The sequence below is a fragment of the Megalopta genalis genome, chromosome 2, assembly GCF_051020955.1.
Source record: "Megalopta genalis isolate 19385.01 chromosome 2, iyMegGena1_principal, whole genome shotgun sequence".
In the NCBI taxonomy this organism is placed as follows: Eukaryota; Metazoa; Arthropoda; class Insecta; order Hymenoptera; family Halictidae; genus Megalopta; species Megalopta genalis.
The window spans coordinates 13,833,011-13,954,747 of NC_135014.1; the positions used below are offsets into that span (position 1 = coordinate 13,833,011).

The following is a 121,737-nucleotide window of genomic DNA, read 5'->3' on the forward strand; positions in this document are numbered from 1 at the left end:
GAGATCAGGGCTATACGGTGGGTGTAACATCGATTCCCAACCAATATCCATGAATTTTTGCCGAGTGGACAAAGACGCGTGCGGCTTAGCATTGTCCTGCTGGAAAATGACACCTTTACGATCGACCAATTCTGGTCGCTTTTCCTTGACCGCTGCATTCAATTTGTCCAGTTGCTAACATTCACGGATAATAAAAAATAACATAATAATAATAATAATTTTATAATATAACATTTACGGATATCATAAGAATGCGAGTGAGAGACATCTATAACTGAAATCGACAATTACTTAGTTGCCAACCCAATACATACTTTATTAACACTATGCCGTCCGCAGATCTTAGATATGATTCTTTTGCTTGACGCCGGCATAATAGCTTGGAAATTTTAAGAGTTTTTAAAAAAAATTTCGTAGATGGCGGTAATATAAATTCCTAAAATTAAGATAAGTCATCCAAGAATTTTCGTGCTTAATTCTTAGTTCAATAAGCACGATGCTATAGTTAGTTTGCTGCCTTTTAACACCCAAGAAATATAGTTCAAATGTTATTTCAGTTTTTGAAAATGGCACCAAAGTGGTACCACCGGACGCGGCATAGTGTTAACACGAATCCTAACCATGGAGGTCAAAATGATCGGTTTCACACTTTCTATTATAAAACCGTTGGAACAGCAGAGACGATTTAACAGGAAATAGTCCGATAAATTTCTTAAGCCGAAGCGTGTATCATAACAAAAATGTTGAGAAGTTCGGATGAATTCAGGCTTATGGTTCTTGTAAAGCATTACGCGTCAGTCACTTTTAGTGTTCGATGGGTTTAACGTTAATATATTTCACACGTTCGCGGACGCGAATGCTGTACCGTTCATTTTCATTGCGATGCAAAAAGACACGATCGCTGTAACAAATTCAAATTTATAAGACAGGTTATCGTGCATTCGATTCTATAACAGCGTTTGTTTTCTAAAATTATTAGACACTTCAATGTAATGGTTGACTGGTTGGTTCATCGAGTATCTTCATTTCATTTTGTCTTTTCTTTGCGTAGGAAAGATATAACTGGTCTGCGGATTTTCACGGAAAATAAACATTGCCTGCATGAATTGCGGGAAATATCAACCGAATAACAGGTTCTTTCTTCTTTCCTCGATAATTTTAACAAGTTGGAAATACCAAGCTGACATTTTTCAATTCCCTCGATGCGTCTACTATTTTAAATTGCAATTATTTCATTTCGCCGTGAGTGTGTCGAATAAAATTCGCAGTCTAAATGTAACTACATCCAAATGTGTTGTTCCGAGCATTCATACGAAACGTGACGAATGAAAATTTCGATGTCACAATTAGTTTATCGGTATAACTAGCAAACGAGTCAAAGCGAGTGTTTCCTAATTTTTTATATCACAATTCCTGACATTATAAAAATGTTCTTACGAGACACTTTTAGAAGAACTTGTTTATTCAAGCGTTCGTTATAGTAGAAATCGTAGGAAATTTAAATAAATCCAATCTTGCCACTGTTACAAAACGATAAACATTAGTCACGTTTAGGGCTCGTTAGTTCTAGTGTCAAGAATAAATCACCTGTCAAGTTTTCCAGGTCGTAAGAACTTTTACGAAGGGGGTATCGCAATTTTAATGTCAGCTTTTTGTTCTTTATTGTAAGAACGGGTTTTTAGTCGTATACATAAATAAATAAATAAATAAATAAGTAAATATTTGATTCATTCAATTTGTTTCCTAAAAATATTCTACATATTCATCGATGTCGAATATTAAAACAGTTCAACACGTTTGTAACATCAGTGTCTTGATCTTTCGAAATCGCAGATACAGGGTATCCCGAAAATGTCTTTGTTTACGAGTTATTGGCGAAAAACCGTAACCGATGCGAGACGAAATCAATTGACGCGAGACGGCTTAGCCAATGAGCGGAACCGGGGCGTGCATCGCGCCAGTCAAGTTCGCCTCTCATTGGTCAGTGTTTTTCGTTAATAACTCGTAAACAAAGCCGCGAATTGAACTTTCGCTAAGGAAAAAATTACTTCAAATGACCCCGGGAATTCCCATTTCCGGATTACGAGGCATTTTTGGGACACCCTGTATATCGCACTAGCAGAGCTTATACATCGAGTTCATTGTGACGTCACGTAGACAACTCGTCTTTGCTTCAGGCAAACTACAGCCCTCGCGCGACAAGAAGGAAGATTATTTTGTAATGGACTGTACCTGATCTGGCAAACAGATAGATCGATTTGGAATAAAAGTTAACGAGTACTTTGAATAGGACACACAGTGCGACAATAAAAATTTCGAAAGATTTCATTGTTCGATAAAAAGTTCAGGCGATAACTTCGACATTTTAAAACAGCACCATGTATTGTTCACTTTACAGCGTTACAGCCGACCTAGAAACGAATTCAACGACCTGCTAAGATCGCGTCAAAGCGTGTACCGTTTCCAATACAGCTCTCTCGCCTAAATTTACGAACACTCCCGAACGCCGTAGCGAACGAATTTGCATCGCGAGAGCCGCGAGCGACAGACTGTAACGAATCCGCCGCCGATTGTACCGGGCGAGTAATTCTGCTGATCGCGTCGCGTCCCGAGGTACATATTCGGGATATTGGGTTGACGGAGCGTCGAACGTCGACCAGCGGAACACGGTCGACGACTCCGTTTACGTAGGAACCGGTCAGCTTCGGTCGCGACGAACGCGAAAAGTCGAGGTCGGAACAGAGAGATTCGCGGATAACGATCGCGAGGGAACGATCGGCACGCGAGCACGTCGACGCCCGTGCTGTCGTCTCGACGCCGAAATATATATACGCCTATGTGTATCCGTATGGAGCGAATCTTCGGTATGCGGCGAGAAATATACGCGCGACTCCAACGAAAAGCGAGCAAATAGCAAAGATTTCGAGCGCGAGGAAACCACGCCGTGACAATAAAACGGGGATCGCGTGTGACGCGTCGCCGCGTCGGGTTACCGAAATGATACTAATATCGGGGCGACTATTAATTACCGGCGGGCAGGTCGACGGATAAAATGAAGTCGGCATTTTATTGCCGCTACCGGTAGTAAGTTCTTCCCCGGGAGGAACACCCGGTGTCTAGGAAGCACCGGAGTTGTAAATTCCGAGGATGGGAGAGCCCGTTGTCCGAGGAGATCGCCCCGGCGAGATAAAAATCTTCGAGTTCGGAGATACTGGTCCATTTTCACGGTGTTTTGCTGGCGTAAACGTGCGCCTCGTTCGAGAGACGTCGTTCCGGCGCTTTCGAAATGTCGGCTCTCGCGACGCCGTTCTTCGAAAGTTCTATTTTTCGTATCTCGCGGATGGAAATCTGTTTGAATATGAACAATTAGAGATAACTAGTAATCGCGACATCTAACGTTAAATGTATCGTCGTGTACCGTTATAAGCATTATTGTCATTACTCGATCTTGTGCCGGCAGTTAAAGCGACGCGCGTCTGTCTTGATTATTGCAAAAGTATCATCGTATATATGAAGGATTATGATCGAGCGTAAGAGGCCGCTTAATCACTTCGCAAATACAACAAAATCGCTCGCGAGAAATTTTCTGTTCGAACGGGATACGAACAGTCGTTGAAAACAGTTACGATATCGGTTTACGGTTCTTGGAACAGTTACGAAGAGCCGAAAAAGTCTCGTAACCGTTACAAGCAGACAGCGGTGTTTTATGGAAAATAAAAATTGTCTGCAATAGTTGCAAGATACAGGTGGCGCACAGATATTCGTTTCCTTTCTTACCAACTTTAAGTGCTTGGAAATGATACGCGATAGTTACAACGATAGTTGTCGATGCTTTAAATAATTTTACTGTTTGGCAATGGATCTGACAATTTGTCTTATAAATGCGTAAAATCCGCAGTCTAGTTAATAAGTAGACCGCGGATCTTTATGCAAAATAAGAATAGTCTGCATCGATCGCAAGACGAATGGAAGCCAAATGCAATGTTGTTTATCGCTTAAATAATTTTGGTAAGCTATGATTGATGTATCAACAGTTTTAGTTTCAACTTAGTGCAACTTTGCGAACCGTTAATTAGTTTGAAACCGACGGTACATTCGACGTGGCCAGGATGTACTAGTTTCCCGGGGTACAGTGATTCCATGCACTTTTCCCCGAGTCATCTCCCGAATCCCTCGGCAACGTTTCTTTTTCTTTTCCGTGCGGGTCCGGCTACTTTCGTGAGCCCACGCATTGTAATCTCGTTGATGCGTGTTGCAGAGTGGAGGTCGAAAAAGAAAAGAAAGGAGGAGAAGAAGAAGGAGGAGGAGGAGGAGGAAAGAAAAAAGGACGCGGAGGAGGAATGTGTCGCGCGCGGCATGTGGCCGCGTTGCGCACGGTTGGTCGGTTCGCGCGCGCGAGTAGAAGATCGAGGAAGATCGGGCAAAGATCGAGGAGAGGACCGGAGCCGGGAGAGCGGGCAGGAGCGATCGGAACCCGCGAAGCGCGCGCAGCCGAGAAATCCTTCCTATACAAGCCTGGAGGCTTTTCGGCGATTCGTATCTGTTTTAATTTGAATAATCGTCGCTCGTTGCCTCGCCCGTTCGCTTTCGGCTGGGAACGTTATCTCGCGGCTTTATCCTCCGCGGCAGATGCTCGCTCGAGTACGCTCCGGGTCCGCGCGGCGCGGCGGGTCGCGGTCTCGACGCGACTCGGCGCGGCGCGGGCGTTCGCTCGCTCGCGAGAGAGAGAGAGAGAGAGAGAGAGAGGAGGCGCCATCGTAAAAACCTGGGTGAAATCGTAGCGCGACTCGGGGGCCCTCTTGGGCTAGACAGTTTACATTTTCCACGCGGGTGGATTTCGTCTCGAAAGCGAGAGCTGGCGCCGCGACGCCCTCGACGGCTCGGCGAGGGCCGCCTCGTCTGGCTCTCGAGTAGCCGCGGAGCCCGATGTCCTTTCACAAAGCCACGCCGAACTCGTCCTGTTCATTTTCGCCCTCCGTGTTTACTACTCGTCTGGTCTTCCCTCGACATCGTCTCCTCGTTATCGCCGCCGCGAACGGCAATTTCGTTGTTATTATTAGGAACACCCAGAGAGGAGAGGAATAGAGCGACCGTGTGTTTACCCTCTCCAGAGAGCGGCCGGCCACTCGACAGGGCAGAGAAGAAGCTCGTGCCACGAAACATTTTCGTTTATACTCCGCCTACCGTGTGTGCTACTGCTCCAGCCGCTGCTTCTTCTTGCTAGCTGGCTGGCCGCTTAGCACGCGAGCCGACCGAGCTCGACACGAGCGGTACATACGTATCTTTTCTTTCGACGATCGATGCCGGCCAGAACTCTCGCCGGTTCACGGTTCGGAAAGCGCTTTGCTCCCGTTCCGAGGAGTATTCGGCCATCGTCGGCGCGGGACGATGGCAGACGCACGGTGTACGTATACATAATACATATACGGTTGGACGACGGAGAGATCCGACGCGATCATCGAATAATCGAGAGCTCGCCACCGAATTCGAGCGCGCGCTGCGTGGGTGGCCTGTGCTACCACCTCTACCGTCCCAGCGTCCACCTTCCTCCGCCAACGGTAACCACTACCGGCCGGCAAATGCAACTCGCGCAGACCTCTCTTCTCTCCGCCGATGATGAATGACTTTCGTATAGCTCTGCCCGTATAGCACAGCTCCGGCACGGAGCGTCTCCTCTCGGCTGCGCCGGCTCGCTCGCTCGCTCGCGGTCGGTCGAACCGACCCGGTGCGCCTTCTCTCCTCTCCTCACTCTTTCTCTTCCGTTTCCGTCGATTCGCTCTCGAACAAACGGCCGATTTGCATCCGCGATTGCCGCCGGCTCCCAGAGAGCACACGGCGCGGCACGGCGCGGCGCGGCGCGGCGTCCCCCGACACTTACGGGCTCGGCGATCGTGGCTGTTAGGTCGCGGGACAATGGAAATCATTTATCTCGGCGGTGAGCCCGGCGCGCGGATTCGGTTGCCCGCGTTGTCGTCCAAACAATGGCGCGCGCCTCTCCGTAAATGAGTCAGAACGAGGGCAACGGCGCGGCGTCGTCGGTTCCATGGTTAACCGCAGGTATACAACGGCTGGGATATCCGACCGGGCGAACCGCCTCGACCCGTGGGAGGTTGCGCCGTTGCTGCTGCAAGAAACTCGAGTTAAGTGGATACAGTCGTAGCCCGTTAAACGCCGAGTTTCGCCATGGGTGACGAATTTGAAAGGCGACGGTGACACCTCGGAGCATCCGCAACCGTCTTAAAAACATTCGAATGCCAAAGCAAACGGGGGGTCCCGGGTACAGCTCGTTCGTTCCTGCGGTTCCAAAGACTTTTCACTCTTCTCGACCCTGTCTCTCTCTCGCGCGCGCTTTCTCTCTCTTTCTTTTCCTCTCTCTCTCTCTCTCTCTCTCTCTCTCTCACACACTGTCACCATTTCTCTCTGGCTGTCGCCGTCTCTTTTTCTCCCGGTTTCCCTCTCGAGTGTTACGCGCCGTCCTTTTCAGCTACCTGAAGAACGCGAGGAGGTGGAAGAGACGGGTCTTCATATTTTATACGGGATGGGATCCTTTATGCGGTCGACTACGGGGGCACCCAGCGTGTCGAATAGAATTCAGGAGGCCGGTACACGATAGGTATTTTGACATGCCCGAGAAATTAGTATAATAAAGAGGGGGGGCTCTACGTAGCCGGCCAAGTGCCTAAACACACGCCGTAAATCTCTCCCCCCCCCCCCGGTGCTCTCCAAGATCCCCGACCAGTGCGGCGAGGCCTCGCCGCGATCGTACGCGCGCCGAGTTCTAGGTTGCGCCCTTTTTCGAGCCGTCAGACACGATCCCTGCGACGTTTGATCGATCGGGACGATCGGGACCAACGGCGGTATATGTTGTATACACCGGCAACGGTTTTTATCGTGATTTCTCTCGTTTCCCGCTTTGTTGCCGCCATTCTCCATTGCTCAGCTGCTTAGCGGTTTTACCATTTAGCTATTTAGCTGTGTTGCGCACGGCACAAAATTAAAGCGCCGGAATTCGGGAGGAGACGACACGCGATTTATTGGATTCGGACTCCACAGTCCTTTGGTTTACAAGCTTTTGGAGCACGGCTCCGTTTGACGTATGAAGTGTAGCACGGCTACGAAAGAAGTATAAAAACTGAAGCACGGCTTCGTATAGGCGCAAGGGGCGCCAAATTAAACTTGACTGTTCGCTATATCGATATCTTGGAGAATTTTCGTTATCACATTTGCGGCAGTATATATAGACACCTGGCCGATGCTCAAGGTGACGTATCGTCAGGTGTCGAAGGCCGGTCGTTGCCTCCTAAGGCAAAAACGCTGCATGTATACATTAGGCCGAGGCGAGCGTTTGACGGTCGGGCCAACGCACGTTGACCCGCGGTCCGCGATTCGGCCGTAACAAGCTGTATATCTGTTCAGTTGCATAGCTGTATACCTGTTTAGCTGTATACCTGTTTAGCTGTATAATTGTTTAGCTGCATAAGTGTTTAGTTGTATAATTGTTTAATTGTACAACTGTTTAGCTCTATACCTGTTTAGCTGTATAGCTGTTTAGCTGTATAGCTGTATAGCTGTTTAGTTGTATAATTATCTGGTTGCCTAGACTTGGATCGCCAATCGTTGCGCGTCACGAGAGATCGGCGAGAGAAGACGGCGCGGCGACTCGTCGTAGCCCGGCTCGGCGAACTCGGAATCGTCGGACCCGAATAAATTCACGACGAGAGATTCCACCTGGAAAGTCGATCCAACACGGTGTACGCCTCTATTAGCAGCCGGTGTGGATACGTATGTATGTGTATCGCGACGCCTGGGCCAACGCCAGTGGCGTAATCGCTCTCGGATGCTGGGAGAAACGATTTCGACCGCTGCACGCTCCTGGAGCGTTCGACGCCGCTCGCTACTAGAGACGCTCTAACAAGAGTCACGAAACAAGGGTAAAGCGGTGTCGTTGGACGCCATTTTTTAGTAAAATCGAAGAAACACATGCGCCGTTCACATGCACGTGTAGTATGCGTAAGCAAAATAAAATGGCGACACAGCCGCAACATGTATCATACCATGTTTAGGCAAACATGGAAGCACCAATCGGAACCGCGAGCGTGACTCTTGTTAGCTGATCACTATTTGCTACCTTCAAGGTCGATGCCCTTACCCGCAAATCTACATTTCGCGACGATACTCCCATCCGACTCGAATCGAGCTAGATTTGGTTGTCCGCGGTTCAAAACGCGAATTCAAATCGTCAATCGAAACGTTCTTAATCGTTCTCGTCTGTGAATCGTAGACGGGAAAGACGCTCGGCGATTCCTAAATCGCGAGATATTAACAGTATATTCCTTTCGAGAATCGTTGGACCGAGTGCTACGCCACTGCTCGTAGGATCGTGGTACATACGCAGATAGGTACGAACGCCGGGCATCCGGTGCGCGAGGGGTCGATCGATCTCTCTTTCGTCGTTGCGCGGCCACGCTGCTTCGAGATACCTCCGGTATCGGTGCCGGGTATTGCGATGGTGGTGGTGGCGATGGTGGTGATGGAGGTGGCGGAGGTGGTGGCAGCGGCGGCGGCGGCGGCTGCGAGCGTGGTGGTGGTAGCGTCGACGATGGTCGAAGGTAGCGAAGCGCGGTGGTCGTGTCGGTGGTTAAGCGTGGGCGTGGCCTACCGACAGGGATCGCGAGCGGGTGCGAGAGGAGGGGTGAGGGCGCGCGGAGGAACCCGCCCACCGGCTCGGCCGGCACGTATCGCGCCGTGGCTGGTCGGATCGGCGAGCGCGACCGGCCCCGTATCCATCTCGGCCGCTTGCCCGCCTCGTTCCTGCCGGCCGGGGCCACGCCCCTTCGGGGCGCGCGCACTCTCCCTCTCTGTCGGACACGCGGCCGGCCGATGGTCGCGTCTCGTCGCGGCTCGCCGCGTTATCGGAGGTCCGTGAGCGGCCAGGATCGAGCGCCGTTGCCGTCACCCTCGTCCGCCTGGTGGGGCGAACGGTGCGCGTGGGAGGAGGAGCGGCGGCCCAGTGGAGTTCGGGAAGTCGAGCAGCGCAGACGCGTTCGTTCTGCTCCGCGACGATCCTAGTCTTGGCCATACCTTCTGCGTGCCGTTATTACGCGTACCCACCGCAAACCGGTCGTCCGAATACGCACGCTCTCGTAACTCCCTTCTTCGCGCTCCCCGCGACCGCCGAAAACCAAGCGAAACGAAGCGAAACGAAAGTCGATGGGAAGTGGAGGTGCGTCGTCGTCTCGCGGTTCATCGCCGTATCGTCGACCGCGGAACGATCAGGCCGATCGAGACGAATCGCGGCGCGTCTTCTCGCGAGTGACGGTGGTGATCCTGCGACCGTAGCCGTTCGCTTCGAGGGAGATCGAGAGTGACAGAGACCAGTCGGTAGCATCCGAGGACCGAGAGGAATCGGAACGGAGGCGGACGATAGAGACGAGGCGAGGGTCGCGAAACGGACCGAGGGGCTTTCGGAAAAGTTGGAAACCGAGGTGTCGTCGCGCGAGAAGGTATGCCTACGAAAGGGGAAAGGGGAAAAGCGACGGACTTCAGCATCGCGGCCATCATGGCGCCCAGGGGTCCGTCCTTCGGGCATTACCACCTGCAGGGCATCGGCAACACCGCCGCTACCGCTAACACCAACTTGGAGTGTCCGACCGGCCGAGGATTCGTCGCCAATTCCGCTCTAGATCACCGTAAGTTACCTCCGTTCTCATCTTCGACTTCCATCGATAACATCTCGCACTGAGAAAGTCGGCATCGTCCTTGCGAACCAACTGGCATTGGCGGCGACTCGTCGCGCTCCTCGAACCAGCGACCTTAACGCACTGTCGATCTTTTCATTGCTAGCTTTATTCTCTAAATGACAACAATTCGAGAATTCTCGCGATCGACCGCAAGCTCTACGACAGAAAACACGAGCATCTCTCAATAGCAAAGTTAGCCTAACCCCTGCCGGACCCCGTCTCGCGACAGTTTCCCGGAGGTTTTTCTTCCGATCCGGTGACAGATTTCCGAACGGCGTTCCGTCTCGATCGCGTTTCTCGCTCGCAATCGCATCGCCTGCTGCGGTTTCAAAAGCTTAGCCGGCAAACAGGTTCAATTTCTTGAAAGAGACGTTGGTCCCTCTCGGCCGGATTAGGTGTCGACAAGTTTCTACGGACGAGTAAGGAAAAAAAGCCGCGATAAAGATCGTATCCGTGTCCCTTGCAGCGGTCGAGAGCCGTGTTAACCCGTGTCGCTTTAATCTCGCACCTTCTGCTCGGCGCCGAGTTTCTTATTCCATCCCCGTTGCCGGGGTTTTGGCAGGCCCGCTCCAACGGAATTAACGAACGCCTCGGCGACGGATGCAAAATTAGCGCGGATCGCCCCGAAAGCCAAAGTTTCGCGCCCGGTTTCTGCGCAATTAAAACTGTCCGTTCCGGTGGATTTCGTTCGTCCCGTGATCCCTTAACGCGTTCAGTGCCGCGGCGGACGGCGTACGGCCGACGCGAATTCTTTAACTAGCTTTTCAGATCCATTTATTCGGATTTATTAGAATTCTACTCAGCTACGGGAATAACTCGATACTTTTCACAATCTTGAACTTTCGATTAGTGCTTTTTATCGATTCAAGAAAATATCAAATACGTTCTCTCTCTCTTTATGACATGTCTGCGGTTAAACGACACGATTCGACTCGGGTAAAAGCAACAACGATCGGAAAAGAGAAATTACATCGTCACGCGCCCTCGCGATTAAATCGTATCGGATGGAAAACAAAAAGAACTATTCGCCGGATCGATTTTCGCGTTCGACCTATTCGTTGAAATTCAACAGGATTTTTGGAACACGCGAGCGTTCGCATTTCACTTTCCAGTTTCGGTTTCGTTAATCCCTTCGTCAATCCTGCCAATTGCTGGACGGCTGTTGTCTCAGAAAATATTGCATGCTTCCGAGTTAGACGACTTAATAGAGGATTACAGGAGTTTTGAAACAATTACATGGGACGTGTATTAATGACGACTTGTTTGAAGTCGCGCAGGGTCGCCGCGGTCAGTGAAATCCAGCCGAAGTTTAATCCAATGACTATGGTATTACGAACATTTTTGGGGTTAATGCCCGGCACTTGACATGTTAATAGCTTCTAGTGTTATCGTTATTGTTGGCGATTCGATCGTAATGGGTTTATTTCAATGCGTTCAAAAACCGCACCCACCTAAGACCCAACGGTTATTACCACTCGCGTATGGTTCCTGCCTAGCGGTTTAAAAGAGACTTCCCGCTGTTCGTAACTTATTTATTCATTTATTTATTTACATACACGGCTAAAACCCCATTTTTTATAATAAAGAAAAAAGAAACAAATATTAATATTAATACAGAATCAGCGATTCAGCGGTTTAGGTCAGGGTTAGGTCAATACAGTTTGTACGTCTATTCGCTCGACATTATCATTCGACACTCGCTATTCCAATACTATCTTCTCTCGTAATTGTCTCAACGATCCGTGGAGGATCGCGAGACGTGGAAACAAGTCGAATGCGAACCCGAACTCGCGCCGACCGCGCGATTCTCTCCCGTCGGACCGTCTCGACGGTCGCTCGGCCGCCTCGAGCGTTGCTTCTCGGAAAGATCATCCAGGTCCTCGAAACCCTGCGTTTTTTCGGCGCCGCGTATTCCGCGTCCACGTAAACGGTCTCGAACGAGTCGCGCGGACGCGTCGGCGCGATTTCGTTCGCCCGTCGGACTCGGTTTTCTCGGTCCGTTTAATTAGAAATTCGCGATCCATCGCATCGGCCGCACGAAAATAGACGCGGCGGAGGACGCGCGAGAGCGTCGGTGGTCGGCGGAGACGGTCGGCGGGAGGACCGATGATAATTAGCGTCCGAAAACGGGAGCGCCGCGGACCAGAAAATAAAGCGGCTAATTGTTGCCAACGGATCACGCGTAAATTCTACCTGTTCGCGCCGGAATTAACGATCGGCGTGTGCTATCTTCGAAGCCTCGGTGAGCGGAAAATTTCGGTTATTTCAGAGAGATAAAGAGAGAAAGAGAGAGAGAGAGAGAGAGGGTGGGGAACGGCGAGGGAACACCGCGTCGTGGGCCCGCGGAAAGCCGAATTCGTCGAACGGGAAACTCCTTCGACGATCGTAGGGACCCGTTGGTGGAAAAAGGCGAGCTGTTACACGACCGGCCAATTTTCCGAGGAGGGAACGTAAATTGCCCCTGTTTTTGTCTCGAAGCGCTCGACCGTTCGCCGCTTTCAGCCGGTAATCACATTAGCGCACTTAACGACGCCATTACGGCTCCCGTGGCAATCTAGAGATTCTTAATCGTTCCCAAGAACAAGTTTCGCCGTGTCGGCGGAGGAAGAAAGAACGAGAGAGACCGCAACACGAGAACGGGAGGGGTGGTGGAGGTTGCCGGAGAGAGAGGGGGAGGGCCTATGGTTGCAGGAGAAAGAGAGAGAGAGAGAGAGAGAGAGAGAGAGGGAGAGAGAGAACGGTCGAAGTGGAAAACATTAAATACCAACCCGCAATTAGATTCATAAGATCTCGTACTGCCGTCGCGTGTAATCATTGTCTCGCGAGAGCGCGTATATCGCGCAACGCTGTCGGGGCCGGGGGACGCCGAGGGAGGAAAAAAATTAACATGAATGGCTCTCCGCGTTCGCGATCGCGTTCGCGTTCGGTGTAAAAGCGCCGCGTAGCGAGGCGGCAACGTGAAATCAATTCGGGTTGACGGCGGTCGTGGCGTGTGCGCGATAATAACAAGCTGGCGGCGAGCAACGACGTATGCACATACTCCGGCAACGATAAACGATCGAACGCACCCCTCAACGTTCGAACGCGTCGATCACGCCGATCTTGCGTTTTTCCAACGGTCCCCGAGTAATCGAGAAAGGGCCGGTCCTCGGATCGTCTCTCGTTCCGTCGATCCTTTCGACTTGGAGCAACGTCCTTCGAACGGCTGGGTGGTGACAGGATTCTGGGTGGTCGGCTGTCGGTCGCGGCAAAAGGAAGCTGACGTCAGTAGCTCGGTCATATTTCTTCTTGCCTTAAGATCACGGAGCATGGGACCACCTCTCTCTCTCTTTCTCTCTCTCTCTCTCTCTCTCTCTCTCTCTCTTTCTCTCTCTCTCTCTCTCTCTCGGCCCGATCGGCCCGTCGTCGAATCCTTCCGTCGCGGATACTTCCGGTTTAGCCGCCCTTCGAGGCCTCGGAGTCGACCGCGAATTCTGCCGTTCCTCGAGCAAGCCGCTACGCGACGCTCGCGTGAGCGTTTCCGCATCGAATTAACCGCTTCGATAAGCCGCGAGCGGATTCTGCTCGACGCGCTCGGTGAATTCTTAAATGGAACGCGTAAATATTTCGACGGGGACCGCGGCGTCTCTAAGGTTTTCCCGCGATCAGTCTTCCCCGATGTTCGGACTACGATTTTATATTCTGATAAAATACTGCATTCGCGTTATCCAGTAAATTCTCCCTAATCGACGCTTAGATTGTGCACAAGAATGGACAATTTGGGAAGTGGAGATGCGATCGTTCGAGCCTTCCGCTTCGTTTTGTAGTTGACGATCGGTAACTATGAAAAACGAGCCGCAAGGCACGAACGATCGTATCTTTTCTTTCTAAAATTGTCTATTTTTGTGCACAATCCGAGCGTCGATCAGGGAGAATTGACTGTACATAGATCGAAGAAAATTCTGTAAGTACATCGATAGGCAATTGTTCGAAGTCTTTGAGACACCCTCGAAGCTCGAGGACACACCGCGGTCTTCTTCGCTTCCGCTATACGTTAGGTGTATTAACCCTTTTCGGTCTAATGTCGCCGTACAAGCGGCATCAAAATTTCCTTACTATATAATAATAATAATATAATATTATTCGAAACACGTTAGAATAATAATATTCGATCCAGCGAGAAGTTCGCTTGAAAAAGTCCTCGGCCGCAAAGGGTTAACCCTTGTGCGTGCAACCGAGCATCTAGGTACTCATTTCTGTATTCTGAATTCTGTATCACTTATTTTTGCCTAGATGCCGTGATTCTACATAAAATATCATCACTTTACACCTTCTCCGTTGCTTCCAATTTTTACAATCTTTTACATTCTTTGGTAGTTCGTGCAATAGCTGCCTCGTTATAATGCGATATAAAATTGTAAAAAATATAAGAATACGAGACGCTCGTAATTCTATTCTCTTTTAGCAATTTTGCGGAATTTTTGACAAATCATCGCGATACCATTCTGGATTCCGATTCTCTCTACACTTTTACGTCGATCAACGTTTCGCGTTTCAAAATTTACATCGACGACGGAGTGGTTCTACACGCAGGGGTTAATCCAAGTCATTTACTACTTTTCTTCGGTCTATTTCATTACGACCGAACTCCGCTCCCGATAACCCCTTGGCCTGCCATTTCTCTCACTTCTACACTAATTGCTTCATTCTGCCCATCGAGATTTAACGCGGTTGACCCTTTCACCAGGATATTTCGATTCGTTGACGACAACGGCGACAAGTTAGACGTATTTGCAGCCAGTGTCGCAAAATTTAAAGCTTTCATAAACTTATTACATAAATTACCGATTCTCTGTCATTCGATGAAAGGTATATTTTTGTTTCGTTATTGTACAATTGGGTGTTTACCCGTATATTCAAATAAATAAAACTAAATTTAATTTAATTTAATTTAACTTAATAAATAAATTCTTACAGAAATAGAAAGATGCACGTTTATTCCGCGTCTTCATTGGCTCTAACGACAAATAAGATCCCATTTGGATTTAACCCCTTGCCATACTTGTCAGAGGCTCCTAGCGAAGATTTCCAGCAATAAACTGTTAGGTGTGTGAACGTTGTCCGGTTTCATTCAAAGGGATCAACTTTTAAGTAATTCTAGAATTACATAAGCAATTCCAGAATTTCGGAATGAAATTCTATTCTCTAATCTCGCCAACATTTGAACGTTCAAGTACACGTAAATACACGATAAATGTAAAGTTTCTTTTACTTCGAAGAAATTATTGCGATCGAAAAAGTTCCAATCATTGTACTCGTAAAAAAAAGAAAAGAAAAATAGCACAGCAAAGGGGTTAAAATAGCCGAATAGTTCTGTTCGAGATCTTGAATCGTGAGTAGCAGTGCAACGGGTCACAAGAAGGCAACAGCCGCGTCCAATTTCTTCTTTCGTCGTCCAGGCCGAAATCCGCGGGCCCCTGGAAGACTCCGCGAGAGTCTCGTTGCTCGTTGCACGCGATCCGTTTGTATCCGCGACTATCCTGCGACTCACCGTACAACGAGAACAACAATGGACCGGTCGCCGCGGTCGGACGAACAAACGCTTCGCCTTGCCTCGCCTGGCTTCGCGTGTCGTTGCGGAACATTATTAATGCACATACGGGCACGCCTCGAGCACCGAGTAGCAGGTTGTTTTTGCGATCGTGTTTGGTCGCGTATGTACCCATTACGATCGTGATTCGTGCCGGCAAAACGAAACTAGCTGTTTCGAGAGAGAAAGAGAGAGAGAGACTCACCTTGGCCAAACAATTGTCGCGCGTAAATGCTACCGGCGCGATTCACCCAGCGAACGTCGCCATCGTCTTCGTCGTCGTTGTTGTAGTCGTTGTCATCGTCGTCGTTCCGCCGTTGCTCGACGGCGAGGGCCCGCGAAAGAACCCAGAAAAAGAGAGAGAGAGAGAGAGAGAGAGAGAGGAGGGCGGAGGAGAGCTAAGGAGAGCCGCGAGGAAGAGAGCAAGGAGAGCCCGCCTTACGGAGGTGAAACAGGAATTCGAGATGAAAACCGCGAACGCGTGATGTTCGTGAAAGAACGTCGAGGTCGAGGCGCAACACGCAACACGCACGGTCGAGGTGTTAATTTTAACGCCAGGCTTTCCCCGATGCTTGCCGCTGTCGGCCGGCTGTTGCTGTTGCTGTTGCTGTTGCTATTGCTGTTGCTGTTGCGAGCGGACCCGATCGTTTCGCGAAACCAGTCCCGCGACGATCGCACCCGGAGAGTTTCGTAAATTGCTGCGTATTGTCGCGTATTGTCGCGTATTGTCTCGCAGCGTCTCGTCTCATTTCGTATGGTATCGTATTGCATCGTACGTGGTCGTATACCATCGTATGTCATCGTATGGCATCGTATGGTGGTATCGTCTCGCCTTGTCTCGTCTCGTCTCGTCTCGTCTTGTCTCGTCTAGTCTCGTATCATATCGTCTCGTCTAGTCTCGTATCGTATCGTATCGTATCGTATCGTATAGTATAGTATAGTATAGTATAGTATAGTATAGTATCGTATCATATCGTATAATATCGTATCGTATCCTATAATATCGTATCGTATCGTATCATATCGTATCGTATAGTATAGTATAGTATAGTATAGTATAGTATAGTATAGTATAGTATAGTATAGTATAGTATCGTATCGTATCGTATCGTTGAAAGCTAGTGCAACGAAGCCACGCCTACTTCAGAGCGAGATAAATAGTGTCCGATCTCTTCCTCTATCGTTATCTGCCCCGAAGCGTCGCTTTAGAAAGAGAATGGACAGAGACTGCTCCGTTCGGCACACCGACGAAATGGGAGCTACGGAATCCGTGTCTTGCTAACACTAATCGTACCGTCGATGCCGGTCGTTACGTTCGTTACGCTCAAACAGTTTGCAATGTTTGCATAAATTGCACAGAAATCAAGAACCAAAGAACCATTCTGAAAACTGAAGGTCAGTTGCGGTCTTATTTCACGCTGGAAGCATCCACGTTTCCCGAACAATGAGCAAGGGTTATCGTGTCGAGGGGAACAATTGCGAACGTATTAAGGGAAACAGTCCGAGAATGTTACCAAGTTATACACATTGGTCTGTCCGACAGTTATCGCCAGAGTACGGATTTTACGCATTCATGGCAAAATCGGGTAGTTTCAATTTCAAATAGCGTAAATATTACAAGTATGTTATAACGTCGAGGTATCATTTTTAATTTATTAACATAACCTAAGCAAAAATAAATTATACAATGACAATGGCCCTCCGAGGACGAGTGGCCTCCGATGGTCGCGGGAGACGAATTCAGGCTCGTCGCGACACATAATAAAGTTTTTATTGCAAACTAGCGTCGGAAAGGTATCGTTGCGCGTTTTGATGAGCATATTATTTTATCGCCTTTTTATTTTGAACGAAAGTCCGCAGCCTAGTTATCACTTTCCGTCTTAACCCTTAACGTAAAATCTGACAGGTGACTTTGGAATATACCAATGAATTTTTATATAAGAAAGTAAATATCTTTTCGTATATTCGGAATGAAAATCTTCGGTACGTAATTTCTTTTCTTTTGCACCCAAAGTTATAGCATTTCCATTTCAAATAACTTACTGTATTTTGTACATTGAATTGACGACATTGAATTTTGTGACTCAAGCGGTAATTACGCTTTGCAGAGTTTTTTTTTAAAATATAAACACATTCGGTGATGTCGAAATTATTTTGAAACGTGGTACAATAATTTTTGATGGCGCCTCAGAGTCGCCACTCGAGTGTAAAGGGTTAACTTTTGCGACGTAAAGTGTTCGTACCGTTGAAACATTGAGAATGAAATAAAATAATAAAATATCGAATATTCATGGAATAATAAGATAATAATAATAAAATATCGAGGCATGGACGCAGAACGTACACGAGCTCCGATTGCCCCGTGGGGCAACGCCGGGACACCGTCGAAAGCGAGAGCAGGGAAACCACGCCTACGCGTCTCGGTGTGCTCGCTCGTATGGCTCCGTTTGTCCAGAAAAGCTCTGCTCTCGGTCCCGCCGCTCTCTGGTAGCTCTCGTCGCCGCGAGCAAACTCTCCAGGACGCGTTATTATCGTTATTGTTGAGGGAAACTCGAGGTTGGAAGATTCGAAGTAGAGGGGAAGAGCGACGAAAAGAGATAGAGAGAGAGAGAGAGAGAGAGAGAGAGAGAGAGAGAGAGAGAGAGAGAGAATAGAGCAGGATCAAAGAGGAGCAAAGAGAAGCCGCAGCTACGTGCGTGTGCGACAAGTGCCGATGACAATGAGCGCGGTCTGCGTGAGTGCGTACTTGCACGCAGATGCACGCAGATGCACTGGAGTGCACCGGAGTGCACGCAACGACCGGGAGACGCACGCGATGCCCCGCTAACTTACCTTCGTTTTTAACGCGTTGCGCGTCCCCGTCGTTTACTCCTCGGCCGAGCGAACTCGCGGCTGAAATTCCCTCTTTTTTCCGCCGGCTTTTCGACGACCAACAGGTATAATTTCACCGGTGCTCGCGCGAACGATCGCGCCCCAACTTCTCGCGGGATCGCCCGAAAAATCGACGAACAGTCCCGAACGTGCGCGCACACACGGTGTTGCGAGTTGAAACCGGTTGCACGGAGGCGCCGAGCGCTATCAAATATTTGTCCACGCACGGCCGAGTCGAGGAAACGGACGCGTTTCGATGCGTCGCCTCCGCGTCCCGACGTCCCCGGGGACTCCCCTAGAGCGAAACGGTGAAAGTAATTGGCCGACGCCATCGCTGTCAAAACCTCGTCGCCGGAAATTTGACGGGAAACCGGTTTCGGCACGCGTGGCTCCGACGTAACGGCTAGGCAGCGACGTTACCGAAACCGTCCGCGTTCCTCCTCGAGAAGATTCCGTCGCGGATACCGGGGAACGACGGCGATTCGTCTCGCAGGAAATTAGCGATCGTTGGAAACAAAGAGGTCACGAACGGGGCCCCGTCCTGTTCCGAGTATATGTGTAATACTTCCACGCGACAGAGGCAATTTTTTCTCCCCTCGCGTATCGCGAATCGCGACACACTCGGACGAGGAGAGTCCGCTCTTGGTCGCGCGCGCGCGCGCGCGCGAGCGAGCCTACCTAAATGCACGGTATCGGTAGCGGATCCAATTTGAGATACGAGACCGGAAGACGCATTGTTCGCGCGGAATAGTACAAATTAACAGATCGGTATCGTGACCGGTGCAATTAACATTGTGTACACTGGTGCGGTGGATTGGCTTTCTTGAAATCTGACGGTTTAATTAGGCGCCACCTTCGTAGCAGATGCGCGCCCGGTTCGATTAATTACCCCCGGCTCTTCGTTCCTCGGCCCCCGTCGCCCTGCACCACCCCCCTCTCCCGTCGCCCTGCGCCCCTCCGACACTCCGACACTCGACTCGGCGTATCGTTCCGGTACATCTCACTCGGTTAAATCGACACGCTTAATGGTAAATGCGTCGATAAAGAACGGCGTCACCTTTTCGAGTCCCTTTCGCTCCCTTTCGCTCCCTTTTCGTCCGTCGCCCGTTCGAGACTCCAAGCGGAAACGGTTTACTCGCTTCGAGTCTCCTTTATTTCGACTCGCTCGTTGCACTTGCGTCTCGTCGACGACGAGAGGGGATGGTAATTTATTCTGGGAAACACGGACCGTACAGCGGTATCATTTGTTCAGCGAATGAAAATTATAGCTGGAACACTGGAGCTCTTTCTTGGAACGTTGGCTTCGTGATCCATCGCACGTTAGATCGATCGGTCCACGCACATCCGTTCTTCGATTGTCCGGTCGTTCTCCGTCAGCGGTTTAGCCGGGGCACATTTTTTTTAAGAGCTCGCGATCACACCTGGACACACTTGAAATGAGGTTTCAAACGATGTGTCATTTTATTTTACAATTATTTTCATGCCTGTATTTCCTTTTGAAATAACATTGTCTGAATATTTATTTCAAATAACATGTCGTTTTATTTGATCATTATTTTGAAGCAATCATTTGAAAGAAATATTTGCAATCGTTATTTGAAATGATTATTTGAAATATTTATTTACTTGAAATAACTGTGAAGTTACAGTTCATTGTCTGGACCCGGTTCGCACCGTTTTGCATTAAACAAATTGTTCCGAAGATTTCATAAAATAACATCGTTTTCTGTTCATCATTATTCTCAGCATTATATTCTGTTGGTCAATTTGAAATGAAGAAATGTCGAGGTTGCTCATTATTTGAAATCGTTTTATCTCAAGCGAATCGATGCTATTTTTATCTTCGAACAACGGCACTGAAAACGATGGTCCGACGATAAACTATTTCAAATCGTAGTTGCTTTTTATCTTTATTTCAATTGTATCCCTTCTGCCACAACAATCAGCCGTTTTCTTCCTTGCACAATGTTTCGCATCGGACGGAGGTATTTTAGATGAAAATCTTCGGTGCCACAGCCAGAATGGTAAGACTACCAACACACGACATTATGTATCGATCCGTAACAAAACGCTGCATATTGTTTTACAATTCCGTGTGTGTATATCGGAAGTTCTCGTACGTCGTGCTGTAATTTCGGTTTCGCAAACGGGTCGCACCGCTCTGCACATTGGTCTGGAAATTCAATTTCGTTGATCAAAGTTATTTTAGCGTTATTTCAAGGTTCATGATTATAATTGGACCGCGGATTTTATGCGTTTGTAATAAATATGGTCAGGCAACATTTCAAACAATGAGAATGTTAGAAGGACACCTATGCATTATTTTGAACTAAGTGAAATTATTACAGGCAGAAAGTAATTTCGACCGATGGAAATAACTTTTATTCTGCGCAAAGAAACGACTCCAGTAAGAAATGTTTTGCTAAACTCTCTTATTGCAGCATATATTACACTAGAAATCGTACAGCATACAATACACTAGAAATCGTACAAGATTTGAATGAATCAAATCTAAATATTGTTACAGAACTATGTACGTACATTGGTTCAGCGTTAACAGACGCGTGGTGGTTGGCATTGAGAAATTGACTTTTGGCCGCGGAGATGTTTCCAGGCCGCTTTGCCCTGTATCGTACAACGTGGCGGACATTGTTGCAGGGTTAAGGACGTCGCCGGTGAACATCGTGGCGACCGCGACCGTCGTGACGGAGGAGGCACTCCTGGCCGACGACGAGGTCGAGAACTGCGAGGGCGAAAGCGAGGGCACCGAGAAGTCCGGCAACGAGGAGGACGAGGAGGTCGACGTCGACGTCGAGGAGTGCAGCAGCGTCGACGACGGGCCGGTCCACAGCGCGCCCGACGACCTCAGCTCGACGTCGTCGAGAAAATGTCAGGACGTGCACGGCGAGCACGAACGAAAGCACCGGCTCAGGACCAGTTGCAACTCCGACGAGCTTCGGGACGTCGAATGCCACCTCGAGACCAAAGAATTGTGGGACAAGTTCAACGACCTTGGCACCGAGATGATCATCACCAAGACGGGCAGGTAAGCCGTGTTGTATTTCATCGGACACGTTGGCCTAACTCCGGAAAACCTTCGATTTTACGGATCCTTTGTGTTCCGTCGTGTCCCGCGGAGCCTAATCGTTTCGTCCGCATCTTCGGGCTCTCCGTGTTGCGTCCCAACCCTCTCGATTAATAGCTGTTTAACGAGCGCGGACGCGTTCGGTTGTCCCGAAAGTTCCTTTCGTAAATCGCCACCTTGGTGGACAACATCAGGACACAGAGAAACGTGTTGTTCAACTCGACGACAATGTTTCATCGTTTTCTGTAGTTTGTTTCGTTAACTGCGCTATTTGCTTGTCGATAAAATAATTGTGAATTGAGATTATTAGTATTTATTTATTCTTTTCTTTCTTTCTTTCTTTATTTCTTTATTTATTCAAACGGGAAGAATAAACATAATACGGTACAACCTCGATTAACCGAACTGGATTTTCCTTACTATTTAGATCTTTGATTTATGCTTCATCGTTTCTATCATGTCAGAGTAGTATTGCCGAGGTGTTGCGCGCATCGGTCGAAAACGAAATGAACTCTTGGGACAATTCAATATTATAGTCAAACGTTTGGGTAGTTTTCTATCGTCTCGCAATGTTGCCAACAATGCAAAGCAGAACTGATATTATTGGAACTATGGAATTCGATGTCCATTCGAATGACCTAAATAACATGGAGCTCATATTAACCCTTCTAAGATTATTATTATTATTATTATTATTATTATTATTATTATTATTTATTTATTTACGTGTAAAAAATCCTGTAGTACACAACGGTTGATTACTAATAATCATAGGTAGTTAGGACATCAAAGATAGTTCGTCTGAAAGTAGCCTCGGAACGGAATAAGTCGATCGATTTACAATATTTGTTGACATGTAATAGAATGTTGACAAGTATATAAGTACATTTTACACAAGTATATAAGGACATTTGAAAAACGTTAAATTTCTGTGGGAAAGATATTAATACCTCTTCCGCACATAATGTGTTAAAGGTATCTAGATGAATTATTACTGAATTAGGAGGACAAATCAGCAGTGGAATTCTATTACTGTACGGAACGTACGTGTATTCAGAATTCTGAACGGCGACACTTTTCTTGTACACCTGTTGTCACGGAAGGCTGCGATCGACTGCATTATTGATCCGAGTCTAACGTGAGCAAAATAAAAAAAATCTTGTAGAACTTGTCTAGTTACCGATGATATTCCGTGTAATATTATACTATATATACTAGATACATTATATACGCTATATATTATACATATATACTATGTATTATGTATAATATATGCTATATATTATATATAGTATTATATTATATGTATGTATTATATTCGGCATTGCCACCTTTGGATTATTCCTAGCTTCTTGGCAATTATAATTAGACTGTGATTCTTTGTGCATTCATAGCAAAACAAAATGGATAAACAAACCACATGCTATTAATTCTATTAATTAAGATAGAAAATAATATTATATAAGATATAAAATAATATTAACGTCATTAAAAGAGAAGAAATACATTTTTATGTAACTGTAGTTTACAGTTAGTCACAGTTAATTATATAGGATGTCACAGGTTTTAACCCTTTGCACTCGAAGCTATTTTAACTGAAAATATAAAATCATTTTTCTAACTTATAATATTTCTACTTTATATGGCAAAATGCATTTTATGCATATGAAATTGACTCTTGAGACTCGCACAACAGTTACACTCTTAACAATTTCTTAAATCTAAACTTTGTTAATATCAAAATTATCTTAAAAGGTGATATAGCAAATTTTAGTGGTGCCTCAGAGTCACCACTCGAGTGCAAAGGGTTAATGTTCAGACTTTGCTAGTACAGTAAATTCTCTTCAATTGTCCCTCAGCTTGTAAACAAATATGGACAATTTGGGAACTGGAGAGATTGTCAACAACTATAAAAACGAGATGCAAGGCTCGATTAATCGTATCTCCGCTTCTCAAATGGTCCATTTTTGTGTACAAGCTGAGGGACAATCAGAGAAAATTTATCGTATATCATACGGCACTAAGTTAGAAAAAGATGTTATCTAAACATAGGTCGTTCAGAGCTTTATTGACTAGTTATAGCAAAAAGTACAAGAATACAAGTGGCATAGTATTTAATTTGCTATAATTATAAGCATGGCTCGAATAGATCAGTGTATCTGTTACTTGACATCGTCACTTCCAATAGCTATTACCGCGGCAATAAGTAGGTAGTATCTCAGGTAATAATCACTGCTTACATAAACACACTCAATTTAAATATTGCTGATCCATTTGAGTCAGTGTTCGATTTACCAATTCCACTTGTATTCCGTATTTTTGCTAGAACTGTTTAACAAAACCCTGAATAACCTATGTTTAGGAAACATTTTTCTCTCTCTCTCTCTCTCTCTCTCTCTCTCTCTCTCTTAGTGCCATAGAATATACTGAGAAATCTCGAACATTAAAACCTGTGACACCCTGTATAATCGACGAGGACAATATTGCATTTTGCATAAATATCTAATTATAACGTGCATGACGGGGCATCAAGATACATCGTGCCACGCGGAAAATATTCTTGGACCTTCGAAGAGCCTCCAAACGGTTCGAAACGGTGGAAACTTTTCCGATCGGTTGACCCGATAGGACGCGGGCCGACGAAATCGAGACCGAAAGCGAAACCAAAAGCTAAACCGAAACGGATCGGTGTTTCCTCCGGGGGCGAGAGGTTCGTCGCGTGGCCCGCGCAGTCGCTTTGCGGCGCAGGTGCACCGGAAGATGGCCGAGACCGGCACGGAGCGACAAGGTGAGGCAAGGTGAGGCAAGGTGAGGCGGGACGGGTCGAGAAGTGGACGCGATTGCCACTAAACGAACGTTTGTCCCGTTTCGACGAGCATCGCCGATCCGCGAGCAGAGATCGCGAGCAGAGATCGCGTGGAGATCGCGAGGAGATCGCGAAACGGAAACGACGACGGATGAGAAAAAGGTGGGAAAGTTCTCGACTGCGGCGTTCGTTCAGTTCGAGTTACGGCTCGCCTAATTGCCTCAATTTAGTACGTGCGAACACGGCCGAGGGACGAGGAGAGCGGAAAAAGCGCCGCGCGTGTGTCCACGGCAACGGAGAAAATGACGATTCATTTATTCTATTACGGCGATAACCTATTAATATGCAAAGAATTGATAAATTTGATTACGGCAAACGCCGCTCGGCTAGATAGAAAAGGTATCATTATACGTGTTTAGTTGCATCACGCTTGAATGAGGCAGTGAGGTCGCAAAAAAAAAAGAAAAAAATCTGAAATGCCGCAAATATAATTTGCGTTCCGACAGATGCGAGTTTATCGGATCTCTGAATTTACCATTCTGGTTTCTCTCGCGTTTGATAGGAAAAGACGCGTGCGTATTATTTTATTTTATTTTATTTTATTTTATCTTATCTTATTTTATTTATTCGATTACAGGTTTAATCGCCTCGTATACAATTAATACAATATATCTATAAAAAGTGCGTAAATTATATCTACGAAAACTATGAGAACTTATAAATTCAGTAAACTTAAACTTAGAACAAAATAAACTGAATCGCAAAACAAAATAAACTCAACGCTAAATCTACGACAACGGTAAAAAATGACCAATATATCATATTTTTCATTTTAAAATTGTTGAAATTATGGAAACTTTCTCACTGGAATTGATTGAATAGTTTTGGGCCAAAAAATGTTGGCCGTACGGTTAAAAATCCAAATGGCTCGGTTGCTGTAGTTTGCGCATTTTTAATTTTAAGATTATTGACGTTATATGTATAGATTTCTATGTAGGAAATGATTCAACAAATTTCCTAATTCGTGCATATATTGCTATAAAAAAATCAATTAACTCGTTTTCGGTGCTCGTAGTAACTCCTAAATCATTTTTCGGGGCCGCAATTACCAGTTCGCCGTCGATAATTATCGAACACCCGCGACAACAAAGGCGCAGGCCTTTCAATTAGCCCGGCGGGGCACGATCGACTTCTCCGTTTAGGCTAATTTCGCCGGTCAAACAGAAGTTTCCAGCCCCCGAACGGACTCGAACTAATGGATTTCATTGAGCGACGTTTTACGAGATATTTAAGGGTGTTTCGGGTGTAATTTATCGCGGCAATTTATGCCCCTTTTGTGGATATACCGCGCGCGCGTTCATTTTTATAGGTATGCTAATAAACTGGAGGCCGCAGCTGCGCGCTCTAAGGATGCGTGACCGCATCCGCGTTACGAGATATTTGTGCGCAAGGGAGAGAACCTCGTCTCCTAACCCTGTCCTCGCATTAAACTACAACTCGTAACGCTGACGCGCGAGCTCGCGATGACGCTCGTCGTGCTCGCTCAACGAGGTAGCCCGCCGTTCCCGCCGATTTCTTCGGGTCGATCTGCTAACAGAAATCTCGGCGATTAACCCATCCGCGGATAATAACGGGTTAGATGCGTCGACGAAATCGAAGTGACGAGTTTTACCCGTGAATCTGTTGCAACCAATTTGCATTCGAGGCTAGCCAGCTTCGACCATTTTTATTACAATTAGTCGATAGATATTGTCACGGTATATTCTTCATTTTTCCCTTTCACTCGTCGCATTGCCGTTTCTTCCACAACTACGTTGATCAGCCATCCTTTGTTAGCGATTTAAGTCATTTGATCAGTGAAATAGAAACTTGAAACATTAGTATGACTCTATCGTATTCTAAAAATTCTAGCAGTATTTCGTTCGAATACAAAAATATGTAGTAAATATTGAAAATATTACAGTAAATACAGTTAAGTAAAAATGAAAAATATATTATAATAAAAACTGCAAATATTTTACAGCAGAAGCGACATTCAAATCTAGTTTAAAAATAGCGTCACCCATGTGTGACTGATGCGCCACTCGACTTGTCAATAAATTCCTTCGCGAGAAAGAAAACTGCTGTTTGTTATACGATTACATTAATAGCAATTACCGAATACAGATAACGGTATAATTGAATTTTAGTGCCATTTTAGAAAAGCGATTGACATCCACATTTAGTGAATTATGTTCGATATCTTCACCCTGACAGGGTGAAACGTTACGAAACAGTAGCGAGATCGAGAAATATTTTCAGAATATATTCTACATCATTACCAACTTATTACAATTATTGACAGAGAAAAAACACTCTTACCTAATTTATATTTCTCGCCAGCAACACAGGCAAGTTTTATTTTATACATAGATCCGCGGTCTGATTATCACAGTGTCCCCAACTCTTATCGAAATTACTCAAAGAAACAATCTATTTGTATTCGATTTCTATTTCCTACAACCGTGTTGGAACAACTTCATATTTTGCATAAAGATCCGTGGTCTACTTGTGTCAGTTAAGGGTTGAAAAAGCACCGTGTTGAAAGTAGGTGGCGATCGATGCTTATTCGCGGCGGGTCAGCCGAAGCAATTAGAAATCAGTGGGTCCGAAGGACTTCGAAGTTTTCGCCCGGCGAAAAATGGTTGTAGGCTGCAGGTTGTCGGAGCGTGCGCGCGTGTTTGGCTCGGTTGGCTCTCGCACCGTTTATTGTTCAGCGGTGCAGCCTTGAAAGGTACACGCGAAGCAAGGAGTCGGCGAGGCGACGCGACGAAACGCGACGTAACGCGGCTGAAACGCGGCGACGCGGAGTCGATAGACGACGACGACGACGACGACGACGACGGGAGAGACCGCGTCGCTGACCCCGGGCCGAGAAGATCGTTGGCGAAAGAAATTTTCGGAACGATTCCGGGGCGTGTCGGTCGGCCGACGTCCTCTTCCTGGCCGCGATCAATATATCAAGAACGCGACGATGCACGAATAGCGCGTCGTTAGCACGAGAAACTCGCCACGAAATCCCCGGTTCGGCTAAACGAAAACGTCACTCCGTCGAGTGACAATACGAATTCGGACCAATCAGGTGGAATTGTCTGGCCCCGCGGGGTGCCGCCGGGGCCATGCGCTCCTCCGATTCTTCCGCGAGGACTAGGCTCTGCTCACGGGGCCTCTCCTTTTCCCACGTTAGCATCCGCTAGTTCTCTACCTCTCCCTCTTTCCCTCTCTCTCTCTTTTTCTTTCTTTCTTTCTCTCTTTCGAGTCCCTCGTCGCTTTCTTCGCCTTCGCGTGGCTGTCCTTGCTAGTAGACCTCGATTTCGTAGCAACGAACAAAGGCAATTTTCGAGCGTGCAAAGAGCCGAGCGACGTCATTGTCGGAGGAGGAGGAGGAGGAGGAGGAGGAGGAGAAGGAGAGAGCGGCGAAGGATCGCGCGAGCGCGGCAACTCGCTCGGATCGTTTAAGGAAAGGCCTGAGTTCCAGAGGGCCCTGTCCGTCAGCCACGGAACGTATAATCAACGAGTTTTCGTCGATCCCCGATCCACCTGACCCAATAAACGAACCCTTATCTTCTCCTTATTCGCGGCGGCGGCGGCGTTGTTGCCGGCGTGGCATCGGCCTCTGGTCAACGCTCGGCAGAAAACGCTGCCAGACAGCTACCTACGGCAACGGCGAAAACGAGCAGAACGACCGAGGAACGGCCGTTTCGCGCGCGCGAACCGAATCGTAGTCGTTGTCGGAGCGTATTATACCAAGGTGACAGCCGTTCGTGTATTTTTCAAAGTTAAGTAGGCGAGAGCGAGCGAGCGAGCGCGCGCGAGAGAAAGAGAGAGAGAGAGAGAGAGAGAGAGAGACGGAGTCAGAGGCAGAGATCCTCGCGCTGGCGCGGAATATAGGGAGGTGTGGACGAGAGAGCGGGTCAGCGAAGAGGGAGAGACAGGATACCGGCGGATAGAGGGTACTCGTCACGCGAACCCTTCATCAAGGTGCCAGCAACCTACGTTACACACTCACACGTGGCTCTCGCGGGGTGAACGTGCACGTTACGCGAGGACGTGCACGGATCGCGAAACACGACGCGCGGAGAACCGAACAACCGCGTCGTGCCACGCTACAATGAAAACACAGAGAAACACCGGGAACACTGGGAACACGGGACACACACCGACAGAGAGAAACCGGGAGAGAGAGTGGACGACCGGGGGAGGGGGCCGGTAAACGTCTATTTATCCCTGTTATTCCGTCTCCTCGGCTAGAACGAAAACTCGAGCGGGCAACTACGGTGCGTGTACTATGCGATGCAGTGAAAGAAGTCGCGCGGCGTGTTTACGTTTCCATTTCTCCTCCTCTATGATCGCACGCGGTGATCGATATTCACCGCCGCCGTTGTGCGATTGCATTCTGCAATCGTCTTCGGTCAATACAGACTCCAAACCTATTTTTCTTTCATTCGCCGAAAACGGAGGCATAGGAGGCAGAGGAAATGCAATCGTAGGAGGAGGAGTGAATCGCTGCCGAAAATAACTGTTTCGAACGGTTATGTCACGGTTGTGCAACGGGTGTACAATAATGGATATGAGGGATAACGCCGCAAGTTACAGTTTCAAAGGATTTAAGTTAATACGTTAATCCTCGCAAGGCGGTGATTAGGTCAATTTTGACCCGGAGTATTTGAATCGTTCACATGATTACTGAATTTTCGGCAATTAAATAAAATAAATTGCTGCTGCATCAGGAACAGCAGAAATGCCAAGTATTATCTAAAAATACGTTTTGAAAAATTGTCGGATGAAGCTCAGAATTGTAGTAAACATCGTCGATAGTACAGTTGTGAAAATTAATTGAACTGCAGCAGATAGGATTTATATACTTATCAGTAGACTGCAGATTTTATCTTTCCTAAAAATAATTGTTCCTAACGCATTGAAGTTACGAAGAAAAGAAATGAGTTTTCACGTTGCTCCTGCATTTTGCTATTAACGCGTGGAGTTCTTATTTTGCATAAAAATCCAAAGTCTGCTTATCGGAACGAAAATCGCGATAACAGATTCTACAGACACAAAATAGTTGTGCAATTGTTGTACACAGATATGTTGGTTCTAAATTGAAACAGTTATGAGAACCGAACATATGTGTCACTGTTGTGGCTGATTGTCGGTTGTGGCTGATTTCGGTTCCGGTTACGGTTCTTCGAAACCGATATTATATCGGTTCTATATCTGTTTCATAACAGTTACTTTTTTTCTGTTATTTCAATTTCGATTCGGTTCTTTGTGCATCTTAATATCGGTTATGTAATAGTTATATTTCTCTTGCGTTGCGATTATGGTTCGATCCTGCATGCGTTATTATATCGATTTCATTACGGTTCCCAGTTCTTATCGAATTTGTAAAAATATTAATATGTATAAAACGTTTCAAGTAAGGTATTAAATACAATTAACGTTCGGCAACGATAAGAAATATCTTAATTTTTATTACAGCGTATCTATTCTAATTATTATACGTAAAATCGAATCGCAATCGAAACAGAACTGAAAATTAATTGTTATTTAAAAAAAGAAACCGATACAGAACCGATGTAATTTTGATAATATTTACTTTATCACTGGAAGAAAGCCCCGGTGTTGCAATAGTATGACAATAGAAAAAAGAAAAGATGCAATAAAAGATAAAATGAGTGATCAAGATATTTAAATCATGCGGAAACAAACAAAATTATGATTTATCCAGTACCGTGCATAGTTGTATTCTTTTTTTTTTATGACATGTTACACATCGTTTCCCATAGATTTTGACGCGCCGATTTTAAATCCGGTCGCAAAATTGATCTATCACTTGAAGATTTCTAAGAGAAGATCGATTTAACACTATAACCACCGAACCAGTCAAAATGATTGGTTTCAGTCTTTCCTTTTACAATCCCTGACATAGTAAAAATATTTTTCTCAGAAATTTCTATACGAACTTCTTCATTCAAGTATATATTATAATAAAAATCGTAAGTTTAAATTAAATCCAGTCTTGTCATTGTTATAAAACACTGTACGTTAGTCGCGTTTAGGGCTCGGTAGTTTTTTAGTGTCGAGCGAAAAAAAACTGACGCAATCGTGATTTCGTGAACCGGTCATTATTTCGTCCATCGTAGGAGGGACAGAGAACTGCAGCGAACGTGGAAAACACAATGTAAACAAGCCGCGCTTCTTTCGTTGGACGCGTAATACAGTGTAAGGCACTCGGCATCGACGATTTCAGGGAACAACAGCAAGAAACATTCCCGACGGTGTCTCGTCGATCCCGTTGAGAGGTCCAAGGAACGATTAACCGGGGTTCGTCGACGGCCACGAATCCTCGAAAATCTACCCACTACCGGCAGGAAAGAGCCGCGCGAGCGGCATAATAATTATAACGGCGACAGCACCTGCTGCGCCGCTGCGAAGTCGTTAGCTCGGCAAACATTTAAGTAACTCGGATGGCCGTGTTCGGATCGCTATAATATCCACTGCTTCCGTAATCCATTTGTGCGAGCCCTTCCACCGTGGGCTGCCTCCTCTTCCGCGCCCCTCTTCGCCGCTCCTCGCCGCCGAGCTTCTCTACCCCAGGCCCTGATGGCTTCTCCGACACACCGCTTCGCCCCTAAACCGCGCGCAGGCTGATTCACGCGACTACTCGAGGACCTTAAATCGCTCGTAAATTATCCGTTCGCCGAACAAACTGCGCAACTGTCATCCGCTACATCTTTACCTAGTTTTACGGGACATTGCGTTCATCCTGGCCACTCGAATGTATCCGATCGGTTCTATAAAAGTTCCTGCGGTTCTAACCTCTCTTTTAATTTCCCGCATCGAGTTACGTCCCCGGAGTAATTGTTATCTAATATATTTGTTTGTTGTATTTTATGTTCATGATACAAGTTATCGAATATTATAGTGTTTAGTGTAATTATTATCTAATATATTTGTTTGTTATATTTTATGTTCATGTTACAAGTTATCGAATATTATAGCGTTTATGTATTTATCGAAAAATAAATTATATAACAAATTGAACACGTATCGAGAAAGAGTTTATTAATGTTCCTAAAAGTAAAATTATTTGTTTAACCTTTTGGTTTGTTACGTTAAGAATAAAATCTCGTATACATATAAGCAATGTTATATAATCCAGAGTTTGCAATTATTTAACGATGGATCAGAACGGATCCAAATCTTGCCATTCGTGAATTAAATCGTTTCTCGATCGTTTCCATCCAGTCGAAAGAGTATAGCACTGTTTTAAACACTTCGACTGTATTTGTTACCCATATGACGGCATTATTTGCGCAGATTTGAAAATTACGTTTCTTTTTATCCTAATCAATCAGATTGTTAACAGTTTATTTAGCGAGTTCTTTTCTACTAGTTTTTTTTAAATCGACGGCTAGCTGTTGAGAAATCTTTTAAAAGATTGTTCGAAATCTACAATAATCTCATCTGTAATCCATCAAATTGTTTAGATTAATTAGAATGTAACAAGCTATTTTGAAATTGGTATCTGAAGGAAAATTATCGACCCTCACATCTTCATCGTTTCGCTCTGTCAATCTTAGTTTCGAAGCCCTTTCAATTCTATCATTTCTGGTTAAAAACAAGGACAAATCTTGCTTGTTTTTCCACTAGTAAAACAAGGAAAGACAACCAAGGTCCTTCGACTAGACGCTGCTAAAAACTGCGTAGCTTCGCCGATCTATTTTTAAGAACAATTTTGATTTATTCATTTTTCTCATTTAAGATCAATTTGTTCTATCGATCACACTGGGTGCAATTTCTTTCGGCAAGTTGTTCTAGAATCATTGTAAAATGATTATGAATTTCAGTTTCACGAGCATTTTAACCTAAACAGTAGAAGAAGTATTTCTGTAAAATTGCCACTTTCACAGCTAAGGGGTTAATATCAACGCGTGTCTCCAGCCCCTTCGTTCTGTATCGTAAAAATGCGCGTTCGCCCGTACGCGTAAATAAACTGAATTCAATGAAAATTCACGGGCCATCGATCGCTTTATTTTCCTGTGAAAACATCGTATCGCCGAGACAGCAGAGATTCTCGTGCGTCGAACTTTTTATTCGGCGACACGCGACAAGCCGACATCCTTGGTAATTAAAGTCAGCCGATCGAACGAATTAGCCGGTAGTACTACATGGGGATCGTACGGAATGCGAGGCGATGGGGTGCCATCGGCAAACAGATGCAGCGATACGCGCGCTTCCGGCTGGTGGTGTGCCCGTACGTTCGTACGCTCGTGCGCTTGTATAGATTCGGGGTGGGTTTGGGGTCGAGGTGTTCCTGCGATTACGGGCTCGTTAGCCACGGCCCATGGAGGACCCCGGCCTGTTTGTTTCTGGCTAATTTGACCGGGAAGCGGCGCGCTGCGCCAGAGAAGGAGAAACGCGAGCGTGTGCGGAAGCCGAAACGGCGATTTTTCGTCATTTCTATGGCGGCCCGATCGTTTCCCGCTCGTTTCCACGCTCATTACCACGCTCGTCCTCGCTCGATCCATTCTCGCGATTCATCCTAGCGATTCGTCCTTGCGATCCGTTCGCGTGATCCGTCGGACCGTTTCGTTTAACCTTTTAGGTACGGCTGAATTCTGCGCGAGGCTATTTCTCTGGACGGCAGAGTCTGATGTGTACTGTACAGAGTATCTGTATATTCTGTCTGTATATTGTTAAGATACAGTTATATTGTTAAGATAAGTCTGTATATTGTAAATCGATGCGAAGACGAAAGAAGTGTGAAACAATGCATACGAAGACGATTATTTGATTCGAACGATGACCGAGTGAGCTACTAGAGTAAGCCACTATAGTGGCGCGTCGTTCAGAGAGATGACATCCGCGAAAGCCACTATAGTGGCGCATCGTTCAGAGGGATGACATCCGCGGACGTCACTATGGTGGCGCGTCGTTCTGAAAGATGATATCCGCGGAAGTCACTATAGTGGCGCGTCGTTCAGAGGGATGACATCAGCGGGAGCCACTATAGTGGCGCGTCGTCCAGAGAGATGACATCCGTGGAAGCCACTATAGTGGCGCGTCGTGCCTAAAAGGTTAATCGCGTCGCGCCTCGTTTCCCTATGATTTAAAAATTCCGGCTGATCCGCGTGCGGGATCGATCGCGCGGCATCCGTGAAATCGCGGCGAAGTAAAAAAGGAACGCGGGAACAGGGTCCGCGAGCGGGATTCCCCGACTCGAGACAAATTGACTCGTCGCGCGTCGCCCGTGATTTCGTGCGAAGATAAACGGAGCGACCGCTCCTGGGGATTGCGATCCACGCAGGGGCTCGGAGCGTGACGCGGAATAGGGAGGAGTTCACGGGATCGGGGGAGCACTCGATCGACTTACTATCGATGCTTAATAGTCGTTCGAATGTATTTCCACTTATCTCGGGCGCAGGGGAGACCGCCCCACGCGACGACTAATTTCCCCGATGATATATCGCGCCGCTTGTCCGCTCGTTCGCCGCGATCACGCGCGGCGACGTTTCCGGCGGACGTTGCGGGACGTTCTCTCGAGATCGACACAGCTCCTTCTTCTTTCTTCCTCTTTTTCCTCTTCGTCTCTATCGGTCAAAGTCTTCAAGTTATGACTGTTTCCGTGAAAAATGAAACTTTTCATTAAAATCGCCATAATTTTGTTAAGACTGATCGCAGAACGATATTCCGATGGTTAAAACGAAGGTCTTGAAAGCACCTTTCGAATGATATTGTAAGATGTATCGAACAAAAATTTGTCAGGAAATGGAGCGGGATTGAGAAGGATGTGTTGAAAATGGATCTTTTTTGTCGCTTCAGCTTCGATTAAATTAAAGAGAAACTAATTAACGGGTCTCGTAATAAAACTCGCTCGAAAGATGGTTAAAAAACCTTGGAAATGATGCTCTATAGATCTCTGCACGATATTTAGAACACGAGTTACAAAACTTTGTATTTCATAGAATTTTCGTGATAGGCAGGCAAAAGTCATTGGGCGGGAGTGTACATAAGAAGACCAAAGTATTTATAGTCGATTTACTATTTCAAAGATTGATTTTCCCCAGCTTTGCTAACTAGGTCCGCTCGCGTCCGATCGAGATTATCGGCCGGCGTTGAAAGAGGAGCGGTCGGGGCCCGTTCGTCCGTGACTTGCGGTCGCCGGAGTCGGCGAACGATCGCGGTGTTTGCGGTTTCAATGCTCTCCGAACGATTGGCCGGTCTTTCAATGAACACGCGCAATTTGTTGCGTCCGACGCGATCGTCGTTAAATCGGCGATCGTGTCGAGGACTTCGAAACTCGCGGTTCGCAGCCGTCAAATGGGAACGCTGCCGGCGATCTTCCAGCTTAGGACCACGATGATGCCGCAGATCTGGCTGGACACGAAGAACTGGTAGAACTCGGTGTCCCGGGCGAACGCCGTCAACACCAGCAGGACGGCCGAGTACAGCATCGCCTGGACCGTTCTACAGGAGCAGACCCTCTTCTTGAGACCGAGAAGACCCGTCAACCGCGACGCGGTCCCTTTCAAAACCAGGGACACGTTTTCGATGTTGGAACGCAACGAGTCCAGTCTTCTGGCGATCACCATGCTGCCCAGTTCGACGGTTTGAGTCTCTGCTTCCTGTTGTTGGCCTCCGGCGATGATACCTCGGTGGTGTCCAACGTCCAGTTCTTCATCCGGGATACCCGTTTGGACGGTGGCCACCTTTGATTTCATTTGATTTGATTAATTATTAATGGGCACAGTTTGGTTTCTTTCTAGTATAGATGAGAGATTCTACTCCGTCTACTTCTCATTTTACTCGTCCAGATTTAGAGCGATTCACACTTCTTACAGGACACTTCAGATTGTTAATGACAACAGCGACAACAGTATAGAAAGAGAAAAGTTTTATATATAAATTGACGATCCATATTTTTGGTCGTCCGAAGGTCATAGTACAGCGGGTCGTTGAATACATCTTTTCGTCAGAAATAGCCCCACGAAGGAAAAAAATAGGGGGCACCCACGAAATAGAGGGTGCCGACAGACAATAGTTTTTCAAATATGTTGTACTTCAATATGTAGCCGATTAAATATTGATTAACTTAAATTCGTGATTAATTAAACCGTGCCAAATTCTGTATATAAATAAATACATAGTGCGACAAATAAGTTTCGAGACTCGGACCATATCTCAGTAACTAATAGCGCCATCTATATTTTTGAACCTGCGTTTAAAAGCTGTGACATTCCTCTTTCCGTTGGAATTAATTTTGGTTCAATCGATTGATAAATAGCAAAGTTATAACAGTTCTCCCTAAACATCTTTCTTGTCGATGTTGAAATATTACCAAGAATCGTTGCGTGTGAATCGTTCCAAAGAAGTCGTCGCAGCCGCCAGAAATGTTCCAAACTTCCTGAAATCAATTGTTACGGGCGATGAAACATGGTGCTTTCGGCACGACCCAGAAACCAAGCGTCAAAGTGCGGAATGGAAGTCGAAAGATTCGCCACAAGCCAAAAAAAACACGGAAAGTTCCATCAAAAATCAAGACAATAGATAGCAAAGGAATTATCCACAGGGAATTCGTTCCAACTGGCCAAACAATTACTGGCGCATATTATCTCGAAGTTTTAAAGCGTTCGATGGCCAGAATCCGTGGTATTCGACCCGAATATCGTGATCCATAGACCTGGTGTCTGTTGCACGATAATGCACCGAGTCACGCCTCGCTCGTTGTTCATCCATTTTTGGCTCGAAATCGAGTCTGTGCGTCGAATCATCCACCGTATTCGCCTGATTTGGCCCCGCGCGACTTCTCCCTATTCCCAACATTGAAATTGAAGTTCAAAGGATGTTCTTTTAACGACATTTCGACCATTGAAACAGCTACAACACGAGCGCTAGAGGCAATTCCACAAAATGAGCTGGAACACGCATTTGAATCACCGTTGAATCGCTGTAAGAAGCGTATCGAAACTGCAGGAGAATATTTTGAATAAAAAGATCGAAAAATATTCAAATACATCTTGTTTCAATGGCGCACCTTTAACGAATTATTTACGATCGGTTCGCTGACTCTGACCGGTCCGACGTCTCCGATCGGTTTGCCGTGTTCCGGTTGCGACGGCTTCGCGGACGGTTCGCCGCCGGTCGAGACGTCGCGATAGGCTGGCACGGTCGATTTCGGCAGGGTCCCGCAGGCATCGGAAACGTCCTCGGGACGCAGTCTCGCCCGGATGCACGGTGGAAGCTCCTCGAGCAGCGTCGCGACGTGTTGCAAGCAAACTCGTCGGCAATGGTCGCGCCTGTTCCTCGGATTGCAGGGGCCCGGACACTCTGGCTGGCTCATTCTCGGCCGGATCGCGTGCTCGTTGGAAATTTCCGTAGCCACGGTGGTCCCGATTGATTTCCGCCGGGGAACAGTCGGCCGAGGGAGAGAGCAGCGCGTCCCCGAAGCCGTAGAAGACTCCTCGGCGTGCTCGGGCTTGTCCACGTCAACGAGGACCCGCCGAGAACGAGCATCTGCCGGCGCGTGCGCCTCCACGCTCGAGGTGTTGAAAACTTGACTGCATATAACGAGGTTCAAGGGTGACTCGCTCGCTCGTAACGAAGCTTGAAAGGGCCTGCGGCCGATCCTTTCGATCAAACCGACTGCGCCACGGAGATCGACAAGCCCGGCGCTGCGTCGAAATCGAGGATTCGCCGGCGACGACCATTCGTTCGAAAAGTTAGGCTCTCCTTTCGGGGACCCAGGGCTCCGACCGCGAGTTACTTATTCTCGTGTTCTTCGAGGTTAGACGGAGAATTTTCTGATCGGTTCGCCAAGAAGTCGGTACGCGAGCAACTTCCGTCGCTTCGATCGTCGCGTCGCGGCGCGTCGCGTCGATTCGAGTCGTCGTTTGTCGAGGTTCGAACGAAATCGCGGACACGGAGTGACAAGCAGCTGCTACAGTTCCGAGTTTATTTACGGAAAAAGCGTGCAACCGGCGGAAAGAACCGCGCAACTTATGTACATGTGCACGTCGATTCCGCGGCGGGAATTCAACTTCTAAAAGTTGAAATAGCATGCAGTTCTTGTTTGTTTACAGTTTTGCGGCAACAGTTCCGATTTGTTCGTAGACGCGATTTTCGCAGGAAAATACATCGTCCTGGCAGTGCGAACTGCAACGAACAATCACGCTTTTCAACATCGATTTCTTTTTCCGTTGAAACGACGTTGTGTACACGGTTACAGATCAGAATCTGATAATAATGCGGATCTTTCGATGTTATCGTAACTAGACTGCGGATTTGATGCGTTTGTGGTAAAAATGGGTGGGTGAAAGTGAAAACAGTAAGAAGATTAAAAGAAGCTGAGAATGTTAATTGCAACTTATTGCCTGTCTTGCGATCGATGCAGAAATTTTATATTACTTTATATTACATTTATATTACTTTCATACTTTTGTGAATGAAACACTTAGCCTCCCTATGGATCTTCTACTTTCAATTGTCATCGATATTTAAACGAAGTAATGGTTCAAGTAGTCAAAACACATAATAAATATAATATTCCTTTTTCTTCGAAGAAATTATTGCGAACGAGAAAGGAAAGAAAGGAAAAAATATTTCTGGGTCATCTGTCTTGCGATTGATGCAGAAATTTTATATTTTCTATCTCAGTGGAATCAGATTATTATTACTAATAATCTGATTATTATTGATTATTATTAATTATTATTTAATATTGATTATTATTATTAATGATAATCTGATTTAATCGTTTCAATTAAATTATAAGAAAATTATATAAAGCATACTTTTGAAAGTGGGACACGTAGCTTCATTAATCTTTTATTTCCAATTATCCGAAGTAAATTGAAGGGTTCTAAGGGACGAGACGGAAATATGTGTTTCGAGTTAGCCGGTTTCAAAGTTTTATTTCATTAACCGTTCAACCGCGGGAAACATAGAAATTGCATTCTAAATATTTTGTAAAATTCAGCAACAGAAAGCGCCGAATTAAAACGATTAAAAATTAAAAATATCTTTGAATTATTTTCTTTCTTTCTTAGTTCTCTTTTTATATTCTTCATTAACCTAACCCTTAGCACGCGTTTGCAGCAAATGAAACTACCCTAATATTTCCTACCAAAAAAATCAAAAACCACAGTTAGATGATCGATAAAACTGTGGTGCCAATGCAACGAACACTTTGACTGCCACGCTACCACGTCAAAAATCGCGTAGACTCAAACTGTATCATTTAATTAATATTATTAAATTAAAATTGAAAAGTTAAGTTCTATAACATTGTAACAATCAATTACATTTTCAACAACTTTAATCCTAATCGAATTAAGATGTAATAGACCAACGTACAAATTAATGTTCAAGTCCGAGAGCAAATAAGCGCCGACGAGTGGCACGGCAGACAAAGATTTAATTTTAATATTTATAAAAGATCAAAAATTGTCGTCTTTTCTGCACGATTGTTGCGACGCGAGGTTAGTAGTAATTTACCGACACATGAGCCGTTTACTTTGAAATCGGCATAAGTCACTTTTTCAAAAAAATCGAGTTAATGGTAACACTAATTACAATCGAACGGTATCTTTTCATTAAAAAAAAAAAAAGAAAACAAAATGTGACTTATGCCACTTTCAAAATAAACGGCTCGTATACGGTGCGAGATCTGTAGATTCGAAAGACGCGATAAAAAAAAATGATTACATTACCCAAGAAACGCCGATACGTATTCCAAAAAGAACTAATTTCACCGAACGCAAAAAGAAATACGCTCTAATTTGTCCCGACGTCGGCGCGTTCTCGCGTGTTTTCCAGACGAATGTTCCCCACCTGCCGGGTGTCGTTCAGCGGCTTAAAGTCCGAGGGCAAGTACGCGGTGCTGATGGACATCGTGCCGGTGGACAACAAGCGGTACCGATACGCGTATCACAGGAGCTGCTGGCTGGTCGCGGGCAAAGCGGATCCTCCGGCACCGGCCCGGCTCTACGTGCACCCGGACTCCCCGTTCACCGGGGATCAGCTCCGAAAGCAGGTGGTCTCGTTCGAGAAGGTTAAGCTGACGAACAACGACATGGACAAGCATGGCCAGGTAAGAGAGATCATCCCGATAGAACCGATTCCGACCGAAGAGGTCGCGCGCCGCGGACAGATCCTGCGGAGACCCTCTAATAGCAGTCACGAAACGAGGGTAAACGTTAGCGGTCGTTGGACGCCATTTTTCAGCACGATCCGCGAGGTACATGTGTCGTCCACGTGCGCGCGTAGTAAACCGAATAAAATGGCGACACAGTTGTCTCGTACGATACAGGGTGCCTACGCCAACACCGGCGTAGTCGTGCGTTTCTCTCGCGAACAGTAGACATTGGGACAGAATGAAAGTGGAGAAAGTTGTAGTTTTTTGCAAGCTGTGTATTGCTGTTTATTATTTCTTTTTATCTGTATTTATTTTTATTTTTTTTTAGAAATGCAGGTGATCCTCAATTTGTTATAATCTGCGAATAATGCGGATATAAAGAAATTTACAGACGCTATTGCATTGCTTGCAAAGAACGATATTGATTTTCCTGATTTATTATTATTTGCAAGAGAAACGATGGCTGGCGTTGACGTGAACACCCTGCGACATATGAACGGATTAGAATCATAGCGGCGTATGCCACATTTTCGAAAATTATGACTATTGATCTTAAAATATAGTCTGTACATGCTAAAATGTTAAAAAGACAAGCGAAATAAATAGCATAGTTATCGTAAATTGATGGAATCGTAAATTACCTTAACGATAAATTTGGTCGGTAAACCATAGACGCGTTAGTAAATAATAACACCCCTTGTTTCTCGCGATAAGTACAACGCGACTTACGCCACTGTGATTCTAACCCATTCATACAGTCGATACGTTCATTTATTGTTCCCTGTGACATAAAAATATCGGTCATCTTCTAAATAACACGTAAATATATCCAGGCTGTTCATTTTATCCCTACTCATTGAAATATCTTCGTTATTTTTGGCTGTTATAAAAAAATGTGTCAGGACAACTTCGTTCGATTCAAAGCCAAAGATTTCATTTTTCAAGTATCGAAGAACGTTGCTGTTTCTTGCGCATTAACCCTTCATTTTTCTAACGCATCACACGCACATCGAGACGAATCCAACGACCCCTGACACTGCGATCTCCAAATGATCCCGAACGAAAAAATTTTAATGTGCCGAAAACAGCGATGACTTTTACTTACTTGTAAAAAAAACACGATCTTGAGAGAAAAAAAGAACACGAATCATAATTTTTTGATATCAGCAAAAGTAACGAAGATATTTCAATGTGTAGAACAATATCAGCATCCTGTGCGTATTTATACTTTATTTATATCGATTCTATATTCTAAATGATTCTGCCCGTTGAACAAACACATTTATACATTTCATACATCCATACACCCGAGGTTAACCCTTTGCACTCGAGTGGTGACTCTGAGGCACCACTAAAATTTGTTATATCACCTTTTAACATAATTTTGATATCAACAAAGTTTAGATATAATAAATTGTTAAGAGTGTAACTGTTGCCCGAGTCCCAAGAATCAATTTCGTATGCATAAAATGCATTTTGTCGTATAAAATAGAAATTCTATAAGTTAGAAGAATGATCTTATATTTACAGTTAAAACAGCTTCGAGTGCAAAGGTTTAAACATGAAAGCAGCAATCCGAATCGCGAGGACGTCATTTCGTGACTCTTGTCAGACGGTCTCTAAAATCTTGCACCCCCTCCCGCCCCGCGGTGAACTCGAACTCGAGCGTATCGATCGTTGGGAAGCAATCTCGTACCGTTTAAAACGACGACATCTCCGTCACTGGGTAAATCCGGCGCGTTCGTTGTGTCCGGTGTCGGTCACCGACACTGACAGCGTCGCCGACAGGGACGACGGCGAGCTCCGACAGCGACACCGCGAGCATCGTCGTCGCGTCGTCGTCGTCGTCGTCGTGGTGCAACCGTGAGCGTTATTTATCGGTAAATTCGCACGTTCGCGCGGCTTCACGTCGATCGGGTCCGGTGATTTGCGTAAGTTTCGCCGCGAAATAAGGCGGACCGTTTAACGAACGACCGGTGTCAACGGGCGTCGACGATGCTCACGGATTACAGTGTCGTTTTTCACGGCGCGGAATCGCGGCCGTTTCGCTCTGCTTCGAGGCACCGTGGACGACGTCGTTGACGAGATTTCGGGACGTTCGCGCGCATCGGGAATGGCCTCGTAAAACGGATACCCGGCGTTACCGGAGGGACACGTGGGCGTGGTTATCATCAACACCGCTCGTTAATCGTGGGCGTCGAAGCTGCCAGCCCGTGAAACGTAATATTCCATCGTCGCGTCGGCCGATCGATGACAAACCAATCTTTCCGCGCGCGTGTTTCGACCTTTCTCGCCTCGCGTCTCGCCTCGCCTCGCCGTCGTCGTTCCTCCGCGGGCCGCGTGTATCGCTTAATTACGGTCTCGCGTGGATTCGCGTCGAGGCGGAGTAACGCGGGTCTCTCGCGGATCGATGCCGCGAACTCGATTCGAAGAGCCGGGGAACACGTAGGTCGGTCGGTCCAGGATTACCGGCCGAACAAAACGAGGAGAACGGGGATTGTCTGTGCGTCGCGCGCGCGCGTGGAAAAGGCGCAGCGAACGGGAACAGTGCCAGAGTTTCTTTCTCACCGGGGCCCCCCCGGTGAAATATCACGGGGCCGGAGCAACTTAACACCATAAAAAGTGTAACTCTACGGCGGAAAGAGTGTGGATACTGTATCCGGAAAGATGCGGGAGAGGCGAGCCCGGCGAGAGGAGACCGGCGGCGAGCGAGGGGCGGCGGTGGAGGAGGAGGAGGAGGAGGGAGGTAGAGAGGCGAGACAAGGGTCGCGCGAACCATCCACTCGCGGACTGGCCATAATGTTACGAGCATTATAGGCGGTTGGTAGTGGTGTCGTAGGTGGTGTGTATAGTAGGCACGACGGCGTGCCTATAAGCTAATAAATTGAATGGATGTTTGCCCGAAGCTTTTGTCATGATGATCACGAGTAGCCCACGCTTGGCCCGTTGAGCACCTTTTGAATCTCTCTACACGGCCTGTTCCTGGTGCTCTCGCTTCCTCCCTCTCCTTCACGTTCTTTCCCTCTCTCTTTTTCACTTCCTTTATTCTCTCTCTATATATTCTCTCTTGATCTCACTTTCTCTCTCTCTCTCTCTCTCTCTCTTTCTCTTTATTCTCACTCTATATATCCTATCTCTTTATATTCTCTCTATCTCTTGCTCTCTTTCTCTTTATCCTCGCTCCGTATATTCTCTCTATCTCTTGCTCTCTTTCTCCTTATTTTCACTTCCTTATATTCTCTTTAGCTTTTGCTCTCTTTCTCTTTGTTCTCACTCCAGATATTCTCTTTATATTTTCTGTATCTCTTGCTCTCTTTCTCTCTTTCTCTCTTTATTTTCACTCTATATGCGCTGTCTCTTACTCTTTATTTTCACTCTAATATCCTCTCTCTTTATATTCTCTTTATCTCTTGCTCTCTTTCTCTTTATTCTCACTCTACATATTCTTTCTCTTTATATTTTTTATATATTTTCTTTCTCCTTTACATCCACTATAGATCTTAATTTTTAATTTTATTTATATATACAGGTGAAAACCCATTTTTTACAATACAGAACTAAGAGCTAACATCAATATGATACAGAATCTGCGAATCAGAGCTTTAGGTGAACAAACTCGTTCTGAACTTTGCTATGTCAACTGCAAATAATGTCTAATTTGCCGCTATTATCGTTAAGAATCTGAAGTGTCCTGTAAATAGTGTCGGTCGCATTAAATCTCGATGAGTAGAACGAGGCTCTAAAGGGCAGCGCTGACCTAGCAAATCAAGGAGCAGGTGACGGTGACAAGCTAGGTGACGGTCGAATTACTGGTCAAATCATGGACAACTTTGTGCAACTTTGTCTCTCTCTCTCTCTTATTCTATATATTCTCTCTTTCCCTTGCTCTCTCTTTCTCTTTATTCTCACTTAATATATACTCTCTCTTTACATTCTCTCTCTCTCTCTCTCTCTCTCTCTCATTCTATATATTCTTTCTTTCCCCTGCTCTCTCTTTCTCTTTATTCTCACTTAATATATACTCTCTCTTTACATTCTCTCTCTCTCTTTCCCTTGCTCTCTCTTTCTCTTTATTCTCACTTAATATATACTCTCTCTTTACATTCTCTCTCTCTCTTTCCCTTGCTCTCTCTTTCTCTTTATTCTCACTTAATATATACTCTCTCTTTACATTCTCTCTCTCTCTTTCCCTTGCTCTCTCTTTCTCTTTATTCTCACTTAATATATACTCTCTCTTTACATTCTCTCTCTCTCTTTCCCTTGCTCTCTCTTTCTCTTTATTCTCACTTAATATATACTCTCTCTTTACATTCTCTCTCTCTCTTTCCCTTGCTCTCTCTTTCTCTTTATTCTCACTTAATATATACTCTCTCTTTACATTCTCTCTCTCTCTCTCTCTCTCTCGCCGCTGTTCTCGCGAGAACCGTTTCGCTCCGCGTTCCGTTTGCCTCGGATTCGCAATCGCAGGCCGCGCTCGCAATCGCAATCGCACCCGTTCGCTCTCAGCCGTGTGCGGCCGCGCGTTATGCGGTCACGCGTTCGGAACGAACAGCCGCGGTTCGACCGAGCGTAATTAGGCGCTCGTTACCGCGAGATTCTCGCGCCGATTTAAACTTACGAGTCCGACGCGTCGGTAAAGACCCACCGCGGCGGCTCTATCGCGGCCCGATCTTCTCCGGCGTTCCCCACGGACGCGAAACTCGAGGATTTTCCGCGAGCGGAGCTGGACCGCGGCACTTCGGACGGAAACGAACGCTGTTCGCTGCGTTCACATTCTTTGAAACATTGTCCACGATCTTTCTCTACAAAGAAAGCCTGCTCTACACACGGTGCTCCCGCGTTGCTACAATTATGGTTGGTTCGCTCGTGAAACGCTCGTGCACGCATGCGTTTGGTAGACGGCGACTGCGTGTTGCCGGAAACCATGGTCAATCTTGTCTGGTCGAAAATGGAGGTACATACATATATCGTAGAAAGCGTATAACCTTCGCCGATTTTCCATGCGATTGTTAGCTTGTCTGGATAGTCTCTGTTTGATTTCTTTGTTGAAACGTAGAATTCTGATCCATAACAATCTCTGTACAAGCAAATTATTTCTCTATTTGTTCATTGTACCGTCAAGAATATCCATTAGCGATAGATTGTGATAGATTAGTGATAAATTGTTGCTATTGTTCATTGCAATTCGGTCGAGAACAAAGTTTAAAAGGGCAAGACAAGAATTGTAATTACGCGTCGTACTTAGAGGCTAAAATGGATGATTAATATAAAATGAAAAATTAATGTAAATGGATTATTATGGATAAATGGAAAATTAACACGCACAAGGTATTAATATACAAATAGTCGTGGATTGTAGACTCGGTTTTTGAATGATATAAAAATAATGGGAATCGTCAAGTGAAATCTGAAGAAATAATAAAATATAAAATTACGAACAGATAAAGCAGAATTTAACGATACTGTTACGGTGTCGTTTCGAGCTAAATAAAATTATCAAAAGAAACAATTTATATGTATTTAATTTCTGTTCCCTAGAATCGCGTCTTGCAAAAATTTTATTTCGCATAAAGATCCGCAGTCTAATTCATTATACGCTTCGTTATAAATTAATAACAGCGTGATTATACTGTGTTCGTATGCTCGCGTTGCTTAACGAATATCGTTGCGGAACGAACGTTCGGTGATGCCTAATATTTTCCTTTCACGAGAAAGACGGTTTCGAGTGCATCCTTTCTTCGGTTTAAGACTCGCGCGAGGTAGATTTGTAAGTACACACATAACCTACTCGACGCTAAACCTACCGAGCCGGTCCAAATGCCCGGTTTTTCTTCACATTTTCGATTCTAGCACCGTTGAAATTACAAAATGTTTCTTTTATAAACGATTGAATCAATATCTTGACTCGAGCATGCGTTATCGTAAAAAAGGACGAAAAGTCTGAATACATTGAAACTCGTCGTCGTTGTGAAGCAATACATCGCGGCCGCTGTTAGTGCTCGGTAGATTTAGCGTTAAAACATCGTTCGTTGACTTAAGAGAAAATTCAGAAAAGTTCCCCGACCGTCTTCGAACGAGTGCGCGATCGTTCGACGAGCCGGCAGCAAGCATAACAGAATCAAATCGTATACAGGTTGTTCATCCTATAACGGTCTCCACCGATTTTTGAGAAATTTGCGCTAATCTGACAACAAAATGCAACGAAAGTCAATGAGTACTTCGAGGAGAACAAAGTGCGGCAATAAAAATTTCGAGAAATCTTTTTATTCGATAAAAAGCTCGGCTCACATCCTGACTTTATCGAACAGTACTATGTATCTTTGACTCCATAGCGTTATAGCAGGCTTAAAAACGTATTCAACGACCTGCTACACAATGACCTTTGAACGATTTTTAGCTCAGAGGTTCGTGGTAACCGAGAAAATAATTTTCCTACACGTTAGTGAAACGTACCAGTGACTCGGAGTCAAGGATACGTTCTAGCTGACTGCAAACAGTAAAAGTCATTATGTAAAGGTCATTGTCTAAAGGTCATTGTGCAGTAGGCCCTGATTTCGTTTTTTTTTCCATTGGCAATAACTCTACAAAGTGAAGAACGCGTAGTGCCATTTAAAAATGTTAAGGTGACCGAAGCTTTTTATCGAATAGAAAATTTTTCCAAAATTCTCGTTGTTACACTTTGTTCTCCTCGAAGCGCCGGTTAACTTTTATCCGAAACATTCTTTCGTCGGAACAACGCGAATGCCTAAGAAAATCCGCGTGACCGTTAGCTCGAAAGCGCACTGTAGATAAAATTGCATGCACTGCCTGTATATCGTCGATGCCTGACCCAGCCATTTTGCAACAAAATGACGGACGTATGCATCGATATGATTGCGCACTTCGCGACCATACACGTGTACAGGCATACGCGATTCGCGTCGATCGCACGTTCGTCTAGGGAGCTGCGGTAAAAATTGCACGCGACACGGTCGCCCGTCGCAGCAATTATGGTTTTACACGAGTGTACATCGTCTAATTCGTTTGACATAATGCTGCACGCGCCGTCGCGACACGTCGGAAATTGTGTACCGACGGGCCGGGCCTGGTACACTTTTACGAAAGGGCTATAGTTTCCGCAGTTTTTCGCGCGTTGTTCGCTGACTGAACACCGGTAACAATGGTAACTGTGTCACGGTTCGAACACGAACAGCCTTGGTACACAGAACTCGAACAATCGATGCTCTTGCGCGGCGTGCGAACCGGCCGGTCAAAATTTTCCGAAGGTTCATGCTCCGTGTACACGAAATCCTGCGGGTGAAGTATTACGTGCACAACAGGTTCTTTAGTACTAAGCCGACGTCAATGCATACAAATCGTGTGAAATAATGCGTGTTATTGTGTGTCTCGAAAGCTCTTTCGGGCGCGGTTAATATTTTGTTTTCGATACGAAGAACGTGATTATTTTAATAATAATAATAATAATAGTAATAATAATGGTAATAATAGTAATAATAGTAATAATAATAGTAATAATTACAACTTTATTTATCGACGGGATGAACCCTTTGTTACAATGAAAGAAAGTTACAATAATGTAGCAGTCACGCATAAACAAATATCTAAAATTTAATAAGAAAGAAAAACTGAAATATGAAAAATATCAACAAATAAATGAAGGTACAGAGAAAGTGCAGAATAGTGCGCGGGATGTGCACTCGTTCATGACTTTCCCGCTATACAGGCCGAGTAACGTAGTAACTACGTGGCGATAGTTAATTATTCTTAAGAGTGGTTAATCGATTGGTGATGGTTGACAATCATCGCTCGCAATTGTTCCACTTACGGATACAAATGGGTTAATGGGCATTTTAACACTCGAACGGCGAACTTTTCCGACGAAAACATGCCTGACATGTACAGTGAATTCTCCCTAATTGATCCCCGCTCAGCTGGGAAATAAAAATGGACAATTTGGGAAGAGGAGATACTATTGTAATAACCTTACGATAATCTTACGGATCGTTTCTATAGTTACCGATTGTCGACAACTATAAAAACTCTCCGAAATTCCACAACTAGAAAAACTCTCCTCTTCCTAAATTGTGCACAATTTGTGCGTCGATTAGGGAGAATTCACTGTGTACCTGTACGTCTGAAATCATTTATAATTTTCATTTATCAATATTTCGTCGAGATTTTCCGAAAGTAATTCGCCTGTTATCAAAGATAAGGAAATGAAAGCACAGATGTGAAATTGCGAATTTCAAGAAAAATTGCGAGGTCGAGGTTGTGCTAGATTAATGCAATCGCGAAAGAAGTCGTGGTGCAAGCGGTTTACCCGAACTCATAAAACTTTGTTGAAAAACAAGAAAACTTCTGTTTGGCTTCTGAGACTCGTGATCGATGAAGACAATTCCGTGGCCCGAGGAAAGACAGCCGCGCGAGTCACACTTTCTCACTTCCGAGATATTCGCGCTTCAAGTTACAATCGCTAATGCTTCGTATTATGTAGCAGTGTTTCGAGTTGCATAATTTGTCCGAGCCTATAGAATTTCTTTCAACGATGCCCTTCCTGCTAAATACGTAAATCCTACGTGCTACAGTTCAACGAATGCGTTAACTTAATTTCCTTATCATAGAATATTTACGCAAAATACAAATAGTCTCATCCCATCTGTCGCAAAAATTCAAGGTAACTTAATCGTTGAATTCTTTCTCCGATAATAATTTCACTAGGTCGACAGTAATATATCGACACCGTTAAATACTTTTAATCCGCCTGACGTTACAAACACCGATGCGTTCTCCTAAACGCGGATAAAATCCGCGCGGTCCATTAATCAGAAATTAATGCGTCCGATCGTATAAAGTACCAAAGAACGTTGCACACGGACATTTACATCTGTCTTTTAGCGACGAGAATCGATCATATTTTGCCATTCGATCGCGCCGAGCTCGCCGATCAGTTTGCACGGGGGAACACGGACTGTCCGTCGATGCTAAACTTGTATAGTATAGACTCTGTACGGGAGATTTGTTTGCGATTCGCCGAGAAACGGTTCTGAACGCTTGTGTATCACGGGGAACGCTCGAGAGGGGCCGCGAGGGGCAGGAGAGTAAGTGTTGCCGTGGAAAGAACGAAGGAGGAAGGGAAAGAGAAGCACGAAAGCGACGGAGAGAAAAAGCTAGGCAGCCGAGTGTCGAGGAACAGACACACCGGTTAAAAGCAGTCGTGTCGAGCGGAGCCGTGCCGGGAGCGCAGGGAGAGAGAGAGAGACCAGGGAGAGAGCAGGGAGAGAGTCGGGAGAGCCGGGAGAGCCACGCAACGCCAGTCAACTCAACTCGACGACTCAAGTGGTAGGGAACATTCCTTCGCTACGGCCACTATTTCATCGTTTCGTATGACGCGATATTATAAGACCCCCGCCTGCGTGCTGGCTACTACACGGTGGTCCAAAAGCAGGCGTCCACCTGCGACCGCGACACCACGGCCGAGGCGAGGCGAGGCGAGGCGAGGCGAAGTGACGTCGTCGACGACGAACGCGACGGCGAGTCCTCTCGCGACACCTGCGGGGAGCGAAGTTTCTCGCGACCGCTCTCTTTCTCTCTATTTCTCTCTCCCTCTCACATTCTCTCTCTTTCTCACATTCTCTCACATTTTCTCTCTTTCTCCCTCTCCCTCTCTCTCTCTCTCGCTCTCTCTTTCATACATTCTTTCACATTTTCTCTCTTTTGCTCTCTCCTTCCCCCCCTTTCTCGCATTCTCTCGCATTCTCTCTCCTCGTCGCTATTTCGCCTCTCTTTCGCGATCGGTCGCTCGCGCGACTGGAATCCCGGATCGGCGAGGACTTTTCACTTTGGGGTGAAATATAAATTATCGCGCATGAAAACGCACGGTCTCCTCCGGTCTCTCGCTCGAGAACGGAACGCTCTTGGGCACACAGAGAGGATCTTGACACACAAAGTCGCATATATTTTTTTCTCTTTCCCTACGTGTCTTCCTCGCCTGTTCCTCCCGTGCCGCGCGTCCCGTCCCCCGGTCGATCGAGGATCAACGTCCTTGTCGTCGATCGCGCGGCGATCGTCCCCGTGGTCTAAACAAAGACCGAGGGAGAAACGTACGTTGCAATAAAATTCTTACGTCCGCGGCCGTTGAATGCATTTCTGACATTTCCGTTGAAAATACAAGCGAAGAAGAACGATTTCTTTTCGTTCGTGGAACGCAGCCGTAATCGGTTCTATGGACAGTCTACCGTGACTGACTCATCGCGGACAGAGCGCGCGTGATGTAGAGGGAGAAAGAGAGAGAGAGAGAGAGAGAGAGAGAGAGAGAGAGAGAGAGGAAGAGAGCGACAGATAGGAAAAAAGAGCGGTGGACGGTCGGTGGAATAATACGAGGGAACGCGCGAGCTGGAAAGCAGAAATCGAAGGATATTAATAATTTCTTAACGCGAGGCGCGCTCGTGGCATCCGAGATGCCAGCGGCTTTATTCGCTCATAATATTGAGATTAAAAAGGATTTATGATCCATCCCGCGGGCAGATCGCGCTTCATCGATTCGAAATCGCGGCGTAATCGTCGATTCGAAGGCGTCGACGAGTACGAATCGATCCGATGAAATGCTAAGCTTCCGCGGTCGTTATCGATGTCGCACCTTGATCGCCTCGCGATCGGACCAGGTAGAAACTATTGCAAGCGTTTCGTTTCGTTTCGTTTCGCTTCGCTTCGGAAGGAAAGGTCTCCATTTGTAACCCCGACCCTGTGATCAGCCTTCGCGAAATGGCAGAGCTCCAAATATCTACTGAAGCTAATGGTACCCTCTTTTGGGGGCGTACGATTAATAGTTTTCGAGGTATTTAGTGTCAAAGATTTTTCTTCGGAAATACACGTGTATCCAGATGATTATTTTATGGTTATATTAGCGAATAAATTCAGTGTTGCCAGAAATTCTACTAGTAGACCATTCTATTATTAATTTTTGATAGTATATGAATTCGGTGCTTGACTCAAGAATATTCAAGTATTAAGATAACTCAGGAATATTCATGCGTTAAAGCAGGCAAGAATATTCAAGTAATTAAAATGCTCGAGAATATTCAAGTATCGAAATGCTCAAGAATATTCGAGTATTCAAATACTCGGGAATATATTCAAGTATCGAAGTACTCAATAATAATTCAAATATTCAAATATTCAAGAATAATCTCTCAAGATAATGTTTCGAGAATGATCTCGAAATACTCAAAAAGAAATACTCGAGACCTGGATTAATCGGTTTATATATCTATGTCTTTTAGTTTAATTTATAAAAATATTTCTCACCCTTGAACGATCCTATTCTATTTTTTGGCATAAGTAATATTGCTGGGTTGCGCTGGATATATGTATACATATAACATATGCCCTTTCCTAGCTCGTCTCGGCTCGGTTTCTGCCTCCACCGCCATCGAGATGGACGAGATTTGGCGTCGTGACCAGGAAAATAAGTTACACAAGGAGTGGGGTAGGCGAAGCATGCGTCGGGAGTCCCGGGGGTGGCCGCTATAATAATATGTAATATAATAATATATAATATAATAGTATATAATATAATAATATATATTATACTATATAATAAAATAATATAATTATAATCCTTAACCACGATCGTGACGCGACGTAGAACTCCTGCCTGATCGTCGCCCAAGCTTGGGCAGTTACAAAAATAACGGTACAACGTGCAATACAAAAGAATAGGTACCACCCCGTAGACGCGCCATGCCGCTCTACGGGACTCCCGGCGCATGCATCAGTCACTTCGCTCCTTGCGTAACTTATTTTCCTGTGAACACTGGCCGCGACTCGCGTAAGACAGTCGCTTTTATGCGCGTGAAGCGCGAAAAAAATCGTTGGACGTTCCATAAATCGCTTTTAATTTGTCATTGACATCGCGAGCATTTCGAGGCTTTTACGGCGCGAAGAATCGGCGGCGGGTTTCGTTAATTTGGGTCGAGATCGGATCGAGGCGATCGCGAATCGCTCGAAAACCGCGGACTCCCACGATTCCGCGCATTCGAGACACGCGGCGCGACGGGTATTAAATTTCGCGGCTTCCTGCGGTCGAACGTGCTCGATCAATTCAACGAAAATTTATGCGAACAAGATGCGGCCCCTCGTGCTGTCCCTTTTGCCACGCACTCGGGTACCCGCGCGTATTACGCGAGGCTTTTCCTGCCGCGAGATGCGAGCCGCGTCGCACAGCGGTCTGGGAATGCACTTTCCGTGGCCAAAATTATTTTAGCGTTATTTCCACGCTTAGGGTTGTAGTATAACAGCTAGCTATAGTAGACAACAGCTAGGATCTTATCGCTTATCGCTTATTAAAAGTATGTATTAACTTTTACAAAATCGAGGTGACCAGCATTTAAAAAAGAAAAAACTTGCTTCAACAAGTTCTTATATTCTAATTTGTCGAAATGTGAGTACTGACCAAAAATATAATCCGCAGTCCAACAATTAATTTAAAAAAATTAGTTCCTTCACAGTTTCGTTACCTGGTCCCTGTAACGTTACATCTCGCCACAGAACCATCTAAATGATCTAATATCGTAGATTTTAAAGCTCCGGGCTGTCGTAAACCCGCTTTAAAGAAAAAAAAAGAAACGATCGTTGAAAATCTGAAAGCTTTCACACATTGACTTTTGGCCACGGATGGCTGATCCGCGAGACCACTGTGGCGTCGCGTCGCGTCGCGTCGCATCGTGGGATTCGCCGAGAATCGCGAGAAATGCGCGCCTACTGCAACGCGAGCCGTTCGAGAGAATCGTTTAAAACGCTCCCAATAAAAAGCAGAGGAAGAATGTCGCTTCTCGGTTGGCTTACGTGGTCGAATCGCGGGTCTCGGGCCGCAGCTCGGGCCTCTGGCTTTTCTCCGGTGTGGTGCGCGGGCGCGCGTCGACGGTGTGTGCGTTAGTGCGTGCGTCCGATGGCGAATCCACACCGACGAGCCGAACAGAGTAGAGCAAATTGGAGTTCTGACAGGTTGCAGTGGGGTGTCCCACCGTCCAACGGCGCAGAGAAAACGGATAGGGGCAGCACCCCGGGATCCCAGACACCTATAATCGTACGGGCATAAAGTTGCCCGCTCGGAAACCTACGGTCCGGTCCGCGGGGACCGAGACCGAGACCGAGACCGAGACCAAGACCGAGACCGGGATCGCGCACTCGTTATCCGGACTCGAATTAAATTCGAGGCTTCTGTTCCTTTTTCTCTTCTGCGTTCTCCTCGTCCCGAACGGTCGCTCCGGACCGAAGGCCGGAGGAGTGCTCTCGCTCGCGCGCACGCCGACACGGGAATATCGTTTTCACCGTTAAAGAGGCGTCCTCGGTCACCGCGCTACCGTGCGATCGCGGTAAATGGATAATTTACGAGCGATTGCGGAATCGAGAAAACGATACCGTCGTCGACCGTGGCGGCCGCGGACGGCCGGCGAAATGGTTCCATAAAAGTCTACCAGGACGAATTTCTTGGGATCACTGTGTTGGCCGTCCAACGGGACGAGTCAATAAGTTGACGCTCGCACCGCTGCATCGGTCGCTCGCACGGTGATAGATCGATAGATCGTTCAGTTTTCGATAAGAAAGGCCCGCAGCCTCCAAGAATGGTTCCTTTACACCGATACTGCAAACCTAATTTTAAACATTCGAGGCAGACAAGTATCAACGTCGCCTCGCGTGAAATCGCGTGAAATTCCAAGAGCGCGATCCTGGCTGATTTCTATTATTTCGAATTTATTTAATTCTATCATTTATAATCGATTTTCTATTATTTCACGATGCGACACGATGCGTGTTCGTACAAGATGCGGATTTTTTAATCCGACTTTCCCTTCATAAATAGAACATTTTCGTCGTCGTTCGAAAGATTTGTCGACGAAGTGAATTGCACGTGATTCGAATCAACGAAGAAAATGCTGTTGAAATGCATATTGCCAAAATTTTATCTGGAAAATCACTGGCGGCTGATTTTCACTTGATTGTCCTTCATTGACGCTAGAACTACCAAACCAGTCAAAATTACTGGTCCGTCTGATTCGTTTTCTTCCACAATTCCTGACGTCCTAAGAATGCTTCGTTACAATTGCAAATCCTACAAAGTTTAAGTAAATCAAATATCCTCATTGTTATAAAACTATATGTTATTGGTTAGGGCTCTGTAGTTCAGTGTTAGAGGAACGTATCAACATTCGTATCTAACGTCCCATTTTTATGACATCCGTAAATGTTATATTATAAAATTATTAATATTATTATTATTATTATGTTATATTTTATTATCCGTGAATGTTAGCAACTGGACAAATTGAATGCAGCGGTCAAGGAAAAGCGACCAGAATTAGTCGATCGTAAAGGTGTCATTTTCCAGCAGGACAATGCTAGGCCGCACACGTCTTTGTCCATTCGGCAAAAATTCATGGATATTGGTTGGGAATCGATGTTACACCCACCGTATAGCCCTGATCTCGCGCCATCGGATTACCACTTGTTTCGATCCCTGGACAACCCCTTCGTGGTAAAACTTTTAACGACGACGACGCTGTAAAATCTCGCTTAACTCAGTTTTTGGCCGAAAAGGATCAGACTTTCTACGAGCGTGGAATTTTCAAGCTGTCGGAGAGATGGCGAAAAGGTCATCGAACAAAATGGAAAATGCATTACAGATTAAACTTCATTCCAAGTAAAAAGAAATTTTTTATTTCATTGAACAAATCGGCAATTACTTAGTTGCCAACCCAATATACGGCAAAGGAGTTGGTAGAGTAAAAAAGGTAATTTTGCTACGAAGCCTACAAAACTGTACTTTGGCCAGATAGATCGACGAAATACCCCATGGCGCGACTCGCGGGCTCCGAAACTTAACCCAGACCTTGAATCGCTTCGTGTCAAGGAACGCGGTTAATTTTGAGAGCGAGATACGGAACGGGAAAGAGAGAGCGAGAGAGAGCGAGAGAGCGAAAGAGGAAGAGAGAGAAAGAAGGAGACGGCAGACTTCGCGGGAAGCCACGAATTTAACGCGCGTCGTAATCGATGAAGCGGACACCGGACACCGGGCCGGCTCGACACCTTGAATCGAGATGATACCTTCGACCGGTTAATCGACCGGTCCGGCCGCGAGGCGCGGAAACCACCGAGAGCGGTCGTGGAACGCAAACGGAAACTTAGCTTCCCTCGCACGGGACGACGATTTAAAACGGCGACGCGAGGATGTCGGGGCTAACGGTTTCGGTAAATACTCGTGGAAACGGGCCGAAGAGGGACGGAAGAGGAGGAGGTCCCGGTCGCCGCGCGTCGTCGGATATTAATTTCACGGCGGTAATCTCTCGTTATAAAAATAAATTACGGCCGCGGTTCGAGCGGATTAAGTAACAAAACGTACCGCGACTCCGGGCGACACGGATTCGATCTTCCTTCGATCGTCGTCTCCGGACTCGTCGTCGAGCAGCACGCTCCTCCTCCGGCCTCCTCTCGAGTTCTTCTCCCGTTACCCCGATCCTCCCGGTGCCACCCGTCCTCGCGGAAACGAGAAAAACGACCATAAATCGCGACCATGTAATACCGCTATCAACGTGTATTACATAGACGCGGCGCGTCGTTTGATGAATCGCCCGATGCAAATTACGTGCGGTCCGACGATGAGACCGAGATCGAGCGAGTTCGGCACGAGAACAGGCTGTACGCGCGACCGAACCGCTATTTACCGCGATAATTTCGATTTACGGGAACGTCGTGAACGTCGTGGACGTTGCGAACGTCCTGAACGCCGTGCACTCGGCACGTAAGGACGCACGCGAGCCTCGATATCCGAGTCTCGGTTAAGCGTTACGCACACGCTAACGCAACCTGCCTCGCCGATTGTCACGGAACACAGCAGAAAAATCGCGGGTCGAGACCGTCAAACCGTTTCGCGCTCGCTGGTACACCGGATGGTTTCGCGGATCGAAAACTGCGAGGACCGCTCCTGCTGGATCGTTGATCCCGTTTCCTGCTTCGATCGCGACTTAGTACGATAGATAGATGCGACTAACTGGTATACAGAGTGTCCGAGAAATGTCTCGTAATATGGAAATCGGGGGTTCCTGAGATCATTCGAAGCAACATTCTCCTTGGCGAGCATGCAATCCGCGGTTTTGTTTACGAGTTATTAACGAAAAACTGGGGCCAATGAGAAGCGAGCTTGGCTGGCGCAGGCCGGTTGAGCCAATGAACGGAACTGAGCTTCGTCCACTCATATTGGCTCGGCTGTCTCGCGCCAACTGATCTCGCCTCTCATTGGTCACTGTTTTTCGTTAATAGCTCGTAAACAAAGCCGCGGATTGCATTTTCGCTAAGGAAAAGGTTACTTCGAATGACCCACGAAGCCTCCAGTTTCCGGATTGCGAGATATTTTTGGGACACCCTGTGTACTGTTTATTTCCATCTTTAGCCGACCAATTCTGTTGAAAGTATTATACATGCATACAGTTACTCAGGAAATTCAGCGTACACGTTTTAAAACGCAATAACGTTTTTAAAACTGAACTAAGTGACTTGAATTTTCTTTTAGGTGATAGTGGAACTAGTCTACCAGACGATGATCAAAATGCTTTTCTTAAATTTTGCTATTACTTGGAACGACGAAAAGTAAATAAACTCTCGTTTTTTAACTTTTTTGTTCGAGCCTATAACGGAAATTAAAAACCACCAGTTATATATACCCCCGCGCATCGTTCAAAGAAGCTAGAAGCAGCGAACGTTAGAACAGAAACAATGGTAATGGGAAAAGAAAGCGTGTCAATGTCATGGGAAATATAGTTACGCTTTCGAGCGAACCGGTGGTTAACCTAATAATTAAGAAAGCTACGAATCACCGACGATTAAGGACGTCGACAACGAGAAGCGAGCAATAAGATCCAACGCTGAAAGCTCGTAAGATCCGACGGTCCGAGTATCGATAGTTAACCGTGCGTTTACGGTGGAGGAGTTCTCGCCTAATAACTGAAATTTCGATGTTACATTAGTTTCATTAACGGAGCGGTTTAATCTGGAATGCGTTTTATTTTGGTATCTTTTCTCTAAAAAAATCTATGCAACTTTGCGACGAGGTGAATAGTCGAAATTGTTGATAGCACAGAGCCTCGTGTGCAATCTTGTGTTAAAAAAGGCACCCTTATGGTTGTCATGATTCCAAGCGGTCTATTTTTCTGACAACGAAACAAAATAAAACGAAAAACAGAATTTTTTTCAGAAGAAAAAATTAATAATTATTAGTAATTGTTAATTTGATAATTTTTTGACAGATTTATGTTTAAATTTGTAAGGTTACATTTTTTCAGTAAAATTTTTCTCTCTCTCTCTAAAAAAAAAAGGACGATACTGTATCGATATAGCAAATGGGCGAAAAGAAAGCAGATTTTATTAGACGCTAATTTTATTACAAATCTCTGCTTGATTAAATATATTTTGAACGATTTTAAATAATTATATTCTATATGAATTCTTAAATTAATTTTTAAAAATACTTATTTCTAAATAGAAAAATCATATATGTTCTTAGACAATAAACTACTTCTCTATACACAAAACTTTTCAAAATGGCTTCTTTCGTTTTTCTAATTCAGTAGACACTGACACATAAGCAATTCAGGTGAAGATATATACTCTCTTTATTTTTATTACTTCTTCTGTAACAAAGGATTTTTCTACCCTCATACGTGAATAAATCATTTATTATCAATATTATAGATTTGAATATATTATCAAAAAATGCAATATTCAGCAAGAAAAATTAGTATTATTATTATTATAAGATAAACTCAGCTTAAAATCGTTCTACGGTCGAACGAACAGGTGATCCTGATATTGGAGCGCCGGATAATAATCGAGGTTCCATTGTACCTTCCGAAAATGAAATAAAAGCAGATCGACATTTCGAAGGTTCCAGACTTCGTATACCTACTTCTTAATCGGCAAGGTCAGTGGTTTCGCGAAAGCCGGAAACTTTCGTCGTGAGAGGAACCGGCGCGACGGCTGCGGAACGGTCGTCCAAAGCAGGATGCGGTTCGTTAAACGTTGTCGACTCGTGTCCGGGCGCTGTCCGACAAAAAAATTGAGACGTTTAGTTAATTATCGAACGACGCGACAACGACGCGTGTTTCGCTTCACGCGATATTCGGACAGGTCGTGCGTTCCTTCTTCCCTTTTTTTTCCCCTCCCCCTTTTCTTTCTTTTTTCTCGCCGGAGCGGCACGGTAGTATATTCGTGTCCGTTGGATGTCTGGCAGCGTGTTAACGCGCGATCCCGTCCGCAGATATCGGAGATATATTTTCAGCGATAATCTTGTCGCTAATAAAAATCGCATTTAATAACGCTTTCCCAAGGATGCACGCGGCACCGCGCCGCGCAGCGCAGCGCCGTAACTTCTCCAACGATCCTCGACCTTAATAACCGCGCCAACAGACCGATAACGTTCTCGTTTCGATGGTACCGTGACCGATAAAAACCTAATGAAACACCTTCGACCACCGTTTCGACACGCGACAAATCATACGTATAACCGCGGCCGACAAGCGCGCCCCGGCGAACCTAATTCGCCCCGTTCGCTAATTATCAAGGAATTCAGATCTTTATGTGGACCGACCGCGCGAGCGTTGGGACCGACCACGAACGATCGAGCGAATCTACAAGATTGGTTCGGTTAGTTCGCTCTTATAATGCCGAACAACGGCTGCACTGAAGAAAAAACTTGCTCTTTTTAAACAGTTTTTCAGAAATAACAGTTTCATTTCTTTAGTCATGTTACTTTGTCAATCTTCCAATTATTAGGTTCTACGATATTCTTGTAATCTCTTTACGACATTCTTTTTCTTTCATTTTTCTAAAAATTATGTTATGATAAATGTGTGCGTGCGTGCGCGTGCGTGTGATAATATATATATATATATACATATTTATATATATAGATAGCAATAGTAATTTATTTGTTCACGTGAACGGGTAGAAAACCCTTTGTTACAGAAGAAAAAATAAAAAGAAAGACTTTGTATAAACAAAAAAATGTCTAATTAAAAAAAATGAAAAGAAGAAAATAAAAGAAAAAGAATATCGTAAAGGTTACAAAATGTCGTAAAAACTGATAATTAGAATATTGACAAAGGAACGTGAATACAGAAATGAAACTGTTATTTCTTGAAAACATTTATAAAGCGAGAAGAATAAATAAAAAGAGAGATTTTATATAGTCAAAAATTTTCTTTTTGTTTATATAAAATCTTTCTTTTTATTTCTTTTTCTGTAACAAAGGGTTTTCTACCCGTTCACACGAACAAATAAATTACACACTATTGCTATTATTATATGTAAATGAATAAATGAAAGGGTATGTCAAGGTTTAATTAATTTAACGTAACCTTGACATAACCTCGACATAACCTTGACATAACCGGCGAGTAAAGTGCAATTTGTAGAAACAAACCTACGAGGGAAAGGTACGTCTTGATTTTCATGATTTTTCGTGCTTCGGGAGCTGCCTTAAGATTTCAATTTTTCCCCACTTCCAGCGCGCGGCAATCGCAGAAATTACATAAAACTGAATGAATATATTGAACGAAGTAACAATGAAGATGTTAATATATGTGCGTGGTGTTCGAGGCTGCTTCCTCAAGCTTCTTACGCATCGACGCAAGAATTCGTGTTTAAATCTGAACAAACAATTCTGTCAGCCATATATGGACGACCCGGCGGTCGACGTGTTGAGATAAGCTCAAGTAGATCGTCACCCGGCTTGATCAAACATCGAGAATCACGGTCTCGAAATTCACCGATCGTTTGACGCTATTTTTACCGATCTACTCGACACGCATACCTATTTTTTACTCGATTCATTTTACGATCATTATACTGGAAAAGTTGTAAAGTGAATGCAGAAGAAGCGATCAACGCGATGAATGTCGCGCGAGCTACGTGTAACTGGAATTAATTTGAGTGAAATTGAATTGTGGGTGACACCAGTTTTCAAGTATAAGTTTTTTGAAATTCATTTTTATTGTAATATATTCGAAGGAACCGAATGTTACCAAGATTTTAAGAAAAAGGTTGAATTATTAGTTACTATGATCAATTTGAACTTTCCGGCTTGGCTTTTATTAATTAAACGACTGATATTGCAAGAATTCGCGATGTTGTAAGACTTCGTCTGCCGCGTCAGCCGTACATGGGCGAAAGAATTGTTTAAACTTTAATTTCTAAAAATTAATTTTTACGCTAATCCTCGTTATAATTCCTTCATTTTATTAAGATTCGCAGGAGACGCGAACGTTGATGAAGTAATTAGTGCCATGTACGCTTGCTTTGCAATTTGAATTCGATCGAATGACATACTTTAATTTCATGAAATTGTCGTGAAAGTGTGTTACATTGCATTTACCGAATTTCGCCAAAACTGCATAAAATCCGCGGTCCGGTGATCACTTTCTATTCCAGTTTCGTAACGCGAAGGGGGTACGTCCCGTTGAAATATTTGACATAAAATTAGAAGAAAAAAGAAACAAATCGTCTATGCTGCCGGCGTAGGTAGCGAAACACCGTCGGATCCGGTCGCGCGAGTCCCGAAACTCGGACCGAGCTGTTCCGAGTCCGGTCCACGGCTGCGATCCGTGCTCCGTTTCCGAGCGGGACGAGTTTCGCGCGTCACCGCCGCTTTTGTCGCCTCGTACCCGAGCCTCGTGGCTCTCGCGTTCTCGCCGACACGACAAGAGCAGCGAACGGTAATCGATCGCCGATGGAATCGCCTGTCTCCCGGCGAGAGTCTAGATTTCCGCGGAAGACCGACGGGGGCTATCGATCAGCCGAGATCCGGGAAAAGAAGACGCGTGGGCAGCGGTGTTCCACGCATGGAAAATCAACGGGCTAGAACGTCACGAAAGTGCAGACTCGCGACTGTCGCTGTTGCAGAGTCACGTGGAGAAACGTTGGGTCGCGATCCGGCCTATGTTCGAGGGTTACGTGTTCCTCGACGCGGCCGAGATTTACACGGCGGGAAACGTCGCGCCGAGCCCCGTCGTCTCGGACAGGAAATCGATGGGCGAGCTTCGACTATAACCGATTCGACTGCGCCGGAAAATGGTCGGGCCGTCGACGATACCTGAAATCGCGTCATGGAAATTTTCATCGCTGCGACGTGCCGATTCTTTCCCTCGATTACAGGTCGTTAATGCCACGGTTTTTTTTTACCGATTCGGTCGTTTACAATTCTCAATTTAAATTTACTTTGTTTCGGATTTTTCAAGCTTGTTTCGTTTCTTGTCTACATTTAACTTTGCTTTGAATTTACTTAAGTTTGTTTGTTGTTTCAAGTTTAATGTTCAGTTCATTTTGTGTTAGGATTAAATTTACGTTCACGATGTATTAAATTCTAGTATACAAATATACATTTTTGTATATTTGTTTATATATATTGTATTAATTGTGTGCAAGGGAATTAAACCGGTGAATAAGCGAATGAAATGAAACGAAAGGAGATTAAAATAAATTGAATGAAATTTCCGAGAAAATGGTTGCGAGAAATTACCGATTCGGTTATTTTAATTCCCTTGTATACAACTAATACGAAATATATGTGTATATCTGTAAACAGAAATAAGAAAGTTATAAACTTAAATGAACAATATAAACTTAAATTCAATCTGAAAACAAGATAAACTTAAATTTCATCTGTAAACAAAATAAGCTAAAATTTAATAGGAATAAATATTATTATTATTATTATACAATAAATGATAATAATGACCGAATCGATAAAAATCCGTATCGCGAAAACGAGCCGCAGCCGAACCTGTTGCGGATCGCAAAATCGACGGAAACGATCGCGAAACGAGCCGAAACGCGACGCGACGCCGCGGTCCCTCGATGCCTCGAATCGTCGTCCAACGGAACTGTTATTTCAGTTTCGATGATCGGACGTGAGCAATGATAACGATACGCGATGCAAAAGCGCGGTTGTAAGCGAGCGGGAACGCCGAGATCGCGGTTTTGCTCCGCTCCGCAGAACAAGACTTATTGCCCGTCGACGCCTGCTAACGTTCGAAACTCGAACTGGATTTATACGACACGCTTCCGCTTGTTTCTCCCCCGGAGAACTCTTAATTAAGACTTTATAAATCACGAATCGACATTCACGTTTCACGTTTTTCTTCCCACGTTGGGCTCGCTTTTCTCAGATCGTGCTGAACTCGATGCACCGATACCAGCCGAGGATACACTTGGTCCGCTGCCGACAGACGGACGACAACAACCTGCACATCACCGACCTGCAGAAGGAGGAGCACAAAACCTTCATATTCCCCGAGGCGATCTTCACCGCGGTGACGGCCTACCAGAATCAGCTGGTGAGCACCACGACGAGAGATCTCTTTCTCGACGATCTTTTCTTAATCCTCGGCGATTTAATCGCGTCTCAGATCCTGGATGCTGATGCGGCGACTGTCGCGCTTCATCATATATATATATTATATATTTATTATAATATATTATATAATATATTTATTTATTTACTTATTCGTTCATTCACGGGCCCAAACGATACGATACGTGAAATAATTACAAAGGGTGTCAATTTTTGAGTGTTACTTTTAAATATCGCGCCATTTAAAGCCTCTGCGCCAGATTGCCATATATTGTTTGACATTTGACAAGTTGAAACATTGCGGTGAACAAAAATGGAGAGACATTCGATTCGGCAACGCCTGTCTGTTATTAAAAATAATTACGAATTCGGTGAAAGTTATGCAAAAGTTGGAACACAATTTCGTGCAGAACACGAAAGTGAAAACTGTCCGTCGAAGAACTTGCAAATCGAACGAATAATTTACAAATTTGAAGAAAGTGTTTTTTGCTTGCGAATAAAGTTGGTAAACAGCATCGTCGTAGTGTTCACTATTTTCATCGTTCGAAGTTTCACCTACTCGTTTTTATCACAAATGCATAAAACCCGCGGTCTAGTCGCAGCGCATAATCGATTCCAAATATTGTTTGAAATAGAAAATAACGTTTCATGTAATACTACGTACATACGTATATTTACAGTCGTAATAATATCAATCTTTATAGCGAAACATTATGTTTGCAGCTGTTCTTTTATACATTCATGCATATTAAGAGCTATATTTGCAGTCGTGTTGGTTACAGTTCACTTTTATCACATAGTTTCTGAACTGTTTTTATTTTTTTTTTCTAATATTCAAAGAAGATTTGATACCTGTGTCGTGGGCAAATTTGTACCGACCAAAGAAACTTCGAAATTCACCTTTAAGTCGTTAAGAAATGTCATTTAAATTGGTAAAGTTGTGTTCAGTAGCGAGAACTGCTGAAAGGCTGCTAACGGGGCGCAGTAATTGGCTCCTTTACCCATATAACTATAGCTCGAACGATTTCGTGCCTTCTCTTTGAACTCGTTTCCCTTCTGTTCTCTCTCTCCCTCTCTCTCTCTTTCTCTGTCTGTCTTTCTCGCGTGCAAAAGCGCCGCCAATCGACGGATTATTATCATGTTGCAGATAACGAAGCTGAAGATCGACAGCAACCCGTTCGCCAAGGGTTTCCGGGACTCGTCGAGACTGACGGACTTCGATCGGTAGGTAGCATCTCGGACGAATCGCGGCAGATCGGTCGATTTGTTTCGCGCGTGGATCGATTAGCGTCGCGTCGCGGCGATTGCGATGCGATGCGATGCGATACGATACGATACGATACGATACGATACGATACGATACGATACGATAAGATACTATGCGATGCTATGCGATGCGAGGCGATGCTAGCCGGAGCGGACGCAGCGATCATTACGCGCCATTATAACGTCGGCACCTTAATCATAGCGCCGGCCGAATTATCGCGCGATCTCTTAGATCTCGTTAAAAGTGGAAATTTATACAACGCTAAATGTTGAAGGAGAGCCGCGCGTTTGATCCTGAGCAAGCGTGCGCGCACAGTCGGCCGATTCCGGAGTTATCCGCGATCATCTATCTGCATGAATGACGACGCACCTGCCCGGCCGCTCGCTAGCCGCGCCTTTCGCGTTTATGACCGGCCCGGTATACGCGCGTGACAGAAAAGTATTTCTTTTTTTTTTCACCTGTGCGTGTCCGTGTTCCGTGTTCCGTGTTCGTGTGTCGTGTTCCTGTTCCTGGTACGCTCGCGATGCTCGTTCGAGCGGCGGCGGCGGCGGCATTGCTGCCGCGCGTCAACGGATTACCGTTAACGGCGACAAACTAACGCCCCAATTAGCAACGTTTCCATTAATCCTGGCAGATGCTCGGCAATAATCGAGCGCCGCCGTGCCGCGCCGCGGCCGACACGATTCGGATTGCCCTCGCGGGACCGATACCGGCCCGGTCCAGGACTCCGGCGATCGCAAAGAGAGTCCCAACGATACGGTTATCCCGGTCGTTTCTCTTCAATTAACGCGGCCGAACGGTGGCTGCGCCCGGGTGCGAATACGCCCACTAAATCGTTTACACGGCCGATCTCGACGATCTCTCCGGATCGCGACTCAAGGTTTTATGCAAATGCGTCGCGTCCGGGCATAGGACGCGCGAGGCGGTTTAAAGCGGCGCGGCGTGACCGCGGCGCGGCGCGAAGCGGAGAATCGATAACGGCCACCCAATAAAGTCGTCTTTTGCCGGGGTCTCGGGCTGCCAGCGCGCACACCGGTGCTGTCGCCTCGCGAAAGCGATATCGAGCCCGCAATACGCGAGGCGAGGCGAGGCGCGAGGCAGACACGTCTTCTTTTCTCCCGACGCTCGTCTCCTTTCGTCTCCTCTCCTCCCGGGAACGATCGCGCGCCGCGCCGCACCGCGCCGCCGTCTGCGGCGACCGGCAACACCTGCTGTCCCCGGGATCGTGCGACCGATGCGATTAAAGAATTTGTTCGCCGGTAATGGAGCAATAATTAAAAGATTTTAGTGCCGCCGCGGGAGCTCATTGCCGGTCGCGCTCGAAAAGTCGGACAGCTTCTTGTCGTTATCGCGGCCCAGATTTCGAGCTCGATCGCGCGCGAGAGTGTCCGCTTGGAAATTCCCGTAAGAAGGTCGAAACGTTCGGCGACCGCTCGCCAGCTATGCCTAGGGATGTTTCGATACCGCGTCTGGGTGTCGCTACTTTTACTTAGTTGCGGGTATCGGAACAAAGTATCGATAATTATTCGATATCGAAACGAAAGTATCGATAGCTACTTGATATCGAAACGAAAGTATCGATAGCTACTTAATATCGAAACATAAGTATCGATAGTTACTGAATATCGAAATAGAGATTTCGATATCTACCTAATATCGAAATAAAAGTATCGATACCTACCTAATATCGAAACGAAGGTATCGATACTTACTTAATATCGAAACAAAAGTATCGATAGTTACCGAATATCGATATCTATCTGATATCGAAATCAAAGTATCGATACTTACCTGATATCGAAACGAAAGTATCGATAGCTACTTAATATCGAAATAGAGATATCGATATCTACCTAATATCGAAATAAAAGTATCGATACCTACCCGATATCGAAACGAAAGTATCGACAGCTACTTAATATCGAAACAAAAGTATCGATAGCTACTGAATATCGAAATAAAGATATCGATATCTACCTGATATCGAAACGAAAGTATCGATAGCTACTTAATATCGAAATAAAGGTATCGATAGCTAATTAAAATCGAAACAACAGTATCGATATCTACTTAATATCGATATAAAGGTATCGATACCTGCTTAATATCGGAATGAAAGTATCGATTGCTAATTAAAATCGGAACAACAGTATCGATAGCTACTTGTATCGAATGATATGATACGTTGACCATTGAACGATGATACTAGGATCATTTATAGTTTGTAGATAGAAACAAACGACGATTTCTTTAAGCATCTAATTCTGAATTTTATTTCGTTAATTGGAATAATCACGCGCGACGACACGTCGCTACCATATTTATCGTTATTAAAGAGAAAGGAGAAACAAGAGTCCGAGAAGTAATAATAAATCATATTCGTTCGAACGTTATCGAGAAAAATCTGTTCCGACAAATCAACAAGTCGGTCGATTCTTAATAAATAAGGGATACGGACATCTAATTTACAAGACGGGTTTATCACGCTGATGAGATTATACCGTAGATAACAAGAATACATAGATCAACTAGGTTGGTGATTTCTGAAACGTGCCCCCTCCTATCGATACTCGCATTACTCACGTTACTCGATACGTGCACCGACTTCTTTTTTTTTCGATACCGAGCCGATATCCCAACCAAAATTATCGATGCAAGAACTACTCGCCATCGAGTCCGAAAGTATCGAATATTACTCACTGTTACTTACTTGGACCGATATATTTCTAGTTTATGCCGGATACTGTCGTGTTTCGGTTTTCTCCGCGGCAAATAGCAGAGAAAGGATGACAGAGGGGAAGGGAGGGAGAGGGAGGGAGAGAGAGAGAGAGAGAGATTGCGACGAAGAAAGAGAGAGAGAGAAAAAGAGAGAGAGAGAGCGACAGAAAAAGAAAGAGAGAGCGATAGAAAAAGAAAGAGAGAGCGATAAAGGCAGAAAGAGAGAGAAAGAGAGAGAGAGAGAGAGAGCGACAGGAAAAGAAAGAGAGAGCGATAAAGGCAGAAAGAGAGAGAAAGGGAGAGGGAGAGAGTGAAAAGAAGATGGAACGAGAAGAGAGAGGGAGAGAGAAGAGAAGGAGAGAGGTTCGCCGGTAATCACGTGCAAATCGGAGGCGTGTCGAGAACTCGGTCGAACCGCAAAGTCCTTTCCTCGACTAATGCGTTCTCGCCGCGAGAGTTTGAACGCGTTTCCGAGAACCGATGGGCGTGACCGGGCTTTTCAACGTTTTTCGTGAAACGTCGAACCGAGACGGCGTTGTGTACCCGTCAGCTTTCCAAACCCGACACGAGACCACGAGAGGAGGATCGGGTTGGAACGCGATCGATGATAGGGTGGGTTGGTCGTGGTCGTCGTTGTTTGTCCAGGAGAGATTCGACTCTTAACGGATCGACGCGACGCGGTTTCTGTTCGCCGATCGACCACTTTAATGACACGGCAGTTTGGAGGAAAGACGATCGTTCCGAAATCACTGGCCCCGTCTACCACGACCCTCCTCAAATCAGCACCTGCCTAACCGAGATCACGAAATATCTTGCCCCGTCATTCCGTCGAGCGGCCCGTCCATCGAGAGCACTCTCTCTTTTCTCTCTCTCTCTCTCGCTCTCTCTCTCTCTCTGTCTCTCTTTCTCTCTCTTTCTCGAGAGACGCGTGGAGCATACCGTTTCAAAAGTTTATCCTTTCGTTCGCTTCGCGGGGAAAACGAGATTTTCCAGCGGCGATCCAGATCGCGTAGCTCTTTCGGAGCGAAGGTGTCGAGAAGAAGCCGCGTCGCGGCGCGCCGCACCGGGCCGGGCCGGGCCGGATCGAGCCGCGCCGCGGCGGAACGCATCGGTCGCGATAAGAGGGTGTGCAAGATCGAAGAAAACGGTTCGATTCGGTCGGTTAAGAGGAATGGAGCGGAACGGAAGGGAACGGAAGGGAACGCGCGGCTTTGGCGGTTACGGCAGTCGTGTTCGGCTGCACGGATGCGGCTCTGGCGGCGTCCGGAGTTAATGAGAGAGCGGCCGTACGGGGCAATACGGCGCATGCTCCCGCCCACTTCACGCCGCCGCTGATAGATAGATGCCCCTCCGGCCCTTTTTCCCTTCCCCTCCGCCTTGCCGGCCGCTCTTTCTCCGTTTCTCTCGCGCCCCACGCCACGGCCCGGTCCCCGGTACCCTCTCTCTCTCTCTCTCCCTCTCTCTTTCTCTCTTTGCCGTTCCCTCGGCCGTTTCGGCCCTTTCGCCGACCATCATCGGGCCCGCGTTCTCATACGTGCCCGCAAAAAGCCCCGAAATCGTTGTTATAAAGATATTACGGTAACTGCGAAAATTTAAGAACCGTTTATAAAAACGCGGCCGCCTCTCTCTCTCTCTCTCTCGCTCTCTCGTCCCTCTTCTTCTTCTTCTTCTTCTCATCTTCTACCCTCCCCCCTCTCTCCCCGTCGACGACTCACCTTCTAGCCCGTCCGACTCGCCCTCCATCCGTGGGCTCCAAATTTACGGTCAGCTGCCGCGAGAAACTCGAAATTGCCTCGACGAGAGAGTCGGTTGGTACGGGTGTGTGCTCCCGAGGAATGGATCGCGAAAAGAGAGAAAGAGAGAGAGAGAGAGAGTTGTGTACCGATCCACTCTCCAAGGATATCCAACGATTCTCGAGGATCGCGTGGCCCAGCGGGACGGAAACGGGCGCGCGCGTCGACGAAACGACAGCCTCGCCGCGGTCTCTCCGAAACTGCTTCGGGGACTCGCGTTCTCGGTCAACGGCTGTCGGGAGACAAAACGGTCGAAACGGTCGAAACACAACTCGCCGAGAGAGAGAGAGAGAGAGAGAGAGAGAGAGACGCTGATGCGCAAAGGCGACGGGGAAAGGGAGCGATTTCACGTTGTTCCCTCCGCTCTGGCTCCGCTGACTCCGCTGGCTCCGGAGCCCGGAGTCCGGAGACCGGAGGGCAAGGAGGGCAGGGCATTCATCTATATTAGCTTCGAGAGCGGACGGCCTGTCATTACCGTTGCCGCTCCGGCCGTCTTCTTCCTCGTTTCCCCCTCGCAGGCCCACCGTCATCCTCTCCTCTTTACTCCGGATCGCGCTCGCTCTTTCTCTCTCTCTCTCTCTCTCTCTCGATCTCTCTCGATCTCTCTCGTTCCCGTTCCCGGTCCGGCTCGGGCATCGTTCTCGGACGATCTCGAGCCCCGTTTCTCGGTTTCGCGGACATCGGCACCGAAAGTCGGCTCGATCTCCGGCTCGATCTTCGGGCCATTAGCTGCGCCGAGCCGAGCGGAGCCGAGCCGAGCCACGGATCGATGGAGGACAAGCGGATGGACGTCGCGGAACGAGTGGGAACAGAGAGAGAGAGAGAGAGAGAGAGAGAGAGAGAGAGAGAGAGAGAGAGGGAGGCCGAGGGAGGCTAATAACCGGCGCGGGTTGCGTTTAAAACGCAAAAACAAAGGTCTCGACGTGTGTGCATGCTCGGGCTTTTCGATGCGCCGGCGACCGGCTATCGGGCTAGCCTAAGCTCCCGAGCTGTTTAGGTAGGCTCGCCGAGAGGAACGGCGGAGGGTGAGAGCCAGGGGGAGGGAGAGACGGACCGGACGCGGACCGGCCGCTGCCGCGCGTACATCGACGCTGGCTATCCGACGCGTCAGGGTCATTACCGGATCATTACCTTCCATACCTACCGTGCGACGACGATGATGGCTCGCGAGTCGAGAGTCGAGAGAGTCCGGTCGAGAGTCTAGAGACGAAGACGAAGACGGAGGCGAGTCGACATCGAAAGATCGTCCGCTCGCTCGCTCGCTCGCTTCGGTTCTCGAAGAGGCCACTCACACCGGCTCGCTACTCGCCGTACGCGGTGTGCCCCGGCTTGCACCGCTTGCACCGCTTGCAACTCTTGCGCCGCTTGCACGTGCACGCGGCCCGAAACGATCCGGTCGGAGGTGTGCGAGCCGCATACACACAGAGGCGGCTCTCGATCGCGCGTCGGCCTGCTAGGCGGCAGCCGGGTAAATTACAGGCTCGACCGTATTTTGTGTTGTTTTGTTGTTTTTCAACGCGCCGAAAGGAAATGAGCGAGCAAACGCGTCACGCCACCCCGAACCTGCTAATTTCTATTCATATTTTATGGCTATTAATTTCTTCACTGTTATACTCGCTCTTTCTCCTTCCCCTTTCTCCCTTTCGTTCTTTCTTCGTTCCCTTCGCTCCCTTCGCGCGCCCTACCTCTTCCTTCCTTCCTGCCTTCCTTCCTTTCTTCCTTTCCTTCCCGTTCGATACGTGTACGCGTCCCTCCATCTCTCCTCCCCCTTTTCTCTCGTTCTCCTCGCTCGATTCTTCGGCTCGGAGCTTCTTCACTCGCGCTGCTTCGCCAAGATCGGCCGGCCATTTCTCATTTACCGTTCCCCTTCTTCTTCTTCTTCTTCTTCTTCTTCTTCTCTTTTCTTCCCTTTATCTTTCACCTTCCTCCTTTTTCTCCCCGTCGTTCCGCGGTTTTCTCTACACCGCCATTCTTTCCCTCCGTGGTCTTTCGCGACCGTTCCAGACGGTTCCCCGTTTGCACCGTTTTCGTTTCACGGATTGCAGAAATAGTTTCTAGGTCCATGGAGAACCGTCTCGCCGATTTCGCGCACGCTACGCGGCACCGGATTTAGGGAACCGACGCGAATCCTCCGAAGCCGCGTCGCTCGATGAACTACCTTCGGCCATCGGTGGGGTGTAACCTATTATTATCTACCACTTACCTAATGCCCTGTGTCAGCCTCGGGGGAGGCGGAGAATAACAGGCTCCCCGTTCGATGGAATCCCCTCCGCGCTAATATTCGCCGGCTACGTCCAACCGCAGACCCGTTTTACGTGAAATCGAAAGCGCTTCTTTTTCTTTTCTTTTCTTTTCCATTCTATTCCTTCGCTTCCTTTACATTTCTCCTCTCCCTTCACACTCAGCCGCTTTCTCGATTTCCGCGAGCACTTTGTCCAGCACCGCGTTTTCCATTCGTTTCGTATTCGTCGCGTCCTGTAAACGTCGCGAAGGTACAGCACTTTTCCAGAATAGTTCGCTTCTTGATGTTAGTTGGAGTCGCAAGTTTGTGCCGCGAATGTTCACGTTTTTCATTGAGTTTCGTAAATTCTTATCTCCGAACCTTCGTCACAATTAATTTCTGTACACAAAATTCGTTACAATTAATTTCTTTTATATATAACATATTTTTTCGTATAAATACATTGTAATTAATTTCCTTCGAAAAATTCATCAAAACCGATTTTCCTGTAAAAATTTATCATAATTAATTTTACACGCATCCGATTAAAAAGGGTTGTTCGTCCGCGTTTACTATTCAACAGCGGTGCAACATGCGAACACGCGACGTACGTCTATGCAGCCCGCAGAATCTCTAATGGCGAAACACTCTTCCCGGTTTTTCTAACGAGATCGATCATTTTCTTTTCGAAACGGTGGAACGCCAGCGAGGCGCAGCCGTCCGATCGACGACGGAAACGGTCGCGCCGCGATTCTATTTCGCGGAGCGGAACAGCGGCAAGAACGCGCGCGCCGCTAATCGCGAGAAAGCTCGCGTGCGAGGTACAACCGCTCGCTCCGCTTCCGAGTTCCTTCGGCCGGTACCGGTCGCGATTTTGAATCGAATCGAGTCGTGTCGAGTCGGGTCGAGTCGAGTCGAGTCGAGCAACATCGAGTCGTTTGGCCGGTGGTGCGCCAAGACGGAACGCGAGGCCACGCGAACACATTGTGCTCCGCTGCGTCCCGACGATCCCGAACAGCCGGGAAATCAGCCGCACACGCGAGCGAGCTTTTGTCCTCGCACGGTCGACCCTCGCCGAGCGTCGCACGATGGTACATTTTCCCAAAAAGGTGGCCACGATTCACAACTTTGTACCATTTCTACGAATTATCGACAATCGTGTGTTTTTAATATACTTTCAGATTTTTAGATTTTAATATATTTTTAGATTTTTATATTTTAATATATTTTTAGATTTTAATATATTTTAATACATTTCAATATATTTTAATATATTTTAATACATTTCAATACGTTTCAATATATTTTAATACATTTTTAATCGTATATTATTATACACGCACATACATATATCGATTGATTTCGATTCCCTCTTTTCATTTCGTACCCGTGCGACGGCTGTATAAATTCTCTTTCTTTTTATACATTTCTTATACATATATTTCTATTATTATAAATTTGACATGTATATTATCTAATTATGCGGATTATCTAACGTGCAAAATTCAACAAGAAAAATCAGACGCTATCGACATCAGTACTGCTTTGGAACTTAATTATTGTGAACGTCTCTAATTTTCCGATATTCGGCAATAATTAGATAATTGGGATATAAAATTTAATATGACGATCTTGATTACAAAACACTCTTGCAATTAATTACGGTAAAATCGTTAATTTTTCCGGTTTTTAAGAAAATGTTTCATTGGCCACATGGTACTAATACACGGTGTCCAAAATCGTAATAAAGTATATGATCAATTATATATATATGTATATATTCGATTAATTTCTTCGCGGTCGAAAAGTTGAAAATTTTGTTTCGATGTATAACACAAAATGCATCTACAAAAGCATTTTTTAAGTTTTCGTTGCAGGCTCGGACAAAAACAGGTGGTAGAAACGTCACTTTTTAATTACAATTTTTGAAAGGAATTTTGTTAGCCACCCCCGAAAAGTTTACATTTGCTTAGCGCAATTGAAAAAAGGTTATTCCGTTTTGAAAGGAGTACGAATACCTTTTACGTCGACCGTACATCGAAAATCGCATTTCAGCTAAATTTTTTGGAGAAATGCGCCGCCATGCGTCGCTCGCGTTCCGGTCGCGTTTCGCGAAGCCTCGAGAAACAGCCTAAAAGGCTAACGGCGAGAACTACGAGGCCCCGAGGAGACGTCGCGACGGACCCTCGGACGCGCACCTTGGCCCGTAATTACAACTTATCGAGCGTAACCGCGGTGTTACGAGGAAACCGCTTCGGCTCCGGGACTCGTCGGATCGACGAGAAATATTTATCGGTTGTTGCAACGATTACGGAATTGCCCGACGCGCCGCGAATAGTAATAGCCGGCAGCCGCGGGCACTGTAATTAGGCCTTTTATTGTCTGTACATAAGGAAGCTTTATTAAAACATTAAGGATATAATTCAAGGTCGGCAGGCTGCGGCAAGAGAGGCGCGTCGTGACTCGCGCAGCCAACGGTTAGTGTGTGCAGAGATCGAGTTGTGGAGCCGGTGTGCTGCGTCATTTCCGTTTCGCGTACAGAAGTGAAATTCGCATCGTTTCTTCCCGTTTCGATCTCGAAGAGCTTCTTCGCCCGACGTGCTCGGCTTCCAAAGTCCGCCGCGGCGCCGAACAGTGTTCGAAAACGGCGACTTAGACGGGGGAAACGATATTTTACCGTAAAAATGAATAAACCAATGCGAACAAATATTTCAACTATGTTAACACTTATTGGACGTAATAATTTTAATCTAGTTTAATTTAATTTAATTTAATTTAATTCGTTTATATGTACGGGTAAATTTTATCATGTTCACAGTAAACGACAAAAACATATAACATTAATAGTGACAGAGAATCAGCAAGGTTCTAAGATTTCGACGAGAAATCTAAAACTTTTAAGCGTTCACCATTTGTTCTATTTTCTAACTCATAATTTATACTTTTATTCTGTCTCTATTGTGTCTTTCTGTCTGTACTATAGTTCTTTGTTATAATTTCCATTTATTATACTACAAGGGTCTATGCCCGTTTATCGGTAAATAAATCAAAAATAAATAAACGAATAAAATAAACGGTATTTTAAACGGTATAACAGTTAAATAAACAGTAAACGATGCATACTGTAGTAAATAATACACGAGGTAATGAACAATGCACATGGTACTGAACAACAACAATGAAGAAAATGTGACTCACGCCACATGATTCTAACCCATTCAACTACAGTAGAGCTTCTCTTATATGAACGTTTATTTTTCTGTTATCTAAAAGTTTCGTTCGAGTTCTCCGCTAGCCGACGATGCATCTAAATACATGATACAATGATCGGAGAAACATTCTATTATCCAAAAGTTTCATTCGAGTCCTCTACTAGCTGGTAACGTAACCAAATGATACAATGATTAGACAATAGAACGTTCGGCTAGCAGAATATTGTAAAAATAAATGTTCGGATAAGGGAGTCTCTGCTGGAGCAGTCCGAACGGATGCCCTGGAGGTTTCTGAGACCTAATAACACGAAATGATGAAGGATCGAAGATGATCACGAGCACGGGGGCTTTTCGCGTCTAAATCGCTGTTTTCGAACACTGTGCCGCGCGTCGCGCCGCATCGTAATCGACGCCTGTGCGCGTCGACTAATAGAGTTTGGGGGTTTGACAGCGATATTTTAGAAGAACGAGAAGAGAAATGGCTGTGGACGCGGCGCGACGGTGTGTGGTCCGGCACGTTCGAGGGAACGAACGGGGCGATTAGCCCGGGGCCCTCTCTCCCCTTCCCTAATCCCTCGACTCTTTCAGTCAGGGCTCGTTTCTGAGGAACCCTCCGCTCTGCCGGGATCTTCCTTCTTCCCTTCCTTCCTTCCTTCCTTCCTTCTTCCCTTCCTTCTTTCCATCCTTCCTTCCTCCCTTCCTTTCTTCCTTCCTTCCTTCCTTCCTTTCTCCCTTTCTCCCGCCTTCCCTTCTGCCCTGCCGGAGTTACCCCAAAAGAGACTCGAACGCTACGAACAGAAGCCGCGTAATTGATATTCGGTCGGTCCCTTTCTGGGTCCGCACAGGGAAGAACTGTTCCAGACGAGTCTCCTTCGAGTTCTCCGGGCCCTCGGTGTCGCGTTACGCTCTTCCCTCCCCCCGACCTCGTCTAGGTTTGTTAGCGCACATAGAAACGGCGCTCGCTTTCAACGTTACTTTCGATCGCTTTGTTTTTCATCCCTCGAGCGACCGAGGGACTTTTTCATCGCGGAAGGACTCCCACCCTTTGACCTTTGATCTCGTCGGGATCAACGACCACGGTGCCGTTCCTGTGTTACGAGTTCGTGCGAGATTGCGAGCTCGTTACAGACTGTGACTTACAGTGAATTGGCGGAAAGGTCTCGTTTCCAATGTTTCGTGGAGTTGCATTTTCACTTGTGGCGTATTTTCTATGGACGATTCATCTATCAACCCTTTGCACACGAAGCTGTTTCAACTATAAATCTGAAATAATTTTCCTGACTTACAGTATTATCATTTCATACGACGAAGTGCGGTCAAAATCGTCGTCGAACATAATCGTCGTCGCTCAAAATCCTCGTCGATCGAAATCATCATCGGTTAAAATCATCGTCGACTAAAATCGTCGGTCAAAATCGTCATCGGTCAAAATCATCGTCGACCAAAATCGTCGTCGGTCAAAATCGTTTTCGGCAAAAGACCGCGCCGACTGAATCAACCGTCGGTGACCCCTGAAGTGTACGGCGTGTCGTAGAACGTGAAAACCGTGTCCAAGAAATTCGTGTCGTCGATCTCCATGGTAGCCTGTGACGCAGGGTGATCGGTGATCGAAGCGTTTGGCCGGCAACAGGCTACATAGTCTCGAATTCGCGCGGAACCGAAGGAGCTCGTTGATCGGCGAACAAAGCGAAAGAGAATCTCTGGTAATCTCCCGAGGGAGCTTTCGAGGAACCGGATGATCGATAGGCGGTATCATCGTTGGCCGGTCCGTGGTGAAATTATCCGGCGAGCGCCGCCGCGGTGTCAGGTTTTCTTTCGACCACTTGACTCGGCTGCTCGGGGACTACCGAACTGCGTCCGAGTCCTCGCATCCAGATCGCTTTCTCGAGGAGCGACGCGGGTGGGATCGGGCCGGGCCGGGCCCCGCAGGCCCGCCGCGCCGCGACAGAGAGCGAAACCGAGGAGCTCCTATTTCGAGGAGCCTCGAACATCCGCGCGTCCTCGCGCACGCACGCACGCACGCACGCACGTATGCACGCAGGGACCCGCGAGTAGAAACAAACGCAAATGCGGGCCCATTCTCCGTGACTGGGAGATCGTCCTCGTCCCGTCACCGACTCTTCCTCCTCCTCGTCCGTTCGACAATGAGGTCTTAATAATTGAGATGGCTGCGGCGATAATCGCACGGTGTTTACGCACCACTCCCGCGCGTAATCATGAAAGTAGGAAATGACGGTGCAACGTGTCCGCGCCGCATCGCGGTGATACCGCCGGCCATTAATTAACGCGGGTATCACGCGAACGCCGCGCCTCTCCGCGCCGTTTTCATCCACGACCGGCCAATAATTCGCTCGTTAGCATCGCTCCTGCCAATAGCGGCCGGCTGGCCGTCCTCTCGAACGCATAATCCTTCCTAATTAACCGTAATTAAGCTCTCGATAGAGGGCTCGCGCCGGGTCATCCGGCAGGACCGTACTTCTCCCGAGACGTTTCGCCGCGTCTTTTCTCCGTCGTTCTCCTTTGACCGCCGTTTAACCTCGAGAACGTTTCTCAGCGAAGATGTAGCGTCAAACTTAGGATTTTAGGAGTTCGAAGGTCACAGAGATGTATTTTTGAAACTGTATCGCTTAACACTTTGCGCTCGATGCAACTTCAACTCGAAATCTAAGATATTCACGGCATCAAATTTTGTGACTCAAGCAACAGCTACACTTCGTAATATTTTTTAAATATAAGCAAATTGGATGATGTTAAAATTCTTTTGAATGCATACATAACAATCCTTGATTGCGCCTCAGAGTCGCCACTCGAGTGCAAAGGTTTAAGAATATGCTAAAAAGAAAAAGATCGATCTTTTCAAACGTTCGCACTGTAATAGCCCCTTAAACGCTAACAGATGTACGATAAATTCTCCCTAATTTTCGTTCAGTTTATAAACAAAAATGGACTATTTGGGAAGAGCAAATACGATCATCCGAGCCAGGTCGCTCATTTTTATAGTTGCCGATCGTCGACAATTATAAAAACGAGGTGCAAGCCTCGAATAATCGTATCTCCTCTTCCCACATCGTCCATTTCCGTTTGCAAGCCGGAGAGAAATTAGGGAGAATTTACCGTAGCCGATCGATTACCACGGGTTTCAACAATTTCTATTCGAATGTCCTTCCTCGGGATTCCAGCTGATCGTCTCGATTCCGCCTGATTGTTTCAGGGACCCTATGGAGCTGATGGAGCAGCAGCTGGTGAGGTGCGGCGTGGCCCCGGTGCGGCTGTACGAGCACCTCGCGATGTCGTCCCCGGCGGCGGCGGCGGCCGCGGCTGCGGCGGCCGCAGCGGCCGCAGCCCTGGGCGCGCAACAGCAGCAACAGCATCATCCGCATCACCAGCAGCACCACCACCAGCAGTCGGCGTCGCAGCAGCACCAGCAACAGCAGTCCCAGCACGAGAGCCCGGCGCACGCTCTGCCGCCGTGGATGACGCCTTCGACGGCTCTGCTGTACGGGACCGTGGGACAGACGCACCCGGGGACCAGGCCGGCGACCGGCGCCTCCTCGCCGTACCCCGCCGTCGCGGCCACCGCGCCCTTTCCCTACCCGGCGGCCCTTCCCTGGCCCTGGCAGCCGCCGCCCGTCGCGATGATCTCGCGAAGGTCCTCGCCGCCGACCGCCGCGGCTCCCACCCTCAGGTACACGCCGTATCCGCCACCGGCGAGCACGCCTCCGCCGTTGAGGACTCGTCCGACCACCCCCAATTAGCGCACCCTCTCGATCCGCCGTTGATAACGCGGCCGTACCTCGTCCCGTCGTCTGTCGCCTGTCTCATCCCCGCGCACAGTAGTCTGGCAACCGGTGTACTCTGGCCGAAACTCGACCTTTACAATTTCTCGATTTACACCGTAAGCTCCGGGGCTGGTTTCGCGAGAACTGGCGCGCGTCGTATTTTAACACTGGAACTACCAAACCGGTCGAGGCGACTGGTTATTGTTACGATTGTTTTTCCGTTCGAATTCCCGATACCGTGAAGAACGTTTTCGTCGGAAAGTTTTATAGGAACTTCGTTATGTTATAATATATGTTATAATGAAAAAGCGTAGGAAGTTTAAATGAATCCAATCTTGTCATTGTCATAAAACAACATGCGTTAAGCATGTTTAGGGCTTGTTGGTAGTTCCAGCGTTGAGGTTTTCGACCGTGTTGCATCGTTCCGCGAAACTCGGTGTGAAACTTTTGGAATGTCGAACACACGAAGGTGTACAACTTTTGAAATATCAAACAGCTTTCCATGGAGGCGTACGCTTTTCATATAGCAATCGTTCCGACATTAAATTATAATTACCTTGCTGTTTCATTATTTTATTATTTCGTTATTTTATTATGTTCTGTTTAATAGGCATCTTCGATGCGATGCCTGTACTTTCCTTTGCACCGCGTTGCACCGTGCACATGTTGTAACACGTGCGCATAGGTCGCCGGTATTGAACGGCGCGCATAACTAATTAGACCGCGGATATCATGTGCTTATGACGGAAACGAGTAGATCAATCTCAAGACGGTAAAAACATTTGGAGAATTTAAAAATGTTGTTGTAGCATTTGCAACTCGTTCACACGATTGAGGACAGAAATAAATGTTTCTTGTCGTCTTGCGATCAATGCAAACAATTTTCATTTTGCGTAAAACTCCGCAGTCTGATTGTTATAGACTCGAAGTAACTTTTACAGTGTTACCGACGTCTGAACGAAAATTTGACGACTAATCGTATTCGTGTATTTCTGTTTTCTATCATTTCTAGTACAGAAATGTACGAATACGATGAATTGCCAAGCTTCTGTTTAAATATTAGTTGGAAATGCAAAAGTTATATCGAGTCTAGAAAAAAGTACTGAAAGTACTGAAAATTTCATCGAGAAATCGGTTCACCCTATTATGGATCACGAACAATCAAAGATCGCGAAGAATCGCACTTTCTCACGAATTTCGAGTGAAAAACAGATCATTTTTACAATTTTCAGTGGCTTGACTATGCGTCGAGCGATTTCAATGAAATTTCCAGTATGCGTATAAGCAGACTGCGGATCTTCGTGTAAAATAAAAACGATTTGCATCGACTGCAAGATGAATGAGCCAAGTACAACTTTCTTTCCTTTTTTTTTTGTTAATCAATTCAATAAGTTGAAATTGGTACACCAACTATCTTAATTCCTTTTACTCTTTTCACTGTTTTCAGCCTCATCCGCCTATTCTTGCCGTAAATGCATAAAATCCGCAGTCTAAATATAAGATACCGGAAATCTGCAAAATCCATCGTTTGAATCTTCGTTCCAGGTACAGACAAGATAGTTCGAAAACTCTCGTCCTTTATATTGTTCGCCGATCCAAGTGATAGCACAATTAACCCTTTGCACCCGAAGCGAAATTAACGCAAAATTTCAAATAGTTCTTCTGGTCCACGGTATTTCCATTTTATACGATATAGTGCATTTCGAACACACGAAATTGAATTTCGTGACTCGCGCAACAGTTACGCTTTCAACATCTCTTCCAATATAAACAAATTTGATCGATAAGATTATTTTGAAACGCGACGTAACAGTTTTTAATGGCGCCTCGCAATCGACACTCGATTGCAAAGGGTTAAAAATAGTATTTGAATCGTTGCACGGCGAACTAGAAACATTTGAGCACAACATTCGAGTCATTTAATTTAAATTAAGTCGAGCTTTAAAAAAAAGGTTGTTGTTGCGTTTCGAAAGGTGTACGAACGCTTTCTGCCACGGGTTGTAATAACCTTGTTATTAATTAACCTTGTAACACCGCTGAGACCATTTCGGACACGATGACCGGGTTTTTAGCCTGTATACTGTGTCGCGGGAGGACGCGGCCCAGCCAAAGAATTCCGCGAGAGCGTCGATTCGGAGAGAAGCCCAGGCACCGAATCCTCGGGCCGACCTCCGACCTCGGCCACCTAATTTAATTCCTCGGCGAGCATCTCGTCGCGGTTCGACTCGGGGCCGCGCGCTCGACGCTCTCCGTCGAACTTTACTCGTAAGTTTAGTCGTAGGCTAGGGGTGGACGGGCACCCGAGATTTCGGGTTAAAGTCGGGTCTGGTATTTTCTTCGGGCTCGGGTCGGGATCCGAAATTTTTCTGTACCCGGAAAGATCGAGTATTTGAGATCGAAAGTCCCGGAAGCGAATTGGGGAGTTTGTAAATCCAGACATTTCCTGGAAACCTAAGTACATATACAGGGTGGCGAAAAATTTACCCAAAATCGGGTAATGAGGGGTTCCTGAGGCCATTCGAAGTAACCTTTTCCTTAGCGCAAATGCAATCCGCGGCTTCGTTTACGAGTTATCGACGAAAAACAGTGACCAATGAGAAGCGAGCTCGGCTGGCGCAGGGCGGTGACTCGTAAAATAAACTCGTACCTCGCGCATTGCATTTGCGTTAAGGAAAATGTTGCTTCAAATGACCCCAGAAACCTCTCATTTCCCGGAAGTAACATAATTTTGGAACACCCTGTAGAAAACGTACAGTGAATTCTCCCGAATTGTTCCTCAGCTTGTAAACAAAACTAGACAATTTTGGAAGAAGAAACACGATTGTTCGAGCCTCGTGGCTCGTTTTTATAGTCGTTGACAATCGGCAACTTTAAAAACTTTGAAATCTTGTCTCTTCTTCACGAATTGTCCATTTTTGTTTACAAGCCGAGGAACAATTAGAGAGAATTTACTGCATATAAAACAATTCTCGAGCCAGATGATACGCAATAAGGAACGGCTAATGAAATGTTTAAATATGCCTCCCTAATTCCATATTAACACTTAGCCTACTGAATGGGGAGATCACCCCGTTTTAAATTCAGTCGATCGATGAACCGATCGGGGAAATATTCTACGTCTAATTAAAAGTGACTGCTTAATTTTATTAAGATTGCAATATACAGTAATGTCTCTCTAATTGACGCTCAGATTATAGCTCGACTCTGGGTTAATCGATTTCTATCTAATCTATGAAAGGCATTTTTAAAATTTTTGTTGTAAGCTCAGATAAAAAAGTTAACAATTTATAATTTTTTTTTGTCATCCCAAGTAAATCTCTCTACCATCTAAAAAACTTCAAATCACTTGGTCCAGTTTTAGAAAAGTTATTGCGTTTTAAAAGATGTACGCTCAATTTTGTGAGTATAGTAAATTCTCTCTAATTGACGCTCCGATTGAACATAAAAATGGACAATTTGGAAAGAGGAGAGATACGATTATTCGAGCTTTGCGGTTTGTTTCTATAGTTACGAATTGTCAACAATTATAAAAACGAACCGCAAGGCTCGAATAATCGTGTCTCCTCTTCCCAGATTGTCCATTTTTGTGGACAATCTGAGCGTCAGTTAGGGAGACATTACTGTAAGTGGTATTCATGCCATATAAGTTTGTTTCGCAATTTTTGAACGGAATGCTTTAATTGTATGATATTTTCGAGATTTCCGACGCGGTCGTGCAAGTGTTAAAACTTTGGGTACCCAAAAGTTTCGTGGCCCGGCCCGACCCGACCCGATCAAAGGCAAACCCGATGTTCGGGAACCCGCACACCCCTATTGTAGGGAAATGGCCCGTACTTGTTCGCTCTCTGTGTCCCGCGTAATGTAACCGTAGACGTGTTTCTGTCCCGAGTCTCGTAGCAGAGGGCGGTGGGCCACCTCTGTCCTCTGTCGGGCTCGAGGGTTCTTGTACATAATCGAAGTGTTTGCGCGAATTAGATGGAATCGACGTTGTACCGCGAACGGCCTCTCGTGGTCACAATTTGTATTATACGAAGAGAGTGAGAGAATGAAAGAGCTAGAGTGTGAAAGTGAGAAAAAGAGAGCGAGAGAGAGAGAGAGAGAGAGGGAGCGTGTGTGCGAGATCGTGCGAGAGTCTAGCTGTAACATATACCACGATAGTATTAACGCGCCTCCCCTCGAGACGCTGGAATTTGTACATAAAATCTTTTATGGTAGCGTATAGTGTCAACGCCGTGTTCTCGATGTAGCACGGATGAAAATAAATGAATTTTCATTAACGCGTCTCGTTGCTCCGCTCCGATTACCGGCACATTCCCTCCGACTTCTCCGTGATCCCAGCAGCACACAACGAAGCCGAGACCAAGGAGTCTCCCGACGTTAACGCGAAGCCCGCGACGATGCGCCCCGGCACCGGTTTCAAAGAGGAGAACCGAGTCAGGTCGAGTCGAGTCGAGCCCCGAGACGAGACGAGTCAGGTCGAGGCGAGTCGAGTCGAGTCGAGTCGAGACGAGACGGACGCGGTCCGTGTGCTCCCTCGTGTTTCCCGAGGCGACTGGACTTGCCTCCGCATCTCATCGAGTGGCTCGTCACGCCAGCCAGGCTTCATCGCACCTTCAACTGCCGTGTAATTCTGTTATACCTATCTGAAATTAAATAAATTCATTTCACGGCCTGTCAACGAGCAATTATTTTTCGATGCAGCCAGTTTGAGGCCGGTTCGTTCCACGGCCGACGCTTCGCGACCCCTCGCCCTCGGCCCACGATCAGCCCAGAAGCACGGGTTCCCGCGGGCTGCGGGTTCTACGATCCGATGGCCGATCGAACGCGTCGCAAAAACCGCCTCCATCTTGCTCTATTATGATCCGCAAAAACAAAAAGAACAGAGAGAAAGCGCGCGAGAGATAGATAGATAGAGAAAGAAAAAGAGAGAGGAGGAGAGAGAAGACCGCGCGTAAAAAAGGGAAAGCCGAGAGACGCGTTATCGAGATCGCGGCGGGCAGCGTCCCGTGGGAAAGTAAGTTTTCGTCTCGGTTATAATCGAACGAGTACACGATAATTCGTCGGTATCTCGGGATCGTTGGAGGACACGAAGTGTATCGTGTATCCGGCCGCGTCGGAATCACCGCGTCCAACCAGGAAGATAAGAAGCAAAAGAAGAAGAGGCCAGCGAGCAGGAGAAACGAAGAGAGAGAAAGAAAGAAGGGGGAGAGAGAGAGAGAGAGAGAGAGAAAGAGAGAGAGCGAGAGTGAGAGGGAGCGCCGTGGAGAACGGCGCGGTCGGAAGAGAAGGAGGAAGGTTTCACCGGGGCGCGAAAGCGATCGTGTGTTACGTCGTGATGGGTGGAGCGAGGTGAGAGAAACAGAGAGGCGGCTCCCGAGCTTGTAATTATGTTGATACGAATGATCTGCGGCGAGCCGCAAACCGACGTAGAGAAGCAGAGGAGCGAAAACACGAAGAGAGGGACGAGCAGCAGGAGAAGAAGGCGAACGAGCAGTAGGAGGAGGAGGAGGAGAAGGAGGAGGTGGAAGAAGGAGCAAAAGAAGGGGAGGAGATGAAGCCTCTAGCGGTGTTCACCGGCTGCTCTCTCTCTCTCTCTCTCTCTCTCTCTCTTCGTCGTGCTTTCTCTTTTTCTCTCTTTCTCGCTCGGTTTCTCTCGCTCCCTTCGATCGTCGGCTCGCTCGCTCAGCTTCGTCCTCGTCCCACCGAGGGGAAAGAACCCTCGTCCGGCCTCGTCGGTGCTCGTTCGTCGAGCCGCGCGGTCCGTCCGGATTCCCTTCGCGTACCGACCATACGCGTTGCTCATCCCCACGCAACGAGTAAACGGGCTTTAGGACCGTGGCGAAACCAGTTTAAGTGGTTAAGCGTAGATGTAATTGATTTCCATTTTACGAGGCTCTCGGGGAAGACGCTCCACCCGCCACTGCCATCACCACCGCGACCGCCGCAGCCACCCCCACTATCGCAACACCGAGCAGCGCGACGCGGCGCGACGCACTCGGCCGAGAGCTGACGCGCCTCTCTTCTCTCCGTCTTCGCGGCCTTCCAGCCGATCGCGTTTCGACGCGTTTTCGCGGCCACCGGCGACCTCGTACCCGCGAAATTCTCGTCGCGCCGCGATCGACCTCGTTCCGACCTCTTGCCACTTTGAATTTGGCTCATCTCGGTACACGATGGCTCCGAACGCTGTTCTAGGATCAATAATTTCATTTGATTTCATTTCATTTCATTTGATTTCATTTCATTTCATCTCATTTCATTTCATTTCATTTCATCTCATTTCATTTCATTTCATTCATTTTAGTTTACTTTAATTTACTTTAATTTACCTTAATTTACTTTAACTTATTTTAATTTACTTTAATTTAATTTAACTTACTTTAATTTAATTTAATTTGATTTAATTTAATTCATTTCACTTTATTTTAATTTAATTTACTTTAATTTAATTTCATTTGATTTAATTTAATTTATTTAGATATACAGATAAAAAAACACCCCTTTCTACTGTAACAAAACAAAAACGTTCATATGTAGACTGACAGAGAATCAAGGAATCGGTATATAAATTAGCACTTTATCAATCGACAGCTTTCTAATAACTCTTCTTTTAACACTAAACCTACCGAGCCGGTCAAAATGACCGATTTCAGATTTTTTCTTCTAATGTTGCTGAAATTGACAAGATTCTTCCATAGAAAGCGATTGAATAAATTTCTTCGTACAAGCATACGTTGTAATAAAAATGGCGAGGAGTCTGAATAAATGTAATCCTCTCATCGTTGCAAAGCTATTCATTTCTTAGCTACTTTCAGGGCTCGCTAGGTTTAGTGTAAAAATCGACGATCAGCAGTTAAAAATTTCTTAAGAAATTGTTCGAAAACGATAATCTCATCCACAAAGTCTATCAAATTATTTAGATTAATATAACGTTACAAGGCCTTTGGAAATTATTATTCGAAAGAAAGTTATCGAGCTTCGGACACAATTCGGTTGCCGAAAAGACTATTAATAGTCTTCACGGTTCTAACGATTAAAACTTTGTCGATTCTAGTAATTTCTTAGAAGAAAAAGAACACTTGTTCTTTCGTCATTTGTCGTTGTTCTGTCGTCCTCGGTTGAAAATGTTTCGTCTACGAATTTATCACTTTCCAGGATATTTGAAAACGCTGAAAAAAAATGTAGAAAAAGTAGTCGATCGCACAACTTGACTTTTCAATTTAAATTTGCATACTTGAATATTATTATGTACCATAATGCACCCGAATTTTTATGAAACTTCCGAGCTCGTTCAGCCATCCTTAATTGACTGATTCGCCACTTTCCAGGATATTTGAAAATATTTGCAACATCGCGTACCATTTATCTTTTAAGCGAAGCTAGAATATTCTGTACACTCCACAGAATTTCCAACGTAATCCCATTTATTTGCCTTCACTTCTTTGGAAATGATTTTATTAACTTAACGCTTCCTGTTTTTGGATGATCAGAAACGTTATAAACACGCTTCCATTGGAAATGATTGAATCGCATTACATTATCGAAGCATATATATCATTAAAAGCGTACAAAATCTAAATAAATTGTGTCTTCTCACTTTTACAACGCGGTGCGCGTCAGCCAATTTAGCTTCTCGGTAGGTTTAGTGTTAACTAATGAGAACAGTGTTGGCGTTGCGGTCAAACTGTTATAATCCTGCGCATGCATTCGTAGAAGTTCCATTTATTGATTTCAAGCTGATAAATCTTAATGTCGGAGCACCGCGCGGCGTGTCGCCGCAGCCACCGATCGCTCGGATGAATAATGAATGAGTGACGGGGTGGTTGTGTTCGGGCCAGACGAGCCGAGAAGCGGAGGACATCGCGGAAACGATTTTAATGAAATCCGGCGACAGATGTCCGTCGGCCGTAATTGTTGCGGATACTTCGAATGCTGCTCGAATTCCATTCGATCGTCCGCGGTGTCTCGAATCCGTCAGTCCACGGCCGAATCGAGCGTTCTCGTCGCAGAGTTACGATCGATACCTTAATTGCAACCGAAAGAGCTGGTCCGAGGGCCTGGCAAAGGTTAATGCTCCATTAAGAAGCGGTTTACAGGCAGAGGCCGGCACTCGTGACCGTCGAAACCGCCCCAGAATCTTCCGTTTTCGACGGCGATTCTCGCGGCGCGCCGCGATTCGAGGGCAAACGAGCCTAAACATCCAAACGAGCCTAAACATCGTCTAGGAAGAGATCGGAAAACGCGAAAATTCGCGTACATTTTAAATTGCTTTTCGTAAAAAACGCTTTCCATTTTTTGCTCTTTTATAAGTCGTTGCTACGAAATCATGTTCTTGGATGAATAATTAAGACAATCGGTAGATCAATGATTTTTGGAGCGAATCATCTAATGTTGGAATTGAATTTATCGTATGGAAAATACAAGCTATTTAATGAAGTGATTGTTTTTGTACCTTTGTTTCACTTTTTTCTTCAAACTAAATGATTTGAATCTTTTTAGGTTATAGGGGAACTAGTCTACTAGATGGTGACTAAAATGCTTTTTTTTAAATTTTGCTATTACTCTCGTTTCTTAACTTCTTTATCTGAGCCAATAACAAAAATTAAAAAAATACGAAATCAGTTCAGCCAGAGTCGAGCTACAGACGTTGAAAGATTTTAAAAAACTGCAGATTTCTTTCAGTTTTTGGTGAAAATCATGATAGAACTGCGATTTTTTTCATCTTTAATTTGTTGTAGCTCACATAATAACGTCAACCGATTTCGCTAAAATTCTCAACATTCGTATAAGTTACCGAGATCAGACATTGTTTAAATTTTCATTATAGGCTCGGATAAAAAAGTTAAAACAACGAGACATTTCTATTGTTTCGTCATTCCAAATGATAGCAAAATTTAAAAAAAAGCATTTTGGTCATCGTCTAGTATCTCTCTAGTAGCTATTGCGTTTTACGAGGTGCGCGAACATTTTTGTGGGCCACTGTATGCGAATCCTACACGCCGGAGTTCAATCAGCGAATTAACCGAAATCTGTTGAAATCGTGAGTAGCGGCGTTTCTCCTTCCATCCAGAGACACGTGCATATACGGTCCAAGGCCCGATCCCTTCCTAGAGCGATCCCCAAACGAGCGGAGAGGGCTCGGCCATCTGGAGCGGGAACGGTAGCCGATGGGGCATCGCGAGCAACAGAGAATTCCGTGACGACGCTACTAGACGGGAACGAGCGGGTCGCGTCGCCGAATAGCACCCGGGGAACAGCCGGAAGAGGTGGACGAAGGGGGGGGGGGGAGGGCGAGCGGGGCCGAGGAAAGACAGAGAAAGGGAGAAGGAGTCGCTGGAGAATATGTAAATTAGGAACTCCGTGTGAATGCGGAGATTTATGGCGGCCCGTACACATTTCTGGCCGCAATAAATATCAGTAAGTAGCGACGCGCGGGACCGTCCGGATCCGATCCGACGCTTCTTCTTCCCAACGAGCTCGCGTACTCGCGCTTGTCCTCGTCGCGGCCGCCCCATCGCCGACGACTCGTACGCGCCATTAATATCGGACGAACGCGTGAAAAATAGTCGGATGCGCGATCACCGCGCGGGAGGTCGCATCGTTCAACCTTTTCGCCCTCGCCGTCGCCCCCGCCGTCGCCTCCCTCAGCTATGCGATCGGCCACCGAACCGTTTCGCTCGACATCTGTATCCTACGGGCGTTCATCTTTCTTCGTCGTCATTGTCGGGTCACGTGGACCAAGGGTTCCTTGCAACGAAATAATACTCTCGCGATTGTTCGGAATGCGGGGTAGAGACGAAATACAGGAAATAAAATAAATAGGGACGAACTATGGATTGTTTGCAGAAATTATCGGTGGCTGTCGACGACTATCGACGACTATTGATTACTATCGACGACTATCGATGACTATCTACCACTATCTATATGACTATCGACGACTATCGATATGATTATCGACGACTATCGACGATTTTCGACTACTATCGACGGCTATTGACGACTATCTACGACTGTCGACGACTATCGATATGACTATCGATATGACTATCGATATGGCTATCGATATGACTATCGATATGGCTATCGACATGACTATCGACGACTATCGATATGACTATCGATGACTACATATGACTATCGGTGACTATCGATAATCAAAATTCTTTAACATCCAAAATGAATATTTTAAATTAAATTATTTCTTGTTATACTTAAATGCTTAGACAATAAAATATAATTTAGTTACAATATCAATTATATGAATTATATGTGAGTATAATTAAGAAAATGAATCTCAATTTAAAATCGATGTTAATTTTGTTGTCGATAATTTTTTATCTTCAGAAGTACCGTGGAAAGTACAGTGACCGAAATAATGATAACTTCGTCTCATTTGTGTGATATAACGACGTGTTATACAAAACATATATGTTTTTTGTTATAAATAGATGATTCGTTATAATGCATTTAGTGAAACTCATTTAAATACAGAAATTATCGATGACTGTCGATAGTTCTCTGTCTTCAGGAGTAAGTATCATCGGAAATTCAGTGATCTATAATAGTGATAGATCCGCCTCATTTTTGTGACATAACAACGCATCTTACATAACGCGTCCGTCTTCTGTTATTGACAGGCGATTTAAATAATAGTTAAACCGTGTCAACGTCATCGAATCGAAGTGTACTCGACAGAAGGCTACCTCAACCCCCGATCGTTGGAAAGATGATCATTATGCAAGATCAACGTTTCGAATTCACCGTGATGGAATCGGTCGAACGGATCGCATCAGCGCTTCCGCTGTGCGAGTGCGATTATGGTTACCGCGAGCCGCCTCTGTTTCTACTAGAGACCGTTGCTTTTAAAGACCTGTCGTTAAACGTTCGCGAAGAGCGGACATTGTGGTGGCGCGATGCAATTTTTTTTGCCACGGAGAAAGGCGTTCGCACGGTTGCCCGCGAGAAGGCGTTCGATCATCGAACAGCTCGACTCGGTTTTGCGCGTACCGCGAACGAATCGTCGCGGAAATGATTCGACGTCGAGACTTTTTTTCGGACAAGTATTTTTAAACAATAAATGTAGAAATAATAAATGTTTTCGATAGTTGGCGATATTTTCGATATTTAGGAGTTTAGGATAAAGGAGTGATTCGATGGAAAAGATACAATTAGAAAAAAAAGCAGTCGAAAAATTAAATAAAACGACGATAATGCAGCCAAATAGATGAGCAGTCGTACGATAATAAGATTAAAAGTAAGTTGGATAGTGAAGGAAAAATAATTTCACTGGTTTCGCGAGTGAAACGAATAATATAGCATTTAGAGCAATTCAAACATAACCAAGAGAAAAGTCTGCCAAGATCGAGCTGCGAAAGAATGGAGCCGGCAACATTGTGCATCGAGCAGTATACGCTGACATCGAATACAATACAATGCGATACAATAGGTGCCACCCTGTAGACGCGCCACGCCGTTGCGCGGGACTCCCGGCGCATGCGTCGCCTGTCCCCATTCCTCGCGTAACTTATTTCCCTGCGAACGTTGGTCGCGCGCGTCGCGTTCTCTCTTTCCGCCGCTTTTTTCGGGAGTTCGACGACGATAGGTGACCGTGTTACGTTTCCGATCGGCGCGGAAACGGCGCGAGAGTTCTGAAACGATGAACCACTCCGAGCACAAGCGTCACAACAGTATATTCCGGCATTCTTCCCGAAGCCGTACGGGGACGATAACGGGGAAAAATGCGACGGTAAGGACTGGCGTAAATGTCGCGGATCCACGGGCCGTACGTCGAACGGCGAACAGTCGATAGAAACGTGGAAACGTTTGATTACGGTGTGGGCGTTTAGGGATTTCACGACGTTTCGACAAGATTTTATTGGTTCCATATTGCCGCGAACTTTACGATCCCCCGCGCCGAGTTCCGTCTCGCGATCGTCCAGCTGGATGGAACCGGAACGAAACACCTATTTTCTCTCGGACATCGTCGGCCAAAATTTATTGTCGTGTAGCTTCATTAAATCGTTAATAGGCGGTCGTGGCATAAAAACGCTGAAATCGGTGTAACTTATTTAAATTTTCATTATAGGCTCGAACGAAAAGGTGGAAGTGCCAGAGTTTTCTTTAACATTTATTTTTCATTTCAAGCAATAACAAAGTTAAAAAAGGAAACGTGTTTTAGTTATTGCACAGTGAACTAGTCTCTCTAGCATTTACAAAAGAGTTCTAGTCATTTGGATCAGTTTGATAAAATTTATACAGTTTTAAACGTTGCGGAGACAATTTTGCTCCCTACTGTACGAAGGTTCATTAGTAACGATAAAAGAAGGTTTTATGTATTATTTTGTACCTATTATTATCATTTCTTACTCATTATTATTTTCTGCTTATTATTATTTTCTGCTTATTATTATTTTTTAATTATTATTATTTTCTGCTTATCATTTTTTACTTATTATTATTTTCTCCTTATTATCTTTCACTTACTATTATTTGTTTACTTAAAGAAAAAACATATTGGCGTTTAGAACGAAATGTGTTCAAGATCTAATAAAGCTACAATACAAAATTTCGACAATAAATCTTGGCCGATGATGTCCAGCAAAATAGCTGTTTCGTCCTATTGTGCGACGCGCTGCTTTCCGTTCGACCTCTCCTCTCCTCGTCTCTCCTCACCTGGTCCCAGATTGCTCGGCATCTCCGCAGCCACGTTATAAAAGCAATCGCGTTACGCGATCGATTACAAACTGGTCGTGCAGCGTCGTCGTCGTCGGCCGATCATCGCCGATCGATGTTGCGTTAGTGCCCGCGAACCATAAATTTGGGGGGAATCAGGGGGAAACGGAAAGAGAGATCGCTCTATCGCGAAGTTTGCCGGTCTGCCGGGTGCCGTTCTACTCGCGATAGAGGAGCGATCGTTTCGACATGCGCGATCGTTGCTTCACGGCTGACCGATGGCTCGCCGTGAAAAAAAAGAAAGAAGGTAGAAAATCTGGAAAGAGAGAAGAAAAAAAGGAACAAGTTGTTTGTTGGAAGAAGGCGAAAACGAAGAAGGCGAAGCAGAAGAAGAAGAAGAAGAAGCGAAAAAGGCAGCGCAAAAGTCAGAAGTCGCTTGGCAAAAAAACGAGGAGCGAAGAAGCTGGTTCGGCTGGAAAGACGTCGCGCGATACTCGTCCCGAGATCTCGAAGCAGGGCGAGAACGAGGCGACGCGACGGGGCCGAGGGGGCGGTTATTATTTACAGCAGTCCGTAAGGCGTGTCACAATGGCATTGCGGGTTTCCTCTTGAAAGTCCGACAATACCGGCGGGATTTATGGAAGAAACTTTCAACAAAACCGTCAATGGCCCGCCCTCGCCTACGAGATGGTTTACCTAGCATGGGAATGGGCACAAATATTTTCACCATAAATTCTCCTTTTTATCCGCTGCGCCCCTTATTTACAGTCGTTCTGACCTAATCCATCCCCACCAGCCTGCGCCCGGACACGGATACCTTCTCTCTACCTGTTACGACCTATGACCTCGTCGATGCTGCCGGTCGCGAGCGGGATTCCTCTCGCGAATCCTCGTTTCTCCATCATGGCCGTGGCCGTCGTTGCGATCATGGTCGCGATCATGTGATTGCGGTCGTCGCGAGCGACACGACGGCGATGCTCTCTGCCGAAAAGTTGGCCTAAACTCAAGCTGAAATTGAATCTTAACGGAACCATTTGTAGTAGAACATTTAACCATGATAATATATTATTATTATTATTATTATTATCGTTTATTTGGTGATTTCAATCTAAATACCCCTTGTTACAAATGCAGCGAAATGTTAAAAGAGTTAGTGGACGTAGACAGAAGCCAGCGTTAAAGAATAGGAGGAAGACGATTGAAATATTAAGATAAGCCACGAGCTGCAGCGATAGTAGAGGTTCTAAATAGAGATAGGTCCAAAACCTTTTCCTTTTTCTCCTCTTTTTTCTTCCTTTTCTATTTATTTCGTCAGTCGTTAATGGTCCAATTTCAAATTCGTTGGATAAATTCTTGTATTTTATTTAATATAAAATAAATACAATAATATAAAATAAATATAATAAATAAAAATAGCAAACCGTATAATCGTTCATTCCAATTCATTTTGTCAGGAGCTAAAATCTTGACAAAATTCTCATCAGAAAGTCGAATTATTGACACGATTAGATGAATATAATTAGATGAAAATTAAATGTAGTCGAAATTGAATTACGATTCGATGTAATCAATTATAATGGATCGGCGGAACCGTACCAATTCAAATGTGTTGAAAACTCGACGCTTATTGAGTTTCGTTCGCCTCATCTCTGGTTCTAAATGAAGCGAAACGACTATTGGGATAAATCCGGGAGAGTCCGATCACTTTTTGAAAAAAGTATCGTATTCCTGCGGTTTTTCAGAATTTTATTTCATTAACCAAATTGCAGCAGTGTCTAAATAATTTAACATACGTATATAAACAATATTTTGCGTCAAATTAAAATATATACTACTATTGTCAAGCGAAAAACACAAATACTGCAAGTGAACGATGTCATCCGCATCACCGGATTAGAGCGTCCATTTACCATGGATGAGAGCGACCTCGAAAAATAACCTTGACTGCAGTTTCTAAAAAGTATCGCAAATAAGGTAATTCTTATGTTATTTTTGTTTTCAGCTTCTCAGAGAAATCACAAAAATTAAGCACATTCAAGCCAGCCCTCACTTTTTGTGATTTCGAAATCAGTCCTCTCTGCATCTCTCACGTGTTCGTTTTGGTCCCATTCTTCTAATGACGTGTCACTTTCTTGTAAAACTGGATTATCTCTGCTCGAGTCGAACGATTGTTCTAATTGTTTTTTTACGTTTCTTCGCGTTTTTCCCCATTTTTAATTGAAACATTCCTATGTTTCTTTATAATTTCCTTGTTCTTCTCTGTCTCGATGTTCTCCGAACAATTTATAACGTTTGCAAGTTGCCTACCGCGATTTCTGACCGTGACAGTTGCACTTGTTTGTGGAATTAAGTGCATACCGTTCGTTGAAAGCATTGTCTCGCTAAGCCAAACGGAATTCCTTGGAAATTAAGCTATTTCCAACATGAAAAGAAAGCAAATTCGCATCGAAGAAAACCGGATAGAAGAAGAATCAAAATTTCCTTGAACGACCGAACAATTAATATGGTCGAACTTCCCCGGATTAAAGATTAAGCTCTCCCTAATATAAGAATAAGAATAAACTCTCCCTTTAATTATTTTATTTAAAATTAAAATAGAGTAAATAAACTTACGTATCTGTCAATTACTGCTAATGCAATGTATATATGTTAGTGAAAATATTTTCAGATCCGCGTAAAGCTTCAAACGCAATTCGCAAGATTAGGATACGGTTTCGCGACAATTGTAACACGTGGTCAACAATCAATTGATTAAAGCGTTTTCCGACTTCTAGCACAACGCCACATGGCGTCGTCGCTTCGAGATACTTACACTGGTCGGTCTCTCCCGCTGCTCGAACTCTCCTGAATTTACCCTATATAAGTCAATTACGTCGGAAAAAATGTAACAATTTATAATTAAGCGTTTCAAACAATTGGAACGAGCGCAAAAAGTGCGACGGGATCCAGGAAAAAAGTGAAAGAAACATATGTGTTCCGAACACGACTTTTCACGCATCAACGGTGTAAAATATTTTCGGATTGAGACTTGCACTTTCCTTTTCAGTGCCTCCCAAATCGTTGTCGCATTACAATATAACGGTAGAGACAAGATTGTGATAGTCATCGAGAAACCTGCTCTAACAAGATTCGTGATTCATGAGTCAAAGATGTCAACTATGATATCCTGAGCTCATCCGTAATCTCTGTAAGCTTGGATTCTTCTCGCCTGACACCTTTGAAGTATTCTTGGCTGGGCCACGTGTTACATTCTCGTGTTCTAATCACAAATATCTCAAAATGCACAATATCTTTCTTGAATTATATTTATTCGTGTAACTTTATCCTGGTCTTGTCTCATGCCACTGTGTTATTCTTTTAATAAGACATACCTACGCACCACTTTGTTATCATCATATTTTTTGTCGATTTTTTATGTATATATTCTTGATCTTTTATGTGTATTCTAATTCCAGCAATAATTTTAACATGTAAAAGAAATGTAATTGCAACTAAGTGCTGGTATATTGAGTTTTATTTTCTCTGATTATAAGAATCTTTTATAATAATTCAGTCCTCTCTCTTCTCTTCGTTTACAAGGATCTTTTATGATTACTGTTTTATAATCATCGAGTTTTATTCTTTTTGTTTATAAGAAACTTTTATAATCTTAGATGTCACGGCAACGGTGCAAAAAAAAATGCCCAGCAGTCTTGGAATTAACATTTTTCGAAGATGTAACATTTAAAGTTCACATTTATCACTGAGTGGAACATCGAAACGTTAACTTTGCGTTAAATTGTCGTTAATTTGCTCCCAATCTGTTCATAATTTGCTGTACACATTAGTTGCAAGTTAGACGTTCACGAATTAATTCGTTCGACGCTCGTACATTCAATACGTGTACTTTATAATTACATTTTTATTTATAAATATCGTCGAAAACTTGTCGTTATCTTTCTGTAACTGAATAACACTTTATCGCGTTACCAGTGTTATCGGGAAAGGTGAAAAAATTCAGAAACTCGGAAGATATTTACACCGCTTTTGGATACTTCTCTGCCTCATGGTGCGCCCGATGGGATTATATCCGGAAGGACACCGGAGATTCCGTCGCGATCCCTCGGGTGATATCGTCGGGAACATCTTCACGGTTCGTCGAGGAAACGGGTTAACGTTTCGCGAAACCCGACGGATAAGGCGCATGGCCGCGCGTCGGAAACGACCCGATAAGAAGCGAGGCCGAAGAACGCGCTCGTTCGCGGGATCAATTCGTTTTCGGGGCGAGCCCGGTTCCGCTGGGACTTTCCCCCGGATGATCTCGGCCAAAAGCTCGTGGAGCCGCGTTCCTTGCGACTTCGCTCTTCGCGAAGATGGCGCAACGCAATTTAGATCGATGATTTAGATCAGCCGACGGCGATCGATATCTCGCCGACGCGCGGCGCGGCGGCCGATTCTTCTACCGCCGCGACTCTTCCTCTGTTCCGCAACGCGGTGGGAACGATATCGGAGATACTATGTGGTTTCCGACAAGCTTCTACACCGAAATGCAACATTTTTGTTATCGTTATTTTGTATTACATGGGTTATGGGAGCCGTTTTAGTAGCGGAAAGTGATACTTATTTATTTATCTATTTATTTGTGTACGGGAAGAAGAATCCCTTTGGAAAGGGTGAACACATATATAAATATATAAGGGTGAATATATATGCAAAACAGTTGGTTTATAAAAATGCGTTTTGAAACAGAAGATAAACTTTGAGAATGTATTAATAACGGATTTACTATTATTTCCAATACAAATGGAATATTTGAAAGAGTTCGACAATCACTAATTTGACGAATGGAAGCCTGTATTTTTGCAGAAGGAGGAATTTTCGAACATTTCTCATAATTGTCACAATAAATTATAAATATCTTTAAAAACTTATATCTTTTCAATAAAGCATTCTCCGGTATAAGTTTATATGAACTTTTTTCATTTATTTGACCCCAGTAAAATATATAACAATTAACCTTAAAATTATATTTCTTCCGACCTAAGAAAATTTCTTTTCTTCCACAATTTTTATTCGCTTTTACATATTAAATTGAACGCTTACTCATTTCACGCTAGAATTTTTTAGCAATTTATTAAATAAAAACAGACTTAGTAACGTAAAAATTGCTCGAAATTACAGTACGGTAAATTTCGTCGATGCCTCGGAGTCGTCATTCGAGTGCAAAGAGTTAACGGCAATGTGTGTGTATGTGTTACATTTCTACAGCAAATTTGTAAAATTCTTATTTATTGTAACATTAGGGTTAATGAACTTACACTGATTGGCTTCCATATATGTAAAAAGAATGGCATGCGCGAGATTTTCGTTGCCGATGACAACGCAGGTACTATTATTTGAAAAAGAATACCGAAATAATACCGGTATATTTGTCCCGGTAATAATCCGTCCCATATCGGTTTCTCCGTGGCATCGGTTTCGGTCGGACCTTGTTATCCTAATACCGGTATCAAGACCATGCCAGAATATTAAGTCCCCTGTTTCCGGACGCGAAAGTCAACTATTGTGTGAATGATCGGGGCTGGACAGGCTCGGCGGGCTCGTCGGGCCGACGCCCGCTGTGCCGAATGTTGACTCTCGGCTGCGGTCAACGCGACAAAAACCACCCCTCGATTCGACACGCACCCCTGGGCGCCCCGTCGACATCTCGGGTGCCCTTCGAAAGCTACACAGGCTCGTCTCGGTCCCGGCCCATGCCCCGGGCCGCGTCGTTTTTCGGCGAAATCGTTCGGGGGGCCGCGGCTGCGAGCGTCGATCGTAACGCGGATTTTACGATTCGCGGACAAGGGGCGTGACCGCGGTGCGATCGTGGCGCGATCGGGTCTCGTAAAAAGAGCGATTCTTTCTTGGGAAGCCCCGGCGAGGAGGAGGGCCCCGGCCGTGTCGGGGTCGTCGCGTCGGGCCCTGGAAACGTGACGGTGCCTAAACGTCGGTGGACGCCGGCCGTCCCTGCGGGGTTACCGCCGATTTCACTGGGCCGAGGCCAAACACCTTTTCATCGTTCCGGATAAAGTATAGGCCTCCTCTATTCGGTAACGAACCGTTAACTCGACGTAAATGGCCGGGACAACCCTGTCACGGGGCGCGTCTCGTTGTTGTCGCGCGGCAAGGAGGATCTCTATTTGAGAGTTTACATCCGAAAAATGGCCTTTTCATGGATAACTTCACGCCGCGTTACCGGCGCAACCGGCGACAGAGCCTTTTATTCGCCTTTTCGGCAAACCCCTCCGTGACAAGGACAATGTTTGTGTTCCAAGCGGCAGAAGCGTTCGTTCGTGGACCGTGTTGGCCTGCGAGAGATTCTGCCGAGTCACGACCGAAGTTAGCACCTTTAACCGGCATCACGAGACAACCGAGTACCCGTCAGCCACCCGGCTGGAGCAAAAATACCCGGATACCTCACGAGTAGAGCGAGGTGCTTTATGCAAAATAAAATTGATCTTCATCGATTACCGCGAAGATCGGTCGAATAAATGTTTCTCTCTTGAATAGTTTCGGCGAGCTGAAAATAAGATCGCCTGAAATTCTTTTAATTAATATTTTTATTGCGAATGCATAAAATACGCGCATAAAATCTACTCATGAGACAACCATGTAGTCGACTATCTCATAAATAAGCCATTAGCGTTGACTAGAAGAGACATTACTGTTTTAATCTTCAAGCGATGATCATTGTTTTATAATAATATCACTAGTGGTAACGCGACGACAAATAAACTACTTTCTTTTGATAACAACGATAACTTGACGTCAGACTATTTTCGATAAAAACTAGTGACTTCACGTCAAATAAACTACTTTCTATCGATAGTGGTGACTACTTTCTATCAATAATGGAGACTTGACGTCAGACTACTTTCTATCAATAGGGATCAATAACCTCTACGTGGATCGCCATCACTGTTAGGACTTAATTTTTAAGTAACTTAAGTAAGTTTAATACTGATTGTTAATTTCCCTTATTTATATAATTAAAGTGACAATTGTCACTGTGAGGTCACCAACAAGATGAATATGTATTTGTTTCGTTTACATCACACAGAGCCCTATTTTGCTTTGGTTTTAAAGTATCAACGCTGCTCGATCTCTCCCGGTGGTCAAAATATTCTGGATTTATCCTATAACCATCCATTATCCTATTACCATTATTATAATAAATTAATATGTACTGTAAAGAAAAGATCGAATTAAAGATGCGTGTTTACCGTTTACATTCAGTTCGAAAGTATCATCGACTATGAGTTACGTTTATCTTTCATTAACGCGTAGGGAATTTAGTTTCTTAGTTATTGCCAATTTCTGAGCTCAAGGTCGTCCGAAGGTCATTGTATGGTAAATGACTGAATTGATTTTTTCATCAGCTATAACAATATAAAGCTAAAAATACATGGTGCTATTTAAAAAAGGTCAAGGAGACCTTAGTTTTTTATCGAATAAAAGAATTTTTCGCAATTTTTATTAACGCACATTATTCCCATCAAAGTACCGAACAACTATTATTCGAAACATCGTTTCGTCAGATAGACCTAAATGCCTAAAAAATCGTGGCGACCGTTACTGTGAACACCCTGTATACGTTCAGTTTGCGTTTAGTTCGCGTTTCGGGCGAGTCGGGCCGCTGTGCGACGCGCTCGATGAGTCCCCGAACCGCGTCCGAGTCCTCCGGATCGTGGCGAAGGGGTTGGTGTCCGTTGGGTCGGAGAACTCGACGGGTCCGCGGCAAGAAAGCTCCGGCAACGGTAGCGAGAGTGGTCCACGGTGGTGGCGAAGGTGACGCTTGCCCGCGCTGGCCGCAAGAAGTGCAGTAATGTCTGCCGGCGGCCGGCGGCCAGGCGGCCGAGCGGCCGAGCGGCCGACTATTACCGGCGCATGAATATGAATGAGACCGGACGGACCAACGGAGGAGAGAAGAAACCGAAGAAGGAGACGCGCGCGAGAGAGAGAGAGGCGAGCCGCGCGGGCAGGCAGGAGGAGGAGGAGGAGGAGGACGCGAGCGGCGAGAAGAGCCGCGAGAGAAACCCGGTCCTTCCGAGGGAACGAGGAGAGACCGAGACCGGGACCGGGAGGCGAGAGCGAGCCGCGAGATGGTGGATGGAAGAGGGAGGAGGACGCCGGAGGACGTGGGACGGGGCGCGGGACGGCCGGTGGGGAGGGAGAAAGATGGAGAGGGCAGGAGAACGCGCGAGGACCGGCATTCAATTAGTCTCCTAGTAATTAGCCGGGAAATCTTCAGCTTTGTCGGCGAGATCCTCTTCCGACGGGATTGCCGAGAGACCTGCCCGCCGCGCCGAGCCGCTCCGGACGAAGGAGCGGAGGAGCACGGAGGGGCCGAGAGAGACCTGGCAAGAACGTGCAAGAACGGGTCCCGGTCGCGTCGCCGCGGAGCGGAGCGAGTATCGCGAGCGGATCGCGCGCACGCCGCACCGGGATCCACGCGAGCGAGAACCGTCCTCCGCGGCCGATATCCGAGAAGATATCCGTCTAGTCCCGCGGCAACGTTTCCGGACGTTTCGTGGCGCGATCGCGTTTCCGAAAACGCGGCGTTCCGAGCAGCTGCCTCGTCTCGCCGGCCGGCGATCGGATCTGCTTCTCGGGTACGATCGTAAACGAGAAGAGGAGGACGCGAGCTTGTCCAAGGGTGGTCTACCCTCGAGCACGGGTGGGCCCCCTCGGTTTCGTGTATCGCGACAAACCTAAATAGGTATTTACTCGCAGGAGCCTGGCTCGAGTCGAGTTCTCGTTCTCTCTCGCAGTCGGTCGTCGCGTTACACGGATTCGACGAGGTTCGTTGCACAGGCTCGAGCCGCCGCTGCCGCTGCAGTCAGTAAATCACCGCTAAGGGCTGCTAAATAGCGGCGCGCTCTCTCCTCCTCGCCACCCCCCCTTCTCCCCTCACGCATCTCGCCTCGTCTCGGCGTCGAGGCGTGTCCGCGGCTGTGTGTGCGGCCGCCTGCCTTTTCGGATAATTCGATGTCCGGTCCCGCCGAGTCGTCTGTCCCCTCTGCCATCCGAGCGTTCCACCGGCCCACGGCTGTCCGAAACGTGTCCGCGTCGCGGTCGCCCGCGCTTCCTGTTCGAACCGTGAAACGAGCCTCGGAATCGGCCCGAGAACCGTGCGAAATCGCTCCTTCTGCCGCGGCTAGAGTTCCTACCTCGGCGCGCACCCTCTTTCGTCTCTTCCTACTCTAGTTTCGAATGGGGCGCACGGTGCAACGATCGTATCGGTAAAAAGGATCGGAGATCAGTTTTCCATTGAAACGGTTATATTTTAATTCTATTATGTTTTTAGTATTATTGTTTAATATTACAAATTATAATATAATTATATACTTAATATATACTTAATTATATACTCAATCATATTCATATTCGGTAAATTTAATTTCTGACATAATATATACACGATACTATATATTTTATACTGTATTATTATATATTATATAACATATTTAGTAAAAAACTCAATCATATTCGTATTCGGTAAATTTAATTTGTGACATAATTGTTGACGTAAAATTATCGATGAAACATATCGACGAGTAATCCTTCCCGACGATAGTGCGTCAATTAAGAAGAAACTTAGGAGAATTATATTAATAATTAAGATATTTAGAATAATATTAAGAAACTTTCTCCTTAAATTGCAACAAGCAGGGAAACGATAGAAATTGTCCACTTTCTTTAATACCTTCAGCGAGTTATTAATCGTATAATAAATCATCTTAAATTCTCTGCATCTCCGTACCGACGCAAACGTCGCTTGCTCGATGGCAGCGAATGCGACATTTTCTAAAGCAATTTTTTTAATTTTCGAACGCCAACCGTCGCGCTATGACGACGACCACCGCGTTTCTTTGTTTCTCCTGCGGGATCGCGTTCGTGGGAAAGCCGGGCAGGTTTTTCGGGACGCGGTCGTTTCGAAGTCGACGAGCGAAACGGCTCGTTACAGATGCGTGGTAATTTCCACTGATTCGCGACGAAACGTTTCGGGTGCGGCCCGCTTTTCGAGTTCCCATGGCTTTGGATTACCGCGCGCCGCATGCCCGTCCAATTCGACCGAATTTCCCGATTTCTGTGGAACCTGATACCCATGCGAAGGGTCGTCGAATCAAGATATATCGTTCTCGCGATCGACCTAGAAGCGGGCCGGGGGGACCAGCCCGAGCCCACCCTCTCCACGCCCCGAATCAAGTTCTCGGTCTCGGTCGGGCTTGCTCGACCCTCCATCGCTCCGTCTTCCCGTGCCGGCCCGCAACGCGTCGAATTCGACGGCGGAGAGAACGATGGAACGCGAGGGCCCTGCCATTTCGCTTCGCTATAATAAATATCGGCGGATACACTTGCTGGCCGAGATGGCCGGTCTGCCGCATCCGTGCGGCACGTGCGTCGCGTCGCGTCGCGTCGACCCGCCGCGCGTCCCTGGGTCCCTTTCCAGATGACGTCGCTTTTATCGACGGTGACTCTTCTATACAGGCAATCACCGATCGCTGATTGTTGAGAATCCTCGAAACGACACCCAGTCATCGGGATAATGTACTACCGCGGTCGAGAAGTTCGTAGAATCATCTTTTCGCATGGTATCCGAGCGACGCCGCAGCGATCTGGCCGGTTCGTGTTCACCGTTCATGATCGTGCCTACGGTAAAATGTTAAACTGTGTCTGCACCTCTCAACGTTAAGTCTGCCAGAAGTCTGCCAAAAGTGGCCAAAGCGTGTTACTTCATTAGGATGACAAGACTGAATTTGTTTAAACTGTTATTACGATGTTGTCGATTTTTACTCGAATGCGAACCAAGAAATTGATTCGATCGTTTCTTAAGGAAGTGCCTTCGGAATTTCAACAAATCGAAAGCGAAGAATGCGAGACAGGTTATTTTGACCGGCGTGGTGGTCCGGTTAGCATAAAGACGTCTTATGGAGTCCTAGACGCGGCGGACGCATTTTATTTTCTAATAACGATAAGATTGGTTTAAACTTGCTACGATTCCTGCTGTGACACGCGTTGAAATAAAGAAGTTCGTCTAAAAGTTTGTCACAGAAACATTTTTATATCATCGAAAATTGTAAATGAGAAAATGACAAACAAGACGTTTTCACTGGTTATTTTTCGGTGTTGAAACAACTTAAGGGCGGAAATTTCGGACGTCGAAACGGCCTCCAGTTTGATCGTAAGACGTTCAGACCCAGAATGAACGTACAATGGACGTCTTAAAGACGTCGCGCGCCGTCTGTCGTTAAACGAAATATTTTTTTTCAAAATTGGATCGATCGAATTGAATCCTTTTGAGAAGCTAGCTTGCTAGATAATATCTATAAAAAGAAAGCTTTGCGAAACTTGCGGTTGGTTGGAATGGCAAAAAAAAACAGATGTACAAGCTATTTTGCATGCTTTTAACGGTGGACGTCGCTTTGAAATGGAGATATGGAGATAAATTCTTAAGAAAGCATTTGATGGACTTTTTGTTGTATAACATTTTAGTCTTATTTCTACTCGTAGAACACGCTGTCGAACGTATGTGCGGAAAGATGCGGGGCAGCCTGTACGTCTTAAAGACAAACGTGAGTTCGTTTCATTTGACACTACACCTGCCGCGATCTAAAAGCGTCTAACAAATGTTACTTTATAAGAGTTACAGGATAGAATTTACATAAACTTTTCACAATTTTAATAATCGTGCGTGTCTCGAGCAAAGAAATACATTCGACAATTTCTGACGGAAGCAGCTTTATGACTTCAACAATCTTTCTGGTGTTTTTAATTTCAATAAAGTAATATATTTAACACACTTGAAAATACGTTCTTTAACCCTTTACACTCGGATGTCACCTAAACGAAATTACACTAAATCACACACTACGCACAACACTAAATCATATCTTTTAAGGTGTAATCGACACATAAATAAACCCACAAAATCTTTGATTTATTAATTGCTATAAAATGTTCACAACAGTGTAATGATTTTTTATTTAATTTATTAATTTGCTCCGATTTGCTGGTAAATACTTACATAAACAAAAGGTGCTAAGGGTTAAATTATAGTAGAATCGACACGTATTTACGGTTCGACTGGCGAAACAAGAAGAGAGAAGACGCTAAACGAACCTAAACATCTTCGGCCTAACAAAAGATTATGCGACAACGTACATAGCTCTGTACCGTGTCTAACAGATGCCACGATTAGTCCATTGCAACGATTATGAAGCAAAGGAGAAATGTTAGACCGGTCATTCGATCGGCGGCGGTGGGTTCGGTGTTAAAATAACAACAGTTTTGAACGGAGTGCGCCATTAATTTCGGCTAAAATGAAAACGTCGCGTTTCGGCGCGGTAATCCCGGGAACTTTTTGAACGGAGTACACAAGTGCCTTAATCCCACGACGGTGGTCGGTAGTCGGAAGACGACGCTGCCACCTCTCGGACCTTAATCCGTTAGGAAGGACGTGACTCCGCGGTTCCGCGTCCCTTCCGCAAATTGAATCACCGGCGGACCGCTCCGTATCGATGTTTACGATCCGGGGAACGGAAGATCGCGTTTCCCCGGTGCTCGCAAAACAGTCGAGCCCGTATCGATGCATTATTTAGCCGTGCCCGGTGGGAAACGATCGGAACGCGACCGGACATTCGTCGGGAAATCGTGACCCCGGATTGCGCGTCGCGTAATCTCGTTTCGCTCGACGCGACGCGACGTCTCCTCGTTCTCCGATCTCCTCTCTCTCTCTCTCTCTCTCTCACGCGCTCTCTTTCTCTCTCTCTCTCTCTCTCTCTCACGCGCTCTCTTTCTCTCTCTCTCTCTCTCACGCGCTCTCTTTCTCTCTCTCTCTCTCTCTCTTTCTCTCTCTCTCTCTTTCTCTCGCGTAGCATCCGAGCATCGGAACAGGTGCCCTAGGAGTACCGCGGCGATCGATCGACGATGCCGGAACGGCTGCTGATTTCCAGCGAACGCGTCGCTAATCCCCCGTTCACGTGACGCGTAAACTCGTAACTCGCAACTCGCAACGCGTAACGCGTAACGGGTGACGCGTGTCACGAGCGTGCGCCGACCCGGGATTCGGATAGGGAGGGTGTCAACGAACACCAGCCAGCGACACTTGACTCCGCTTGTCCGAAATTGCCCCCTCGGAGAAGGTCTCGGCGCGGCGCGGAGCGGCGCATCGGGGCGAGTGCCGCGATTAAACGGCGTTGCTCTCGACTCGTTGCCCGCACCTATCCGTGATTACGGTAACGCGGCCGACCCACGACCCCACGACCCATGCCAATTTAACAGAGTGCCACCCGGGAAACTCTCCGAGTTCCCGATTCCTCGATCGCCTTTCTGTGCGCTGTGTCCGTCTCGTTGGGAAAACGCTGACGAGCACTTGTCGCGGCGCTTCCATTACGACCGATTCACGCTATCGCACGGCGCGGCCTACCGTGGACACCGGGGTTGCGGAAAATTTGTTATAATTTCATATAGAATAGTAAACGTTGAAGTATTTGCATAGGTAAACGCTGTTTGGAAATACTATTTCTTTTAACACGTTGAACGCCACGCAGGTTTTACAGAAATTGTCCGTGAATTATAGACCCGAAGTAACTTCTACATTTTGACTGATATTTGAACGAAAACATAACGAATCGTATATCTCTATCTTCCATTATTTCTGATATAGAAATATACAAACTATAAAATTAATTATAAACCGAAAGTGAGCGCGTCGCTGTAGGTCCAGACGGGACGTCGAGGTGTCTCGTCGAAATCGCCGATCGTGGCGTTGCGAAACATAAGAATCGCAGTTCGAGGACCTTAAAGGTCCGGCGCAGCGCGTTCGAAGCCTTTAACCTTTTAGGTACGGCTGAATTCTGCGCGAGGCTATTTTTATATTTCGGCTAACCCGAAAGTGGCGGGTTCCTTAGGCCATTCGAAGCAACTTTTTCCTTTACAAAAATGTTCTCCGAGGCACCGTTAACGAGTTATTAACGGAAAACAGTGACCAATGAGAGACGAGCTCGGCTGGCGCGAGGCGATCGAGCCAATGAGCGGAACTGGGCCTCGCGCGCTGGTCGGCTGGGCCGCCTCGCGTCAGCCGTACTCGATTCTTATCGGTCACTGTTTTTCGTTAATAACTCGTGAACGGTGCCTCGGAGAACATTTTTGTAAAGGAAGAAGTTGCTTCGAATGATCCGAGGAACCCGCCATTTCCGGATTGCGAGACATTTTTGGGACACCCTGTAGACCGTTGTAAATCGATGCGAAGACAAAAGAAGTGTGAAACAATGCGTACGAAGACGATTATTTGATTCGAACGATGAGCGAGCGAGCTGCTAGAGCAAGCCACTATAGTGACGCGTCGTCCAGAGAGATGATATCCGCGAAAGCCACTATAGTGGCGCGTCGGGCCTAAAAGGTTGAAGTCGGAGAAATGTTCTGGAAAAGTTTTGAGAGCCCGGAGGCATTATAGCTGCTCGAAGAGGGAGTAGAAGGTCGCTGCTTGCCGGCGAAGTAAGCCTCGGACGAGCTTATTATTTCGGCCGTTAAGAAAATAAACAGAAGGCAGGAAAACACGCGAGGACCGGAGCTTATGCGCGGGGGAACGGACAGAAATTATAGGCGGTCGAGCCAAATGGCTTGAAAAATGCTCGACCACAAATCAAGGTGCCGGTTCGTTCGGCGTGGGAGCCATCTGTCGGGTCCGTCGCCGCTTCTCCGTACCGCGCGCGGTATATCCGCGTTCACGTACAAACACCGCGCCCGCGCGCACCTTCGCCGTATAGAAAATTATGTCTGTATACATCCACCAACCTATGCGTAGATCTATATATTTTCCTTCCTTTTTTATTTTCCAGGGGCGGTCCCCGAGTCGCCGCCGGGGGCGCTATTTCCTCTCATTTACTTACCGGAACGTGTAATTATCCATGCCGCGCCGCCGCGCCGAGCTCTCCCTTCTGTTTTCCCCCGGCCAAGAGCTAGCTACCTTGCCACCTCCGGAGAAACGAGAACAATATTTTCGCGCCTCCGCATCACTGAATTCGCGTCGCCAGAGCGCCGGCTTTCCGTTTCTGCATTAGTCCGCCGGCTGACGCGTTGCCACGATTTCCACGCGCGAACCTTTTCCGTTCTACGACAGAGTTATCGTATCGTTATTATACTTATAGTTATTGTATTTATATCAGTTATTGTCTATTACATAAGAGCACATGGGCCGCAGCCAGCTCTGACCGGGCGAAGCTGATCTAGCTTGTGCCGATCGATGGAAAATCAGCGGTGAACAGCTGCGAGGGGACCGGGACGTGGATCCACCGCGCCTTCGCTGTTAATTCATTAGGCCGGGTACAGAAGACCCAGTCTTGACTCCGTGTCGGCTGCAAGGAGTTTACTATGAAACATCATCGTTCACTGCTATGATCTCGCTATTCTTCCATGGGGCGCGCGGACGCGATCGGGCGCTGTTTTTAACACGTTTGGTACCGCGTCGCGTCCGTCGCACATGGGTGACACCGATTTTTAACCGGTTAGCCCCTGCGAACTCTTCGACGAGCGTGAACCGAATATGTGTCGCAAAAAGTCGGCGACGTAGCGACGACTAACGAAGCTTAGCACTTTGCTCGCGCTATGTATACAGCTTCTTTGTAATAAATATTTATAGCTTTTTATCTGTCCGTTTTATTTCGTCGTGGTCGCCAAATATTCGAAACGTCTGAAAATTTCCGGACATATTTTAGTAATGTTTTATTATGTTTAAACTGGAATTTATACAGCAAATTGTTACTACCTTTCATGCGTGACAATATCAATGAATTTTGATGAAAATATATCAATGAATATTTTATTGAAATATATCGATGAATTTCCATTAAAAAATACATATATTTTTTCTATATCCGATGTAAAAATCTTTAGCGTACAATTTCTCTTGTTATGGAAACTAACTTGGACTTGGCGGTAATGTAAAATAGTTAGCACATGAAACAATTACACTCTTTACACAATTTTTTAAATACATTTAAATTTGATAATGTAAAAGTAACTTTGGAACGAGAAATACCGAATTAGTAATTGTGTCTCAGTCATCACTCCAGTGCAAAGGATTGTCTGCGTTTTTTAATACCATTTCATTTTCAGCCACACCGTCTTATCTGGTTATGTGATTTCCCCTCCATAATAAAAAAATTTATGCAAATACATTTTGTAAATCTTACTTCCTCGTAGCAGCGTAAATACATCTTTTTCAAAATCGTAAATTCTTTCTGAATTATAAATAAAAGCTGCTACACACACATAAGACCGAGCCGCGCGGCTCGAATAATCGTATCTCCTCTTCCCAAATGTTCCATTTTTGTGCCCAAGCGGGGGGACAATTGGAGAGAATTTACTGTACCGCCGTCCTAAAGCAAAAGGTCCTATCCACAAAATTCGGTAATTTTACGTTTTGGTATCTCTAGATTGCGGTATGTATCTTCTACGCGCGTACCAAGTTTTAACGTCCTACGCGAAGTTTCAGGATCTCATAAATTACATAATATTGTTACGGCGACTTGACCAAATCAAGTCGCAGTAATGTGAAACTGTCCTGTTGCGAGCAACTCCTTAAAGAATAATAGAAGATAGGGGTTGCCACGGAAGTGTGTTACCAACGGACAATCGAAGAGTCGAGATCGGACCGTCGAACGAGCAACATCCCGCTTCTGAAAGATCTAAGATATAATTGTATCGAGTTGTGTTATAGTTAATATTCTTTATTGTAAATAAAATGCCGCGACGCGAGAGAAATGGAGTAATTCGCAACGATATTATTGTCCCGCGAGAGAATAAGTAACCGTGCTTGCTAAAGCATCAAATTGGCAAATTTTGCAGATGGGACCTTTTGTTTTAGGACGCCACTATAAATCCGGAAAGGTAAAAACGTACGAATGTCACGTCACGTGAAATCACGTGAAATCATGTGACATTCGGAAGAGTCTGAGCCTGCGTATTTTTCTTGCTTCGAATCAGTGTCGCGTCACATGATCTCGCGTGATTTCAAGCGACGCGACGCGACACTGATCCGTTCCTGACAGATCTGAAATAATAGAAATTCGCTGGCTCGCACTCTTCGAATGTCACACATGATTTCACGTGGTTTCACACGACATTAGCACGTTTCTACCTTAACAATAAACCTACCGAGCGGTAACGATGACTGGTGTGCATTGACTCGTAAGAGCGAAAAGATAAAATTCATTTAGATTTTGTAAAGTTTCAAGCCTCGATCGAATGTAGCTAACAATTATACTTAGGATCATTCGTCATTTTATTTAACGATTTCTCACAACACGTTTTCGAAGGTATTCCTTCCAGATACATTATTTTGCTATAGGCATCGAGGAAACGCGTAAAAATCGAAATTAGCTGCCAGGAACTTGACGTGTAAACATCAATTTTTACAGTCTGTGTCCACCGTTCAATTATAGAACTTGCTCGATGTAATTTATCGTATTTTATTTATTATCTTGTTGTAATTTATTGTTATTTATTTGTGATTTATTCGACCATTTCCCGCGAAAAAAGTCTCTAAAGTTTATCGCGAATTTAAAAGCCAGTCGATACGATCGCGATAGGTTTAACGTTAAAGTCGTGTATCACTTTTTTAACACCCTGTACGAATAAATCAACAATTGTCGTGCGCGATCGGGCAGAAAATGTTGCGATATCCGATGAGGTAGGAAGATACCTGTCCGAATGTATTTCGATCGAAGGCGATACAGGTGCGGCAGGTAATCGAGTAGCGACGCGATCGTTGGGGATTCGTCCAGCGCGGACGATGGGGATTCATCGATATCGACTGGAATGATTCTTGACGCGTAAACATGTCGTGTTACGTGCGCGGACCGGCTCGTACTTGGTCCGAAGCACGAAGCGGCGGAGTACAAATCGCGAAACAGAACGCGAGGCGGAGAGCGAAGCGAAGCAAAGCCTCGGGCTGTCCGTGCAGGAGCGGAGAGGAGAAGCAGAGTCATGGTCGCGCGGCGCAGGATTGCCATATAACGACCGTGTTGCACAGTCATCCACACCCCGCACAACACTCCCTGTAATCACGTTGAATCGAGAACCGCGAGGAATACCTTGCGTCACTGTCCACACGCAAAATCGTTACGTGCTAATTAACGTTTCGATATGGTGCCGCGTCGAAGCCTCGCTGCCTCCAATCAGGCTAATTGTGTTGCGATCGTTTTGTTTCTCGCGCGCGCCCCCTCCGGTTCCGCTGCCCCCCTCGCCGCGCCCACCTTCTCCACCTTCTCTCGTCCGTGTCTCGATCGCGTTCGTTTTGTTCGAGCAAAACCCTCCTGCCACGGTTTTTCTGCGCATTCGCTTCTACCAGTTCCCAAGAAATCCCCTCCTGTCGTCTCTGCGAACCCGGTTTACCAAACGGGTACGTGTACGCGAAGACTTTTGCGCCGGCACCGCGCGGTATCGTTATTGGAAAAGTTTTCGGTTATCGACGGATTCGGCCGGACGCAAATCGACCGTATCACGCATCCGGTGGTCGACCGCTCGACCATCTCGGCCGTAGAAGTCCGCAGACTTTTTGCGATACACCGACCACCCGATTCGCGCGATGAAACTCGAAGGACCGTGTACCCGACTCGACAAGAATCAATCGTTTTTGCATAAATCGATAATGCCGAGGGGCACGACGCGTCCCGAGCAGCGGGTAGAACGCCGTCCGATTATATCTGATGCTGGAGGAGAAATGTTAAGAATTAGGGAGGACGTTAAAATTGGTCGCGGTGATGCATAGTATTAAAAACTGTCAGTATATCGGTACAAAAATTAGCGACGCTTTAATTTTGCTGTTGAGCGTGTATACGGTTGACATTCAGTTTTATTTAATTTTTTATTCAATTTAATTTGATTCAATTCGATTCGATTCGATTCGATTCGATTCGATTCGATTCGATTTATTTCAATTTATTTATACTGAACAGCAAAATTGATGCGAAATTTTTGACCGAAGAATTGTCGATCCAAACAAGTTGTAACTCCGTTAAAGCGATGTTATTTTGACAGAGAAAAATCGTAGCGACTTAAATCGGTCCTCAAATCAAAGGTAGAAGTTTGAATTGTACGATGCTGTGAACGGTATCACAAACATCCCCTCAGATGTAGGATACTACAATTGCGGGGATGCATAATATTAAAAATTAGAATATGGTACCGTAAAATAGAGATTCCAAGCTTTAATTTTTTAAAAAAGGTTATAGTATTATAGTTATAGTTATAGAATTATAGTTTCTGGAAGATTGACAACTTTTGATATTACTGACGAATGTATGTAGGGGTAAATAGTTTTCACTGCGAAATTAGTAAGTGAATTTTATTGATTTCCTTACGAATTACAAATGGTTCATCTTCTTATACATATATCGTATATTATACAATAAAGTAAAATAGAATAGAATAAAATACAATAAATTAAACTCAAACAAAACGCAACAATTTATCCAACGTATTTAAAATTATATTATTATCAAACTATTAATACTGTTCATAACAACTAAAGACTGAATATTTGGTCTTCTCACTGCGAAATCAGTAAGTAGTAAGTAAGTAAAAGTACTTCTCTCGAAAAAAAAGATCGCATTTCGAATTAGCCAGTCGATTACGGACAGACCAAAACTCCGAAACTCTGGAGGTACGCCAAAGACTATTCTAGACGAGTTAGCGTCGAACTGCTCAGGCCCGGGAGCCTAAACGTAGCTTATATCTGATAACGGCGACGACAACAGTGACGAATGGAAGCAGGCCGTTCCCGAGCGTACGAAGACGTCGGGAAACGGAAAGGTGCCACTAAATTGCTACGCGAAAATGACGGTTAAATTGCGAGCCAGGACCGCGCTAACGACGACGATCCGGCAAGGAAACTTGGACCAGGGTGGCTCGAACTGCGGGCTTGTCCCCGCAATCATCGAGTCGCGGATCACCCTAAGCGAAGTATAATTGAGGTCGTTAAAGGCAGGAGGTTCCCGCCGCGTGGCTCATCGTTCCGTCTCCGGAATATTTACCTTCCGAAACTGCACGGTAGTCCATCGAACATGGTTGCCGAGGTGTCGAGTTCGAGGGAGTTTTCGAATTGCCGTGAATCGGCGACGAGTCGCGTCAAGGGGCCACCCCCGACGGGGCGGGATCGCGGATTGGTTGCGCGCATCGTCCAGTTGGATCGAATCGGATCGGATCGGATCGAATCGAATCGGATCGAATCGAATCGAATCGAATCGGATCGGATCGGATGGGATCGGGTCGGGTCGGATCGCGGCAGCTGCCCGGCCGTCTACGAGAGCTGCCGCGGGCAATTTAAAAGCCGCGCGAATTACAGGGTCCGCCGTAGTTACTCGTAAAACGAACATCGGGGAGAAAGAAAGAAAGAAAGAACGGAGCGTGCGAGAAGCATACCGGCGGCCGTCGTCCCCGCGAAACAAATCCGTATTCTTCTCGAGCGGTGAAACGGCGATACGTTTCTCGGATTGTTCCCGAAGATGGAGGATCCGTGAACGTCGCGAGAAATCACGGAAACCGTCTTCCGACCCGAAACTCGTGAACTCTGACGGGTCGGGCGATTGGTCGTAATCGGTGTCGGCAACGAGCCCGGGAAAGAGACGGATCGGTCGCCGTGGATTTTCCCGCGGGATTCGCGAACGCCGGACACGAACCCGAAGGGGTTGCGGATGGGGTTCTCGGTATCACCACTTGGGTGTATGAAATATCCGGCTACTCCGGTACCCATGAGACACCAGGGTATCTCGCGAGACAGCCGAGCGTTAGCTGAGTAATTGGTAAATAAGATCTAATAATTGGCTGCGATATTTATATTTCGACGCCGATCGTTAATTTATTTTACTCATTTCTTTTAGACATAATTTTTGTTCGGCCCGTTTCACGATAGGGACTTTTTTCTTCAAATGAGAAGTTATATTATCTCGCTTAAAGTATTTTAAAAAATGGCTTTTTACTTGTTTACAGTATTTCGATAAAGTACTTAATGTATTTCAAAAAATGGCATTTCATCTATATTGACAAAATATTTTATGAAATGTTTGGAAAATATACGTACATGTATGTCCTGTTATTATAATTGCTATACAATTTTTGCGGTATATCCTGACACCCTTAATATTATACTGCATATAAAAAACGTTATGGTGCGTTTGAAACTAGGTTTTAATCGGCAAGGACGTGATATTAATCCTCACATTAAGTTTGGTCGACTTTCAGAAATGAATGAACGATCTAAGTTAATCCCTTGCACTATGATTTCTTCCGCAGCTGCCTTGATTAGCTACTTTTTGTCTTGTATATCTTCATTTTCTTTCATTTCCTGGTTTCGATAACAGAGGAATCTAATTTTTTTTATCCGGAAGAAATAAATGATATCCATAATAATAAAAGTATTTAATAATATGCTACATTAATAATATACTATATTATATATAATAATAACATTATATATTAATAATAATATTATATTAATAATAATACTATATTAATAACATAGTATTTAATTAACTATGAAATCTTCATCACGAGTATAACTCGTTGCTACGCGCGCGCGCGCGGTGCAAGAAGTTGATCATAAGAACTATAAATTAGATGAAAATATCTTTCCTCTTTCAACAATCGTGTCAACGTTGAAAATAATATTAATTGTAAAGAAATAAAGAAATAATATATCAATTGGAAAGAAAAGTTTTTATTCCACGGTGCATCAGAAAGCTCTTTATTCGAAGCATTGTTAACTGCAACTGACTTTGAACCACGGATAGAAAACTCGTGTCCCCTCTTCTCTCGAAACTGTTACGGTTAGGAACCACGGTCCGAGCTTCGAGTTTAAGCAATAGCACATTGCACACCATTCTATCTTCCTATTAAACGGTTCCGAGAACCCTGAGCTGCGTTTGCTCTCGAACAATAAAACCATCGTGTTCGATACGTAATCCATATTCCAATAATAGATATCCTTGAATTCTTCAAATGTCTCTTTAGTTTTGACCTATTCATTCTTCTCTCATAAACGCATGAAATCCGCGGTCCGCTAATAAGTCACGGCTCCGGCGGCGGCGTAGAAGCAAGCTTCTCCCCGATTGTTAGGGCAACGGTCGCCGGCCCGAGCCGCCGTCGTTCCTGTATTTCAATTTGCACTTTGTACGAATTTTCGAGCCGGGAAGCTCTGCTACGTCGGCTCCGATGGTAAACGAGAGAGAGCGAGAGAGAGAGAGAGAAAGAAAGAGAGAGAGACAGACAAATAGACAGAGAGAGAGAGAGAGAGAGAAAGAGAAAGAGAAAGAAAGAGAGAGAGAGAGACAGACAGACAGACAGACATAGAGAGAGAGAGAGAGAGAGAGAGAGAGAGAGAGAGAGAGAGAGGGAGGGAGGACGAGCCGACTGCTCTCGCCTAACAGCGTAGAAGCGAGTAGGTGGAGGCAGATGAGGAGAAGGAGTCGCTCACCCTGCGGTCGCGTGGCGGCGGGACTGCGTAGCATAGAGAGAGCGCGCACGGTGTTTCCATAGCGACAAAAGCCCGGCGCAGATAGGTCCGAGGGCCGAGAAGGGTGTGCGACGGATAAAAGTCTACGGATGAGAGATAAATGTAATGTAACGTAATGTAATGCGATGTAACGAGGGAGGAGGCGTAGCTGGGATCTTGGCAAGTGGCGTCCCATTGTGCCGCGACTAACCGACTCGGCCCAAACAATTTGTCGGCGCGTGCGAGACGACGAGCCCCCTCTTGTCATCCCTAGGCCACCGGCGCTGCGTACTGCAGAGCCCTTCTCGCCTCGCCTCGCCTCGCCTCGTCCCGCCGCGGCTCTCGCCTCGGCTCGCCGCGATCCAACGTGACGAGGAGGGACCGCCGATCTCTTTTACGGGGTTGTTTGCGGACCCTGTGGGCGTGTACGCGTCATCGTACATGCGCGTCCCGTTCTTTTATCTCGCGAACAAAGGGCAGATCCTCGGCCCCGTGAAAGCCAAGGAATCCTTTCGAACGGTCCCGCGATCTTTAATCCCTTCCCCGATAGAACCGAGGATAATCGGTGACGGTGCCCGTCGCTCCTGGTACTCTTCCCACGGTGAACCGGCGCGCGCGATTGTCCGCGATCTTTCGAAAGAGCCGCGCGACAGGTCGTTCCGGTGACACGCGTCGCATTCCCGATCGTGTAAATCAGCCATGCCGAATGGCTGCCCGCCGGGCATCTCTCTCTCTCTCTCTCTCTCTCTCTCTCTCTCTCTCTCTCTATGTATCTGTCTACTAGCATCAGACGATCGCTATACGATCGGTGTAAAACATCGGCTCTAGACCAATCCCGACGCGACCTTTGCAATATATCAGGTCTACCGGAAAGTTCTGTCCGTTTTATAATCGAAATATAACACAATTTTCACACATTTAATAATATTTATTGTAGAATATACGTTCCATCGTTGCTTGTGACTTCTTGCCAGCGTGTGATGGCAACTTGTAAATGGCATTTTTAAGAAATGATTTATTTTTAGAGGCGAAGAACTCAACCAGTGCTTGGTCGACATCAGCTTCGGTTTTGAATTTTTTTCCTGTAAAAAGTTTTGCAAAGAGAGAGAGCATTGTTCTTGCAATGTGCTCACAGTTTTGTATTCGATCCATGAATTTTTGTCATAAATGCATAAAATCCACAGTCTAGTAACAAGTAACGAGTATTTATAGTAACGTCTAATAATTAACAAGTTTCAACTGATTCGTAATAACCTCTGATAACTAACGAGTTACAATTAGCTTATGATAATTTATAATAGCTAACGAGTTGCAACGAATTTATAATAACTTCTAGTAACTAACGAGTTACAACTAATTTATAATAATTTATAATAACTAACGTGTTACAACCGATTCATAATAACTTCTCATTGGAGGTCATTACTAACGAGTTACAGCTAACTTATGATAACGTATAATGACTAACGAGTTACAACTAATTCATAATCGTTTATTGAAACGGAAGGTCGCTGGTGCACAACATCTATCGACGAGTCGCAATCGCGGGCTCCGAAATCTCGAGCCTGGACACGGCCGAAAAGTGGAGACACTGCGGCCGATCGCTTCCGAATGGAAGACCGTCCCGATCGCAAACATCGCCGGGACGATTCGCGCCAGGAAGCTCGGGCTCGTTCGCGCTGGCCGAGCTCCGTTAGATCTTTATCCGAAGCGATAAAGTTACCGACCGACACGCGCGGCTACACTCGTCACGAGGGGCGTGCGGTTTTTACGACGACACGGCTACGAACTATTTAGATTCCGAACACTTGTAGATGTGTATCGGGATAGCGTCAGGTAGACACCGATAAGCTCGACTAATTGTCGGGACGTTCGAGGTTTCTCGCTGATTCTCGAGGACCGAGCTAGGCGTCCCGAGCCTGCGACCAGCGTGCCGTGCACCGCCGGCGATGAAACCAAGTCCTTCGCCTTCGATTCGTTCCTCTCGTTCCAGGATTCTGAGTGCTGAGCTTTCGACGGCTATGGATTTTGGTGATGTAATGAAGTGGGCGCAGGAACAGTAGGGTAAATGTGGGTAATATGAAACGTATTTATTTTTTTAATTTAATTTATTCTAATTTGATTAACTCAATTTAATTTAATTTAGTTTAATTCAATTCAAACTGATTTTATTTTATTTTATTTTATTTTATTCAATTCAATTCAATTCAATTCAATTCAATATTCTATATTCAATTCAATATTCAATTCAATTCAATTTCATTTAATTTAATTTATTTTAGTGTAATTATTCACTCAACAGCAAAATTAAAGCATAATTAATTTTTGACCGAAAATTGTCAATCTTTGAACAGCTGTAACATTACGAGGAAAAATCGTAGCGACTTAATTCGCCCCTCAAATTGAAGGAGAAAGTACGAACTTTACAATGCTGTGAACGGCATGCTCGAAAAAAATTTTTCCTACTCAATACAGGCCGTTAAACTTCGCACTTTTTCAGTATTACGAACATATCCTGATATTTAGTATTCTACAGTTCAAAAATTAGAATATGGTGTCGTAAAGTAGAGATTTCAAGTTTCAATTTTCATGCACATTTTTCGTACACATTTATTTTTCTTAAAAAAATTGTTATCATGCTTTTATCCGACAAATCAATGTTTCCATATCTTCTAACTGTATTATCACCATACGATCCGGTAACTATATTAATATCATTTGCAACTACACACTGCAAGCTCGCCGATTGCGCGGATTGCTCGCTAGATCGCCGAAATGAACGGCGACAGAAATTCGTACTTATCCGAACAGGAGGAAGGATACAGTAAAGCCACGTTTCTTCTTAGACCGCGGTTCGTAGGCACGGTGGACGCGCCGAGGGCCTGCACGGTGGAAATCGTTCGAAGCTGGATCGAGATCGGGATCGGGATCGGCGAGATCCGGCGTTTAGGGTCGCGGGCAGATCTCGGGGGTGGGCAGGTTGCCACGGCGGAGCACGGGGACGAGAAGCGGATAGATCGGTATTGCTAGGGGAAAAAAGCGGGACTCGGACTCGAACTGGGACTGGGACTGGGACTGGGACTCGGACGAACGCCGGAGAAGACAGGAGGAACGCTGGCGAGAGCGCGAGAGGGTGTACGAGCGGGCGGATGTGTCCGAGGTAATTGAGGCTAGGGGTCATCCGGGTCGCAAGAGTCACGAGTCACGAGCGAGCGGCCGCGAACAATGCCGAGAGAGGCCCTTCTTCTCCCTCTAACCCTCTTCTCTTCTACACGGTGCTTTCTCTGCCGAGAGAACGATCCCTTCTCCGGCTCGCGCGGCCTGTTCGTCTTCTTCGTGTTCGTCCTCTCGATTTCTCCTCCTCCTCCTCCTCCTCCTCCTCCTCCTGCTGGTGCTTCCTCTTCTTCTTGTTTCCGCGGAGTCGAAGCGGCGATACCGGCGAGCGGCGAACGGCAATCGGCATCGGTATTGCTCCGCGTCCCTTCCATGCTTATTAGACTCGATGCTAGCAACCGATTAACATTGAAACGAACGTGATTTATCGTTACGGCATGGTTGCGGCCGGCCCGACGATGACCCGCGAGATTCGTCCGAGGCCGGGGGTCTCGGAGAGGCCACGGCCTTTCGGGGCCCTTTCGACTTTGATTTTCTCGAAAACCCCTCGAAAGGCGGTATCGCGGGACATCTCCGAGCGGGACAATGGCCGATATCTTGATGCAGATATTGCTACGATTTGGCGAGCAGTGGGAGGCTGTCGCTTGCGCCCATCACGAACACCTTGGTATCAGGTCCGAACGGTCAACTAGAATGAATGACCCGAGTGTCGCGTCGACGCTTCTTTGTTGCGTATTAACTCGCATCTTTCGTTGTTTCGGTCGCTTTCGGCGGCCGGATCGGTCTGCCGTCGTGGACCAGCATGCTTTTGAAACACGTTAAATGGCTTGTATAACATTCTAATTTTAAATATGTGATTTTTTAAATTTTTATTCGTTATCCGTAGAATCTTGAACTATTTCTGGATACAGTAAAGTCTCCCTGATTGACGCTCGGCTTGTTCACAAAGATGGAGAATTTGAGAAGAGAAGATGCGATTATTCGAGGCTTGCGGCTCATTTTTATAGTTATCGATTGTCAACGTTTATAAGAACAAGGTGCAAAGCTGGAATAATCCTATCTTCTATTTCCAAATTGTCCATTTTTGTGCGCAATCTAAGCGTCAATTTAGGGAGAATTTGCTGTATCTTGAAAACGGTAAGTGGATTATTTATTTTTAGAGATACCATTGTATCGTATATTCAATTTCTGCTGAAGAAGCGACTTTTATGGGGTCAAACTGTGAAAGAAGGCAACAAAAATAAATTTCTGGGAAAAGATAAACTGAGTCTCATATTGGGAATGCGTTGATTGTATTTTTCAGTAGATCGTAAATGAATACGTATTTTAGTAATAACCAAATATATATTATATATTTATTATTATTATATATTATTATTTATTATATATTTATTATATAAATATAATATATTAATATTATCATAATTACAAATAATTATTAATGTGTTTGCGTGATAATAACGTTATGTTAATACATTGCGGATCGGTAGTTTTATTGTTAGCTTTATCCACCGGCTGTGTTTTACACTGCTAAATGACAAAAATGAAAATACGAATAATGAAAGAAACGAAAAAGAAGAACATAAAAAAGAAAGATAAGTAAAATACAACTACTTTTATGTTATCATTATACTATATCATTATATGTTCTAACACACGGCGAGAGTTTAAAATACCACAAAGTGAAATATAGGATAGCAAAATTTTTGAAAAATTACGCCGCACTTTACTCGCTTATAATACGCTTCCTTACTACAAATTTACGTTACGTGTAATATCAAATGTTCGAAGTGGCCGGAAATCGTACTGAACATTACTTTGTAATTAGTGTACAAGTGGCCAGAAACGGTGATAAATGCGTGTTTTACATTTTTTCGCTGCAATAATTCCCGAATCATTTTGCTATCCGCTTTTGCTTTAATCGTATCGCAAATTAGACATCAATACTAAAGATAATCTGCTAGATTATCCAGTAACTAGTAAGACAACTAGATTTACTAACATAATCTATTCTAAAGTAATCTATCGAAACTCGCACGTTTCTTATGCGATGCAAGACTTTAAGAATATCTATTTATTTATTTATTGTACGGGTTGTAGAGTCCTATTGTACAATATAAATAGATAAGAAAATAACAATCGAACATACAAATCTAGAATAACGAGCGTTTGATTTGAGTACTCGTTCACGATAAAATATTAACATAGATCAGGTTACATTGGCGGTGATTTTGAGAACCATTTGCCTACATCGATCGGTAGAGCCAGAAAATAAATCAATGTCGCAGCACTGCTGAATGAATGTAATCACAGTACGCAGTAAATTCTCTATTACTCTACGCTGTAAATTCTGTTAATAGCGTCACTAATGTTAGCCGTTTCTATTACGATGACAAGTCTGAATCAAGAAACTTTTTCAATCGAAACTAAGTAAAAGATGCGTGACTGTATATGTTGACCAACACCGGTAGCCCGGATAGACGTCTTACGTTCGTCTTAAAGACGTTTGTTTTTGGATATTCTACAGAGCATCCTAAAATTATGGTATTTCCGGAAAATGAGGAGCTCCCGAGGCGATTCGAAGTAACTTTTTCCTTTACAAAAATGTTTTCCGAGGCATCGTTTACGAGTTATTGAGGAAAAACACTGACCAATGAGGAGCGAGTTCGCCTGGCGCTAGGCCGGAACTGGGAACTGGGCTTCGTGCGCTCGTTGGCTGAGCCGCTTCGCGCCAACCGAGCTCGCCTCTCATTGGTCAGTGTTTTTCATTAATAACTCGTTAACGATGCGTCGGAGAACATTTTTGTAAAGGAGAAAGGTGCTTCGAACGACCTCGGTAATCTCTAATTTCCCTGAAGTGCCATAATTTTGGGACCCTCTGTATATTTCCGTGGTAATTCCTATAAATCCTTGACGTGGCCTGAACCGGTGCCATCCGCCCTAGGAAGGGTTCGACGCGGACGCGATCGTAGAAACAATTGGAGCCGTCGAAAGGACGATGGCGGCGGCAGAAGGAAAAGCAGGACAGGTCGGGACAGGACGCGACGCGAACGGGGAGGGGATCAAGGAGAGGTCTCCCACGCCACGAACCCCGGACGGGGCAATCGAAGACAAATTAGCGTTGCGTGATGCGCGTTGATTCTCTTCGATAGCGGAACAACGGACACGGTTACGTACACCCGATCGACGTTGCGAGCGGAGCTGGGACGACTGGAACGAGGGCGAAGCCGGAGGAGAAACGGAGACGGGGGGCTGACACCCCGAACAACGGCTGTCGTGCCGTCGTGCCGTCCTGCCGCGACGTCGACGGCCCTCCGCGTTTAACTTCCACCGAGACGAGAGATCGCTCCGGCTCCGAGGAGAGAGAGAGAGAGACTCTCCCCGGCCCCGGACCCGGCCCCGCTGTCCGACTATTCCTTTTCCCACAGCAATTTCTTCCCCGACGATTTACTCTCCGGTCTCCGCCAAAGGCTTGCCTTCCCTTGCCTTGCCATGCTTTGCCTTGCCCACTCGCAGTTTCGGAGTCCGAAAACGTTGCCCCGTGTCGGAACCAGGCCCGGAAGCCGCTCGGCGACTCGCGACAAGTGCCACGCCGCACAATGGGGCCGGATCGAAGATTTTAGCGACTTTCTGACAATTTTTATCGCTTGTTAAATGTCCGTTACCCTCGAAAGTGGAAATATTAATAAAAATTATTATACATTGTAATTTTCATATCGGGTCTTCGCATTCGGTCTCTTTTACATTTGGCAAAAGAAAAAATGGTGGAGAACTAAAAGTAGTCAAAACGTAATAAAAAGAAAAAACTTCACCCTTTGCACTAGAATGTCGCCGATACGGTGGCACAATACATATATTCATGTCAAAGTGGCATCTCTTTTTAATTATTATTTTCTCTCGTATCGTAAGGTAATCGCGTAAAATGCATAAATAGAGACACAAAATCGTTCATTCATCGGTTCCTATACAATTTCCGAGCAGCATAATGATTTTTCTTTCAATTCGTCTCTATATGTATAACGAAATCTCAATGTTTGCAAAATCTGTTCCGAGAGTGCAAAGGTTTAATAGTCAGAACTTCGATTTTCCTTTGCAAATGAGAACCCGAATCGTATTGCGTGAACTATTGGCGTGAACATCGGGGCGATATCTTTATAAAATGCCATTTTTCCGCGTTTTCGGGGTAAACGGCCCGCGCAGTGCGGCGCGGTTCAGCGGAAGGAACCGTCGCGTCCTCGCACTCCTAAAGAGAGGCGAGAGTGAAAGAGAGAGAGAGAGAGAGAACCGTCCCTTCGAGTTAATTGCCGGCAGCGACCCGAGGCGAGCCAAACCGGAGCGCGTCTTACCTTTACCTGCAATTTACGTACCACTGGTCTCTGGATGCGTGTCCTCGTTGCTCCGTTCGAGGGTTTCGTTCGAGCCGCAACGCTTAATTAAACACAGCGCGCAACAGAGAAACAACGTCGTCTCCGGAGCGATTTACTCGCGTTTACTCCGGCGCTGGGCCCTCTCGCCATCCTCGCCATCCTCGGCATGCTCGCCGAAAGCGTCCGCGATCGGAGGAGCCAGAGGCCTCCGAAGGACCGAGCGGAATCGAAGAAGGCCGGCTCGCTCGTCCGCTCCGCTCGCTCGGGGGCCCCGTGAATTATCGGGTTCCTGTTAGTTGCGTGCCGAGTCTTGCACACCTAGGGCGAACGGCTCTTCTCTCCTCGCGACAAGACAATTGCCGCGCTTCCTGATATAGTTTGCGCCTCACCAACTGTAACGAACGGAAATTCTTGAACCCGCGTCGCCCTGCTCTCTTCCTTTGTTGCGCGACCTGCCTCCTGCCTTCGCCTGCCTCGCTTCGCCTCGTCTCCTCTCCTCTCGCCGTCCCGATCACCATCGCGGCCCGTGCACTTGCGCCGCGCCGCGCCGTTCGCGTTGCTCGTTTTCGCGAGATTTCGATCGGCGATGTTTACGTAACGTCGATCGCACCGCGGGAACGTAATTTACGTAATCGATCGCGCATCAACCCGATCTTCGTCGCGTCGCTAGGCGTCGCGCCGCCGCCGCAGCCCGCCGCCGGCCCGACAAAGGACCGACCAGATACCTCCTTTAATTTAATTAAATTTTTTCAAGATTTACGGCCGGATAATTACGGGGCAACGCGTCCCCGATCGTACGCGCCCCGCTTCTTATCGAGACGGTTTACAACGCTCCGAGCAAATAAATTACGAGCACCGCAACGCGCGCCGCACCGCGCCGCTTCGCTAAACCGTACCGCCGCCGCCGGTACCGGGAAGGCGGAGAATAATATTTCGATTCGAGGAATAAGCGAGGTCTAATCTCTTATTCCCCCTCTATCCGTGGCACGCTCCCCTCGCGTTTACCAACGGATACGTGACAGCTTATTTCCCAAAAGAAATGTTGCCGGGCTCTACCCTCCGCAAACGCGGGCGCGAACGCGAACGCAGACGCAACGCGACGAGACTAGCCGCAACGCAACTTGCTCGCTCTCTTTCCCTTTCCCCCTCTTTCTCTTTCTCTCTCTCTCTCTCTCTCTCTCTCTCTCTCTCTGTCTGTCTCTTTTTCTCTCCAGCCGCTAACAAAGTTACATCCAACTTCATTTGCCCGTTACGTTGCCACTTGGTCGAATTAGATGCAAACGGTAAAACGAGTGGTTGGTTCCCAGTCGCTCACCCTCGGCAGAGGCCACGGAACACTTGTTATTAGGTGGGTGCATCGAAGGCCGCCGCTTTTTCCTGTTCCGCGGGCGTCTGTTTCGATAATCAAGTGTGCGAACGCGTCGATGGACTGCGGATTTTAGCGATAACAATGATAATAGTTTATTGAACGAGCTGGGAACACCTTCGATTATAGAATTTGTAACTTATACCTTTCTACCTTGTATTATCTCGTTTACTGTCTTATGCAACGACGTTCCCCTTCTTTTTGTGTATGTGCTTTTTTATGTTTATGGCTTTTTGTATACACTTGTGCATACATTTAATGCGATTTTTATATTAAATATTAAATGTATAACGTTAAATTGAATTAATGTTAAAGAATATTACGGGTTATGACTGTAAATTATTAAATAAATGAATAAATATTTCATGTAAAAATCGTATCAAGTAGAGGAGTATTGATAAGCGTAATAAGTAGAGTCACCAAACTGGCATAATTACGGTCGTCTGACACTGCCAAAATTATTTATGGTGATAACTAGACTGCGGATTTTATGCGTTTACGGCAAAAATAAGTAGATAGAATTTTGAACTGCGAAAGTATTGAAAGAAACTAAGAATGTTGATGTATTATTTCGAGCATATTAAAATTGTTAAAGAAAGAAGGGAGCTTGTCCTGCAGGTGATGCAGACAATCTTAAATTTGCATACAGATTCGCTGTTATTACAGCAGTTATTACCATTCTGTTAAAGACAGTTGCATTTACACGGCGTAGGATGCGCGCAAGATGGAACCCTTGATGGAGAGTAAATCGTTGAACATTAGTCGTCGATCGTGGGACATTAAAATTAACGAGCGATAATACTCGTCTCAGGAGATGGGACGAAGCTGTTTAAAATTTTGTCCCTTTTCTAGAGTCACTATGTTCGCTTGAAACAATATGCGAGTGTCATCGTGATAGTGTATTTTTTTCTCTAATTTGTAACACTGGCGACATTTTGTGAACGTAAATTGCAATGTACGTAGCAACAACTAATAAAAGCAATCACACCAGTGCGATCATAAAAAAGTTAGGAGAATACAGTAGAAGCAAGAATAACGATAACGCAGTAAAATAGAATAAAAAAGCA

At 45.7% G+C, this 121,737-nt stretch overlaps 2 protein-coding genes across 2 annotated transcripts; one reads left to right on the forward strand and one right to left on the reverse strand.

Annotated features, from left to right (window-relative positions):
• Window positions 1-8,992: 8,992 nt before the first annotated feature.
• Window positions 8,993-81,307, forward strand: LOC117219299 (uncharacterized). The gene is made up of 6 exons (XM_033468338.2): window positions 8,993-9,689; window positions 20,839-21,226; window positions 38,928-39,201; window positions 61,461-61,628; window positions 62,793-62,869; window positions 76,068-81,307. The coding sequence occupies exons 1-6, from the start codon at window positions 9,506-9,508 to the stop codon at window positions 76,609-76,611; spliced, it is 1,635 nt and encodes a 544-aa protein (XP_033324229.1). The 5' UTR covers window positions 8,993-9,505; the 3' UTR covers window positions 76,612-81,307.
• LOC117219300 (uncharacterized) lies at window positions 34,043-38,328 on the reverse strand. The gene is made up of 2 exons (XM_033468339.2): window positions 36,148-38,328; window positions 34,043-34,822 (listed from the first exon to the last, which is right to left on the reverse strand). The coding sequence occupies exons 1-2, from the start codon at window positions 36,451-36,453 to the stop codon at window positions 34,430-34,432; spliced, it is 699 nt and encodes a 232-aa protein (XP_033324230.2). The 5' UTR covers window positions 36,454-38,328; the 3' UTR covers window positions 34,043-34,429.
• Window positions 81,308-121,737: the final 40,430 nt, after the last annotated feature.

Excerpts from the sequence above, each read along its gene's own strand:
- LOC117219299 (XM_033468338.2), top strand. The coding sequence starts at position 9,506 with ATGCCTACGAAAGGGGAAAGGGGAAAAGCGACGGACTTCAGCATCGCG. Across the intron at positions 21,227-38,927 it reads ATCATCACCAAGACGGGCAG|ACGAATGTTCCCCACCTGCC; the intron begins GTAAGCCGTGTT and ends CGTGTTTTCCAG. Across the intron at positions 61,629-62,792 it reads CGGCCTACCAGAATCAGCTG|ATAACGAAGCTGAAGATCGA; the intron begins GTGAGCACCACG and ends ATCATGTTGCAG.
- LOC117219300 (XM_033468339.2), bottom strand. The coding sequence starts at position 36,453 with ATGAGCCAGCCAGAGTGTCCGGGCCCCTGCAATCCGAGGAACAGGCGC. Across the intron at positions 34,823-36,147 it reads TCGTAAATAATTCGTTAAAG|GTGGCCACCGTCCAAACGGG; the intron begins GTGCGCCATTGA and ends ATGAAATCAAAG.